General features: G+C 36.7%; 15 protein-coding genes, 2 long non-coding RNA genes and 1 pseudogene across 29 annotated transcripts; 8 read left to right on the top strand and 10 right to left on the bottom strand.

Moving 5' to 3' along the window:
* Positions 1–5,968: 5,968 nt before the first annotated feature.
* LOC113734215 (auxin-responsive protein IAA4) lies at positions 5,969–7,459 on the top strand. Its single transcript, XM_027260617.2, has 3 exons — positions 5,969–6,577; positions 6,686–6,985; positions 7,070–7,459. Exons 1-3 carry the CDS (start codon positions 6,369–6,371, stop codon positions 7,143–7,145), a joined length of 585 nt encoding a protein of 194 aa, XP_027116418.2. The 5' UTR covers positions 5,969–6,368; the 3' UTR covers positions 7,146–7,459.
* Positions 7,460–12,653: 5,194 nt separating this feature from the next.
* Positions 12,654–24,280, bottom strand: LOC140037542 (alpha-mannosidase I MNS4-like). Of its 4 annotated transcripts, none has more exons than XM_072081902.1 (17): positions 24,140–24,280; positions 22,850–22,969; positions 22,668–22,760; positions 21,917–22,003; positions 21,340–21,430; positions 20,504–20,574; positions 19,629–19,701; positions 18,762–18,871; positions 17,713–17,763; positions 17,326–17,414; positions 17,119–17,200; positions 16,906–17,019; positions 16,221–16,300; positions 15,487–15,622; positions 15,160–15,230; positions 14,674–14,920; positions 12,654–13,558 (listed from the first exon to the last, which is right to left on the bottom strand). In XM_072081902.1, exons 1-17 carry the CDS (start codon positions 24,278–24,280, stop codon positions 13,298–13,300), a joined length of 1,917 nt encoding a protein of 638 aa, XP_071938003.1. In that variant the 3' UTR covers positions 12,654–13,297. The 4 variants fall into 4 exon arrangements, with proteins under 4 accessions (XP_071938003.1, XP_071938004.1, XP_071938005.1 ...); XM_072081903.1 differs by having other exon boundaries at positions 14,680–14,920; XM_072081904.1 differs by having other exon boundaries at positions 20,504–20,559.
* Positions 24,281–24,563: 283 nt separating this feature from the next.
* Positions 24,564–25,190, top strand: LOC140037544 (uncharacterized). Its single transcript, XR_011841460.1, has 2 exons — positions 24,564–24,702; positions 24,820–25,190. It is a non-coding gene; the product is annotated as an uncharacterized lncRNA (long non-coding RNA).
* LOC140037543 (uncharacterized) lies at positions 25,134–30,517 on the bottom strand. 4 transcript variants are annotated; one of them, XR_011841458.1, is made up of 9 exons: positions 30,316–30,517; positions 28,998–29,127; positions 28,767–28,894; positions 28,081–28,219; positions 26,834–26,966; positions 26,055–26,118; positions 25,702–25,974; positions 25,474–25,574; positions 25,134–25,370 (listed from the first exon to the last, which is right to left on the bottom strand). XR_011841458.1 is itself a non-coding variant. In XM_072081906.1 (8 exons), the coding sequence occupies exons 1-8, from the start codon at positions 30,469–30,471 to the stop codon at positions 25,365–25,367; spliced, it is 1,029 nt and encodes a 342-aa protein (XP_071938007.1). In that variant the 5' UTR covers positions 30,472–30,516; the 3' UTR covers positions 25,134–25,364. The 4 variants fall into 4 exon arrangements, 2 of the variants coding, with proteins under 2 accessions (XP_071938007.1, XP_071938008.1); XR_011841459.1 differs by having other exon boundaries at positions 26,852–26,966; positions 30,316–30,516; XM_072081906.1 differs by lacking the exon at positions 25,474–25,574 and having other exon boundaries at positions 30,316–30,516.
* Positions 30,518–31,304: 787 nt separating this feature from the next.
* Positions 31,305–32,621, bottom strand: LOC113734212 (major strawberry allergen Fra a 1.08-like; annotated as a pseudogene).
* Positions 32,622–32,829: 208 nt separating this feature from the next.
* On the top strand, positions 32,830–33,879 carry LOC113735377 (major allergen Pru av 1-like). The gene is made up of 2 exons (XM_027262387.2): positions 32,830–33,013; positions 33,337–33,879. The coding sequence occupies exons 1-2, from the start codon at positions 32,830–32,832 to the stop codon at positions 33,633–33,635; spliced, it is 483 nt and encodes a 160-aa protein (XP_027118188.2). The 3' UTR covers positions 33,636–33,879.
* Positions 33,880–34,163: 284 nt separating this feature from the next.
* Positions 34,164–47,525, bottom strand: LOC113734210 (putative ion channel POLLUX-like 2). Of its 5 annotated transcripts, XM_027260606.2 has the most exons (24): positions 47,134–47,522; positions 45,695–45,747; positions 45,041–45,159; positions 43,275–43,570; positions 42,494–42,565; positions 41,456–41,531; positions 41,260–41,358; positions 41,030–41,184; positions 40,849–40,953; positions 40,455–40,541; positions 39,853–39,937; positions 39,613–39,760; positions 38,881–38,957; positions 38,709–38,789; positions 37,818–38,009; positions 37,620–37,733; positions 36,733–36,825; positions 36,475–36,601; positions 36,327–36,403; positions 35,448–35,495; positions 35,276–35,345; positions 35,082–35,155; positions 34,615–34,725; positions 34,164–34,540 (listed from the first exon to the last, which is right to left on the bottom strand). In XM_027260606.2, the coding sequence occupies exons 1-24, from the start codon at positions 47,214–47,216 to the stop codon at positions 34,436–34,438; spliced, it is 2,547 nt and encodes an 848-aa protein (XP_027116407.2). In that variant the 5' UTR covers positions 47,217–47,522; the 3' UTR covers positions 34,164–34,435. The 5 variants fall into 5 exon arrangements, with proteins under 5 accessions (XP_027116407.2, XP_071937998.1, XP_071937999.1 ...); XM_072081897.1 differs by lacking the exon at positions 40,849–40,953 and having other exon boundaries at positions 47,134–47,525; XM_072081898.1 differs by lacking the exon at positions 45,695–45,747 and having other exon boundaries at positions 47,134–47,480.
* A 3,278-nt stretch (positions 47,526–50,803) lies between these two features.
* Positions 50,804–54,332, bottom strand: LOC113734209 (transcription factor UNE12). 2 transcript variants are annotated; one of them, XM_027260603.2, is made up of 7 exons: positions 53,913–54,332; positions 53,602–53,697; positions 53,170–53,289; positions 53,014–53,079; positions 52,388–52,453; positions 51,578–51,655; positions 50,804–51,445 (listed from the first exon to the last, which is right to left on the bottom strand). In XM_027260603.2, the coding sequence occupies exons 1-7, from the start codon at positions 54,168–54,170 to the stop codon at positions 51,215–51,217; spliced, it is 915 nt and encodes a 304-aa protein (XP_027116404.2). In that variant the 5' UTR covers positions 54,171–54,332; the 3' UTR covers positions 50,804–51,214. The 2 variants fall into 2 exon arrangements, with proteins under 2 accessions (XP_027116404.2, XP_071937996.1); XM_072081895.1 differs by lacking the exon at positions 52,388–52,453 and having other exon boundaries at positions 53,913–54,320.
* A 729-nt stretch (positions 54,333–55,061) lies between these two features.
* Positions 55,062–58,274, bottom strand: LOC113734208 (serine/threonine receptor-like kinase NFP). Its single transcript, XM_027260602.2, has 2 exons — positions 56,768–58,274; positions 55,062–55,936 (listed from the first exon to the last, which is right to left on the bottom strand). Exons 1-2 carry the CDS (start codon positions 57,893–57,895, stop codon positions 55,199–55,201), a joined length of 1,866 nt encoding a protein of 621 aa, XP_027116403.2. The 5' UTR covers positions 57,896–58,274; the 3' UTR covers positions 55,062–55,198.
* A 1,544-nt stretch (positions 58,275–59,818) lies between these two features.
* LOC140037541 (photosynthetic NDH subunit of subcomplex B 5, chloroplastic-like) lies at positions 59,819–61,775 on the bottom strand. 2 transcript variants are annotated; one of them, XR_011841457.1, is made up of 6 exons: positions 61,467–61,775; positions 61,313–61,373; positions 60,613–60,675; positions 60,466–60,524; positions 60,048–60,332; positions 59,819–59,960 (listed from the first exon to the last, which is right to left on the bottom strand). XR_011841457.1 is itself a non-coding variant. In XM_072081896.1 (5 exons), the coding sequence occupies exons 1-5, from the start codon at positions 61,713–61,715 to the stop codon at positions 60,102–60,104; spliced, it is 663 nt and encodes a 220-aa protein (XP_071937997.1). In that variant the 5' UTR covers positions 61,716–61,774; the 3' UTR covers positions 59,819–60,101. The 2 variants fall into 2 exon arrangements, 1 of the variants encoding a protein (XP_071937997.1); XM_072081896.1 differs by having other exon boundaries at positions 59,819–60,332; positions 61,467–61,774.
* A 1,368-nt stretch (positions 61,776–63,143) lies between these two features.
* LOC140038019 (uncharacterized) lies at positions 63,144–65,668 on the bottom strand. Its single transcript, XR_011841830.1, has 3 exons — positions 65,493–65,668; positions 64,073–64,133; positions 63,144–63,344 (listed from the first exon to the last, which is right to left on the bottom strand). It is a non-coding gene; the product is annotated as an uncharacterized lncRNA (long non-coding RNA).
* Positions 65,669–68,485: 2,817 nt separating this feature from the next.
* Positions 68,486–77,677, top strand: LOC113734206 (acylamino-acid-releasing enzyme). Its single transcript, XM_027260599.2, has 18 exons — positions 68,486–68,725; positions 70,468–70,643; positions 70,858–71,167; positions 71,311–71,532; positions 71,625–71,837; positions 72,006–72,080; positions 72,372–72,510; positions 72,775–72,926; positions 73,014–73,096; positions 73,212–73,333; positions 73,427–73,505; positions 73,911–74,088; positions 75,226–75,286; positions 75,424–75,546; positions 76,195–76,392; positions 76,767–76,835; positions 77,204–77,280; positions 77,379–77,677. Exons 1-18 carry the CDS (start codon positions 68,505–68,507, stop codon positions 77,440–77,442), a joined length of 2,562 nt encoding a protein of 853 aa, XP_027116400.2. The 5' UTR covers positions 68,486–68,504; the 3' UTR covers positions 77,443–77,677.
* Positions 77,678–78,015: 338 nt separating this feature from the next.
* Positions 78,016–81,583, top strand: LOC140037540 (pentatricopeptide repeat-containing protein At3g23020-like). Its single transcript, XM_072081893.1, has one exon. The coding sequence runs from the start codon at positions 78,446–78,448 to the stop codon at positions 81,260–81,262; it is 2,817 nt and encodes a 938-aa protein (XP_071937994.1). The 5' UTR covers positions 78,016–78,445; the 3' UTR covers positions 81,263–81,583.
* A 2,010-nt stretch (positions 81,584–83,593) lies between these two features.
* LOC140037539 (CBL-interacting serine/threonine-protein kinase 7-like) lies at positions 83,594–85,333 on the bottom strand. The gene has a single exon (XM_072081892.1). The coding sequence runs from the start codon at positions 85,207–85,209 to the stop codon at positions 83,878–83,880; it is 1,332 nt and encodes a 443-aa protein (XP_071937993.1). The 5' UTR covers positions 85,210–85,333; the 3' UTR covers positions 83,594–83,877.
* Positions 85,334–91,154: 5,821 nt separating this feature from the next.
* LOC113734202 (uncharacterized) lies at positions 91,155–93,478 on the top strand. Its single transcript, XM_027260596.2, has 2 exons — positions 91,155–91,494; positions 93,202–93,478. Exons 1-2 carry the CDS (start codon positions 91,366–91,368, stop codon positions 93,301–93,303), a joined length of 231 nt encoding a protein of 76 aa, XP_027116397.2. The 5' UTR covers positions 91,155–91,365; the 3' UTR covers positions 93,304–93,478.
* Positions 93,479–94,894: 1,416 nt separating this feature from the next.
* LOC113734201 (U-box domain-containing protein 43-like) lies at positions 94,895–99,874 on the top strand. Its single transcript, XM_072081891.1, has 3 exons — positions 94,895–96,855; positions 97,372–97,687; positions 98,101–99,874. The coding sequence occupies exons 1-3, from the start codon at positions 95,629–95,631 to the stop codon at positions 99,588–99,590; spliced, it is 3,033 nt and encodes a 1,010-aa protein (XP_071937992.1). The 5' UTR covers positions 94,895–95,628; the 3' UTR covers positions 99,591–99,874.
* A 5,224-nt stretch (positions 99,875–105,098) lies between these two features.
* LOC140037538 (3-ketoacyl-CoA synthase 11-like) lies at positions 105,099–107,392 on the top strand. Its single transcript, XM_072081890.1, has 2 exons — positions 105,099–106,074; positions 106,509–107,392. Exons 1-2 carry the CDS (start codon positions 105,292–105,294, stop codon positions 107,289–107,291), a joined length of 1,566 nt encoding a protein of 521 aa, XP_071937991.1. The 5' UTR covers positions 105,099–105,291; the 3' UTR covers positions 107,292–107,392.
* Positions 107,393–114,522: 7,130 nt separating this feature from the next.
* On the bottom strand, positions 114,523–116,217 carry LOC113735376 (3-ketoacyl-CoA synthase 11-like). The gene is made up of 2 exons (XM_027262386.2): positions 115,426–116,217; positions 114,523–115,302 (listed from the first exon to the last, which is right to left on the bottom strand). The coding sequence occupies exons 1-2, from the start codon at positions 116,215–116,217 to the stop codon at positions 114,523–114,525; spliced, it is 1,572 nt and encodes a 523-aa protein (XP_027118187.2).
* Positions 116,218–122,131: the final 5,914 nt, after the last annotated feature.

Below are 122,131 nucleotides of genomic sequence, written 5' to 3'. Positions count from 1 at the left end.
AGTGACGCCAACTTTGCAGACAATGCCTTGAAGGCCAAAAGTTGAAGACGAAATTTTGTCTTCGATCCCGTGCAGTAAATGGCCAACCTTTTTTCCCTCAAAGCTGATATTCTTCATGTTCATTGCTATGAGTTTGAGGTAGCTTTAGCTGATACAAGTTTGGCAGTGTCTGTACATCACATATCATGTGCCTTTAGCTTCAAGAAAGAGATACAAAATTTCTTGTAACATGAACCAACAGGTTAGCTGCTGTTTCTACATTCTGAGGAATGGACCAAGCTTAATACGAGGACTAGGAGCCGACTGAAATGGATAAAAGAAAAGGATGACTCAAAGAAGCAAGATTCAAAGCACTGACAACTAAAATGTAATGTCTCTATCATCACCTCGTTTAATAATTAATTAATACACATTTTTTATGCCATTTAAATGATCAGAACACTAGCATTATTATCATTATTATCAATTTTCCTTTCAGTTAGACATTAATTAGCGTAATCCCTCCAATCAAAAGTCTCAAATAGTCTGTTCCCCCTCGTACGTGGTCAGATCTTGCCCAGTCATGAAGCCAACTTAACCAGCTGGTCAATATAGGGCTCCTCTGATGAGTCATTTGTCATATCCTAACTTCAAAAAATATATATATCTATATTTTTGTGTGGACATGAAAATATTGAACAGTTGGACACAGTCCTAATTGGTTCGTTTTGAATCACAAACTTGATGTTCTTCAGATCCAGGAAAAATCCTTATTTTGATTTCAAGTACAACGGGTGTGTGAAGAATAATTAGCTTACAGCTTTCATTGCATGCCATGGTACTGTACTGCTTGGTTATATCTCATTCTCATCGTCCAAAGTTTTCCAGCTAACTTTGCAGCGGTCTTGATGAGTGTAGCTGTCCCTTTGTATTTTCTTTCAGCAATTATGACGAAAAGCAAAGCAATCAAACCTTAGCTTGGACAACAAAACAAGTCGATCCATCCTTCCTACTAAAAGTTGTTTGATATTGAGAGCTAGCAATGCCGACAGATTAATATCTAAATTTCAGAAAATAAAGATAATGTTCTGCTGTACACTTACTATTTTTCTTCAAAAAGGTATATCATCTTTCTTTTCTAAATTTTTTTTAAGACACATATATTTATGGAAAACGAATAGAATTAAAAAAAAAAATCTCCAACGTCTATAAAGGGGGGAAAAAATTGGAGTGGCGGATTCGTGCTCCTTTGATAGTTCTATTACAGAGCGATCTGTACTAGTACTGCAACTGCATTCAAATTTTTATGAATCGCAATTATTTTCTGTTAATCTTCATTAAACTTTTTTAAGGTTCATATTCCGAAGGAAAAAAGAGCCACCCTCACGTTTGCTTATTCTTTTCTTTCCTTGTCACTATAATTGTAGGTATAGGAATAATCTTTTGTATAGCCATCAAGTAAAAGTTTATTCCATGTTTTGACTGACTATAGATATAAGTTATAACAATACAAAGTTCTGCATACGGGTGATTTTGAAACGCAAAAGCTGCTACTCCTCGTTTTATAAAAGTTTCCCCGCCTCCGCCCTGTTCCCCCCGCTCCCCTACCCAACCCATGTCCCCTCCTCCGCCTTCACGTTTGCTTAATTATTCTGTTGAAATTTTAACAAAATATTACATCGTTTTATCGTAATCACATAATATGTTACTTAATTCATACAAATATATTTATATAATAACAATAATATAGCATTTATTTCGTATTACACATATAGAAACATGCATAGTTAGTATACTACGTTAAAATCTAGGCGGGAACGGGGCAAGGGATGTGCCGGGATATGTTCCCCCATCCCCTGTCCCATTCCTCCCATGCAAGACGGGCATCCACCTTCCTTGCCATCTCTAGTTCTGCATGTGTTTGACCATTGCTAAATCCCTTTCTATAGTTCAACAAGGCAAGAGCGATTAATCTGTCAATCGCACACTAATAACATAGACCATGAATGATACAGTATTGTTCTTAGGGCAGTAATGATCTATATCATTACCTGAGCCATTGCCTAATAATGAAGTTAGCATAAACAATGAGCTAAATGAGATTTGAAAAATAAAAATCATGAAGCAGCAAAACAGATTCATATTTCCACCGACCCACTAAATGATTAAATGATTGTCTTTTTGTACCATTAGCTTGCATATGCGTCTTAAGGAACATTTTTACAATGAAGTTTCATAATTCTAGATTGGATAATTTACAGATGATTCAATGAAGTATCTACGAAACTCAATCAACATATCCTTAATATTTTTCCCACCGACAATTCGTTTTAATCAAATCGCTGCAGTCACTAATCATTTCCAATCGAATGATAATGCAGGGACTCCAATAGTTAAGAAGAAAAACCAAGAAAAAGTGGGGAGACTGGGACTTAAAATAAAGTGAACTGTCCTTCGATGTAGGGGACAGAGAATGGCATCTTCTTTGAATTGTATGTACTGAAACCCAAATATGCTGCATGCTTCCTTCTGACTGACTCAACATATTCCTTCTCAATAACTTAATGAACATGCACTTCATGTAAGAATCCCAGCTGAAACAGGAATCACAAGCTTAAACTAACATGAAATGAAGGGAGAAATCCTTTGTTTTATTATAATGTTCAACATTACTGATTTGTGTGTGTGTGTGTGTATATATATATATCCCCATTGGTCTTTTTTTTTTTTTCCTTTGACAAGAACCATTGGTCGTTAGTAATTAGTATGTTTTATTTTTCTTCTTTGACAAGAACCATTAAAAACTCAAATAATGAAAAAAAAAATGATACATAGATCATCATGAGTTCTATAACAACCAACACAGAGATCCTTTTTGATCTGTATACAATTCTTTTTTTTTTTTGGCTTTCTAATTTCCCCTATTGATCGTCTTGAATTAGCATCTCGATCATTTCACATGCAGATGGAACTTTTCAAATTATATTGCTCAAACTTCTTAGTACGTATATGTTCAGACTCCAGACCAAACTGGTAGTATTAAAACCGTATACGGGCAATTCTTGAAGTTTTGAACAAGTTATTAATTTGCTGCTTCTTTTTGACTAAAGGCACAAAAGTGAAAAAAACCATTTGCAATTACTGGGCACTTTCCCTGAGACATGATGCCACACGTACGCGGCTAAATAGACTGGACCCTAATGTTGATGAAAATTAGCACAACACACAAGTCCATGGAATGAGAATCTCGTGGGTTTGAAATGATTCGGACAAACAAACAAGGTGGGGCTTTCCTTGAAAGTACTTGTGTCTTTTGATTAATTGCTTATAATGTGGTTTCACTAATCAAGTTTGCTGTAATTGTTTCCTTAAGAGCTAATAAAGAGGTTTTGCAATCGACAAGAAGATTTTCTTCTTTGGGTTAAAGTTATACCTACTATAACTTGTTTGTAACTTTATCGCAGGCCATCAGAAAATAGGTAGCTTTTTCACGCATCTGGCTTAATGGAGTAATTGTGCATCCAGTATTGCCTCGTAGTTGCAAAAATAAAATAAAATTTTTTTTTTCTTGTTGCACCCCAAATTTAGATCCCAACTCCAATAGTAACTTTAAATATTGCAGTAATTGATCTGTGGCACGAGGTTGTACCATAAAGGACCTAAAAATATTGCTGTCTCAATAGCCTCAAGTATCAACTAATTTCATTAGTTAGGAACTTATTATCTACATGTGGCGCACTTCAATCCAAAACTCTTTTTAGTGCTCTCCTATCAAGAGCCAAATCTACATTTAGGGTGCGTTTGATAAAATTAAAGTTTGAAAACTAAAGTCTGAAATCTGAAATATGAATCCAATAAATTATTAAAATATTAAATATTAAATCTAATACATTTGAGTGTATATCACATTCAGTGATCAGCGAATGCTTTATCACTTAATTTTATGAGCAAGTTTTGTTTAGAAAATTCAGTGCCATTTAATTAATTCAAATATTTAATTTTTGGTTATCAAATGGTCTGAATATATTAAGATTTGAATCTACCAAATTTAAGTGTTGAACTGGATTATCAAATAGAGTCTCGCAGATACATGGAAGTTCAAGCTGAGAACAAATTGAAAAAACAAAATTATCAAGAGGCCCCAACCAATACAATCTTAATTGAAGCGCAAAGTTAAAAAAAAAAAGATTATTTGAATCTTGAAAGGAGGTATATTGTCCATTTTGGTGGACCAAAACTGCAAATATGGGAACTTTTTTGGTTGTAAGTGGTTTTTCTTGACCTTCCCGAACATGATGTTCTACCTTATTCGTACATCTACTATGCAGGATTGATTACAGGGCGTGGGAGGTGGATGCGTTGCTTTGGTAAGAAGTAGGAAGATTCAATGTCTTGGGAATGACTAGAAGTGTTTGCAAAGAAATTGATATGCCTAACTCTTCGGTCGCCAAAATTCTGGAGACTTTTTTGGCGCAAGACAAAGGGAGTCGTGAGTAATGTTATGCTTCTAAATCAAGAAATTATGGCATTTACCACCATAGTTCAAAGCCACGGTTGCGGTCGCGGTCATGGCTCAGACTGTTTCACATCAGCTTCAACATATTGGTCACAATTTCGATGAGACGTAAATTCTTAAAATATTTAATATTTTAAAAAATAAAAAAATATGATAAACAAAAATAATAAAAATTCGAATTGATTTGAAAACGATTCGACCGTTTCTATCCGTCTTGGAGATGTTTCGAACGAATTTTCTATGATTCGATCAAATTCTCGACGATTTATTATTTTGAAATTATCTCGTCCTGACATCGGAACGAAAACTCCTTTCCATTGACGACTCGACAGAGTCTTTGAACCATGTTTACCACCCAACTCCACCCCTACCCCCACCCCCAAAAAAACCTCCCCCAATCAAGATCAAAGTCCTCTCGTTAATTTTTCAAGATAAACAACTATACATAATGTTATGTTTCTAAATCAAGAAATTATGACATTTACCAACCTCCTCTCCCCCCCCCCCCCCCAAAACACACCCCCACACCAAAATCAAGATATTTTTCAAGATAAACAACTATATACAGAGACTCACAAATAGAATACTAACATATGATAAAGGTTGTATGCCCATTCACATTTGTACGCGGCTTGATCTAGTACTAGTTTTATTGTAGCTTGTGCAATTACTTGACAGTGGAGGAAAGGAAATCCTATTTGATTCATGGTCACAGAAACATCTCATCACAGATGACAAACGATTAAGGACACGTGCCTTGCTGTTAAACCTTTTTATGCCCCATATTTTTCTGCGATTGACTTCGGCTAAGATTTCAGAACCGAACAGAAATAACAAGTTCCATAAATAAGAGAGAGAATGTCCGGATTGAACTGAGACCAAAAAACTGAGTCAAATTACGTTATTAACTTCAAGACTTCCACTCTGGTTGCCTAGGGAGGAAAAAGAAAAAAACGGTACCGTTTTATGTGAAGTTAATGAACTGACATGATAGCTGGTTTGGAAAATACATGTAGAATTCCTTCGTCCGCGTCGATAGTTGGAGAAAAATGAATGGCAAAAAAAAAAAGAGAAACACAAAAATAAATCAATAAGTAATTGAAAATGGATTAGGGGCTATGACCTAGTAAACGCGATCATACTAATTGTGATTATAAAGCCACTAACCTTCAAATTATCCCAAAATTTGAACTAAGCAAAGTGGATTAATTCTCACATGCCTACTTTCTGTGGGTACCCAGTACCCATGTGGACCCGTTTAATTCACATGGGAGGTTCCTCCAAAGTCCAATCCCTCCCCCTCCTCAATCCAACGTTCCTGATTTCACTCCCGCGACCCCCTAAAACGCATCTTGACCGTCCCCATCGCGTTCTCGAAAGTCGTCCATCTGGGCGGCTGAGCCTGTCCAACTCTTGTCCCCTAAATGTAGGAGCAGCTGCCTCAAAGCTGCTGCTAATGCTGCCGACAGCTGAGCTTGCCTTTGTCCGAAAATCATGCACATTTCACACAAAAATATTAAGCCACCGCCTTAATACTTATTCACTTCTTCTATTGCTAGCACCATCATACAACTTAACTACTACTACTACTACCACTTTATAAAATCATACCCTATAAAACACCTTTCTTTGCAAGTTTGCGTTACAAACTTTACAATTTCTCCAACAGTTGCACATTACAAGTTGGTTAACAACATTTCTCTTTCCTTGCAAGAAAGCAGCATCTCTGCATAGAAATCTTGAAGAAGTGGGAAGAAAGTTTTTGGCTTTGATCAATCAGTTCAAGGTTCAAGAACTTGATTTTAGCATCTGGGGTGGCTCGGATTTGGTTATACAAGTGAAAGGTATAGAAGAGCTTGAGAATCTTGGAAGAATGGAGGCCATTGTGGCTCATGAAAATGATCTGAATCTCAAGGCAACTGAGCTTAGGTTGGGGTTGCCAGGCACTGACGAGTCTGAGAAAGAATCAGCATCATGTACTAAGAATAACAAGAGAAGCTTGCCTGAGTGCGCTGAAGAAAGTGCAAAAAACGATGATCTTGATGCTCAACATGGCGACCGCGAAGCTGCACCTGCTGCCAAGTAAGTTTCTGCATCAGTATTCTGGATATGAGAGAGTTTTCATTACTGGTAACATCTAAATGGTAGTGCAATCAGCTGATTGTTGGATTTTTTTTTGTGTTATGGCAGGGCACAGATTGTGGGGTGGCCACCAGTCAGGTCCTACAGGAAAAATAGTCTCCAACAAAAGAAGGCAGAAGCTGAGACTGGATTCTATGTCAAAGTGAGCATGGATGGTGCCCCTTATCTTAGAAAGATTGATCTGAAACTATACAAGGGGTACCCAGAGTTCCTCAAAGCTTTGGAAAATATGTTCAAACTCACAATAGGTGAGTATTCTGAGAGGGAAGGTTACAGAGGATCAGAATATGCACCTGCATATGAAGATAAAGATGGTGACTTGATGCTAGTTGGTGATGTTCCCTGGGAGTAAGTTCTCTCTCTCTCTCTCTCTCTCTCTGAGCTGTGCCTTGTAAACCTGTGTAATAATCGAGTTGCCTATCACTTTTGCAGAATGTTTATGTCATCCTGCAAGAAACTGAGAATCATGAAAGGATCAGAAGCCAGAGGCCTGGGATGTGGGGTATGAATATCCCAAAAGCTGCATCAGCCTACAAGAATTAGAAGAGAAGATACCTCTCAGGGAGAGAGGAATTCTCAGCTTGGGTTCTCGAAGAAGAACTTCGAAATTAAAAGCCTCTTGTAGAAAAACAGTTTTTTGTGGACTATGAATAGGAAGTTAACAGAAGAAAGGCCATAACAACTACAGGTTTTTTCTTTTTCAAGTTACAGAAGAACCGTGGTGGTTTCAGATCCTGTAACATTTGTGTTTTGCTTGTAATAATCCATCAGACAAAAACATATATATGATATTTGCTTTCACAGCAAATGTGTAAAGGAACATATACTCCTTGCCACCCAAATTTTGCTCATTTTTTCTGGAATATGAATATCAATTAACAGGGTTCAAAGCATACTTTTGTACATCATTCACCAGTTTGTCAGATTATAACTGTTACATTAGGAACTTAAATCAACAAGGATTTTTTCCTCAAGCTTTTATCAATTTCATGATTCCATTTTTATATATCGTAGCTTCTACTCCCATTGTTTACTATCATTCAAGACACGTAACTGGAGACCCTCTTAACCTTTAAAAAGCACTAAGAAATCCACTTTTTCCTTTTCTTTTTCTTGCTTGCTCATGGTCTGAAGTAATTTTTCAAAATCAAGTTGCCATTCTTATGATATAACTTTTGCAATTATAGAACTCCCTCGACATGAGGTCTTCCTATGGAATCCGTCCAAAAGCTGCAAAGCCTCAAAATTCTTTCTTCTACAAGAAAGTGACTAATTAATACAATTGGATTCCGATGATATAATATGTCCTTTGTTTTGGTGGCCAACAAACTAATACAATAAACTGCAGATACCAAACCATTCGCTGGAGGCTCAAATCTTGCCACTCTCCACTTCCCTACTTTAACTTTGACCAGAAACCTTTATTCTGACAATCATAAGAAAAGCTATGTAATTTTTAGCAGTTTGAAGAGAACTAAATAGCAGAAAATTTCTAAAAGTAATATTTGAAGAAATGTATAGCAAGAGAAAAAACTCCAATAAAATGCATAAGCCGCTTGTTGGGTTCTATAGTTCAATTCATTCCAGATCTGTGTTTTCTAAAAAGTCCCTCAAACTTGATTTTAGGACCTTAAGTCAGTACATGAAAAAGAGATTCAATAAAACAACTTAACATATGTTTCCACGTTCCCACTTCAGCACTTCACCACAGGGGTCCTAAGTATCAATTCAGTCATTGTCTTGGTTGTTACTGTTCAAAAGAGAATCACAAACATAGTTCGTGACTGACGAATTGCAGAAAATTCACATGCCAAATTCAGCAAACCAATGGTCAATAGTCAGAATTGGGAAACTAAGGCCAGAAAGATGGTAGAGGGCATTATCATCACTTCAACCAACTCCCGTTTCACAAGATTCCAAGTTAATCAACACTTCCATCTTCTTTTACTTTTCCACAGGGGAAGGGGAGAGGTATCGTGTCATTAGATACGAACTCTACAGCTTTGAAGATGTCCTTGTAAGATTTTCTTCCTCCACCCAGGGACAGGAAGATTCCGTTTCTACATTCATGCAATTGAATGTGTTTATGCAGGAGTATTGGTTATTACTTGAAACCTCTTCTGTTGTATTTGGCAATTTGGAATGGGTTACCCGAGTCATTTCTAACCATTGTGTTAGGTAGTTGGATCGCATGCAAGAATATCAAATATATATTTTCTTTCAGAATCCTATCGGGCGCTGGAGAAATTTTTTGTGCTCTGTGATCATTGTACTTTGGCATATATTTAAATCATAAAGATGGCCATTTTAGAGCCCAGTGCTATAAAGCAAGATACATGAATAGTTTCATTGAGAAAGGTAAAACATGTTGAATACATTATCTTTGAATGTATATAGATATTCAGATTGATGTAATGTTCTGCAGGTTCATTGAATTTCAGTCAGTCAATAACCAACAAGGGTAGAGGATGATGTATTCTTGGTCTACATAATGGGAAACAATGTAGTATGAATACAGACTACTCTAATTAAGATGCAGAAATTCTCTCCTCTGTCCTAATCCACAGAATCATCATTCAGTTTCCCCCTATCTCTTGAACCCACGGTTGCAAGGTCCACCCAGATTTCCTGAATTGATTTAATCACAGTGCAATGAAGGTATATCACTTCATTAACAAACTGTTGGACAAGTTAAATGAACAGTTTTAGACCACATTAACAATTGACTCAAATGAAGGATACAGATCATGTAACTTGAATATGTTACAGTTTGCCGCAATTTCCGCAATGATTTTTCAGAATATGCTTCTGCCATTTAATTAATCGGTATACACGAGAGGCGGAGAGAGAGTACTAAGACAGATTTGAGAATAATGAGATGGAGCAAATGTTAAAGAAAACAGAAAATTTCTCTGGGACAGCACCAAGATACTCATTAAAGATAACAGTCAAAAGACCTTCAGCTGATGTTACATTAAACCCTAATAAGCATTTCTATTCCCTTCCCTGCTTTGGAAAAGATATGAGCTTGCTTTACAAAGGAATGGTGAAACACAGCATTAAGATATTTTGAACAAACTATCCTGGACAAGGTTGTTTAAGGCAAGCTCGCTGAGCTATAATACATTTTGAAGCTGGCCATATACTAGCACATAAACTATCTTTCACTAATTGGAATGATTTCCTATCTTTAAGTCTGTGATGTTACACTTACGCGTACGCGGTTCAAATGTAGCATCAATTGCAAATTAGATCTGGAAGACTGGTATAGACACCAAATATGAAGGAAAATATAGCCACACATCGTTCTGAGGAAAATCAGGATAATATGCAAGTCCAAGCTCACAAACAGCCAAAACCCTGTACATCAAAGACATCATTCATACCACCAAACAGGTAAGTCCCGGATTAAACAAAACACAGATGAACACCTGGACATACCAGTATAATGCACTTGACCAGAAAGTTAAAGATTCAATGTACTGAAAAAACATAAAACATGCAAATGTTTGTTGCAATATTGACAAATATGAAGTATCAAAGTTAAAGGCAAACCTTAGGAGAAGGTTTTCAGATGCCCCTCCTTTCCGTCAATGGCTTGGAACATGACAATGACCGTCACGTCCTAAAAGTTACTCGAATGGGCATTCATGATAAAAGCGATCTAGCAATCACTAAACTTGTCAGCGAACCACTGTATCATATGCAATCTACAAGAGTACTGATTATCAGGCCACAGTATTTAGTGACATGGATGTATAGTGCCCGGATTTCTGTCTGACAAAGATTTATTCACCGATTCATTTACAAAGTCTTCTGAAAGTGACAATGAGAAGAGCAGAAAATGCATATCCATGGTAGCAGATTTAAGATACGAATATACAGTCAGCACGCATAAGTAAGACATATCCAATTATGCATACGCATTAAAGTGCCTAACCTAATCAAAATGTGTAATAGAACTGAAATTTTCTGCTGAAGTCCTCTACACCATTTTCTTGAGCTAGAAACATCAGAGAACCTTCCAGCAGCAGCATAAATATTTTCACAAAGGGTGGTAATCACCAGAGTTCTTTAGTTGAACCTTAAATTCATCAGCTGTTGAATTTAGACCAGCATAGAGACCATAGCCAAACATGCAATCCAGAATCAAGGCACAGCACAGGTCTGCAGGTGCCTGCATGTTGCCTATAAATATGTTACTTTTCACAGAACATGCATGTTTTTGGTGATCAATTATGCGTCACAGAAATCTAGAGTTAGAAAATGCAACAATTACCAGTACTTGGAAAAGTACTTTCATTGCCCATTATGAAACTTTTATCACTTTGAATACCTCCTCCTTAAAGCAGATGGTTTTTCACATATCCAGGAATCATAGTACAAGAAGGACTAGGATTATTCAGAGGAATCTGATCTGATAGGCATATAAAAGTCCGGGCTAGCAAATCAATTAATCCATTTATCATCATGGTCCATGACACCACATCCTTTCAAACATTTCCTCCCGGTTTTTGTCCCCATTCTTTCCGAGAAACCAATATAATCAATTTTCCAAGAGCACAAAACTCATCAAATAAGAGTAACTTGGAACACAACAAACTACATCCTTATCATGAATATACGTATTCCCTTTGACCAATATTGCAAAAAATCTAAGTTCTTGATTGACATCTTTCAATAGTAATGCATCTCAATCAGGTACCCTTTTATCAGATACACATGGATCAAATTGTTCAAAGAAGCTTTATCCATCTCTTGCATGACCATCATTGCTTCTTGGCGATAAAATCATCAAATTCAGGAAAACATCCTCTTTCCCCATCTCATTCAACCCCATCTTCTCTATCTACCTCCATCTGCAACGAAAATGAAACAATCGTTCAATTTCTACGTCCATGGCAACCCACATCCCAAAAAGAACAATACTTCCACATTTAACCACAGCCAAAAACCGTTATTCTAATGCAATTCCGAGTCCTCTCACGCTCTCTGAACCTTTTGCCAACTGACTAACAATTGAATAACCCCCCACTGTTCCAGAAAAGTTCATACGTTCAGAAAAACATATGCAAAAAGTAGTGCTACATAATCATTCGTCATTGGCTCAGGAACTTCATCGAACAAGTTGACGGGGTAGAGATTCCCCATTCAAAGGCATAAGGTGTGGAAATTCCACCATAAATAAGTCCTGAAACAGGGTTTGAGTAATTGATGGATGAATAAAGGCCTTCTTCAAGCTTTCTGGGTTTTGAATTTGCTGAGGAATGTTTCATGTGTAACTCTCTGTTTTTTTGGATTTTACGAATATGGCGCCAAAGATATTTTATAGACTCCCTCAACGGTCATGTAAACAACAGGTATGGGCTCCCTTTGGGCTTTAAGAAATGATGGTGAGTAATAGTGAAAATTGGGCCACAAAACCAGAGGTCGCTCGACCTCAGAATTAGAATAGGAATACTTGACCGATGAAGTCCAAGTTTACTAAGCCTGTGATTGGTGAGTAATAGTGGTAAATGAGTCTGACATTAACCCAAGCTTAAACCCAATTGAATGAGGCCAGCCTAGCTTCACTTTAAAAAAAAAAATAAAGGAGCCCAGCCGGACAACAGTAGGCTCTAGTTAATTGACTCAAAGATCCAATAGTGTGTTTAATTTCTATACCCCTTGACATTTTTTTTTTTTGTTTTCGAATTTTTAGGAGGGAGAAGCTTAATGGGTAAAAGCAATATGAAAACATTGGAGCAGGGATGGGAAGGAGGAAGAAGAAGTAGCAAGGGGATAGAACAAGGTGAATTGAACTATCATGCAAATACTAGGGGGGCAAAATCTTGAATCACTGGGGCTATATTCCGCAAAATCCCATTGTATCCCAAAGGGGAAGCCTTCCTCTATTCTTAGAACTTTATGGAGTACCATGTCAATGAGCTTCCACAATCTATGAATTGAAGACACAGGATTATGAAGTTCTGCAATTACCAAAATTTACGAACACACTAAGAGTGGAATAGGTAAATGACAATATGAACAGCATTGCAGTAAGCATATAATTAGAGGAATCTCGCAAGACATTGCACCATTATGATCAAGGCAATGCGCCTCTTCTACATCACATTTCCTATCAAATCTACATTTTGCGCATCTCTGAAAATAAATCAAAAAGGGCCACATTCTGTTGTTTTTGGGCCCTGAGCAATAGTTATACAACGGTACAGAAACTATTAAGGGCAAGATTGTGTCAATTTTGTGCCCTGAGCTATCATATCATCTTTTTTCTTTCTTCGTAAAACCCTGAGCTATTCTTGTCTGTCCATCTACAATGTTTCCTCAAAAGCCCTCCTGCTTCTTGAGAATCCTTCAAGTACATTTTTACTTAAACATGTCAAGTTAGAGTTCTGAAAGAATTTAATCGTTAGAATTCATCCCTCCCCTCGAAATCATGTACAATTGTTTCTGCTCGTTTTTCTATCGAGCTGGAAGAGCAAAATTGTCGTGTTGCTCGGAACTCCAGTTCGAGGCTCAAAACAGGCCCATGCAAAGGAGCTCTGACCCATGCCAGCCTTCTGGATGAAGCTTGAACCCTCAACTGTGATGTCTGATTTAAAGTAAAAAGAGCTGGCAGGAAAAATATGTGTGATCAGGACGACACTGACAGTATGCTCATCTTCCTTCAAATAATTCTATCAACTTCCCCTGTTGTTTCTCCTCTCCCTGGGCAACTACAGATCCTTCAACACTAGAGTCCTGATGTTTTACATGATCAACTTGGTCAGCATTGTGGTTAGACACCAATACAAGTGAATGGCTCTGAACCACATCAGCCGGTCTCTGTGTTGGAGACTTGTCTTGAAGATTTGCATCTGCTGAAGCTGCATATTTTATGCCAAACCTTTGCCCGTGTGTTAGACCTGGACAGTATCCCTGTTACACAATCCAATACTGCCTTAGCATATCAGAAGGTAAGTAACATATAATAATACAAGACACATACAAGAAGCATGTCTTATCGGATTTACAACCTACAGCTTCTTAATCATGAGATTTGTTGCTTTTACGACAATAACATACAAGTAGTGGATTAACTCCATTTAAATAGATGTGATACCAAATAAACATGAACTGAACATAATGAACTGCAAATAAGTATAGCTTATGACCAAATGTTAGGAGACATCTAAGTGACAAATTTTACAATATATAAGATCCAAAACCTGTCATATATTCACCAGGCATCAGATACATTAGCTAGTCTTTGGTGCAAGAGTCAGACATTTTTGGAAGATATACCGTCTTACAGAAGTTAAACCTGTTTGGTAACTGGCTAGCGCAAAAGCTCCCTAAATCTTTTGCAACCCTTTAGATGTCAAGCCATAATCTCTCAATTGACTTTTAGAAATTAGTATCATTTTTTTAACCACCCACACCTCCCCACTTCCTCCCAACCCCCCCTCTCCCCCCCCCCCCCCAAAAAAACCAAAAACCAAAAACCACCCCAAAAACCTATGAGGCTCAAGATTCGAACCCTGAACCTTGCACTGGGGAGACTCTAAGAGTCCTCCTCTGACCACTGGGACTTTTAGACATTAGTATCAACTATCAAGATTTTGTAGTCTTGCTATACGCATTAGATTCGGAGAAACCAACGCGTCAAGTGCTTCTAATTAAAAGGAAAGGAAGGCATAACACACATCAAATGCTTTACGAATCAGGGAAAAAAGTAGTTGCTAAGCAATCACATTTATGATAATCCCTTTTCCTCTTACATGTTTAACCAACTATACTAAATAAAACAAATCTAATGATTTAGCAATCACATTTATGATAGTCCCTTTTCCTGTTAGATGTTTAACCAAGTATACTAAATAAAGTAAATCTAATGAAAATTTTGTTACAGGTTTGATTGCCATTCTGTTCAGAGTAAGGACAGTTGCATAGATAAGAAGGAAACCATGCAAACAACGAAACAAATGGGCCCATAGATAGTTTTGAAACCAGAGAGCTTAAGCCCAATCCTGAAAAAGATATAAACTCCAGACCTTTACCAATCCTGAAATTGCGGGTGAGCTCTGAGGTGTGAAGCGTGACAAGGAACAAGTCGGACCAGGACATGAGTAGGTCTTGCTGTGATTAGTTTCCCCAGGTTTTTTGGCAATACCTGAAATATTGGTCTCCAGTCTCAGGTTGCTGCTTCTACAGTATGCTCCAAAGTATAAGCAATGTTCCCGTACTAGAGATATTTGTGGAGTCATGGGCAATAAGTGGCCCTCGGTACTGAAAATGTACCTGTAGTTGAATTTTCATTATGTTTGTAGCATGGACCCAAAGAAATAATAACAAACAGTCCTGCTTCCAATGTCAACAAGGAGTGAGAAATTCCAATATGATTTTCATGTTTATTAATTTGGCAATAGTATTTGGTATTTAATGACAATATGCCTTTGGCCACATCTGATGTATTAGCTGTTGGTCAAACAGATTAAAGTGGATAATCTTCTCAAAGGCAACTTGTTCAGGAAACATACTTGTATGGACCATTCTCAATGAGGTTATCCGGACCAGCACCCAAATCAAAAAGGAGCCACAAATATTTAACCTGAATGTATGGTGCAACATTAAATAAGAAAGTGAGAGAAGCAAACATAAGGAAATGGAAAAATACACATAAAGTGCTTAGATACATGGTATAAATGTATTTTATAAGCATACAGTAATGCCAATATATGTTTCATAAAATTATCAAGAATTTCTCATCCACGTTTAACAGTAGTGATCACCATGAAAGTGGACAAGTATGACAAATGCCTTATGATTACTACCATCTGAAGATTCTTTAATGAAAAGGTACTTACCGTCTCTGCCAAGAAGAAGCTTTCCATATGATCTTCTTGTATGTGGAACTCAACATCTGAAATATGGCAATATCCACAAGTGCATCGAGCACCATACTGCAGGCTAGCTAGCATATCCCTTCCAGCATCGAGATACCTGAAATGGATTTTCAACATCTTAGTCATTTCAATATAAATATGAACAACATTGGTGGAACTTGTAGAGCACTGAAACTGGAAAAATGGGTTCCTTGTCTTGTTGAAAGCTTGATTTAACCAGAAGGTAAAAAAACATAGCAGGTGTCAGGTCTCAAGGACACAGATATTCATCCACTCCATTACATGGGGTAATAAACTGAATTTCCATGTTGACACTACAGTCAGCCGAGGTCATATTTATCCTTACTGTATGGACATATGGACCATCGCTAATCCCAGATACTGCAGGGGACAAAAGAATGGATATAAGGGCGGAGGGGGGAGGGAGGGAGAGTGAGTGAGAGCTCATGTGCGCGTGTTGGTGTGTGTCTGTGACAGTATTCAATCTGCAAGTGACGCAGGGGAAAAACCTCACAAAAGACTAACCTTTTCCAAGTTAAGCATTCTTATTCACATGTTGCAGTCATTGGACAAGTATGAATACTCTTTACAGCTTCAGCAAGGTTTTTTTATTTTATTTTATTTTTTCTGAAGTACATAGTACTAATGCACAAGGGATGAAAAAATAACAATTTAATCAAAGATGAAGAGAAAACCTGGGATCCTGCGTAGCTTTGTACAGCCAATATGTGCTCTCAATCAATTCTGGCCTCAGTGGATAGCTTTTCTGACCTCGCTATAACCATGCATAAAAAATTCAAGTCCACTATGTTAGGAGGTGTGTTATAGACAAAAACTAGTGCAAAAACAAATAATGAAAAAGGAAAGATGAACACTAAGACATTAATTGAGCAACAGTAATATTTGCAGCTTGAAGTTAGAATCTACTAAAGAAGTCAGTGCTGTTTCATCTTCTCGTGTTGTATGAACTGGTTGCTTTAAATTTCACCACAGCCCATTTGGTAAAGAGAAAGATTTATGTCTCTTATTTCGCACTTGAGCATTGTAGCAACATCATTTTGTGAAACATCAGTTGAGTCTCAACACCTTTAGGCTATTCCTGAAGGATCTTGCCTCATCTTTAGGTCGCTTTAAAACTGAAGATGTAAGACCAATCTCGGGCCTTCATTAAATAACAAGGCATGCTTCCACTAAACCAAAACTATTTCTCTTTACAACAAGAACTGCAATACAATCAAATGCAACAAAAAATTTAAAATTTAAGTGTCATCACTCAAGACTTAATTGGCAATTTGGTGTTTGTGCCAGCTGAATAGATACAGCTATAACAGGTTATTAAGCAACATATAATGTCACTAAAACGTTCAGATATTCACGTACCTGAACACTAAGTGTGGCTAGATTAAAGCCCTCAGGAGTGAAGCCATATCTTTTCCAAACGCTAAAGAATGCAGCATGTGTACGAATAGCTGGTTCAATATCCCCAGCTAGAACCTTCCAGAGAGAACAAAATTAATTTTCTTACTCCTACTGAAGAAGGATTTCTTCCTACTTCCAGCCATTTAGATGCAGATGCAACACAAATCACTTTACCTGGAGGCCTGGCCAGAACGCCTGCAGACTGTTAAATAATGGCCATACAAGTGCAGCAGAATTCATATTTACTTCCACATACCTATAAAAGTTTCAAAACCTACTTTTTGAGGGGCTTCAGACATGAAACTGAAGATTAGAAAATAAAAATGAACAAAGACTGAAGATAAGTTCTAGAAAATTATGCATCTTATCCACATTATTTACCAAGGGTCATTGTAAAGATAGTGCATTGCAGCCCTGTAAGCTTCTTGAAAGATGAAAATGTACTCCTCATCCCCAAAGAGCAAGTATGCCTGAAGTCAGTCACAGCGAGATATATCACTAGACAAAGATATAATATTTATCCATACATATCAAAATCTCAAATTTATCATCAACAAAATCATTTATCAGCAAGAGTAAACTGAATATTTACTCAGAAAACCAATCTGAAATCCAGTAAAAGGATAAATAAACTATTTTCTTCATTTTATACGTGAAAAAGGATGAAAAATGCTTGTGGATACAATTCAGGACAAGGCCCTTGTGGATATAACATTTATTTCATACTAATAAAGCAGTTACGGATATTTAAACCTAAGTGAAAAGCACCTTTAGGAGATACTCATAGAAAGAGTCTATACTTGTTCCTATTCCAGCATCCTGAAAATTAAAAAAAAGAAAAGTTTTAATTACATCACAGGGTAAATATGAAGTACAGATTTACAATAAAACCATTTACAACTAGAAGCAACAGGTTATCAACTGTGCCAGCACAAGTGAACTATAAAGTCAAGCCCAATGCATTCAGATTGTGCTCCACTTGTATCATTTGACCTGATCATGTTCAGGTCTTATGGTTGCATCACAGATTTGACACCTTATGGTTTCAATGATTCACTAGATAACCAGAAATCCAAAAGTAAATAAATAAATAAATGCAAAGATTTACAGTATCTCCCTACAGTCAGGATAAGACAAGAGAAACACCATGGCATGCCTCAAGTATTGGGCAAATTCATCCAGAAATTTGCATACTGTATATCTTTTCTTTTGGGGAAAAAAAAAGGGATACGTAAACAAAGAACCACAGATGCAAGTGGTGAGAGAGCCCAAGAATTTTGCATCAACAGAAAGATGGGAAAAAAAAAAACAACAACACACTTGTAGCATAAACAGCTACATGGTTCATAACCCACAAGGATCTTCTAAAACCTGAAAATTGAATTATGTGAAAACTAAAGTATCATACATCAAGAAAAATAGACTTCAAGAAACTCTGCTATATTACAAGTACAAAGTGCTAAAGTATGGTTGTCAATCCTACCAATGATAATTGCATAGTTAACAGATGACATCCTATGAGACAAAATATTCAAAGCTAGTAAATATGTGGGGCAGAACAATTGTAGGATGAAGATAATAGGTATATAGAAGCTCTCTCTCAGGCCTGCTTCAAATATCAAATGCATTCACTCTACAAGCATATTAAATGAAAAATGACACTATCCAATTTCATATCACTACAAAATTTATCAGTTTCTGTTGATTATAATAGGTACTCAATGTTGGAATATCTGAAATTGTACAAAGGGAAAAGAAAAACAAGAAAAGAAGAAAAACTCTTCCTTGAGAGTTTAATCAGTGAAAAGGAAAATAACCTTTTGAGTCCATTCACCAGAAAAAACATCTATATGAGCACCAACTAGGTTAATTTTTGAGCGGCGAGCCCATATGCCCATAACAGCATTCTTTGTAACTTGCTCAAATACTGCATATCATTGAGATAAGAACAGTCAAAACTTATCAAAGAGTAGGAGAATGAAACCAAAAAAAAAGCCATCCGAAAACCACTTGTTGATGGGAGAAGCTACTTTCACTAGAGTTCAAGACTATAAGATCAATCCTGATGCTTGGACCATGGTTCAGGTAACAGCATCTACTTATTTGATCAACATCTTAGCGAAATGGTAATATATCCAATCAGACAGCCATAACCAAGAGATATTAGCATGAAGCATTTCATGTTCATAGAGAAGGAAAAGTGTTGATAGGAAATCGTGACATGATTTCCAAACCCTACCTATTCTGTCATAATTTAAATCTTCACTCCTGACATGGCTATAATCAAATTCTGTACAATTGTATACTAGTAAGGTGCACACATGCAATTACATATACATGCTTCTCTTTATACTCACAAGCAGAAGAAACCAAGGTATAATTTTGCACATATAATCTATGCCCTTTCAAGTTCCTTCTGATCTGCTTCCATGCACCTATAATGCAACCTGTGGCATCTTTCCTTTCTTTATCAGATATCTAATAATCAAGCCACTGGAGTGTTCCCAAATTTCCAACCAGTTCAGGTGACAAAAACTAGACACGAGTCCCAAAGTAATACATTCTAACATGTATAGAGCATTCAACCAACAGCCTATGTCAAGAGACCAACTCAAATGCTCGAAGAGATTACAAGCTGATATGGAACTTAGACACACAGGAATAATAGCAACTTTTATACTTACTGGGATCATTTGTTAAGCGACTAAGCATCCCAAATTCTAGTGTCAAAGTCCCACCACCAGCTGTTGATGTTATCTAATTAAGAAGGCAAGAAACTCAAATGTCAGATAATTTACCATCAGATATTAAACACGAAAGCCTGAAAAGAATTCATGGCTTTGCAAAACCAAGAGAAGTCAATCACATCATTCCATCATATTCACCAAATCCAACATTCCGACAAAGTTCTATGTCTAAGGTCACATTACATAGTTTTCAAATCAGACACAGGCACACTCACTTTCAGAGAATATCAGTTTACTACTTCCCATTATAATTTCGATGTATTCGATAGTTGATAATGTCCATTATCTATAATATGGATCATAAAATAATTCAAAGCGAAGTCTCAAAAAACTCCAGAGGAATGTCAAACTAAGCTTCAACACAGTCATCACATTTAAAGAGCAGGAAGCTGACTGACTACTCAGAACTACAGGCCCCAGCGGTAGGAGTTGAGAGGTGCTACAATTTTGGAATTGCAAAGATAAATAAATAAACAAATAAATCATATGTCTTGCCCATGGTATAACCTTTTCGCTTTGTTACATTTTCCATTTTATTTCCAGGCAGTGGACAAGTTTTCCTGAACTATCTAGCCCAAAGGACTTTAAGAATGTACATGCACCACCGTCTACAGGGGCATGTCAAATGGTTTATGGTTGTGAGAGTATGTCAAGCAAGGATAAACATCCAAATTCACTCGTGGGAAATGGTTCCACATCATCAATTGTCTTTAACACTAGTTACATATTTGACATGGATCTATGTTGCTAAACAACAAACAAATACAAAGCTCACACTTCAAAAGGGCAAAGAAAGTACAAAGAGGCTTTGCCTTGCTTTCATTTTCATCCACTCCATGAATTAGATTGACAGATCCAAATGGAATTCCTGTAGCATGAGTACCTTGAAAAGGTCAGATAAGGGAAGCTTTGTTTCTCTAAAAAGAAGAAATTCAACAGCCAATTAAAAAAAAAGTAAAATCTGAATACAAGTCAAGAAAGCCAGAGTCAAAGAACATCAAATTTCACATTAGAATGGCAAACCTTGGAGACGTGTCAAGGTCTCAAGAAAGAAACCACTCTGATAATGGCCAACTTCTAAGTACAAATTCAACACCTTTTCACAAAACAAACTAATAACACAGGCAGAGGGCAAAAAATTTTGTCTGTCATCTATGTCTTTTCTTAGATACTGCAAAATATAGCTAAATAATGGAATCCATGATATTTACCAACATAGTACATATCCCATGTATTGTTCACAAAATAAATTAACAACACACATGCACGGGTTGTCATCTATGTCTTTTCTTATATATTGCATGACACAGCTAAAAAATGCAATCCATGAAAATTACCAACCTAGAGCACATACCATACAGATTCAAATACACAAAAAGTAAAAAGATATAGTACCTAAAAAACTAAACATTTATTAGGTGAATTGTATACTTCCCCTATTCCTTACAAGTCCATCACAGGCCATTATATTGGAAACACTAGCATTTGCTTACAAGCAATAAGCATCAGGTACGGGGGAAAATGTCTACAAACTAAGGAGGTACAAGTACGTCTATAGATATCAAAAAGCCAAAATACCCAGAAGCAGCATCTTGTAGCAGTTTTCATAGATTATTCTATGAACACCATACTGTTCTGGTTGTGATACCTGTAGGAGTATCAAATGCAGGTAGCATCCTTCGTGCCAAATCTTCTGCCAGGTCGAGCAATTCACCATCATAGGAAGGGACTCTCATGCCCTGAAAGTGCCAAAGGTCATGAGCTGAAAACTTGAGCTGAAAACTTCAGAAAGAAATAGAACTATCTCACCACAGGACTCGGAAAGTAAATTCCATCATGAAAGAATGGATCTCTAGACATACCAACCGATCATTACAACAAGATTGTTCTGTTTTCTATATGAACCATCCTACTATTCCATTTTTTATGCTTTTATGGTCCAGCTTGTTACCAGTTCTTATGTGTTAGGGGAAGCTGTAAAGCATCAGAGGGTGAAAGCATATAAATTACCCAAGTATAGCATCATGATCACAATTTCCCCTTTTAATGCAGTTTATAGGGATTTATCACTTGACAACCATATATCTGTGCTTTTTCATGTGCATAAGTTGGGAACCAGCTAATTAAGATATTATCAGGATAATGTATTGTTCAAGAACAGAAAACAACAACCAACTTGAAACTTGTAGAGAGGCAAATCCATAAAGACCATTAATCTGCAATACCGTGTTATAATCACTTGCAATAAGGTGAGCAGAAAGTAAACCTCCAAGGATGCGGATTGTTGTTTCAAACACAGATACTGTCTTGTTCTGCAAGTACAACCAAAAAAAATCCAAATTTTAGGACAACTTCAAATAGGAAGAAAAATATATCTCCAGGAAGGGAAAAAATGTCAAGTTAACAAAGAATTAAAGGTAAACTCCATATTGTTAACGGCATGACATCAACAACAATCTTCATTGGCATCACCATCATACTATAGCACAAAATGCTCACATATCAACTGATTGATCAAAAAAAGTCATTATTTGTCATCGAAGTGAGACAACTTCAATCCCATCTCATTTAAAATAACAGCTTCAGTTATAAAAATCAGCAGAAATATCTCTTGCTTCAACAATCCCATCTGATAGTGTTTACAAGAGATAGAGTAATGTCTTAGAAGAACCAGGGACACAATTGGAAAAATGATGCATCTCAGAATTATTTACTCTCACTAAAACAAATACTTGAAGAATTCATCCATCCTCAAAATAGATGCATAACAGCCAACTAGACCAAATCATGGCATTTAGAAAAGCATGTCAAGCATATACTTTCTAACACATTCAGTGCCACTGGAATAGCATTTACAACCCAGTAATCTTTCTTGCATGTTTTAAAAATAGCAGTGGAGAAACAAGAAACAAGAAACAAGAAGGGAAAAAAAAAGATGCATCCATTTTCCCACAAAATAACACTATCCATACTCACAATATCAAACCGAAGATTTTTACCAATCCATTCAACAGAATCAGTGAAGCGTTCACGGTCACCAAGTAAAGCCAAGGTGTCCAAGGAATCAATCTGTGATAACAGCAAGACAATCCAGAATAAGGAGCAGGATTGCCAGAGCAAAAAGGAATTACACGAATCAAGAAAACATGATTTCTTACCAGTGTCAAGGCATAGCCACCGAGTGTATCTTCACCTTCACAAGATAATGGCTTTAACTCATCATGAGGAAAAGCATGCTCCATATATCCATCAAATGCGTGATAGAACATTTCTCGAACCTACACCAAACATGAAAAGTTCATTCATGAAAACATCAACCCCATAGCCTAGGGTAATTATCGAGAGAGAGAGAGAGAGAGAGAACAAGTTTCAGTAAACTAAAGTACCAATTTTGGTTATTCTACTGAAGTGATTCTTCTTTTTTTTAATAGGTGGAAGCAGAGGGAATGTGTGGTTTTTGTATATATTTCTGTAGCTGCCAGAAAAAAAAATGAGCAACAAAATACTGAACATGCAACAAGGGAAGCAAACCAAAACAATTATCACAGGGAAGAGAGTTATCGACAGATTCCTTGGACAGAGCTATCCTTTCATTTCTCATCTGTTCTTCCTTGAAAAGAATTTTAAGAAGGAAAATGACTTTCTTTCATACACTTTCAAGTTGCACAAACAATCCTAATAAAAATCCTAACTTGGAAGAATTTTTCAAATTTCACAATTTAACACAGCATAAATAAGAAAACATTCTCCAATTTCCTTTAGCGTGAAAGATATAAAGCATACATAATTCAACAATCAAATTCAAACTCTTGATGGACCTATATGAAACATGAAAAGTCGATTCAGGAATTGCATCACCTTGTATTTCATGCAAACCCCCCCCCCCCCCAACAACCAAAAAAAACCATTTTTTTTTAAAAAAAAACATACTTTATTTAATTGATCGAAAGTTTCATTTATTCTTTTAGCCAATGGGAAAACTCGAACTAGCAACAAAAGGTTGTTGCTAACTGCCCAAAATCATTATAAAGAAGATGGGCATTCCCCTTGCATTCCATCCAAGCGAATTACACTTCCATTTTGCACAAAGTACATAAAAATCACTTCTTTTTCACACCCTTTTTCTTTCTTTTCCCCCACACTCCCTTCCTTTACTTTAAACGTGGCCTTTTTCCATCTGATTCCCCAATTCGCCCACAGCATCCGAATCAAAATCTAACCTGAAAGGTTTATCCCCCTTAAAATTCTCAATGGTAGCCCCCTATAAATAAAATAACATAAACTGATGTTTTCGAGAATAAAAGATCAGCCTTTCAACCTATTTCTAACCTGAGGTGAAAGGAATCAGTGATAATTCATCAGAAAAAGAATCTAAAAATTGATTGTCAGTAAACAGATATCAGTGTGTTTGTGTGTGTGATCTGTGTGGGTGGAATTCGAGGGAGTACCTCATCTCTGAGTTGCTTGGCTTCCTCAGCAGTAACACTTTCGGAGAATGTTCTGAGAATAAAAATGTGGTCGTCCGAATAAATTATTACAGCTCCTAAAATTAGCATCCAAATTTGCACCATTCTTTTCGGTGCTTCCATTCTTCTCTTCCCACCCACCGGTGACCTGTTTTCTTTTCTGTTAAAGTGCTGCTGCTAGTGCAGTAGTACTCATCATCGTATACGCTGTAGTTGGAGTGGAATTTTTGTTTCTTGTTGAGGGTAATTATGTAATTTAATCTCCAAGTCGTCCCTGGAAGAAGCCAAAAGGGTGTTACATTAGGAGTTTTTTCTGGTCATCAGCATAAAGAATAACCGGGAAACCGCCGGAGACGGCATGGTCCTGGCTGGCGGTGGTGACTAGTGATACGGAAATCTACACAGTGCCTCGAACTATCGGAGAATGTATCGTGTCGTATATAGATTCAACACTTTTAAGAGTTACAAGTACACGAGTTTTCTTGCTGCATTTAGAACAACAGAAATACGCTGAAGAACAACAGAAATACGCTGAAGATGCAAAAGTTTGAATCATTTGCGTTTTTAGTATATCTTTTTTTTTTTTTGTAAAGTTTGAATCATTTGCGTTTTTAATATATCTTTTTTTTTTGTCAAAAAAAAAAAATCTGGACCCACTTCAGGCCCCCAAAAGCTGCTGGGATTTGCATACAAGCCTTTATCCGTGGACATTTGCATACACTCCAACTGCTGGGAGAATGGACTCGCGTGATAGTGTTATCCACCAAAAGCTGTTGTGATGCTTGGAGGTGCCGCCACCCGTGTCAATTGGATGTTTTAGCGGTTTCGGTACCTTGGGAAGGGGAAACCGCGAGCAGGGCTGGGATCTTTGGGCAGTCCCTTGGAGCTTCAAATAATCCCTGCGAGGTATCAGATCCTGTTCTTTCTATTTCTTAGAATCCGCCGGAAGGGACTTCTATTTGGTTAATGCTCCATATTACAAGGGCAAACAAAGTATACCACGATTTCAAGATAACAGTTGATTAGTTACAAACAGATCTTGAACAGACAAGTCATTTACGTAAATGAAGTTAAAATTTTTTGCACAACAGAACACGAACTGCGAATGATCCCATCTGGCTTCTATGATTGGGGAGAAGAAGAATATCAATGGCTAAAACTAAGCTTTCAAAATCTTGGAAGTACTGCATAATCATCAACGAGCTTCTCATACCTGTCAGCAAACAAATAAGCAGATCAAATTAGCCAGAACCGGCACGTGGAGTCAAAGAGTATTCTTAAAGATAATTGAAAAGAATTCTGACGTCTTGTACTACCAGATAATCAAAACCAGAATGTCCAAAAATTACACGCACATACACATTGCTGATACATTAGTACACCACGTATGCATCAGGCAACAAGCAATTCAGCAACTCTAAATCGAGAAGGAAACAAACAGCGACTCGGTCAGCCCAATGCCACTTGAGAATGCATGTACTATAATGGCAAAACACACTACTATACTGAATAAACTGATGAGTTGCAGAGCTAGCATGTCTTACCTGCTGTTTTTTCTTCTTAGGTCTCCTCTTCCTTCGAGGCTTTCGAGCATCACTTATGTTATCACTGTTGCCAGTTTGTGGATCTGACAATCCTCGCTTTCTGTACCCTATACTATTTGACGTATTGCTAGATGTGGACATTTCGGGCTTTCTTAAAGTTGGTTTTGATTTCCTACTTGAAGATCCTCCAAATCTTCTGTCATTTGATGAACCAGAAAATGATTTCTTTGATGGCCTAGGTGGAGGCATCAAAGCACGAGCAGAAATCTGTCTCTGAAGCAGTACGATAACAAAGATAGTTACCACCTTGACATTCATAGCATCTAAAAGGAAAAGCTAAGCTCTATTAAAACCTGATTCCTTTCATCACTAGACATGCCAGATGCTGCTATCCCAGAGGCACTGGAAGCTTGTTCCCTGAAGAGCAATATTTTGACATTAAGAGGGTACCTAGGATAAGTCTGCTAATAATTCGCCATTCCAAAGTGACCAATGCGTGGACAGCATATGAGCGTTGGGAGAGCAAGCGTGCAATAAAAAATATTTGAGGGCTCATATAGAGGGTATGCAGAGCATTTCTATATTTCCATATATCTTCTGTCTATTTACACTCACATACTGAGGGGAAAAATTTTTCAGACTGAAACAAAGGGACTCTTACATTGAAGCCTAAACAAGTTCCAAGTAGTAAGCAGTAATGCAGTAACTATTTGTGCTGAGTATAATGGTATATATAGTTACTCCTAAATTATCAGCACCTAGTTTAACAAGCTCCTGGAATCATATTGTACTTCTCAACTTCACACACAATACGCAGGCAAAAATATTTCATCCATGTGATAATAGTTCATCCAAAAATTTTGCAAATTTTTTAAGAAAAATTGGCATACTGTAGCAATTGGATATCAGATGCACATGGAGCATTATTCATGGCCGAATCAAGCAATTTAGCTTTCCAAGGTTTTATGTTAAGTAATGATGCTTTAAACTGTTTCTGCAGTAACAGTCCCAAAACTTATGCAGCATCTAAAAGGAGATTACAGCTGCAATTTTCTGTGCAGGGTCCACATTATGCTTATGATCAAAATGAAAAATTTTGAAACCACATCCACCATAGATATGTGAAGAGTACCTGTTATGTGAAGCGTACCTGTTACTTTTATCTGTCCATTCATCATCTGCATCAGCATCATCACTTGAGCTTCCAGACAAAAAGAAATCATCGTCACTTGGATCTAGAAGCCCATCGTCCTCACTACCTGTCTCTGTTTGACCATGTTCAAGTTAAGAAGATCAACTTTGCCTACCTTATTACAGTTTCCCACATCTCTCTCTCTCTCTCCCCACCCCCCCCCCCCCAAAAAAAAAAACCCCCCAATGCCGCACACATACAGAGAGAAAAAAAGGTGTAATCCCAGAAAATTAGAGGGTTTTACAAGAATATGCATCTATCAGGATCAATATCTCAAATTGTATTCCACCAATCATAGAATTATATAACATCATTGAATTAGTGGTTAATAGGATAAAGTGAACTACCATTCTATCTATTTATGACCTATTCCAGGAGATTGCACACCACAGAAAATTTAAACCCTCAATCCTTGGTAATACAACAAACTCTAACAACCTAACACCTCTAACATTCTTTGACTCTCCTTTACCCTCCAATCTTGCCTGGGTCATGATTCCAAAAGCAGAGGCAATTAGGAAAAGTGAAGCAGTTAGTTACTGGCAGTAGAATCATCAACCTGAAACACCCAATATTATATGAATGACCTTGTGCCTGTCTTTTTTTTTTATTATTTATTAAGAAAACCTACAAAACCAACTGATATGTTTTCACAAAACAATAAGGCTTTGGGACAGAGAACCTTTTCTTCTCTTGGTAACACCTAACTTGAATCAGAAATTCAGTCTTAACATTTTGTAAAAATGCCAAAGATACTAGTACCTAGCCAACTTACAGCACTCCTCTGTCCCCTAACTTCTTCCCTCACATTCTAAAAGAAAAGAAAAACATGATAAGCAGACGCAATCACTTTCCAGACACTAATTTGACATAGTACTAGAGAGCGAAATAGAAGAAATAAAATAAGAGGATGTGACTGAAGCCCCCCCCCCCCGCCCCAACACAAAAAAAAAAAAAAAAAAAAACCTTCCCATGGGTACTGTTAGGTCCATATAAGACAGAATACGATATGGATCAGACTACTTTTCTCTAGGTTTCAATGATTTCCAAATTCAAAATTTCAAAGATTGAAGTATTCAAGTTTCGTTCTAACTTTTCCCCAAACAAGGGAGGAGAAAAGCCAAAACTTCACAAAGGAACATCATGAGCCAGTGGAATGAACTGCAAATAGGAGTAGAAAAGACTACCTTCCAAATCCTTGCCACTTGCTGCCGCCGCAATTAGATTGTCCTTTATCACTTTGCGTAGTCTATTTCTTTTTTCAACAATTTCCTCATCTTCCCCTCCCATAAACAGAGATACGTAATTCTCAGTCTTGGGAAAGAACTGCAGTTTAAATCAACACAAAAAATAGAGATCAAATTCCTTAATTAGGAAAAGAAAAGAGCTAAATCTTGACACTCAAAATTCTAATTCCAACTAATGCCCAGCCAGGTCAGATTTTTCATCAACAAAGATTGGGTAATCCATGATTCTCACCCACCCATGTGGTTGTTAGATTTAACAAATTAGTCATAAGCCACCATAAAAGCAAAAGATCCGATTGAAAAATTCACACACAGTAAACCTAATTCAGGCGCATGATAGAAAATATCTTACTGCTCATTCGAAGCTCTGTTCAACTACATACATTGATATAGAGAATCCATCCAACAAAAGAAGAAAAAAATATTACACCTTTTAAAATTTCTTCTTATATATCCTTTTGAGACATGGATATGGATCACAAGTTTAAAAAAGAAATTTGACAATAAGCTTAATGCAAAGAGATTACAGATGTATAATAAAGGTTGGTCATTATGCTTTGACCGTAAAAATCACATTGCTGATAGTCTTGGAATCCATAGAAATTGCAAGCAATACCAACACTTACACGGACATATTCAAGATCTTCTTTCAATTTAGAAAGTTGCTCAGCAAGCTCTGCTTCTTGGGGTTGACCAGACAAACCGCGCTGCTGCTTTTCCAATCGCCTTATCCTCCTCTCGATCTTTCTTCTCTCTACGTGTGCATATTCGAGGTTCCAAAGTCAATCATCAAAGTTACAAAAGTTCCATAAGACTTGAAAGAAGTATCAAGCTGAAAAAAGGAAGCCACTTTTTACCAAAAAACTTGATCTTCCTGTTGCGGAGGAATATTTTACGTTCCACAGCTAGACGATTGAGATTCTCTTGTTGTTTCTTGAGTCCATCCAACTTCTTTTGTTGGGCTTCTTTAACTTCTGGCGGGAGATCCTGAACATATCAGTGGAAATGATATCTTTCTCATCATGCAGCAAGAACTATGTAGCATTAATCTACAAATCAAACCCCTAAATTGAAAAGAGGAGGAGGCAGAAGCATGGCCAATGAAGAAAATGATGGAAAAGCCCCCAAATGATGCCAGAATAACATCTTCATGTGTAGTAGTTATGTTATGCTACAAAATGATCTGTAAGGAATAATGGAGAAACCCCACCTAATTAAGCTACATATCCAAGATGTAGCTAATGCAGCATTCTACAAGTGCACTATATGATCACCGTGTCAGTAATGAACAGAAATTTTTGAAATAGTGGAAGGCAGACTCGAGGAAAAAATGCTACAGCATTGCCTAGGCTAAATATACATTTAAGCCTTATATGCCCCCATGTGCACAACACAAGACCAATCCGTGTCTTTTGAAAATGCAAGAAAAGAAAACAAGTTCTCGAAAAAAACAACCAAGGGCCCGAGTATACAAAATGATGCTAGGGGATTTTATCAGTGCTATTAAGAATGTTAGATTTTTCAACAGTGCTAGCATCTCAAATGTCGAACAAACTTTACAATTTCCACAAATTAGCCACATTTACTTGTCCTATCCTTTTCATGGAAAAAGGTAAACCGGCAGAATTTTAATGCTACTACAAATTTGAAAACTCATACAACAGCCATGTTTTTGGCAGTAGCTCCGTATAGAGCAATAACCTAAGGGTACTTTTCCTCACTATGGCAATGGTAGGAGTATATTAACCCCATCATTATTTTCTCTGCTTTTTGACCTTTTTCAAAACCACAAGTAAGCTGAAAAGCCAAAGTTAAAACTTCATTACATTTCTGCTGATCTCTATAATGAACACAAGCAGCAGAATAGTGAACTTCAATCAGAAAGGCCCTTCTAAAGACCCCAACTACACATTTCTTCGAGAATTTCAAAAATAGAACAATAAGCCAAGCTGCCACACTATCAAGAATCCAATACCCCTTCTCTTCCTCCCTAAATAAACTTTTTTCTTTACACATTTTCAAATAAAACCCACAAAAATACAGCTAGAAAATCACAAGGGAAAAAAAAGACGGTTTTATATACCATCAGTAAGCAATTAACCAATAAATCATAACAATAATCATACATGAGTCCGCGTTTTTCAGTGTATGTGAGAGAAGAGAGAAAGTGAGTACTTTGCGGAGCATGCGTTCAATGGAACGAACTTGGTTTTTGAGGGAGACGGATTTAGGTTTCGTTTTCTTATCGACGGCAAGGGACTTTGGTCGGCGGCGGCCGGCTTGTTGCTGCCGCTGGGCTACTCGGCGCTTGCCGTAGCCTCCGTGCGCCATTCCTCTTCTTTGCCGAAGCTGAAAAATTTACTAAAGTGGGAGCTGAAGTAATAAGTAGTAGTACTAATTACGGGAAATTGATTTTTTTTTTTTTTTGGTCTCGCAAATTATATTTTCATTTCCAATTTTTTTAAAAAATATTGATGGGTTCCCAAAAAATTTTAAATTTATAAAGGAACATTCCTCAAAAATCATGTAGTAGTAAAATTTTAAAAAAAATTAGAAATATTAGGCCTTATTAGTTCATTTGTGGTTTCGTCTAATTTGATTTATCTATAGCTTGTCGGATTTATATTTTTAATTAATTTATATTTCCATCAAAATGTAATAAGAATTACGCGAAGTGAATTGAATCAAATTAGATGGAACTCAACTTACGAAACCGAATTAGAGTTAGGGTCTCTGAATAAAGACAAAAGAAATCACACCACAATATATGTATACATCTTGTCAAAGTATTTCCCTTCTATTCTTTTCTTCTAACATTTGTGGTTTCGTCTAATTTGATTTATCTATGACTCGTCGGATTTATATTTTTAATTAACTTATATTTCCATAAAAACTACACTAAATGTAATAAGAATTACGCGAAGTGAATTGAATCAAATTAGATGGAACTCAACTTATGAAATCGAATCGAGTTAGGGTCTCAGAATAAAGACAAAAGAAATCACACCACAATATATATATATATATATATATATATATATATATATCTCTTGTCAAAGTATATCCCTTTTATTCTTTTCTTCTAGCATAAAATTATATTTAACGGATTTTAACCTTGCTAAACGAATGAATGAAAATAATACCTGGAACCTTACCGAACAACGTAATCAAATGATTTTATCAGTACATTGAAAACATAAACATACGCATGACAATCAAATACATAAAATTATTGTTCGCGACAAACCAAGAAGCAAAAAAGCTAGAAATTTGAAGTTTTGGACGAGAATATTAAGCATAGGCTTCTGGATTTTGGAGGAGGAAGGCTTCCACAGCCTTGTACATGCCAGAAGCCTTCTCTTTTCCAGCCTTGACCTCTTCTTCATTGACCACGTAATCTCCTTTCGGATAGTACTTGCTAGTCATCTTGGAGATGGTACCACCATTCGCTGTAGTGTTGGCTCAAACTTAACCTCGTAAGTTATTTTCTCAAGCTTGTCAGACAAAGCATCTCCTTCAATCAGAGTGTAGTTATATGTATGCGTCTCTTCATTGAGCTCATCAATGTGATATTTCAAGAAACTCAGAGTTTTACCTGCATCCCAAAAGAGGAAAAAATTGAGAATAGAGAAGCTTTTTTTTTCCCCGTCTTTTTATGAAGAGGATCAGTAATGTACTCAAGTGCTTAATAAAAATGGAGAACAGAAAAGATATCTTGCATTAATGTAGTAAATCTTACCATCGCCAAGGTTGATTTGCTTGATGCTTCCAGCACCTCCATTGCCTTGGAGGATTTCAGTGCTCTTGAAAGCTTGGGGCAAGAGCTTGGGGAACAAGTTGTGAGAGTCAAGAACTGAGGCCTTGAATAGCCTTGCAGGTGGAATGGTGTAAGTGTATTCATGACTGAAAGTGGTTGCAGCCATGATCTTTCAGATTACTTAGCTTTACTAGTTCTGCTACTTGGGCAAATGTAAGAAGGTGGTTTCGAGCTGATGATGTTGTGGATCAAATGCATCTATTTATAGATAGTCACAAAAAGAGTTCTTCATGGCCAATGTGTATTCCTATAATTGTCCTCTTCTGAATGAACATAAGTCAGTCCAAGTATGATATCAAGTTATCAGATTTTCATACTCTCTCAAAATCACCCGATATGAACCATATGAGTGTCTTCTTGTTGGTTTCTTATTGTGTTTGGGCTTATTGCTTCATATTGTAACCACAACAGACAGGATTTAGAATCTATGCTAGACGGTCAGCTGGCGACTGTGCTAATCTTGCCAAATGGCAGCATCTTCATTCTTCAATGGGCAAAATTGTGTAGAGAACAATTGTATAGGCTACAACTAATCTTTGATTAAACTAGCTGGTTTATGCAAAATTGTGAAAATAACAAGTAAAATATCAACATTTCTGTGCGCATTTGGTATGATTTAGCCTGTAAATCTGCTAAAACTAAAATGTTTGGAGTAATGGGCAATGTGCCACTTCTTAATAGGCCTATATACAAAAGACACCGCGCAGAATATGGTACGTACAAAGAAACTGCATGCAATTTGAAAGAACAAAATCCTTTAGCTTTGCCCTATAAATACTATACTACTGTGTCCTTGAGTTCCACCAAAGCAAACAAACAGGTGATCGCTTTATACAGAATCAGGGTTTTTACATTCTTTAGAAAAAAACAGAATGGGTGTCATTACTTTCTCCGAGGAATACACTTACTCTATCCCTCCAGCAAGGCTGTTCAAGGCCTCGGTTCTTGACTCTCACTACCTGTTTCCCAAGCTCTTGCCACAAGCTTTCAAAAGCATTGAAATTCTCCAAGGCAATGGAGGAACTGGAAGCATCAAGCAAATCAACCTTGCAGAAGGCAAGAGCCAATTCTAGCTTATTCTGTTCTAATTTAACTTGTTCAAGATTTCACATTATATTTAGTTGCATGTGAGAGATCTTATCATAGAAATGACGGTATTACTCGTAGAAAACACAAGTTGATAGTCCTAAGGAACACGTTGCTTTTCAAATTTTACATATTAAAATGTGAGCATTCATACATTCTAATGATCTGCAGCAATTTTATGCAAGTCATCATTGTTGTGACATCAATATGTTGAATTCCCATTCAATCATCCCTCTAGTTCGTGTATGTTTTTTCACATCTTTAAGTTTCCTTTCCATGGACATGCGTTGCAGGAAAGAATTTCAGTTATTTAAAGTATAAGATTGATGAGCTTAATGAGGAGACATACACCTACAATTACACAGTGATTGAAGGTGATGCCTTGTCTGCAAATCTTGAGAAAATCAGTTACGAAGTGAAATTTGAAACATCACCCAGTGGCGGTACAGTTGCCAAGATGACAAACACGTACTGCACGGTGGGAGATTTTGCAATTAAAGAGGAGGAAGTTAAGGCTGGCAAAGAGAAGGCCTTAGGAATGTACAAGGCAGTGGAGGCCTACCTGGTCCAACATCCTGATGTCTATGCTTAGCAGTACAAGTCCAGAAAACTTCAGAAAAATGGCACTAGGTTTCAAATTGTTCAGATTGTCCTGCTTATCTGAGTTATGTTGATCAGCTTAGGATTAAGAACTCCATCAACTAAGAATGTCCCTTGCTCTCTTGAACATTCTGTCAAACTTAATTGTATGCTTCTCTTGTACCACTATGTCATGTTTCCGGATTTATGTATTTGTCCCTCCTCCTACATCAATAATATTTACTTCGTTTCTACTACGTTTTCTTGATAACTAAAATAAGCACTTTTTCTTCCACTTGCTTCCCATCAGCACCATATAATCATGCATTTACCATGGGACGGGTTGTGGGGAAGGGGGCGAAGGAGATTTAAGACAGGCAGAAGGTGAAACTGATGAGAATCCAAGATCGTACAAAAGGTGAGGGAGTGCTCACCTTTGAGACTAGTTTGTTCCTCTGAGACTGGAAAGTAGCCAGAATGAACTTGCACTAGAACCATGTATATATAACACCAATAATAATGAATTAAAGACAAATATCAATTCAACAAGCCTTCTACGAGGCAGCCAATAAATAACAGTAACAAATTACATGCAAATTGAGCCAGAGGCAGCCAATGGTTAAGGATGAGAATGTACCATGGCCAGCATTACAACTATCCTTAGAAAAAATATGGTCTTACGTGTAGCCTTTTTTGCATGGATCCTGACAAAACTGTGTAACATTCAAAATTTGCAAGTAATGTTAGCAATGATGCCCCAGCTCAAAGAATTAGAAAAAGGAGCAAGCGGAACTTTTTCAGTGATTTTCCCTTTTATGACAAAGCAATAGGTTGTTCTCCTTCCATTTCAGATATCACAATTAGATGATCAATCAATTGAAGAGATAACGGTTCTGACTTGGGAACTGGGTTGATAACCTGCAGTAAAGAATGTATTAGCCTTAGCCTGAAAGTGTTTTTTTCCATTTGGACAAACAAATCAGACAGTATACCTTCTTGTTGTTTTTCATGTAGCCAATGGCAACTTCTCCCCGCAAGTTGGCTCTTTCAGCAAGCTCCGCAAATGAGGGGTTCTCCCCACTTTGCATGTAGAGACTAATATCCTAAAAAATAAAAAGCATGTCAAGAAAGTTAGTGTTCGATTCCTGGATATAGAATAAGAAAAACTAGTTTCATCACTCAGAAGTTCTCAATAGAGTCAAAGTCCTAGATTTAAGGGGTATGGTGACAACCACCACCAGCTGCTCTCTCAACGAGCTATTAGATTTGATTCTAGTTAGTGCAAGAACAACACCACCAAGCTCAATCTAGAATTGGCTATATCAAATACAAGACGAATGAATAATTTAGTGTTTTGTGCAGAATTATATGCTTTCTTACGACTTTATCATGGCTCATCCCTAAAACAACAACTTAGAGCAATTTCATAAATGTAAATGTTTCTATTGCCAAGAGTTACCTTGACGTATATTTCATCTCCCTCAGCATTCAGAATATCCTTCCAAACCTCATTCAATTCATTGTTTTCTGCCACTGCCATTTCCAAAGAATCTTATGACCATGAGTAGATATATTGTTGAGAAACATTCTCTTTTTTCTTCAAAGTCCAACTAAGTTAAGAACATTCTTTGAGCTACAGACAGAACTGATAACCTTGAGCTGTTACAAGGCTCATTACTTCTTCCGCTGCAATATAAGTGAGGGATGGCTTGATTCTTGTAATCTGTGAGCTCAGAAGATTCAGTTTCGCCAAACTATAAAGACAATTCTTTATGTTGACAATTTGCATATATTTTTGCTCTAACCAGCAACACAAGGAAAATACCTGTTTCCCCAATTTTGAGTCAACAATTTCTGCAACTAGGTTATGTACCTAATAGTTATGCAGCAATTAGACAATTGCAGTATCTGAAGCAGACGACATAGCTCAGTGCTATAATAGAACACAAAAAATTAAACATGATGAGAAATGATAAGAGGATGCTCTTCTTTTAATCCTTCACAAATAGTAAAACTGTGTGGAGGATATGCAAACTCATTTTATCCCTTAGGCAGCTCCCAATAAAATTTACCAGACCCTTCTCATTCTATTTTCTGAAAAGGGGCTGCTACTTAAATTAGTATAAGATGATTACTAAATGTATTTCAGCCCCGTTCTTGATGGATGACACACATCCACAGGCAAAGTTAGCTGTTCTCTGTTGACTCTAAGAAGAAAATAGGTGCGTGGGTTTCCCAACATTGCAAAGACACACAGAGAGAAGAACAGTGACATTAAAGTTCCATGTGGCTTATATAAAACAACTACTAGAGGTGCAGATACAAATAAAGCAATCTAGTAGCCATATTTGCAATCACCATCAAGACAAAGATATTGATTTAAGTTCCTAATGCACATTGAATGAACAAAAGAATACAAAGGCTAGTAGCATCACATGTATGGAACTATGTTATGTGTTGGTTGTTCACGAATCATTTCGAGTTGCATCTTTGTTTTTTCTGTATCATTGAGTACTCATAAAGTAGATATCTATACCATAGTAATTCTGACAAATTCAATCTCAACTGACAGCAAATTTTCCATAAGTTCCTGGAGATGAATAAATGGTTGTATAACCATGTTTTATAGGATTTCTATGCAAGAAAGATTTAGTCTCATAGAGGGCAACGATGTTTACGAGAAGAGCTACGTGAGAGAACTTACATTTACTCCAAACTTGTTGCAGATAGTTTCAGCAAGAAGGAGAGAATATGCAGAATGCTTGTCTGCCTTGGCTGGCTCTGAACCGAGAGGAAAAAGTTTTTGTAATACCATCTCAATCTTCAACCAAATGAATATCACAAGCCATTACCTCCAAGTAGCCACTCTCTATCTGATATTACAACAATGGAAAAGGGAATATCTTCATCTTTCTTAAAAGATTTCCAAATGTTTGTGATGGTATCCTTTAGAGTGTCATAGTCCATTGGGTTTCCAATCTGCCACATTAAAAATCTACATTTAATACCTTAAAAAAAAGGAACAGACAAGATCCAACTGAAGGCAAGAATTCAGTTTCCTCTAACTGGTACTCAAGACAAAAAGGTCTAAACATAAGACTGAGAGATACCCTGTGAGAGACTCGGACATGTTTTAGTTTCCCTTGGCCGGCAAGTTTGCTAGCCTTATTTCTGTCATCCATTGGCACATCTGACAAGACTTCCTACAGATAGGTAAACAAAGATGATAAATAAAAGCATAGAATTGAAAAACTTACCAAGTCTAAATTCAGAGGCATTGCATTAGTGCTTTCTGAAGTGATATTTAGTGACCTACCATGCCTTGTAACCAAGACAAGTTTCCAAGGAGATAAATGCCTAATGGGAAAACAATAGTTGCCATTCGGCTAAAAATTGATGAGTTGCTTATAACAACTGAGAAAAGGTCATTTAGCTGATGATAAGCAATAAAAGAGTAAGGGGACAAGTTAGCAGAAAATTTTGGAACAAATTTCTTTATCATACCATCCTGTATTGCTATAACATGGTATTATAACACATGAAATACTTGGACAAGATAACTGAAAAGAAGCAGGACATCTCATCAAACAGAAAAGGCAGTCATCATGCTGTTGCAAATGATTTTGGGGATTGAAAAATTTCTCAACAAAAGAATCTCATAATTCCACCTGAACTATTTCTCAATGCTGAAGTTTTTTATTATTTGTGTAACAGTTTGTATTTAGAACCTTCGATACTTCTTTAGAGAGCTACGTACTCTTTATTTTAAAATAATAGGTAAATTTTGGTAACTTAAACATCATATATTCCACATTTACACAGTGTCACTATAAAACCTAAAAATGAAGAGGAAAAATATTTCGCAGACACTACTGCAAAGGTTAACCCAGTCTGTTACAACAAAGAAGGCACTTTCCTAAATGTTGTGATTGAGAATCAACAGCTAACTGCAAATAGCATATATGACACCATCCTGCTAAAGAACAGCAACACATACCAATACACTTCCAGGGCCTAGATAGTTGTCATATTCTTTAATCATTTCCACTACATCAGGGCGCCATCCAAGCATTAATATGCATTCTTTGGGTCCTAGCGACCAGTCAGATGCCTGCAGGAATAAGTTTAAAGAATAATTCAGACAAAAAGACTCAACATGTGTAACATCACCAATATTTTTCTCGGGATGGAATACCTTTGACCCTGATTTTGATCGTTTTGCTATCTTCCCAAGCCTTGCTTTTGTAATCTCAAAGGCCTGACTAAGGGACCTACCATCCTTCTTATGAGTTTCAGGATCTGGGAGAGTGTTATCATCTTCATCAAGACCACTTGATATTGCAAGTCGAGGTTTTTTCTTCCCATGAATGGGTGAAATAAACAAAACCTGCAAATGTATAACATAGAATTTTGGAGGGCAAAGATGCTTATAAATTCGAACATCCCATCAAAAACTAACATAAAAATCAAGCTAATAAGTCAAACACCTCAAAACTTGCAAACAAACTCTGTTCCCTCTGCAGCTATGAGGTCAGGGTTTAATAATGTGTAGAGAAATAAATGATTACTGCATGATGAAAAAATTGATTTTCAGCACATGGGTACTACAGAGGCTAGGCAGCTGCTTTCTTACTGCACTGCTTGATAGATACTACAGAATATTTGTGTCACCTCAAGGATCACAATACAGTCAGCAGTTTGTGGTGATCAAGTCTCTATAAGTTTTGTGAAAGAAGGAAAAGTTGTAAGTGTAAATTATTGCAGTCAACATGACAAGGGCCAATACCACAACTTTTGGTCCTGTGATATGCCAGAGCCTGATTGTATTTAAGAAGTACAAATATTTATTCTTGACTGCTAAAAATACGTTACATGTAAATAATTGATGTCAACATTGTTTCATTATTATCCTTTGATAAGCCAAAGTTGGTTCTATTTCACAAGGCACAAGATCAACTTTTGAATTCAAATATGAAATGACCTTGTGGAAGATATGCCTTCTAATGCTTCTTTGAACAAGGATAATTTTATGATTGCAGAGAATGTATTGCAAAAAGAATTTATATTGTGTACAATCTTCACATACTTTATCATTTTGTAGTAGAACTTCATCATCGTTTGGGTGGAAATGTATCTTCCCATTTCGATAAAGACCACAGACAACAGCCTGAGGGACAATGATAAACAAATCAAGTAAATCCAAGAAGCCATAAGAAAAAAAAGGAAAAAAACTGCACAAAATCATTAGAAGGGTTGACCTCCTGGAATCCACATCTTAATTGCCTATACTTTAGTCCCACTAGATCTGGTAAACAGTGAAGGTTAAAAACATTTTCTGCAAAAGGTACACAAGCAATTAAAATTCAGCAAGACTCTGTTCATAATGTTGGGGGATGAAAATCATGAATATGGATGACAAAAATCGATGAAACACAGAATACATTGGACAAAATGTGATTGCAGCAGTTTAAGAAACAACTTTAAGTTGCCAAGAAAGTGAAAATTCTATCGTGCAATGGTCAGTCGATGACGAGCTTTGATGAAAAGAATTACAAAAAGACAATCAAACGGAAGCCATCCATGAAACATAAAGGGTGTTCAAACTTTTGCAACATGTATCAAGAGATATTCATCCATTATACAAAATATACAGTTGAAACAGATTCCCTTGCATCTAAAAAATAGTCATACCTCACAGGTGTAGAGTGGCAAGGGCAAGAGATTTATTATTTTGCACTTGAATCAATTGATAAGTAGCAGTACAAAATTATATGGGGACTCAAACTGATTTTGGGATACAACAAAAAGATATGGCACAGTAGCAGCATGCAGACTTTTAGGCTCCATCTATGACTACCAGTCTATTAAGCCAAACGACAAAATTTCGATCACGCATAAATTACATGTCAACCACACCAGATGTGCTGGAAATATCATGCCTTGACAAAACACTCAAGGGAATTAACATTTAATGAGAAGTTGTACGGTACTTCGGTAATTAAGAAGGTGTCTGTATATCTTAATGAGTCCTTTCTGCCGAGAGCACTGAACAAATAATTTGGATGCAACATTTTCTACAGGCTCCACTTTCAATCCTGAGATTGATTTCAAAAGTTCACACGTGTTGGAACTTGAAACCTGCATTTCATTGAAGCAAAAGAATTAGCTCTAACACTTCAAATGATAAATCTTTGAAGGAGCACATCAGAACTGACCCCCTAGTATCATACCTCAACTATTGTGGGAACAGAGGACATTTCTTGAAGCGGTTGAAGTGCAAGGACAGAAAGAAATGCATCTGTATCAACTTCATATCTAGTAAAATGAAATGGAGACATCACTAAAGATATTTTTTTACCCAAGAAAAACTAAATGTGGTGACAAAATCTTAATTCTCGTTTAAGTAACATAATCCATGGTGGTACAGAGATAGATTAGTATGAAAAATAAGTACCAACAAATAGATAGTGACTAGTAACAGTTTGTCTGCGGACTAATGTCCACTATTTGGTTATTAAAGAGTTCCACCCATTTCAAAAGCCAAATACTAATTGCCTCTTTGGTTAATATGTTAAAATGACCAAGCTTTGATGAATCTGAATTCAAACTTGGTTATCGTTGGCCTTACAGTCAAGTAAAGCAAGTAGCTGTATATTACTTCAGACAAAGTAATAGATAAATTTTAATTCATTTACAGATTAATCATTACAAATCAGAATGACTAGCTGCTAAATATCCAACCAAATGACAAACAAAATTACCAAAAAAAAAGGTTAGAGGGAAAAGGAGTTGTTTCAGTAATTATACTCATCTGATGGACATCACTTTTTACCTATCGCCCTTTGTTGGCAATATGATGATGGCCCGTGCTTTGTTGGCTGCAGCTCTTTCAAATGATTTTGTCAAACTTAGACTGCAACTGCACCATCAGAAGTTACCGGTTGTTAGAATTGTAAGTAGGCAATGGGTCTATAGGCTATTCCAAAACACTTGTGTATTTAAAGAGAATAACGTGCTAAATGATAAAATACTTGCATCTATCTATTCCTCCTCTTTTACCCTTCAGATAAGCAAATTTTAGCTACCTATAAGCAAACTCCCTTCCTTTTCCATAGAAGTACAACACTTGAATAATGACAGCTCTGACGGCCATGAACAACCTTTCTCTGGGATGCCAAGATTGTCATATGCATGCAAGTTAGTGTAAAAAATAATTTGATAGATACCTCTTTGATAGGACATCTATGTGATTGAGATCTTTGGCAATGTTATCAGCTATTTTATCTATTTGCTTCCTTGGGAGATCAGATAAAAGAAGAATTCTCTGCCTCCTATACACATACACCAAAATGAATAATAATGCAGCACTACATCAAATATAGAGAAGACCATATAAAGGAGCATTACCTGGCATTTGCAGTACCTAAGCGAACAGCAAACTCATGATATTTGTTTAGTTGCTTTAGTATAAAGGTGAGATGACTATTGATGCCGCATATAATTATATGATCAGTCTCTAAAACTTGCATTTGTGCCCCCTCTCTTAATGTTTGCATCTTACCCTGTCCAAAGGGTAGTCAGAAAGATGCCATTTGGAAATTAACTTTAGGAAACTTGAAATTGTTACAACAGCTTACCCTAAATTGCTCTGTCATTGTGCTTAATAAGCGAGAATAGAACAGTATGCCCCAAATAGCGAGAACAAAGCCGATGATACGTTCTATTCGTGTTCTTTGCTGCAGTTAAAGCAAAAATCATATTATGACAATAACCACTGATACCTCATGGCATAGTTACAGCCTCTCAAATCAAATGAACCAAAAGAATTCACACTTTAAGATGTGTTGATGATGAACAAAGGCATGCCCAGGCCTCCCAAAAGCATTCCTCAAGAGATTGTTTGCTGCCCCTGTATATCTCCACAAGACATGTCTGTATTAGCAAAAGAACATGGGAAATCAAAATTGGGAGAGGGAATGATTCTACTACCCTACATGAGGAACTCATTCAGCAAAAAATATATTGTCAAGAATATTCAAAACAAATTTCAGATGGTAGAGAATACAGTGGCAAATAATAGACCAACTCAGAACCATATATTTAGGTTTTCCAACACAGCATCCTTAAAACAAGAAGTTTAAAGTACTTGAAACCAGTCCAGGTAAACAGATACCATTAACATAACTGGAACAACAAACAAATCAGATGAAAAATCGACTCAATCACAAACAAGAACCTGAAACTTATAGGATGGCAAATATCAGGGCCACTTTAACAAAGTAGGGTCCTCTAGCTAGAGTAATTCAAGCAAGCTCCAAATGCAGCTTGAGTTTAATTCTTCTGGAACTGAGTCTAGTCTCATATTATCTTAATCATATTGACCTTTTCTGCAGTTCTTGAACTCTAATTAACTGATTGACTAAATCTGCAGAATTTTCTACAACTTATATTCAAGCCTGGGTAATTTTTAAGAAGATCTAGCATAAGATTGGACACGTCAAGATGGAAGGAATTTTATTGAACATGGTTTTCCTACAAAAAGTTGTGGGGAACTATAAATAATTCATAATTAGTGATAGATGAATAATACAGTTGTCTTCTACTAGAACACTTCAAAAGAAAAAAAAAATCAGAGCTCTTTAAACTCAATTTAGATAAACAATCAATTTTCAATGTTACCACATCCTCATCAAAAAGAAGTAAGTACAAGGATGCTTAGCACAGTTGATTGAATTGATTTGAACCTTCAAAATTATAATATGAAATAATAATTGAGCAATTGTAACAAAATGACAGATAGGACATAGAAATCAAGCACATCTGACTGGGTGGCTTATACAGAAAAGATTCAGAATGAATATGGTACTCTACCTTGAGTTATAGAAGAGCAAACCACCAATGATGACAAATGACATACAAGATATAAGGAGCACGACGAAAAATCTGCATAACAGCAAAATTCCCAGTATCATGTAAAATGAAAAGATCAGTGAAACTAAAATGGATAAACAGCAACCTTCAGAATTCATCAGATAAAAAACGCTTGAACTGGCAAAATGACTTCATCAGATAAAAGGCATGAATTGGAATTTCATAGTTTCACAGGAATTGGAATTGGCATTAATTTCACAGTGAAACTAAAATGGATAAACAGCAACCTTCAGAATTCATCATATAAAAAACGCTTGAACTGGCAAAATGACTTCATCAGATAAAAGGCATAAATTGGAATTTCATAGTTTTTTGGCAGGTAATTCAACCCCTTTCATGATTATGCACAGTTTAGAAACCATTCCCAGCTTATTAACTTCTTTAGGAGTAAACTTAAACAGACTTTTGCATTGAGCTAACATGCATGTGCTCAAACATATTAACAATACTTAAACACCCAGAAGGGAATTGGAAATCTTTCATTAGGCCATACATGGTATGCTACAAAATAAATTGGCTGTAACAAAGTAAATAGCCTTAAGCAGGAAAACATATTTGGCTTCAAACTAAGCCAAAGGCCAACGATCTACTTTCTGGAGGAAAATAAGATATGTAGCTCATCCATTTTCCTAAAATTAATTAGTAGAACTTCCATGATCCTCTAAGCCAACATATACGAGATATTTGAGTGAAGTTCAAAGGAGGTGAGTGTAGAACTTACGTCGCAACATTTCTCTCAAGTTGCATGTTGAATAAATATATCAACCTTGACAAATTCCATCTGATATCTCGAAATGGAGGCAAAGAAACGTCCAATTGAAGAGGAGTTGGTTTACTCATGGAATTTGACATACAAGCAAAAGGTGAACTCTTAACCGGATATGTACAAATCATATAGAAGAATAACTGTTGTATCGCATTCAGCTTTACAGTGTTGGACAAGAACTCTATCAGTCTAGCTAGGGAAAAAGATGTCATGAATGCTAAAATAAGCTTAGCATGTTTACCCTGCACAAGCTGTAGCAAGAACCATCATCAGTTACATGATAGAATGTAGATCAACCAGTTAGAACTGCTTATCTTCCATATGGTGAAGCAGCTTAAGAAGGAGTGTAGTACAAGTAGAGCTGCGACCAGATGCATTCTTTTTCAAACTATTCACATAATAGACTCATTATTAGGTTTGACTTCAATCAAAAAGTGAACAATCCAGTATCAATTAAGTTATATCTATTGATCCCTGAGGGCACAAGGCAAGTTTAATTTCTTTATATCTTCATGCAAAAGTCTGAGAATTGAAACTCTAAACTGAAAAACCAGCAATTAGACCAGGATTTTCATTCTGTACAAATTTCAGAAGTATTAGCTTCCTTTTTCAATTTTATAAACAAGGAAACAGGAGTTCAGGAAGAACTTAATGAAACAAGTCCTAGAAATAGATTTTAACAAATGGACACAAGGCTAGGAGAAAGTTGGAGACTTTAAGGCCAGCAAATATAGTAACACATTCAACTCAAGCATAAAGATTAAGGCTTAACTGAATTCATGTTTAAATTCAAGACAGTCAGAATCTCCTGATCATCAGATTCTACTTGACTCAATTCAATTGCAGCCCTAAGGCCAGCTATAACCAGGTATCCCCAGACTGCAAACTTTTACATCTGAACAAGATAGCACATCAAGCGATGCATGACTTTCACCACCAAAGAACTATGCCTAAAGGCAATTACACAGTTTAAGATGCAAGAGCTTCAGATATTCCACTGTTTATACAGATTGTATGAATTAGATTACTATCCTGTACTTATTTCTTCCATTCAATGCATTCTTTCATCATTTTATGCTTCTGCTAGGTTCAGAATCTGTCACATTAAGCTTCCAGTTATTTATCCAGCATAAAATAGCTGCATTTTGCCAGAGTTTATAAGACAAAAATGCAAAGATTTCTGCTTTTTAGCTTTAGCTTCCATGAGATCTCGTAGCATATAAGATTTGTCTCCTCTTAACAAATTGTGAGAAGCAAGGGAAGAAGGTAGGGATGGCAAGGATGAAGGAAATATCAGCACTTAAAAATCTCAGCACGCTGCATTACATTTCTGCAAATGATCCTTTTCTGCTATGGCTTAATATACTTTATCAATATGCTATGAAAGTACAGATGATTCCTCTGTAGCTAAGTCTTCATTCTTATCTCCTCATAGAGGCATTTATCTTTTAACCTCGGTCTTTCATTTTGGATTATGGATACAATGATATCCCTTGCTCTTCCACTAAGCATGTTTCTATAGTCTCTTTACATCCACATCCTTTCTTTTCCTAAGCTTCCCCCAGTCTAAAGAACAAATGTTATGCCTGCAATGAAATCTGGGTAGCCAGAAACCCTCTGATGAGCAAGTACTGACTAAGCGATTTGAATGGAAGTACCTGAAAGACAAAAAGATTGTGTTTTGACAGTTTTAAAGCTCTAGGAAACCACGGAACATGCACCTGAAAAATACTTTGGATTTCCGTCTTTGAGAATCTATCACTAACTTTATTCAAATCAGTTATATTTACTGAAGGATCCAACTCCCTATGTTTCATATGGCAACTGATCTTCCATTTCCCTAGCAACAGATAACAACAATCGTCAGTAAAGAGAAAACGACTGATCAAAATTACTCAGATCAAGAACAATAGCAATTGCAAAGCATTCAATGAAGGCATGGAAGTTGTAAACTGTAAACCCCTGCATAATCTTCGAAACAATTACATAGACAGTGTCTGTCTTACAAAAAAAGAATGTCACAGACAATGGCCATGTGGTCACAAAAAACCCAATCAAGATTACAAATTAGAGGAATTTTCCAGCACACAAGCATGAACAAATCTGGAAAACCAGGTGATACGTATGTTCTGGTATAACTATTGTCTAGATAGTAAGTAAAAAGTAAGAGTAAATCTTTCCTACACTGACGGTGTATACACTATCATTGTTGGATTCATTACATGTGTACAAAAGTTGAATTCAAATTCAAATTTTGCATAGTTGTCATTTATCCAATATTGATAGTGTATACACTGTCAGTGTAGGAAAGATTAATCCAAAAAGTAATGCACACATCCATCGTTGAAAATCCACAACTAACATGCAAAACTCACCATCTTCACTTAATAGCAAGTAACCTGGGCAAAAAGCTGAAGGAAGGTTGCACCTGCAGGAGTATGGCATTGAGTTTCATAAATATTATTACCCCCAAAAGAAAGCTAATGATTTCCAAAATCAAAATATAATACATGCACTTAACAAAGAAACTTTTCCTCTGTCTGGAATCAGTGACACAGAAACACTACACTCTTTTAAGACCACAGATTAAGAAGTTCCTTCATCTTATTAGTTTAAGCACATTTTGTCCATTAGCCTCAACCAAAAATTAATGCTCCAGATATCAGCACACTAGATTAAAGAACAGATGTTATATAAAAACGCAAGAAAGTTAACTGATGGATGCAAATTCACCAGCTGTAACATAATTAAGACAAATTTACGAACAGCTAAGAATCCCAAAAAATTGCAACTACAACAGAGTATCTTTTGTTGCTTTTCATTAATTCCGCATACAAAAGGATGTCTGCAACTAAATCTCAGTTCTTTTCATCTTCTTTTTGTCTTCTCTCTAGTCTAGCTATAGTGGTGCTATGCTTTGTGCAGTGCAAGAGACTTAGAGTAGAGCCCCAATAGCACCTCAATAACACAATGAATTTCTCAAGTATCTGAAAGAAAAACAAAACTCAATGAAAATGTCTGGCAATGTCATTGCTGTCAAATAAAGATTGCATTCTCTATACTATACAGTTGAATTATCATCTTTTTTCCAGGATATTTTGGAGGAAAATACAAGACTTCTGTCAAGTAGATTGAGTTCCATTGTAATGTCAAATAAAACAATAATGGAGGTGAAAAAACCACCTTATGAGATGAATGAAGAAAAAAGGAAAAAAAAAATTAATCTATATCTTTTATTCAGAGAGTTACTAGAATTCTAAAAGCAATAACTTTGCTCCACATTGTGCCTTCCTCAGGAATTCTTATCATTAGTCATTCTTGGCTTTTTCAGCTGCCTACTCAGGCAATTGATCATTAGTGATGACTTCACAGTATTTAGCCATTGCCTAAAACCGCAGCAAATAAGCTGCCATTTGTCTAGAAAGTTCAAAAACGTTGCGGAAAATTACTATCATACCATTTCATCAAGCAAACCAAACTCATGATCCAAATGCCAGATGAAAAGTTCAAACAAGTTGATAGCATTAAACATTCATATGAACTCAAAACACGACAATTACATGGGACGGAAGAGTACAAAAAACAAGAACAGAAAGAAAAACATTACATGTACTAACTTGCATAAAAAAAATTTAAAAGAATCTTTATCTGGTATTCAACATAAACAAGACTTCAACTTTATATGTTTCCATTAGATACAGCACAAATGTACTTGATCAAACAAATGCATGCATTCAATCATAACCAGAAAAAATTTCTTACTAATAAAATATAGAACAATCTGAAGAATCAGAATTCAATCCAAATGGCTCACCTCCTTAATGGAGAAATCTTGGTCAATCTTGGCTTTGATGTTAAAAAACATGGCCCTGGGCTATACAAGGGAAGGTGCAGCATCCCTTTTGCTTATTTCTCTCGACAGAATTTGTTTCTGAATAAAATGAACTAAGAGGAGGACTGAGGCAGTTTTCTGGAAATTGTAGTCGCTGACTCAGAGACAGTTTACTGTTTCATTTTTGTGATGTAAAGTGAAAGAACCCAGAAAGTGTTCTGCCTTTTATTATATGAAAAAAGATTACAAGTCCTAGAAGATTACAATTGACTGATCTCCAAACATGAAAAAGAAAAAAGGGTCTTTTTTGTCTTACGGTGAAAAGAAAAGGGTTTATCTCATTTTATTTGATGTTAGCATTGATGGGCCGCCGACAAGGATTAAAAAAGTAGTAATTAGATGTGAATCATGAGAGAGCTTGGTTAAAATTTTTAATTTTTTGCTTGTATGCTCTTTTGAGCATGGATTTTATGGACAAATAAGGAGCTTGTACAATGATATAGGGATTGAAGGGTTGAAATTGATCTATTTGAATTTTGCGGGCTTAAAATTAGTTTTTTTAGAAAATTTAAAGGGACACTAAGGATCCACGTCATATACACGTATTGGATTATTGTAGATAATAGTACCTTTTTGTAATTTGAGATACAACGGTAAATATACAATAGAAGGTAGGGGTGAGCAAATTATCCGCTAACTCGAAACCCGTCATATTCGATCCGATCCAAAATTTAAGATATTCAACCTGTGATCCAATCAAAAGAGAGTTGAATACCCAATAGGATGAGGTACGGGTTAGGATCAAATAATTAAAAATTCACAGGTACCCGATCCACTCCATATATATATATATTTTTTTATTTTTTTTTATACACATACTGTTGAGTAATATTTTTAAAACTATATAAGCAATTTCATTGAATAAATTGCATTACAAATATGAGAGATTATAATTTATTTACAAGATTCATTTTGTAGGGGTTATGATCTTATTTTTTATAAAAAAAAAAAGTTTAATTAATGTAGAATATATAATCAAAAAAATGTGTTACTTATTTCAAACTTTTATTGATTTTGAATTCTTTTAAAAAATTTTCCTTTGTCTTGTATTTTCTTTGCATGCTTGTTCCTTGGTGAGAAATTTTTTTTAGAACAAAGTCTTTATTAAATGTTAGATGAATGTGTAAAATATAAAATTAAATCAGTATAATTTTTTTAAAAAAAATTAAATGATAAATGGGATGGAGCGAGATACCTGTTAACCTAATCTTATCTCAGTAGATACCCTATAACTGAGTACTCGCTGATATGCAGGACAGATAAGGATACAAAAAATGATTGACTCGCAAGGTACAAGTCGAGGTCTAACAAATGATGGACGGAACAAGTATCTGACCCGCGCCCACCCGATAGAAGGATAAAAATCTGGATTTTTTTTTCTTTTTTTGAGGAAAATATCTGGAGTTGACAAAAAGATAGGAGGAGTCGAGCAAAAATGTGCAAGTGAACCACGTCGCTGTCTTCTGTGCATTGTTTTCTTTTCTTTTTTTTTTTTCTGACGAAGTGAGTATCGGGATTCAACGGATTATATTTCCGGACTCGACTATTCATACTTCACTTGTGCCTCCACTCCTCAGAAGACACGAGACGATAGAAGGGGTCGAACCGCGACTACACGGTGCCAGGATCTAAGGAGGCACCCTAGCACTGAGCCAACCCGGGGGGTCTGTGCATTGTTTTCACTTGGTACTAAGTTGCGAAGTCTTAAATGCAGATTCCTAGACTGCTTCTTCGCACTCGTACTCTCTTCTGATCCATTCAGCACCAAAAACGGTAGGTAGAACAGGAAAAATGCAAATGTTATTAATTAATATTTTTGAAGACTCCAAGATTAGATCTAGTTTTGTGACGCATAGAGATTTTTTTTTCCCCTTTTTTCCAAAGTGAAAACTTAACATGTTACAGTGTTTAATCTTAAATCTTAAAAAGAAAATGAAAGAGGACCCCCTTTTGAAAACTGACTCCTTGTATTTACTGGAGTGCTCCTTTCATAGGGCATATGCAATCGTCAATGGTGGTCCAAAACAGCCTCACAAGTTAAAATCAATATTGCATTGTCAATTTAACACCACGTGTTAGAAGAAAAAAAAAAAGATAATGGACAGCAAACTCAGCGGATAAGGTATCTTAATAACCAAAACCAATTTTTTGTGTAAAACAAGAGAGAGAGAGCATCTGGAAGGAGTTAATTTTCCCTCTCTAATGTATGGCCTTATTTCGCACAGGTGTTGTCTGTTTGGATGTATATGCAATAAAAATGTAATTTAGAATTATATTTATGATATAAACAGAACAAAATTTGAACTTCTTTTTTTTTTTTTTTTTTTGTAAATCTTAATAACCAAAGCCAATTTTTGTATGTAAAACAAGAGAGAGAGAGCATCTGGAAGGAGTTAATTTTCCCCTTTTTTTTTATCTTTTGGCTCTCTCTCCATTTTTTTTTTTTTTGGGGGGGAATTTGATGGAAAGACGAAATCAAACGCGTTATTAAAGGAGGAGGAGGAATTGTGAAGATTAAAAGAACGCATTACTACACAGTTGGTTTGGAAGGATCAAATAGGTAGTAGTACCCAGGCGGATGGTTGTGCTGGACTGCTTTTATCGCTTAACCACCACATCAGCCGGAGAAATTTCTTGTAATGGAGGAACACGCGAGTGCTTGCTGTCCTTTTCCATTTTCGCTCTTCCAGTCCAGGCCGCAAAAAGAATCTTAAGATTTCAGCCAAATCCGGGAGGAAAGGAAGAAACGAAAACTTGCCATCGGGCAGCGTCTGTATTCTATTGAGCTGTCGATGTCAAATGGGGTGCTGGCAAAGGAGGACAAATTGGAAATTTTTGGCCGAGTCATTTTCACTTCTAATCAGACAACTTTAGGGCTGTTGGGATGGATCGTGTTGTAACTTTCGATCACCTGACCTGCTCTCTGTTTAACACTCCTTATTACTAGGAGTGACCGACTGGGATTTTGCCAAATTGATGTCCCCCTCAACTTTTTTTTTTCTTTCGAAGCCCAAAGACCTTACGTCAATTTTTACAAACCTAAACCCCGAAAAAACTCCAAAAGTCGGTATCCTTTGAGATCCCGCAGGAGATTTATAACTACCAACCCAAACCCTCCCAACCCCGATGTGGGATACATCAAAGGGGATTCCAACCCAAACCTCCACAACGGATGTCCCCCTCAACTTGACATGAATTATTTTGATGATCAAAAATGTAAGTCAACGATGTGTTTCAGCCGCCACCGTATTGATTTAAGAGAGTAAAAAGTTGGTAGCATCAAGTATTTGGATGTACAATGTTAGCTCTAAAATGCTTGGCCTAACATTCTGCAGGATAAAATGTGGCAAGGAATCTCACCAAATTATTAGCCAAATCAAAGATCATCAGGTTGCCAAATTTAGCAGCAAGAGGATCAGCCAAATCAAGAATCTCATTTTAACTTCGACTTTTTATACTGTACCCAACACGTAATTAGCTTGTTCAAGTCTTCAAGAACAATCAACTCAACCACGTTAATCAACTTGATGTCAAAACCTTCAGAATAAGAAGCAGCAATCATGTACTTGTAACCACTTTTACTAGCCATGCCTGAATCAAAATCTTAGAATATGGTATAATCACAAGTAGCTGTTCGCTTTTACAATGTCCCACTATCCACAAACTACAAAATGATCCCCACAATCCCACAAGCCAAAAGGGGGAGTAGCACTTGAAGGATAATATTTAGTTTGCAATCCCTCCATCCGAGCAATTTAATTTAGATAAAGTGCCTACATCTGTCAAGCTTTCATGGGGGAATGACATCATTAAGTCGTCCAACTAAAACTTCATGGTCAAAACAGATGGTCCAAAAAGGAGGGCTAAAGCTAGAAGTATGGTAATGGTGTCTGACTTAGATTGCACTGCCATGGATTGTAAGAACAAACATAATTGCTGATGGAGAAAAATGTAAAGAGGTGAGGTTGGGAGTTCTAATAGGCACGTGCAAGAAATTTGGTGCTTATGAAGGGGCAGGTGGTTCAGGCTTCACAAGTGCGGGCTCCTCTGATTGAAGAGTAGGATAGATAAGTGCTGCGAGTGATATGGGCATGATGCAAAGTGATTTAGATTGAAGATATTGCATTGCAGCCCCAACATCTTCTTCCATTAGCTTAGCTACTTCCCGTTCTGTTTCTTCGTTGGACCATTTCTCCCAAACTTGCTGGTTGGTTATGTTTTCACCAGTATCGCCCTTTATTTTTGACAAGAATAATTTGTTAAGGTTAAAGCAACTTTTGCAGAAGCAAACAAGGAGATTGTTCTGAAGAACATGAGCTTTTGTGTAGCTCAAGGCTCAATACAAATAAATTATGCTTCACATTACCTCGACAGTCTGCAATGGAATGTCAGCAACAAGTTGTGCCACTGCACCAGCTCCCCCTAGCCTACTCATGCTCAATACCTGATAAGTAGTTGTTTGGTATGAGATTAGGGCAGCAGGTAAAAAAATGGTAATATCTGCAAAACTTTTTACAGATGTGACATTAATTGAAAATTTATCTGAATGAAATTAGTAATGAGATGTCCAGGCAACCTATCATATTGATATCAATAAATGAAAAATAATTTAGCAGGAAAGCAGTTCCTCATGGGCAGGTATCTCACTTGACCAACCCCCCTTCCTGGCACACAGTACCTATTTTAGATTTCTTCTGTTAAAACTTGGTCTGGACTTGCATATGTCGCAGCTCAGACCAAACAATCTTGTTCATACTTTGTAGCATTAGAGTCCAAAACATTCTAAGTAATGGAACCTGCTAGGTCAGCACCGTCTATTGGATGAAATTTGTCAACCTCTTCAAAAGGTCGTAAAAAGAGCAAGATCAAGCCACAAATCCTAGAAATGTCTTTTAGGAGATGAACTTCAAGCCACTCTTAAATCCTATATCATCAAAAATACTTCAGCCAGGATGGCTTCATTCATTAAATGATATCTACCTGCTGAGGTTACTATATAAGTGCCCATTTCCCTCAACTGACATTCAAGCACTATTAATGTGTCTTTGATTGCAATCAGCCAAGATGCTTCTGAAACAAACGCACCTTCCAGGCAAATAACAATTGGAAAGCCAAATATGACAACAAAGTGATCACCAATAATAACTTAAAATCTCTGCAACTGGCATGGCCATACCTTGACCTGAAGCCTTAAGAACTTCACATAATCTAGAATCTCATCAAGCATTGCAGCTCGATCTGTCTGCCAAGTAAAGGGAGAAAAAGGAAAGAGAGAACACCAAATTTCAGTCCAAAAACAATATACATCCTGCTTAAAGAGAAAAGGAACACATTCTACTGTCTAAATTCCTTTAACATCTTGTTATACAACCCATAGTCGGTTAAGTTGATAATGAGTCACGTCAATTATAAAACAGAGCAATCACCATGACAAAAAAGTGAAGAATTTTTTCATTCTTAAGCTACACTTCAATCCCACAACATACATTGGCAAACAGCTCAAAGGTCATTGTCCCACTGAATTGTGTGACATATAAATAATGATATATCAATCTGGGTGACCATATTTGCTGAAGTAGCAACAACCTAACTATGCCATCAGTACACAGACATTAATGTATCACATAATCCTTCAAAGATAATGTAATCATCTTATTCATATTCCATCGCGGAAACTTATCAATAAGCTTTTGCTGGAGAAGTAAAATAGTATGAATTAACGAAGTGATGAGTTAGCACAGAGAAAAGATTACTGAAACATTTCCAATAATCTACATTGTCAACAGATAAACAGAGCAAAACCTTGTTGCAGCTAGGAACAAGTTCCTGCAAGGCCTTTATTCTTTCTGATATCCTCTCTCTACGTAGCTGTGACATGAGATCAATACATTTGCACAAGTTAAAAAGATGTCTCTTCTTAAACTACCTCGAATACCTCAATTATCTTAGTTTTATTACCCTCTCAGCAATACTATGGGGATCTGTCGCTTGTCCTCTTCGGGCACGAACCCTTGGCCTAATGGCAGGTGGATGTGGCACAGTCACTGCAGTGCTTGGTGTTGGTTGGCCCTGAAAAGCCTGCAAAAGCCATTCAGGGGTTCAAGATTTTACCTACTCATAAAACTGACAATTTATTAAGAGTATCAAAAGTGGTTGACAATTTATTAAGAGTATCATAACATCTCATCAACATAAATTCCGGAACCTAATGACTTCCTTTGGATGCATAACCTGAAATTGGACTGTTATAGTACTACCTTCGCTATACATGTAACTCCAACCACTAGACAATCTGAAGTATCTTTATAACCAAAACCTACAGCTAAAAATCGAACTATGTCTTCCATAGATGTATGATCATTATAGATGAAATATAGAAAATAATATCACCTGCTGGACCTGAGGTGCAGCATGCCGCATCCCGTGAGGCTGCATTTGTTCAAAGCCCGGGTACAAGCTTCCCATATTTACAGCTTCCCCTCTATCCTGCAAGCAATAACATAAAGAATATTAAATTATCAACCAGACTAACAAAAAAGTCCATTTCTTAATTCGACTTTCACTCGAGAACAAAATCACCACATAAAGAGGTTCAAAATTTCTTCCAAATTTCAGTCAATTCACCAAAAAAAACTCATTTTTTATAGTAAACGAAAGGAAAAATAGAAAAAAGAAAACAAAAAAAATTTCACAAAGCTTACTGCTTTAACACCAAAAGCTCCAGTGTCAGTGACGTCATCCCGGCCATTATCCAAGCTAAGACCTAAAGGGAACAGCTGTTGATGATGGTGTAGACCGCCAGCGACGGAGCTGAGCTGAGAGACAGCAGAGTTAAGCGAGGCCGTGTCCGAAGTGCTTCCGACGTCGTTTACTGGCAAGCCGGAGTAGGAAGGGAGTTGGAGAATTTGCTCAAGGAAGTCGTCCGTGGGGTATCCTTCCTGAGGTGGGTTTGTTGCCATGTCTGGGGAAAACGCGTCGGAGACGGAGAATTTCCCGGCGAGGGGACTATCGGAGAGAAGGATAGAGAGAGAGAAAAGGTGGAAGAGGATGTTTGCTTGTTTGTCGTTTGGTGTGGACTGTGGAGTTTTCTGTTAGCGTGCCTATTTAGTGTTAGTGCGTTTGGGGAAATGAAAAGTGTGACGACTTTTGGCAGTTTTGGTCTGTCAGGGTTGAAAATTGTAGTTTTGGAGAGATTGTGGGTGGAAATATAAAATTAGAATTAGGATTTGGGAAAAGGTTATTGTTTTTCTTTAATATTTTTTAACTATTTATTTGTAGCAGAGTGTAACTTTGAAATATTAGCCAAACTATCTACAAATCAATTGCAGAAATAGCTAGATTATAAAGACAAAGAAGGGAAATGTTATTTGCATTCCCATTTTTGTTAATCGCACTTTCACTGTCATTTTATGATATAATTTTTATTTATTAGATTATATGATAAAATAAATGATGGGAGTGCAGTTAACAAAAAAAAAATACAAATAACAGTTCCCGACCAAGAAATAGAATAGCGATAAATGTAGAAAAGTAGTAGGTAAAAATTGTCTCTAACTTTGAAGGTTATAGCATTTGTATGAATTTTCTATTTCATTGAACTCTCTTTTTCCAATATACATACACACACATACTATATACATACATCCTATATATACACACACACATATATATATATATCTTACTAAAAGCCTTTTAGGATATTGTTGGCAATCAACATCCTAAAATGAATTTTTAGGATTCTATAACATTTTTTGTTTTTTTGTTTGTCAAATTCTACAAACAAAAACAGATTAACTCCATATATAAACGCTACGAAACATAACTAAACTTGCTTAGGTAGAAAATGCAAATACCAAATACTCCACTATTTCGACAGATTAAGTGGTTATTAAAAAATTTACAAACCAAGGAGGCAAAAAAAAAAAAAAAAAGATACAGCATGTAATATCTCTCCCACTGTGTGATCTGTGTGTTTTACATAGCTCGTCTATCTTGCTGTCACTACTGATCGTGGAGATGATCCTTCCTCAGAAAGATCAAAGTAAAGATCATCACTCTTGCACAATGCGTACACAATGTCCACCATACTAGGCCTTTTTGAAGGATCTCTGCTCAAACAAGCAAGTGCGACAGTCATTACATTCACAACACTTTCCATTGAGATCGTCTCCTTGAGCAAATACTCATCCATCCATTCTCTCATCTTCTTCACCTTTCTGTCTTCCGTTCCCTCCAAAACTCCATCAACTTTAGCCCATAAAACCTTCCCCTCTTCGTCGATCGCCTCCTTGCCTGAAATGAGCTCAAGCAACACCACCCCGAAAGAGAAAACATCCATTTTAGTAGAAACAACACCATCAATGAGATATTCAGGGGCAATGTAGCCCTGAGTTCCAACAATGTGCATTGTTATGGCATTGCAGCCTGATTTTGCCAGCCCGAAATTCGCAATTTTGGCTCTCATCTTTGAGTCTAGCAGAATATTGCTGCTTTTGATATCTTTGTGGACAACTTGTGGTCTTGTGTGCTCATGAATGTATTGCAGACCATTTGCAACATCAATTCCAATTCTCAACCTTGTTCTCCAGTTTAGCTTATCATTCTTGTTACCATGCAGCCATGAATGAAGAGAACCATTTTCAACATATTCATAGACCAGATAACAATTTGCCTCCTCTGGATCTATGCAGAAGCCTTCTAGCTTCACTAAGTTCCCATGGTTCACCTTCAACCAAAAAGGGGGGGGGGGGAGAAAAAGTGGTTAAAATCTGGAATTTGATCATGTTAGTAAAATCTGGTTAAATGCTTTGTGTATGTAGACCAAAAACAGGGACAAGCAACAAAGGTTACAGAAGTCACAAAGTCCAAGAGACCAGAATTGTCAAAGTTTACGCACACAATTTTGGGATTGTCCAAAAGTCCCAAGTTTATTATACTAATGACATCAGTCGAGTTCCCATTCAACACAACCAAACGATAAAATAAGAGAGTATAATTAGTATTACTGATTTGCAGGATGCTGGCCTATGTGTCAAAGTTCAATTGCAAATGGAACAGGATGACAGCATTTTTACAGGGTTTAATTATATGTAGACTTTTGTCATCCGGAGGACAAGTGGAGTTTATAAAAATCATCATGCTTAAGAAAAAGACAGGCCCACTTCACCTAATCTCATATATTCCCTTAGCAAGTGAATGATCAATAATGTGGTAATTAATTTTTTAAATAATCAATTAAGGTAGAAGTTAAAGCTTCTGCTTTCAAGTATCAATACGTATCTTTCTTTCTCATCTCATACTATTCCATTTTTTCTTGTCCAAATTGTCATCATTAGTCTCGTTGAAAAGTTGCCATTTGTTTACTCGGAATGAAAGGTAGTTAAAGACATTAACACATGAGAAATGGTAAATCTTGTACTTCTAGATATCCAGGAAAATTCACTGACCACTCCTAAGGAAATGATCAAAAATTATGATCAGAAATTCCTAGAAATATTGTAAAAAAAAAAATGAAGCATTAAAATGGAAAAACAGTAAAAAGGATGAAACTTTTTACCTTCTGTAAGATCTTGAGTTCTTCATAGGCATTCCAGTTCATCTTCTTGATGGCATAAAGTTCTCCATTGATGCTGCCTTTATAGACAGACCCTTGAATCACCAAACTTTCATCAAAATCGTCCGTAGCTTCTCTCAACTCTTCAATTCCAAACACTTTATACTTGTCCAAGTAGTCTGAAACATCAGCTAATAAATTCACCCCTGCATCCTTCGACGGTGCCCTGTCTGCCCTGTCAAATTTCTGTTTCTCCACGTCTTTCCCCTTTGCCAACTTTTTCTTAAGCAAAGCCTCCCTATGAAGCCATAAACCACAAACAAATATCAGCAAGAGCCCACATATACCTAAGCCAATTCCCAGACCTATGACAGCACCTTTCCTGTCATTTTTACGCTGAGAAACGGGAGAGGCAGGAGGAACTATAGGCTGTGAAAGCCCAGGAAGCCGTGATACCGGGATGAAAACTGTGTCAAAAGGCTGAGTATTGTTACCATTAACATCAATTATAGACTGTACTGTTGACCCAAACCTTGAGGCAAGAGAAGAGAAGTTATCAGAAGGATGGTAAACGTAGCTAACAAGATAGTTGGTGCGGTTTCGCAACTGTGTTGAATTGGGACACTTGCAAAAGACTGGAAACACCGCATTACTGCCAATATCCAGATTGGTTGGGACCAGATTTGGGTTCACAACTTCAACTGATTGGTAAGTGGTGAGATTTTGGTAATTCGTAGTTGATACTTTCCAGAAGGTGTCACCGCTTTTTATGGTGTAGTTTAAGGCAGCATATGAGATGTTGCCAATAGTACTGTTGATAAAATTACATCCACAACTAATCGGAACAAAAAGGGATTCATCAGGGAGGAGTGGGGAGGTAGTATTGGATATGTTACTCGGTTTTGCTATCGTCGGTCGGCTGACGGAGAACAGATCACCTATGGATGCCAGGTCAAGAAAATCAGGAGCCAAAGCTCTGTACAGGACATAGGTTTGGCATGGATAGACAGCCTGAGTCGTTGAGCAGGCGTATCCTGTGGTGGTTGGTCCTTGAGCTTCCGTAAGACTCAGATTCTGAGAATAAAGGACGAGGAAAATCAGAAAGGAGAGATATCTTGATTTGATTCTCATCTTTGCTTTGAACTTGAGAAGGGCTGTTAGATTAGTTCTGCAACCAAGAAACTAATAAAAGAACCCTTATATACTGCTAGCAAAATTGCCAAGGCAAAGGTTCCAATCTAGTTTATATGGTGCCGAAGAAGTCAAGTTCTCAGTTCTCTGTATTCTCACCATGCTTGGCAGAAGAACATGGAACTTCCTCCTTGTCGGTCCCACTCACAAGAATTCCCAGTCAACCATTTCATTTCTGTCTTTGTTGTTTTCTGACTATTTTAAGAAAAAAGAATGCAATCACGCACCGTTGCTTTGACATGTCCGACTCTTGCATCCGGGCAGAAGTCATTAGTATCTTTTTCTCACAATTTTCCTTGAATATGAATATATATCCCCCAAGTTTTCTATTCTGCGGTTGAGTTTTCTTACTATAGCTTGAAATAAGCAACACGTCTTACATTATCCAAAATAGTCATAGCCAATTTTTGTGGAGACCTTACAAAATTTTTCACATGCAATTGCAAGGTAAAATAATAAATGAAAAAAAAGGAACCATATGTAATTTTCAAGTATTCTGCAGCGGATACTTTGAAGCTTTAATTGCATCTGTCCTGTGATGTATAGGATAGTTGACTGGTTCAAAATCGAGGGGCGAACTATCTAAATATTCGGGTGAACAGGAAACAGAAAGCAGTAGTAGTCTTTAATGCGATTAGGTGGCAGATGGCTTTATTGTGTAGTGGCTGTGACTCTCTATTAGTTTGAAACTTTGGTGTGATAGCCAATGAGAATTTAGCGTATTGGAAGGGTTGTCTTCTTGAAAACTAAGCTGGGCCGTAGTTCACACTCCACAAATGGGAGAAAAATCAAACCACAAAGGAAACACAACTTTGCCAGTTCTAAAGTTCTAAAGACTCTAGTCTGTTTTAATTGATAGACGGCTTGACTTCATAATTAAATATTCGACTATCAGGCAACTTTGCTGTTGGTACCATGGTTCGAAGTCTCGGCCGAGACCGAGGCGACTCGGCCGAGTCGTCACCGTCTCGCCCCCTACCGATACGATACCGTGACGAAACGATATCGAAATACTTGACTCGCTGAGAAATCGGCCGAGTCGTCACCGCGAGGGATTGACTCGGCCGAGTCACTCCGAGTTATCTCGAGTCAAGACGAGAAATCAGCCGAGTCACACCGCGACGGATTGACTTGGCCATTTCTTTTGCTATTTTTTAATTATTTTTATTTAGCATACTTTTTTATATTATTAACAATTTTTAGAATATTAAATACTTTAAAATTGGCGTCTCACCGAGACCGCGACCGATATTTCGAGACCGATGTGGAACGTTCCAAGCCGCGACCGCGACCGCGACCGTGCCTTTTAACCATGGTTGGTACAGACCAACATACACGACAATGGGGAAATGAATGAGTTTAAACCTATGGAACTTTCCAAGAGTAAATCATTCATTCCCATCATGTGTCACTTTTTTTTTTTTCTGACACTGGAGTATTCGGACCTTCGGCCCGATTATTTTCCTTGCTGCTCGAGAGAAGAGGCTCAATCCCCTTGAATACGATATTCCCAGACTCGAACCATGGTCACCATGTCCACCATGTGTCATTCAGTTGTTGGAAAGAATCACTCTTTCACTCCTCGGTCTTTCTTGTGACTCTGTACTTGGATGTTGTTAGAAAATAAATGAAGATATTTTTGCCACTTCCGTCTGAAATGGGATTCTACCTTTTTACATGCCTATGTGAGAATGCTAGATATCTAGAAACCTGCCAAAAGGATATTCTTGGCATGCATTTCCACTGCAGGGAATGATGCATTTCTGCAGAACCATTAAATGGAATTAAATGGAAAAAAAAAATTTGTACCATTCTGCTATTATTGCAGCATTTACGTGTATTGTGGGGAACATTAAAACTCAATGATGGAAGAGCAATTATATACTATCTTATAGTAAAGTTCTCTGTCCTTCTTTCTTTCTGAAATTTCTGTAATCAATTCTTCAGAGCATTTCCTGTTTGCTAACGCATCAGAGCTAAGGTTTCCTATCTATTCCTGCATAATCTTGCCAAGAACGGGACTACGAATATCAAATCTCTTGCATAATTTCTCAAACATTCAACAAGGGAGGAGTCAAAAACTATAACTTACAGAATAAAGTCTGTATCAACTTTCGCATCATTAATTTCTTGCTTCTGATCAAATTTATCTCTTCATTATGTCATCCTTTGTCACAGTGAAATCCCAAAGGTCCCCATACTTGTCATTGAAATCCCATATATCCATCGTATTGTAATCATTTATTAGCTTATCACGAGCACCTCTCTCCATGTTGTATATTTGAGGCTCAAAGTTGTGTGGTTCGCTTGGCTTACCCATCTCAATAATGCAAAATACTGCAGCAAAAACAGCTGCTCCAATGTACAAGTACTCTCCCTGCATGTCAAGAGGTGAAATGAGCATCTCTCAGTTCAAGGCTGAAATGCATCATTCTTATTCAATTTTACGAAACAAAGTAATATCAGACGTGCATATATACTGTTTTTAGTGTTAATATGGCTCTTCTTACCGGTACATTGAAGTACATCCCAGCAGCAATTGCTGGCAGGAATATCCAAGAAATAAGACCTGCAACAAGACAGAAAGAGGAAAAAATTGTATGCTTTAATTATCTTGGAAGACATAGGTTAGAGTTCAGTAGGATGATGGTCAATACCTTGGAATCCTGTAGGAGGTCCCATTGCAGCATAATCTTCTGCAATTGATCCCCAAAATGTTCCTGGAATGAGAGTTTGAAATTCATATTCGCAATGAACAATGACTTTAATCCTCCTAATGATGATGGAGTTAGGCGTCAAAAAACTAAATCAACTCTGCAAGATTACATGACTTGCATTGCTTCATAACCAGCTAAAAACGACTAAAGCGTTTTATTGTTCCATTAACACATTGAATCCTACAACTTCTGCCTAGGTGCAACTACTAGGAACTTTTCCAAATTTCCATTGAGAAATAGAAAAATCTAAAAGGTTGGCAGTGGAAATGAGAAGTACAGTAGCCTCCAGTTGAAAGTAACAACCTTAGGGTTTCAAAACTTGAACTTTCATGGAAATTCGTGGGGAAAATTCCTTCTCCATAAATGATTCCAGATGGTTTCATCATGGCAAAAGCGAAATATATTGCTATTACTTTTGGACTTCTGTATGATGTATCATGAAGCATCATGCAAATCAATGATTAAACAAGATTTTTTCCTTTCCCTTGCAACTTGCAGGGCTCTAAGTTCGCTTAAACAGTACTTTAAAACTGGTTTGTTCCATGAAATTCCACTCATGGGAAATTTGTAATAGTCTAAGAATGCTTTAAGGAATATTCTTAAGCAAGATGGCTAGATGATGAAGTAAAATGAGCCTTACCTTTATCGTCACCTTCATAGTAAGTATGGTGATCATCATAATATCCAAACTTAAAGTCATCCTGTAATCACAAACACAAAAGTAACTAAATATGCCTGAGTTTTAAGACCCTTGGAGCATACTGAATCGCCAGGCTAACAAAAAAAAAACATACCTCTTCAATTCCGTTCGTTCTCCAGCGGTCCACAAAATCTTCATTCAGGTCAGGCTCTATTTCTGATAAACCTGCATTCAATCTTTTTGAGCTAATCCTGCTAAGCTGAGGATTAATCCTTGAGAAAAATGAACCCGGGATCTTCTGAAACGAGGGTATTAACTTAGTTTGACATGATTCACATCTGGTTGAAGCAACTTTTCGGGCAAAATTGATGGAGAAAACTGAGGGCGTCACTGATCCTGCCATTTTTTCCGTTTATTCTCTGTTTCTTGGTGTTTTTTTAGGTTCTTTTTAATTTTTATTCCTAAAGATCAAGTCACCATAGAGGCAAAATTTTTGGTGTGAAGGTCCAGTTAACTTGTAACATGTGTTGAGAAAGCCACTTTGGTTTTGGCTTTATTGCAAGAATTTTGTCCTGTGCTGTGGTAACTGTGTCACAGCTTAATATTGATGCCTCTTCTCAATTTCTTGAGTGAATTTGTCTGGGTAGCATGTTCAAATGGACGATGGATGCCATCTTATCCACTTCTCCTTTTAGCCAAAGCAAATAGGCCAGGGATAAGGTCTGGGGTCTTGCTGCTAACTGGGTTCGTTTTCTGGATTCATAAACTTTGAGCAAAATCAGAAGCTTAAAATTACAAAAAGGCTTAGTTAAGGAGATAGACAATATAATTTCTTGACATCTTTTTCATTTGAGATAAAAGCTTTTGAAGCTCCTAAACTAAATTTTTACTTAGTTGCAGCTTTGGTCTTAATTATAGTAGCATTTGACTACCCTTATCAAAGTGTTCATTCAATAAATGGCAGGTAATATCTTGTAATGCTCAAAAGAGTGCCATGTAAATGGTAAAAGAACAACTCCTCATACAATCATCCTATTTTGTTTAGTATTTTCTTTTTGCTCCGAGCGAAAGAAGAGCAAGTGTTCGATTTTGCATTTATGATACAGGTCGAAAGTCTTGAGGCTATTTGTAGCATATTTGGAATTTTGTTGAATTTTTAACCATGAATTTGTCATTTTAGATCTACAAATCATTATCTAGAGTTCATAAGAAAAACAGAGAGCATTTTCTTCTGGAATTTGTATATAGTTACAAGTTACAAGTTTTTTAATTATAAAGGCAAAAAACCTTAAATTCTAAGGCTATTTGAAACATATTTAGATTTTTGTTGAACTTTGATCCATGAATTTTGTCATTTTGAATCTACAAATAATTGTCAAGTTTCGTTAGAAAAACAAAAACTATATTCTCCGGTTGCTGTTTGGATGGGCTGTTTTTTGAGATATTTAGTTTTTTAAATAAAATGTTAGAGTAATACACCCAAAAACACTCTAAATACACCTATAAAAATCAAAAATTAATTATAAAAAAATATCACCATCCCTTTCTTCCTTCGCCCCCACCACCCCTTCCTTCATCTTCCTCCTCATCCTTTCCACCACCTCCACTTTTTGCCTCCAACCTCCCCACTACTTTTTCCGCCCTCTTCCGCCACCTCCTATTTCCCATTCTTTCGGCACCCTTTCCTTCACTCCCATTATATTTTTCCCCGTGCCACCTGTGACGACCCCACCTCCCTCTGAGACGTACCAAAGGGTTTGGCGGACCGCCTGCCCAACTCTCGCCAGAACTCACTCACTCAAATCACGTGCACACATCCATGGACCATAAATAACATCCACAATTCAAGCTTATAATTTACATTGATAGAGATCAGGGTACAAAGTCTCGATATACTTAAACTAGTTCAAAACGTATACAATCCAAATACAAAATGTTCCATTCGAGGAATAGCGCGAGTACAAGTCAAAAGTCAAAAGTCAAACAACTAGACCACGCTAGTCTTTACATATCTCACGCCTCGCTTGTACCCCTGTAAGGAAAACAAATAACGTGGTATGAGCTAAAAGCCCAGTGAGGTTCCGAATAGCAAATTGACCATTATTTATAAGTACAAGTTTTCGATATAGCAAAGTAAGGAGCATGAAAAGTTCATAAATGTGAGCAATAACACGTCAAGTAGAAATCTCAAAATGAGCGAGTGTAAAAGTTTTTCAAAATCAACAATAATCCGATAAGCAATAATCAATCCAAAGCATAAGGATACGGATGGCCCTCAGGAGCCAACTTCCATTCATCATCAGGAGCTTGATCACGTAGTAGTTGACACTCCGTCAACTTTCAAGTAAACGAACCAATCCAGTAGAGCACCACTTACACGACTCTCCGTCCACCATTCACACCCCCTACTGGGCCCAAAATCCTCAATAAACATGGATGGTAATACTCGAGTATACCGATTAGTCGAGAAGATATCACTCCACTCGACAATACAAGAGACCCAGGGTTCGTTACCCAATCGACCAAACCCTTGCCGGCTCGACTAGAGTAACTCGCCACAGGGTTTCTGGAATTCCAGGAAGTGCGCGCATCATAAACAAGTATATCAGGTCAATTGCAACAATAAACAAGTATATCACGTAAGGGCAAGTGCGATAAAGTACACTCTTGCCCTAACAATTCACGTATATAACATGTAATCATATTGGTCACGTATCAAGTTCAAGTATCTAGTGCAATTCGGTATTTGAAAGCACTCACCAAAAGATATAGTGCCTTTACTGGTCACTTTCAGGTTATACTCCGGGTTCGGAGTCCAAATCTGCGATAAAACTCAGTTTGAGAACTTTGAAACATGACTAGAATTCGAAACTTATACGTTTCGTTCAATAAGAATCAATAAATGGAAATTCACTTGGAGAGTACTCGTGAAATACTTGCTCACTTTTTCAATGATAAAATTTTGTAACATTTATACTTGAAATTGTCATGCGAGTCGAAAGTACAAGGAAAACGTACTTCGAGCAATCATTATTTCATTTCTCAAGGGTACAAGTTCGGCCAAATCCTAACATATACCCCTCGATAAACAAGTAGCAAAGGTCCTCGATAGTTCAAGTGATAATCACTTCTAACCGTTACTCAAGTTGCAAGTATAGTTTTCTAGTTCTCGAGCGTAAATTTGGGCAGCATGCCCTTTGTGTTTACCTAATTTTCCAGCCATTTAGGCTTCATTATTTTCCTCAGCAAAATCCCAAAGTCACACATATCAGCAATTCAAGTCAAAAGCCGTTCCATAGGCTCACAACATCATAGGAATAAGAATCACAATAATAACAAGTGCAGAAATACACTCTAGTAAAAAACAGATTCGACGTGTGGATGCGGAAATAACATATCCGAGGCTACGCTTATCGGATTGAGGTGCAGCCTATGCCGTTTCGAAGCTAAGACTCAGGATTACAATGTTCATGAAGGTTACTTAGTCCAGTTCCTAATGTAACTTAGCCAAATCCTCAAATTACAGAACCCAAATCCAATTTGTCGGCTACTTAACCGCATTACACTGTAATAGACATATCTCAGGCTACAAAAGTCCAATTCAGGTGTTCTCAGAGGCATTTGAAAGCTAAGTTGGAATACTACAATTTTCATGTTTTGGCAAAAAGCTAAATCAGTACGGATCCTAGTGAGAAAACGTGATAAACTGGACAAACTGACCAAACGAAGTACTGGGGAAATACTTAAAACAGTAAGGGTATTTTGGACTTTTCACGACCTACGTTGCTCCGATTGAGCTGAAATTTTGTAGACACCTATAAAATACCATTCTATACAACTTTCATTCTTTGACCTAAGGCCAATTCAGCCTCTATGATAGGGTTACAAAACCGAACAGAAAGTTGGGGAAAATTTTCCAGATTCTGGAATTTTTGGTATTTAATGGAATTTTCTCAAATTTCTTGTTCTAATCACTACCAAACAACCTTATATAACCTTATTTACAACATTTACAACCACACAACAAGTTTAGGCAGAAACTCTGAAACCCTAGCTTGCTTATTCATCCCAAAATTCATCACAACCACTTGGATAATCATGAAATCAAGCCAAAACTTAAGCTAAAAAAACATCTTAAAGCAAGATTAAAGCAACAAGGATCATGATCAGATGTTTATACCTCAAAAGCAAGTCTTGGAAGAGTGATTCTTCACCCCCTTAGAAATTTCTTAGTTCCTCAAGCTTCCCAACTCACAACCTCCACTTTAATCGGTTTAAAATTGGATTTTCTCACTTGGTTTGGCTAAGATTCAAGAAGAAAGAATTTTTTTCTTTTGCTCTCCCTTTCTCTCTCTCTTTTGGTCGACCAGCAGCAGGAGAAATGAAGGGGAAAGTCCAGAAAATTGGTTTAATAAGGTTAGTTAATCACTTGGCCAAGAAACTCTAGGGTGGCGACACTTGTCGCCACCACCACCTTTCATTTTTCTCTTTCCTATCCTTGTTATTTTAGCCTCTAATTTTGGTCAGACTTAGCTGGAAATTAAGAAGATATTTTGCTCAAATATCAATGAGCTCATGTGGTAAGAAAGTGGTGGTCCAGTGATGCGTTCAATCGGTAGTGCGCGGGACCCGCCGGTTCGCGCCGTTTTTCTTAAAAACACCCGTACTAGGGTTTTTACTTCCCATTCACTAACCTTATATAATTGCTCCTATTCACATATTATTTCTCACTTAAAAGTCACTTTTAATCATCAAATTGATCCTTGGCCAGTACCGAAAATTCATCCGGCGGAAAAATCGCTAAAACCCTAATTTGCTCAAATCTTGAAAACAAAGAGTAAAACCCTACTTTCTAGATTCATTTGCACTTATTATGGAATAATTAGATAGTAGAGATTTAATAAATATTCCAAATAAAAGAGCATTTTTAAGAAAACGTGAGGGTTTTACAATTTCAGAAATTAAAATTAGGGTTTCAATTAAAATATGAGAGATTTAGGAAAACCGGTTAGTCACAAGTAAATTAGGGTTTTTGGCTACAATATTAGGGTTCTAGTCTTTTTTAAAACAAAATTAGGTTTTAAATCAAACCCAAAGAAATACACTTTAATATTTTCTTCACAAACAACCTCTTAATATACGAGATGTTACACCACCCTCCTCCCGCTGGTTTCTCGTCTCTATCTACATCTCACCCCCTCTTCCCTAACCAACTGATCTATAGAGGAAGGGAGGGCAAGGGGTAAAATGGAGAAGGGAAATCAGAAGGTTTCTAAATTTGATTGCACAATTAGATTGCAACCAAATTATGAGGAGAGGGAGGAGTTAAAGGGAGGAGGGAAAGTACAGGGGACAAGGAAGAAGGAAGGGGAGGGAGGGAGGGAAGAGGTGGCTAACAAATAGGGGTGGGCGCGAATTGGATACCCGCTCCTAACATGATTTGGCTGATCCGACCATAATATATCGAATCAGCCATTTTGCTACCCTAAACCGCTCCTAATGTCTCCGGATACCCGCTATTTAGGTACCCAAAAAAAAGGGACATCTCATAGGGTACCCACCCCTAAAAAAAACCTATTTTTCAATAAAAAAAATTACTTTTCACTTAATATCAACATGTTTTCCAACATTAAAAAAATCTGCTTTCCAATTAATATTGATAGAGATATTGTAATTAAAGTCCATACATCACTATTCTCACACATTTTATCCAACAATCAAACCAATCTCATAAATTTAGTACATTTTAGAATTACAATATCTAATAGACAAAATGAAGTTTCATGATAATTTTGAGTACATCACTATTCTCACACATTTCATCCTTTTACAACACAACAAACAAAAGGATGATAAGTATTCGACAACTTTCCTAATTTTCTTAAGGATGTTATGGTACAAGATTGCATCCCAAATGAGTCGACTGTGGAATCAAGTCCGGAAAAAGAATTGAATAGAGCAAATTATTTTTGGAGAAAGTATAACCAAAATAAGCTTAAAAAATCTTCCCCAACTTCTTCGCATCTTTGGAATAGACCTTATGGCATTAAAGGTGATGAAAAAGAAAAATAAATTTCTTGCACTAAAATAAAAGAGACAAATTTAAGAGACATTATTGTAGTAAAATAAATCAAATAAATAAATAAAAGACACAAATTTTTTAATTACCTAGCTAACAGAAAATTGGAGTTCCAAACACAAATCTTTGATTGAATTGATGGGAAAATTTGCAGAAAAGATCAATGGAGGTAAAATAAAAATGAAAAGGATGAACAATTTTTATAATAGAGTTTCACAAAATTTTCTTCGTTTTGTTCATTTGGTTTAGGTTTCACTGAGAATATTCACTTTTTTCAAACAATATGAGGAGAGGCGGATCATATGGGATTCTAATATGAAGCTGTGAGTTACTTCACCTACACTTAGGATTAAATATTATAAAATTATAAAATAACCCCTAATTTTTTAATATTTATATAATATATCCTGCGGGTCGCGTACTTGCGGGTTTTTTTTATTTTTTTGATCCATATCCGTATTCGTTTTTACGGGTACCCGACCTCATCTGTCCTGTAAGAAAAATTGGATTGAATATCCTATTTTTCGGATCGGATCGAATCGGATTAGATTCAGCGGGTTTTTGGATCGGCGGGTGTTTTTACCCACCCTTACTAACAAGGAAGAGGGATAGGAAAAAAAACAACTAATTCAAACGGAATGCAAGTTTTCCATATAAAAGTTTTCGAAAAACAAGTTTTGAGTAAAATTTTTCAAAATTTTTAAAAACATTCTAAAAATTTATAAATTTTAAAAATATTTTAAATCCAATTTTAGAGTCAAGTGGCATACAATACTAAAATAAATTGGGGATGGGTTGACTGATAATTGCCAGGAGTAATGTAAGAGAACACCTTTGACCTATACTTAAAAAAACTAAAATAAAAAGTTTTTAAAAAAACTAAAATAAATTTTTTTTAAAAACACAAAAAAGAGGTACCTAAGTTTTACGGACCCACAATTTATACAAGGATTTGTAAATAGTTACAAAGAAAAAATAATATAAAGACAATAAAATTGCACATCATGTTGTCACTATCCTCAATTATTGGTTGATTAGCGCCAACAATAAGTATTAAGTAGTACACCACTTTTAATAGAAAACGAGGAAAAGTCGGCCCAGAAAACATAAAAGATGTCCTATCCTAGGAATAGGATGACCAAAGTCACCAAACCACTGTTACGATTACCCCCCAAAAGGGCCAAAACTATCGCTCGTCTTCCTCCTCAGTGGCAGTGTTACACTCCTTTGAACTCGATTCTTCCCTTTTCCCATTCCCCTTCACAACTCCCTTCTCGTTTGCTTTCTTCTCACCTCTTCAAGCCCTTTTCTTCCACAGCCTTCTCTCAATCCAAGTAAGTCCCTTTACTCTTTCTTCATAATACAAATATATGTATTTTTTCAATAGAATCTTTTGTTTTACTCCTGTATCGAGTAGTTATGCATTGGCTGACTTGTTTTCTGATTAGTGCTGGGGAGTTTTTGATTTCTAGTTTTTCCTTTGATAACTTCTGACTTTTCCCTTGAACCCGTGGCACTGAAGTTTAATACATTACCATTATTTTCTGCTGAACATTTTGGAGTAACTAGTTTAACTTTCGTGGTTATCCTTTTGATTAACTTTTCATGAATGGCTCTAAGAAGAAGAAGTGATGCAAGATTGGGTTTTTGTTGAAAACTGTAATGGAGAATCCTGTCTCTTTTAATGGCCTTAAATAGAAAGAGAAAAGTTTTTTTGGTTTATTAACTTTCTATGAGAGTTCCATATGCGTGTTAGTTCTTTATTGGGTGTTATTGGATAGTCCGTCTAGTCTCCTATGCTGTCGTGCACAGTTTTAATGTTGGATTTCTTTTTGATAGAGTTTTGGATAAGTATTGTATTGCCCTTTTCGGAATTCAGATTATCAGCTGCTGAAGTATGCTAAGCAGAAGGAGAATGTGAGGTGTGTACTGCAAAAGCCGAGGATATGTTAGCCATTGATTAACGGAGAATGTTGCCTATAGATGCATACGCAGACATATATGGAACTTCATAACTTGATGATTAATTATTTCCCCGTCACCAATGGATGATAGATTGACGGTGGTTGCATAAAAAGTAGATACATTTGCATTTGGTTTTCTATCCAAATCAGAAATTCCTTTTTTATGTTTTCTGAGGTGGGTAGGGGGTTTGGTTGTGAAGGCAAGGGCGAAAATTTGCTCTAATAGTCAGGAACCAGATTAGATTGGAGATAATGGTTTCTTTGACCAATTGTCAAATGGCCTTTTCTTTTGTCCCCTTCCTATGATGATTCATCATCTAAGCCTAAGCTATTATACATGTTCACATTTTTTAGAAGTCAGGTACATGATTGTTTGCTATAATTTCTCCATACAGAGATATATGGAATATAAACTCTTAGGTCCTGCAAATCTGTACAAGTAGGAACTTGCCTCCCACAGAGTTAGATAAATGAGTAGCTAAAATAAATGTAATGTTTTGTAAGCACAGGGATTTCTCAAAATGTGAAAATTTATGTTGCTTTGGTTTTAAATTACCTAGAAAGTGTGTTAATGCATTAAAGTGCGAAGCTTTCACATCATCTTGAAATTGTGTACCACAAGGTTGGGTTTTCATTGTCATTATTTCTTTCAAAATACTGTATGCACTGGATTATTAGCTAGCATTTCACTTGGTTCTGCTGGTAAAGAATGTCATTTAGTGTTTATTAGCTAGTGTTTCACTTGCAGACCATTAGTCCAAAACACACTTAGGATTTTCTTAAAGTTTCGAGTTGCTCTGGAAAATACTCAAGATATTATTGTCTTTCTTAACAGTTTCTAGTTGAATTTGATAGGTTTACAGAGTGTTATTTATGTGATCAACCAAAGCTATTGCACATTATTCTGCAGATGGTACAATGTTGATCATAGTACAAAAATTTTTCACAAGTTTTCATTGTAGATAATTTTGGATCTAGTTGACTAGGAACTTTTTATACTTTAATTGCCCTAAGGAATAGTGAACAATATGATACTTGATTCTTTTCAAGTCATAATCACTTCTCTCTTTCTGTTGCATGCATTTTGACTTTTATCTCTATTTAATTGATAGGAAAAGGTTTGCAAGTAGCTTAGCTATGGACAGCTCAGGAGTTAGCTCGTTTCCAGAAAATCCAGTTGGTCTGGACAGGGTTTGTGAAGAAGAATATACTTCTCAGTCAAGACTGCTCCAAGAATTCACAGAAATTGCCACAATTGACAAGGCATGGGCGTTTACATCTTCAAGTGGTATGACTGCTTGATTTTGCACATTTTAATTATTCCTGTTCCTCTGAGATCCCTCTCTGCACTGCCAAATCCTAAAGAACGAAAAGTGGAAAAGGAAACTGCATCTCCAAAAAAGGACTTTGTGTTCTTGTTCCCTTGTCTTTTTCATTTTGACTTCCCTATTCTAGGAGATGGTTTTTTGGATTCAGAACATTCTTTTATTACACTGCTGCAGGATATGGTTCCAAGGGTATGTTCGCAATTAGCCAACCAAATCTCTTGGCTAATGTAAGGAGAAGATACATACTATCCTCTCATATTTCAAATAGAAGTAGTGATTCAGTTAGCTTTGAGTGGGCCCCCTTTCCTGTTGAGATGACGGGTGTCTTTACTATTGTCCCATCTCCATCTGGTTCAAAGCTTCTGGTTGTCCGAAATGCTGAAAATGATTCTCCTACCCGCTTTGAAATCTGGGGTCCAGCTCAAGTTGAAAAAGAGTTTCAAGTTCCCCGCTCAATCCATGGATCAGTCTATGCTGATGGATGGTACAATGATAACTGAAACCTTATTCGAGGTTGCTTTTATTTTGGTTACTTTTGTTACTCGGAATGGTTGTGTACGTGTTGCTGATGCTTTAATATAAATGCACTTTCTAGTCTTTATGAACTGTGAGCTCCCCTCATGGCAGGTTTGAAGGAATCTCATGGAACTTTGATGAAACTCTTATTGCTTATGTTGCTGAGGAACCAGTTCCATCAAAGCCTACATTTACTTGTTTTGGTTATAAAAAAGGCAATACCACAGAGAAAGACATGGGTAACTGGAAAGGTCAAGGAGAGTGGGAGGAGGACTGGGGAGAAACTTATGCTGGGAAAAGGCAGCCTGCACTTTTTGTAATCAATATAATCAGGTTTCACTCAGCTACATCAGTTGGCGTAGTAATAAAAAGTGCAAGATATAAGTATATTATTATTCTAAGATCCTGAGTTCAACTTTTTGCAGTGGAGAGGTACAAGCTGTTGAAGGAGTGGGGAGGTTTTTGAGTGTTGGACAAGTTGTATGGGCTCCAGCAGCTGAGAATTCGAATCAATATCTTGTATTTGTTGGGTGGCCATCAGATGCTAGAAAGTTGGGTATTAAACACTGCTATAACCGGCCATGTGCCTTATATGCAGTTACAGCTCCATTCTCAAAATCACAAGCAACTAACTCCGGGTAATTCACTGGGACTGAAATGCTCATCTAATTTGCTGCATGAACTTTATCTTGGTTGGAGACTAAAGTGATTGACATTTCTATTGCCAGTTGATGAATGTCTCTGCTTATTCTCTTGACAAGCTTTGGTTATCTTCAAGTCCTGAACATTGTGGTTTTTTATCACAGAGATAATGCATCTAAGGATGTAGCAGTGATTGCTCTGACGCAAAGCATTAGTAGTGCTTTTTTTCCACGATTCAGGTATGTCTGCTTGTAGACTGCTCTGTATTCCATTATTTTACCCCTTCATTACAGACAATCTGCTAACTGGAATCAACAAGAAAATGTCTGACCATGGATTTTTCTGTTTATAAACGGATAGGCCATCTTGGTTGATGTATGTAGGATTGAAAAGTTGTCAACTCCTATGCAAGTTACAAAAAGTTTCACATGTTGTCCCCAAGCCCCAAAAAAAAATGGTATTGCTTAGAATGAGGTAGTCAAACTATTGTATAAAATATAGGAACTTACTGCTTAAAACTTCATTTTCAGCCCAGATGGAAAGTACCTTGTATTTTTGTCTGCAAGGACTGCTGTTGACTCTGGGGCCCACTGGGCAACTAATTCACTTCATAGAATTGACTGGCCTGCTGATGGAAAACCAGGTCAATCTGGAAAAATTGTTGAAGTGGTATGTTTGTCATTTCTTACTCTAAATTTTTTTTTTTTTTCGAAACTTCATTGTGGAATTAAAGAAATTTTTTTATTGTGGACAACTCGTGATTTGTTTAGGGGATATCATTGCCAGTGCAGATAGTAGTTCATGCTTGTTTATGGTATATTACCACTTTATAACAATCAATATATGTGCACAGACACATGCTTCTTGTTTCTTTTATTCTCCATTTGTAAGAGAATGACAAGCAATTGGAAGCCATCTATATGATATCTGTAGGTTCCTGTTGTGATGTGTCCTGACGATGGCTGCTTCCCTGGGCTCTATTTGTCAAAGATTCCTAGCAAGCCATGGCTTTCAGATGGATCTACACTAATTTTGTCCTCCATTTGGGGTAGCACTGAAGCAATACTTTCAGTGAATGCATTAAGGTAAACTATGACTTGTATCTGTTGTTCTCAGTTAGATGAACTGTATTTCTTCTTTTCAATTGTTAATACTTTCTTTGTTCTTTTTAGTGGACAAGTATCACAAATCAGCCCCAGCAACTCAAATTCTGCTTGGGGTCTGCTTGCACTTGATGGTGACAGCATCATTGCTGGTAGGACAAATGCTATTATTTTCAATTAACTGCCCTGGTACATGGTTCAAGTTCTCTTCCCTCTTCCTCTAAAGTCAAGTCACAATTTATTTTTTGTGTGTGTTTCTTCTTGAAGTATCTAGCAGCCCAGTTGATATTCCTCAGATTAAATATGGAGTCCTCGCTGGCAAGGCATCCAAAGATGCCAAGTGGAGTTGGTTAGATGTTACTAGTCCCATATCAAGATGCTCAGAAAAGGTCATTTATCTAGTTGGAGTTTTACCATGTTTCACCTGGGCCATAGGCAGTTTTGTTTACTAAAGTAACCTGCCCTTCTATCATGTTCCACAGGTCAGGTCTTTCCTGTCGTCTCGACAATTTGATATACTTAAAATTCCAGTCAGGGATATCTCTGAGAATCTCACAAAAGGTATCAGAAGGACAAGGGATTGATATCTAACTCATTTTTCTCTCATAAAAAGGATCGTGATAGTGAGATAAATGGTATCATTTGGGTGCCCAATTTCTGGCATAACCTGAATGATAGATGTTTCCGTACAAGTCCTTTGTCTATTATAGCTTATTGTTATTTGGAATTTCCAGAATACTTGGTAGTTACCAAAAAGGCGGTGCTAACAACTTTTATGTTTGCAAAAATATTACATGGATACACCAATAGTACTTTTTTGGAATTCATTTAAAATGCTATATTGACTTAAATTTTTGTTTAGAGATCTTAGCAGTTGGGCAAGAGATTTCAGTTATGCATGGACTTATGAATCTGTTGGCTGCGTTTTCTGAATTCTATATGCATGTTCAAATCCCTTTGTTCTAGGTGCCAGCAAACCCTATGAAGCCATATTTGTTTCCTCAAAATCTCAAAAGAATGACATGCGTGATCCACTAATTGTGGTCCTTCATGGTGGTCCTCATTCGGTTTCATTATCAGGCTTCTCAAAGTCCTTGGCTTTCCTTTCCTCCCTTGGTTATAGTTTGCTTATTGTAAATTATAGGTAAATCTGAGGGCTCTCTTCCTTTTCTTTCTAGCGTAGACAGAATGGACAATCATCTATATGTTGTATGCTTCACATGAACACTGCACTCCCTGTGTGTGAAGCTCTAGCTCAAATCCAGAGCATACTTAATTCAGCTTGCATGATGATGGTTTTTTATTAATTAATGCATGCGGTAATGTAGTTTTTTCTATTTTTAAAAGCGATACTTAGTGGAACAAGTAACGAACAAAAACATAAAAAATGTCTTAAGAGATTATACCAATTTGTCTATTAAGAGTCTGTAAATCTTTGAATCTCCTAAAAGACAAGTATAATGGCGCGCATGAAATTTGCAACTTTTATTTACTTGCATGCCACTTCTAAGGAGCTTTATCTCATCCAGTTTGCTTTGTCTTGGAGCACCACCTATGGCACAAGCCTCAAGCTTGTATACCTAAAATTGGACAATGTTTTATGATCTCTGGTTAAGATTATTAGAGTATTGTGCATACTCTTGAATTTAATGTTGAGAATTTTTTGAATTTTTTTAGCACAGCTACAACGATTACAACTGTTGCAGACAAAGAATGACATAGATTATGTCATCATACATGGAAGGGGAGAAATTCTATAAAGATCTACTTAGTCTTGCTCATTAGTGGAAAAATTCCTATATCTTCTGCATTCTTTTGGCGTTTTGTTAGAAAATCATTTGCTGAATGGAGTGCTTAATTGTGAGGTAGAGGTAGAGGTAGAGAAGCAATGAAAGAAAAGTTGCCACTATGTTAGTGCATATGGCAAGGTTGCTTCGCCATAGTGGATAATGTTGCCTTGGATAAAAATAGAAGGGAAACCTAGGATTCATTGAGATCACAGTAGGATGGGATCATGCTGTATTCGACCTTTTGGTTATAGCAGATGAAAGGGGGGGGGGGGGCGTCTAATCCAATCTCATGTCATATAATTTTTGACCATTATATTGAAGATGCTTGATGTTGTGGTTTTGATGACTGTCAAACTTATAGATTGTACTTTTCTAATAAGATATTGCTTACCCATCTTTTTCAACCGTGAGTAAGACTTTTTACTTGCTTTTTGTTTTTTTCATTGATTTGAGACAACTATTCGGTTTTGAGCATTGTGATGTTATATCAGAGGTTCTTTGGGTTTTGGAGAGGAAGCTTTGCAGTCTCTTCCAGGCAAAGTTGGGTCTCAGGTGTGCATCCCTTTGCTAGAATGGAAATCTTTAATGCTTAGTATATATGTCACTAAAATATTAAAATGTTTATTAAGTATTCCAACTGGTTGATTGGCAATTATCTTGAGCCTAATATTACGCTGTACTGTGGACAGGATGTCAATGATGTACTTGCTGCCATTGATCATGTCATTGACATGGGACTTGCAGATCCTTCTAAAATAGCTGTGATGGGTGGTTCCCATGGTGGATTTTTGACAACACATCTGATTGGACAGGTTCAGTTCTCTAGAAGAATTTTGGTTGTGGTAACTGTTTGACAATTTTGATATAATCTGTCTTCTGATGATTGTGCAGTACATGAAATTCAAGTAAATATTGGGTCAGTTAACTGCATATGTTAATTCCATTTACCAGACCTCCAAACTTCTCTCTTTACCCAAGCCCACAGTTTGACTCTATCAGGTTCAAACAATAATTACCAGTCCCGACCCAGTCATTTGTCACGTTGGCCTATGGCCCACTTTTGGTTGTGACTATTAGCGACTTTAGATGTGGCCAACACACCTCACAAATAAACCCACACACTTTTCTGGCCACCAGCAATTGGCAAAATTGTTGAATTGGACTAGGATTAGTCACTATATAATCATGTTAATTTGGTTGTTGGACAACATGAATTGCTTGGAGATCTTAGCATGTAGGAGCTTTCTTTCTTTGCCTCTGTTTTAGTTGCTTTGAAGAACTTCCCTCTTTTTGTTTCTTGCTTTTCTCTGCCACCCCTTCCCCCATAGCACCTCGTGCCGCAAATTTTCATTGGAAACTTGATATGCCAACCATATTGCTAAAAGTCACTGTCTTTCAGTTATACTACTCCGGACAGATTTCCATGATGGATGTTCACATCTTACCTTTTTGTGGTGCAGGCACCAGACAAGTTTGCTGCTGCATGTGCAAGGAATCCTGCCTGCAACCTTTCTTTGATGGTTGGCACCACAGACATCCCTGATTGGGTCTATGTGGAATCATTTGGAAGTGAGGGAAAATCTATTTTCACGGAAGTGGCTTCTCCGGAGAACCTCACCGCATTTTACAATAAGTCCCCTGTATCACGCATATCTAAGGTAGGTTTCCTCAACTACACGAATGCAGTTAAAGAACCAGAGATAAAGTGCAAAGGATGATCTTAAAATTGAGAGTTTGTTGAGATAGTTGAGAACGGCATAACCTTGCAAGTTTCAATTGGAACTTTTTGGATAGGGAGATAGTTTGGTTACACGAAGGATGGTAATGGTTTTAGTGTTAAAATAGTTGTGCATGGGATGGTATTTCAATTTGAGCTTTATAATTAGGGACATAGTGATGTACATTTTGTTAGGAACATCGTTGATCTTGGTTATGCAAAGATGGTATTGGTATTATTGTTGATTTGGATGTGCGTGTTGGAGCAATGTTTGAGATACATCCTGCTAGATCTAATTTTGAAGAATGCTTGCAGGTTGAAACTCCTACGCTGCTCCTTTTAGGTGCTAAAGACCTGCGTGTACCTGTTTCCAATGGAATACAGGTAAGCATACAACCAACCATTTCCCCTTGAATCTTTGATGTGTCACTTAAAAATAAGAACCGTTTGAACAACAACGAGTGGCGTATGCTGATATTTAATGCTGATAACTTTTTTTTTTTTTTTTTTATGTTAAATACATAGGGCGTGCAAATTATAATTTCCGCATCAGCAAATAAACAAGTATAGAAAGTTTTTCTACCTTTCTTCTAATAAAAACATGAATACTCATTCAGCTATTTTTGCTTTGGTAACTTCTGATTATGCATGAGCAAATGATAGTCACATTTAGACATTCTCAATGCTTCAAATTTCAGATTCAAGGAATTTTTTTTAGGTAATGCGAATGATATCATTGTTTGTATTTGCAGTATGCACGGGCACTAAAAGAGAGAGGGAGAGAGGTGAAGGTAATCGTATTTCCTGAGGATGCACATGGACTTGAGAGGTAAAAGTCTGGTCATTTTCTAAGTTGCTGACTTTATGTCATCATATACAGTAGCTCTTTGCAGAATAAGTTTTTTGAGTGAAAGTTTTCTTTTGCAGGCCGCAATCTGACTTTGAGAGCTATCTTAACATTGGAGTGTGGTTTAAGAAGTACTGCAGCTAAGCAATCAAATGCTAGTTAGTACTGCTTCGCTGTCTTGCTGGTCTATCTATCTATGGTTTATTTTGACTTTGATCTTGTTGGTATAGGGTTCTCTCTGGGTTCATCAGCTTGTCACAAAAAGAGAACAAAACATTCTCTAGATTTTCATTGTCTCAACAAATTGAGTTATTCTGTTTGTAGCTTATGATGCTCATTTTGTACCAGACAATAAAACCATTCGACCTTCTTCTCTGAAGTGGCTGAACTCTTGTGCTCTCCCTATATGTATTGTTTTGAATTCATTTTCATATACATTAGTTGACATATGCTTGAAGAAACATACAATTGACAATGGTTAAACATGGCCATAAGTGAAAAAAACACGACCATGCCTTGCTGATTCAACAACTTCTTTGACTGGAGACAAAAAGATGAAAACTTTTCCATATTACCGAGATAGATAATACGTCAACAATTTCGTTTTTCAACTCAATTTTCTCATGAGAGCTTTCTGATAGGAGATGCAGCCCAATTAATAACAGGTCAACATTTCCATTTTTCAACTCAGTTTTCTCATGAGAGCTTTCTAATGGGAAATGCAACTCAATTAATAACAAGTTGGAAGTATAGTTTGCTTTTTGAGATACATAGAATTGAGGTTTAAAAGCCTTTTTAGTTGAATTCTTGTGTGTGTGTGTGTTTTTTTTTCCAGTTATGTTCTGTGACTCTATTAACTCATACAACTAATTTGGAGTAAAAATTAACAACTGGACCGAATTGGATAGAAATCAGTTGAGGAGTCCCCTGATTTAGTTAGTCCCATAGCTAAAGGCCGTGTGTGGGATTCGAACTCCCGACCACCTGGTTAAATGCAGTTTTGTGCTGGTTGCATCTGGTCGGTGCACAAGATCATCATCGTATTTTCCCTCCATCAAGGCAGGACCAAGGATAACTTCAAAACGGCGTAAAACAAGCGGCAAAGAGTAAATAGAAAGGAGCACTGAGCAGTGGAACAATCCAAACAATGTTTGTAAAATTTCAGCATTTTGATGCCACCACCAATTGCTTCTATTCGCTCGGTTCTACGAAAACTACACCCAGCATCAATAAAGGAGTTTCAGTCAGGCCTTTGGAGAAGCATAATGACCATAAGCTACGTATTGGAAAGCTCCAACAGCAGCAGAAGGTTAGTCATAATTCAAAATTTGGGAAGAAATATGGTGGGAAAAATGGATTTGTGAAAAACCCAGATGGGAAATTTGATAAAGATGAGAACTTTGGGGTTAAGTTTGTGGAAAGGAGTGGCCATGGTAGTCAAAGTTCAGAACTTTCTGATGAAAATAATGGTAATTTTAGGATGACCCAGAATGGTTTTGTCGGGAATCTAGATGGGAATAATGGGAACCATGAGAGCTTGGAGGGGAAATGTAGCCCTAATGGTGGCCATAGTGTTGTTTTGGAGAAATCCCATAATAAAAGTTCACTAAGTAAAAATGGAGAAAATGATGGTTTAAAGATAAGGATTAGCAGTTTTTCTGGGATGCCAGATGGGAAAACCAGGAAGGAGAGGAGAATTGGGACTGAAACGCATGGAGTCGTGGTGGAGAAAGTGCAGACAAAGTGTTCGATGAAATGGCTGAGATACGGAGGATGTATTCCGGCAATAATGCAAGCTTTGCAGGGTGTCAGCAATTTGGATGATGCGTTTAAGCCTTGGGAGAAGAGTTTGAACAATAAAGAAATCAGCATAATTTTGAAGGAGCAAGAGGGGTGGAAAAGGGCATTGGATATTTTTGAATGGTTTAAGAGGAAAGGTTGTTATGAAATGAATGTCATTCATTACAACATTATGCTTAGGATTCTTGGGAAAGCAAGGAGGTGGGATGAAGTTGAGAGGCTCTGGGATGAAATGAGTAAGAGGAAAATTGAGCCAATAAATTCCACTTATGGTACCTTGATAGATGTATACGGTAAAGGGGGTCGCAGGAAGGATGCCATGAATTGGTTGGAGTTGATGAATAAACAAGGAATGGAACCGGATGAAGTGACTTTGGGAATTGTTGTTCAAATGTACAAAAAGGCTGGGGAGTTTAAGAAGGCTGAGGAATTTTTCAAGATGTGGTCAACAGGCAAATCTGCAGCAGTGGGACAAGGAAATGGTAGGTTGGGAAATTCTGGAGCCACTAAATGTGACTCTCAGACTCCTGTTTCTTTGAGCTCAATCACATATAACACCTTGATTGATACATATGCAAAGTCTGGGCAAGTCAATGAAGCATGTCAAACTTTTGATCAAATGCTTAGAGAAGGTATTGTACCGACCACTGTCACATTCAATACAATGATTCACATGTATGGTAACAATGGCCAGTTAGAAGAAGTTGCTTCACTGATGAGGAAAATGGAGTACCTTCAGTGCCCTCCTGACACACGAACTTACAACATTCTAATCTCCCTTCATGCTAAGCATGACAATATAATTGCAGCAGCAAACTACTTCAAGAAGATGAAAGAAGCTTCTCTAGAGCCAGATGTTGTGAGTTACCGCACCCTTGTATATGCCTTCTCAATAAGGCATATGGTTGGTCAAGTAGAAGAACTCATTTCAGAGATGGATGAAAGTGATCTTGAGATAGATGAATTTACTCAATCAGCATTGAGTAGAATGTATGTAGAAGCTGGGATGCTGGAAAAGTCATGGTTGTGGTTCCTGAGGTTTCATCTTTCAGGAAATATGACTTCTGAGTGCTTCTCTGCCAACATTGATGCTTTTGGAGAGCGTGGGCATGTTGCAGAAGCTGAGCAAGTTTTCATATGTTGTCAAGAGCGGAAAAAGCTGAGCGTCCTCGTGTTCAATGTTATGATTAAGGCTTATGGCATCAGTAAGAAATATGATGAGGCATGCTGCTCCTTTGATAGTATGGAGCTGCATGGTGTGCTTCCTGATAGATGTAGCTATAATTCAATCATACAAATGTTATCTAGCGCTGACATGCCAGAAAAGGCAAAGGATTATGTCAGGAAAATGCAAGAAGCAGGATTGGTGGATGATTGTGTCTTATATTGTGCTGTGATCTCCAGCTTTGTGAAGTTGGGAAAATTGTCAATGGCTATGGGATTGTACAAGGAGATGATTAGTTTTGACATTCAGCCTGATGTTGTTGTTTATGGTGTATTGATAAATGCTTTTGCTGATATTGGAAGTGTTAAAGAGACTGCTATTTATGTGAATGAAATGAGAAATGCTGGTATACCACCAAATGCAGTAATATGCAATTGTTTGATAAAGCTATATACGAAAGTTGGGTACTTGAGGGAAGCGCAAGAAACATACCAGATGCTTCAATCATTTGAGGTGGGTCCAGATGTGTATTCTTCAAATTGTATGATTGATCTTTACAGTGAGCGATCTATGATTAGACGAGCTGAAGAGGTTTTTGAAGATTTGAAGAGAAAAGGACATGCAAATGAATTTTCTTATGCTATGATGCTTTGTATGTATAGGAAAAATGGGAGATTTCCTGAAGCCATTGAGATTGCCCAAAAGATGAAAGAACTTGGACTTTTGACAGATTTATTAAGTTTTAACAATGTGCTTGTTTTATATGCATCTGATGGTAGATACAAGGAGGCAACAGAAATTTTTAAGGAGATGCTGATATCTGCCATCCAACCTGATAATTCTACATTCAAAGCACTTGGTATCATTCTGGTGAAATGTGGAGTATCAAGGGAAGCTGTTCAAAAACTTGAGCAAATCCGGAAGAAGGATTCTAAGAGAGGCCTCCACCGATGGAGATCAACCCTGTTTTCTGTAATTGGGATGTCAGTTAATTCATGATGTTCTTGATGATTGTGATTCTTATCTGGCGTCAGTTAAAGTTAAATGTGCTGTCCAAGAGATCCTCACCTTGGCTTGCTTAAAGTTGAATGATGGAGAGCGTGGGTGCAACTTCATAGACAATGGTTCTCAAGCACCATGTAGTTTTTTTAAAGAGAAAGGGATGCCTCATAGTGTTCACTGAAAAATGTTTATACATGTGTACCATAGAATTGGTGTAAGAGTGAACCAATGTAGAGCTTTTGTTTTGTAGATACTAATTACTGAAAACTGTACAATGCTTTGACATTAATAGATACTTTTAAAGTCTATTTGCTAACACATTTAGGGAATGTATGTGTTCCATGAATCCCCATTAGAACTGTCTTAGCCTTCTTGATCAAGCAGTTGAAGCTTCAGGGGACCTCATATAGATTTTTTTCTCTCTTTTTGGCCTGCTTCATAGTTATTGTGCTTGCTTTTTATATGAAACTGTAGATGGAAGCAAGAATGGAGGTCTAACTTCAGGTACTATTAACCGCTCATTTTTCCAGTGCCAGTTATATCGAATTCATCAAGCATGTTATCCAGTGAACTCAGGTTGCCATAAGTAAATCGGATGCACAACCAACACATGGCAATTATCAGGCAGAGGTGTGAGTTGGGTTCTGTATCCTTCCGGAACTTAAAACAGTTTGAGGAGCAGGAGCTAGTTCTGCTAGAACTCAACTTGCTAATTTCTATACCTGTAATAAGCCAAAAGAATGCTAGTTGTTAAACCCAACTCTCCTTTTGGGCAGGTTCTTTATATCCAAATTTATGTTAAATAGCATGTCAGGTTGTTTGCCGCTTACTGCATATTTATCTGTATTTTGGACCTGGACCTATGTGTAAATCGTAAATCTTTCCCTGCTCTCAGGATATGGATATTTCTGCATTATATGCAGAGAGATCTACATGTATCTCCAATCCTTCTCTGAAGACAAGATGTGGGAGATTGCCTAATCCATATCCAAAAGTGCCATGCTTATTTGCTTTATGCAAGTTCATTGCTTCTTAGCAATAGCATTCCATACCTTACAGATGTGCCAAATGTATATGTATACATATTTTGCATGTTCCAGTTTTGTTTGAAAAGATCTTAATTAGTTACACTGCAAGATATAGGGTAGTCAGTTGCTTGGAGGATGACAAAGATAACAGTTGTTGTGAAGAAGCTATTTTCTTAATCTTAACACTACCCAAACAAAAATCTGAGATATTAGTAAGACCAGCGATCAGTCTCTATTGTATCGCAGTGCATCTCAGCATATGTGATACAAAGCCTCTAATCTGATGGCGCATCATTTGCATTTTGTTTTTCCTGTATTTGATTTACAAAAGATGCATGGACTCAAGCCATGTGAATCTGCAATTTAAATGCATCTCGTGCGTATATCTGTAGAGTTTTACTTCTTTAAGGAATCAGATTTAGGATCTAAGCTTTGACTTGCTAGTCTTTTGGACTTACAAGCGAAAAAAGTGTTCATGCTGCAGAATTCTATTCTAACCTAATCTGCTTGCAGCTTATAAAGTCGTGTTCTGCTGCTTGATCTAACTTCGGAGTTTTACTTTTCTCACCAGATTACTCATGACTGATGATGCATATTTACTTGTGTGTTGCGTCTATATCCTGCTTAATTGCCGACTAGCAGCCTCTCAAATGCACAGTGGCACAAGTTGCTTGATCCTCAGTGCTTTATTTCAACTTTGACAGTAGACTGACTATCTGTGCTACCTTTGACAGTCATCAGGTCATGTCATTCATTGTAATTAATACACGTTTAACATGACATTACCTCACTTCACAGCTTGTGAATTTAGTGATGATAAAAGCTAATTCTCTGTTCCTTTTCGATGAGGTAATAGAAACTAGCTTGCTGCTGCAATCTTGCCAGTGGGTGACTTTTGGGTTGCTAACTAGGTTGCTCTTTTGCTAGAATCTTGTAGCTGTTAATCGAAGTTAATTGAGGTTGCACTGATTAAATGCTAATCTTTAGTGACTGAAGAACTGAAATCAAAATATAGCACTCTTTCTTTATCATCTCCTTAACTAGATAGCATTGTTCTTGTGTTTCATCTTTAATTTCTGTCCAGCTTCCTCCTTAAATTACATGCTTCTGGATTAGTTTTATTCTATGAGTGAGTTTAAGGATCCGAAAACTGCTTGAACTTCACAGGCCGCCTGAATCTCCTTGAGACGGCTGCTACCAGGGTCCAATTGCGGATTAAGCACTTCACCACGTTCTAATTGTGAGATAATTCATGTTGAAAAGCATGAAGTTTAAGAACACGAAAATTAACACAGAGACGAGATCAATGTAAAATTCCACTAAACAAAGATTGTATATACAAAAATCAGTGCATTATCCTCTCAAGATCATCAATCAGCTCCCTCAAAGAGTAAATTAAGTCCCTCTCCTGTAACTAGCAATAATCTAACATGTAAGAATTCATCCTAACAAGAACAAATGCTCACAAGTCGAAACTGTTAAATACCCACGGCTGAGCTAGCTGACCAGAAAGGAACTCAACCAGACCTCTGGGCATTTTCCATCCAAATTCTAACCATCCCAACTCCGTCCCTCTTCAGCCGCTCAAGATCCATCATACTCGTCATGCCAAGAAAGAGCAATATCTTTAAGCCCAGCTCTCAGCTCCTCCCACTGGGATTCCTCAAACTCCACCACCCTCCCTTCCACCACCTTAAACTCCACCATCCAAAGCCCCTCAGCCACTTCCCAAATCTCCACAACCAATATTCCACAACCCTTCACCAATCCAATCCCTCCACCCTTCCCTCTTTGCACTCTATACCCCAGCTCCCCACCAACCTTCAACACTCTCTCCTCAATCTCCCCTACCTTGGAACCTGATGTAAATCTCATCTCCTTCCTACTCAGCCCCATCTCGAATAGCCCAGATAAATTCAGCCCTGATGACATACAAATTATGTCAAAAGCATTCAGTCTACTCAAATAACCACCATCTTTATCCCTCTGACCAAACACACAACCAAATTCTTGTTCTTTGAAACTCCTTGATGCTTTCTTGAACCAAGAATGCTTCAATAATTCCTCGATCCCCAACCTCGTTGTCGGATTAGGATCCAGCAAGCGATATATGATACTTTTCGCGGGTTTCGAAACCCATTCAGGAAAATCAAATACACGACGGTGTATTGCGCGATGCATCTGGGGAAGGTTGCTATCGTCAAATGGGAGAGATCCCACGAGAAAGGCATACAAGAGAACCCCACATGACCATGCATCCGCCTTGAAACCATCGTAACCTTTGCGATACACCACCTCAGGAGCCGTATAAGCCGGCGTTCCACAAGCCGTATGAAGCATCCCGTTTTTCAGCTGTTCGGGCAAAGCGGAGAGTCCGAAGTCGGATATTTTAAGGTTGCCATGTTGATCAAGAAGCATGTTTTGAGGTTTTATATCACGATGGGCGACTCCGTTCTGGTGACAGAAGTGAAGGGCTGAGATGAGTTGATGAAAGTAATTCCTAGCCGTGGATTCGGAGAACTTGCCGCGTTGTTGAAGCTTGGAGAACAGTTCGCCGCCTGGCGCCAGCTCCATGACTAGGTAGATCTTTGTTTTTGTCGCCATGACTTCGTGGATTTTAAGGATACTCGGGTGATGGTTTAGCCGCCGCATGACGGAAACTTCACGGATGATGAATTGCTCTAATGGGCCTTGAAAACCTTTGGTTTTGTCAATGGCTTTGACGGCTACGGTGGAATTGTCGTCAAGACAGCGGCCGTGGTAGACTTTTGCGAAGCTGCCGCGGCCTAACAGTCGGCCTAGTTGGTATTTGTTGAGGATTATCGTTCCACTACCACTGCCACTGCCGCTGGTGGTTCTGGCGAGTTTTGTGGTGGGGATGGTGGTCGAGGGTGGTGATTCCCTCTTGGCTTCCATGGCTCCGGTGGTGAGGGTGGTTGGAGGTGGCGGTCGTGAGAGCCACCACTATCTCTCAACACAAAACACCACGGGCTAGGGAAATTGTTGGACTTGTAGGTTTTATATATTAGTGGGTAGGTTTCGTGGAATATACTACGTTACTTCTTTAGTATTGGTTTTTGTCCTGGTTTATGATTGGATGTAGCTATTTATATAAAATTACAAAATTGCCCTTCCTAATCCTATTGACAAAAATTTTTCCTTTTTTTTTAAAAAATAATTTGTCCAATGACACAATTGAATCTGTTCAAGAGAACGTAGGTGTTAATTTTTGGTAAAAATCAGTTAAATCGAGAAAGTTTTTAATGTGATTGTATGTATTTGAATGATGTATTGAATATAAATTAGATGTATCGGCGAACATTCATTATTCTATTTCATGAATGATTCATAAGTCTCAAACTTCAACCTAGTTCGGTCTTTCACGATAAACAAATTAATTAAGTCTCATGATTGATTTGTTAGCTATGTAGTTTTTCCGTAACAATAAATTCTATTGGAATTACACATTTAAAGTGGGCAAAAGTCGAGCTTACGTTTTGGTTTTATTCCTACTTCCGATAGTGCAGAGGTGAGATATATCAAATCTAGTATGAGATTACTTAATGGAGAAATCGTTTAAAATGTTTTTTATATTTTGTCGAATAAATTTTTTCGTCCTTCACTTTTAATTTGATACAAACTCAAACTTTCAACTTTTCTTTTTGTGTAAATAAAATAAACTCAATTGAGGATGCTTATAATGAGAATACATAGTAAAATATGTGTTAAGAACTTACTATTCGGTCTCTTACTTGTTTGTTTGGAGGTATGCTTTTATCCGCTCACTTTTAATAAATTTAATAAAATTTAAGAGTAGCGTTCCTCCTTCATGTATGGAATTTCTTGTCCCCAAATTTAAAAAAAAAGAAAAAAGAAAATTGTATGTGTTAAGAACTCGTAGACATTAAAGAACATGAAACTTTTAGTCCTGATATATAAATTAATCTAACTTGTAACAAAATTTTCTTGTAACGGATGTTTTATTTAAGTTGTACCTAATTTGGAGAAGGGACTGGGTCAACTAGAGCTTGCAGAGCCAGCCAGCAAATTAAGAATTACTAATATGATATCTGGATATTTACTGGCGTCCAGACCAGAGTGATACTTAATCTACCCATAATTACTAGTTTTACACTAATCAAATTTTCATTTGAATTACAGCAATTTGACAACCAACATGCAAGAAATCGAGTAATTGATTCTTGAAATTGTAAAATTCGCCGCAATTATCAGTCCCCTTGAAAATTTACAACTCCCACGATAACACTACTGTTTGAATATCTTAAATCATATAATGTCACGTCTAAGACTCTAATCTACTCCCACTTTAGAAAACATAAACCAAAATTTATAGGTAAAAATCACATGATACTACACTTTTTGGGGCTCACTTTTGTCTTCCCGTATCATCTCTTATTGACTTTTCTGTACCCAAATTTCCGAAAAGCAAGGAGCCTACTTCTCATGGAGCCAAACAACAAACCATTAAAATTCAAGAATGGTTGAATTTTGGGGCCATCACTTTAACTTTTTCTTTTGCCAGCTTTAAACACGGTCACATCCTCAATGATAAATACCCTTCTTAATATCCCACTAAGAGAAGCCAAAGTTGAAGACAGATTGGAATATGCAAAGCATCTTAGCATTAATCAAATTCAGAGCAGCCACCAACTTTGTATGATCTCAGGATGTTTAGCAAAGAGCACTCATATGCAACTGGCGATGAACGCACTTTTGGTCAAACAAGTTTGCCTCTTCCAAATCTTACTTTCTTGGATGCTTCTTCGCCGATGTGTATACAATTCACTCCATGCATCTTTCCGAAAGGTCAATTACCTACTCAAATTTGGCATTCCCATTTGACGTCGTCTTACTCACTTTCCCTGCACATTCCCTTTCTTCTTTAATGGTGTTCTGGAAAGGTCTCATTTGTTCTTAAACGTAAATATAAAACGACGACAAATTGTTGTATTGACCGACATCGACAATGCATCTACAACGACTAGAATCAATTGAAGTGTACGAAGGGTTAACGGTATGGAAGATGTGATCAAATTCTTAACCCGTGGAGGGGCCATTGAACAATGCATCAGAATCCTCGTATTTATTCCTAATTGTCTTCTTAACTGTGTCAATCAAGCAGTCATACACGTACTATACAAGCTACGAGTTTGATCTTCTTCAATACATGAAGAGCGTAAATGCAGTTGTCCACTGACGAGTGATTGCAACAGTCTGCTCCCCAGATATGAGATATGATCCTCAAGTGCTCGGGGCCAATGGCCATTGAATGTTCTCTGACGAGGTCGCTTGCAAGTAGATTACACATTGAAATTTACAACCGAGAGCTAGGTGTCTCTGATTTGTCTGTCTCATTGGGTACCAATTGTTTTCAGCGGTTGAGAGCGAACCCACTTGGCAGATTTGGCGAATGGTGCAGAGTTAATTAGGGTCTACATCTCTGTACTTGTATAACGTTTTGTTGTTAAGCAAAAATTTAAAAGGAAAGAAGCTAGGTTCTACTTCATGGGAAGTCAAGAAGAAACAATGGGAAGAAGAAGAAGAACAAGAAGACCAGCATGAGAAAATACCTGAATAAAGAAAAAAAAAAAGTAAAAAAAAAAGGGCCAGCATAAGAAGGGCCTAGGCCAGTGTATTTTATTTGCTGTTTGTTTTTTATTCTTCCTTGAAATTTTTGGTGCGTTTTGGCTTGACAATATGCCATCGCTTCGTTCATTCATTTTCAGAGAAGAAATTAAAGTGAGCAATAATTCAAGAATCTTAGGCGACCCTTTAGTTCCAATTTCGTAATTTTGGTTGTTCGCGTTCTCATGACAGCACTTGATTAGACTAAGTGAAGGGTAACCACAAAAAAAAAAAGGCAATAACTATAGGGAGGAACTTGCTTAGTGAAAAAGTCAGGCAATTGGCCTAGTGGATAGCGGGGGTACGGCTACCAGACTCCCATTGTTGGCTGACCAAAGGTTTCAAGAAAGTAAGCTCTTTGTGTTGTGCTGTAACTGGAAATGTAATCGAGTCGAGTTCGAGTATCGTCATGTTCGAGGTCGACTCGACATGTTGGAAGGATACTCGACTTCGAGTTTGAGTTTGAATTCGAGTTTTTAAACGAGTAGCATTATTAGAATTTGAGTTCAAGTTCGATGCATTGCTCACAGAATTCGAATTCGACTTGCATGTGGCTCGAGTTAATGTGAGTCTTATCGATCTCGAGTTAAGAAGATTTGGAGATTTTATTTTTCTTGACAGTTTTGAGTAAAAAGACATTATCAACCTTAAAAAAAAATTCATATGACCTGAAACATTTTATAAATTTAACTGCTCTTGTAGGCACAAGGGTAATTTTATAATAATATATATATATTAAAGAATTAAATTTAAAAAATTTGATAAGGCTAAACGAGCCTTCGAACCTTGTTGCTTGATACTCAAACTAGACTTGTTAAGTCTATCGAGCTACTCGAACTCAATTACTCGAGGCCGAATCGAGTTTTTGATTGATCTAATAATCATGAGCAGCTCCCGAGCCCTGTTTGGAAGGTGAGTTTTTTGGAAGTGTGTCTAAAACTTTACTGTAATTTTCTGTAGAAATTTTTTAAAAATTTTTTGAAATGTGTAGATTTTTTAATATTTTAAAGTGTATAGTTTAAAAATTTTAAAAATTTTTTTGAAACCAACAGCAAGCAACTTGTAGCAGATAAATTTGGCAAAAAACTTGGGTTCCAAACAACCCTAGCTGCAACTTGTGTTTCGGAACCAACAGCAGAACTAATAGCACACGCAATGATATGGTGAACAGTATATGTAACCGTAGCGCTAGGGATATTCTAGTTGGTTAAGTTTGCTACCTTTTAAGATTCTGGGTTCCCTTAAATCATTTGTCCTTTTCTTTTTTGGAGGGGGGCTTCTCGTAAGTCCATCTTGACCTGAATTTAGCAAAGTTTATCATCCAGATTCTTTGGATTCTCTCAACTTGCAATTATTTCTTTCACCCAATTGTTTGGGGGGGAGTTTGGTGAGTAGCTGGTGGGGGGGAATTCGAGAAAAACCCTTTGTTTTAATTTTAATGCTTGCAAACGTGGATTGAAAATGATTCTTGAAATTAATTTCTTGACCAAAAAAAGGGGGGGGGGGGTTAATTGAAAAATCTTTTGGGCATGAATCATTCCTAATTGCTCAGAGTTGTTTACATAAAATATTCATAGTTGTTCACCTATATATGAATAATATTGGAAAAGCACAAGTCAACGAGGTCTCTTCTTAGCCCCCCACTTAGCAGCTGGATGCTACTTCCCATTAATTAATCTCTTAATTTGGCTATCGTTGGTTGTTGTTATTAAACTCAACCCTGTAATGATGCCATTAAGCACAGTGGCATTGAGTTATTCCCATGCGCCGTGGGGTCTTTGAAATTAAGCAACATTTGTTTGGTTGATTAATCTGTGATGTGCTAGTGGCATATTCCCAGAAGACAATAATGCTAAATCATTTCTTTAAAACAGCATGATACTAACTGCCAAAATTGTTTTTCATTTAAGGTATCTACAGAACTTGTTTATGCAGCCTTAATCAAGGAAGACTTCCTTTTCTTGGACAAAAACCAACAGAATTCTGACCTGGTGCTTGCATAATTTGAAGTACCGTTACCTGGAAATAAAGATTGAACCAATTCCACTTGTCGTATCAAGTTTAGGAGAGTTGAGTAAACGAGTTGAAGTTCAGAACGTAGAGGTTTTGAATTCTAATTCCCCTGTCCTTTTCTGTTTCTTAAATCGCACTCCTCTTTTGCTAGAAATGTCGAAATGAATGAAAATCAAGTTTTTCTTTGGGGATTTTATTATGAAAGGTCACAAGGGTAATGCCTTCTCTTTAACATTTTCAGACCCCATACATTCCCTTGAGAAGAGCATAAAGAACTAATAATCATATCCTGGGGCCTGACTGTGAATCCAAAGAAGATGCTCAAATATCATACCTAATTGTCGAGTTTACATTCAATTTTTTCACTAGTGGCCTATGAATTAGATTGTCACATCAAACAAGTAGTACCTGGCAGCAAATTTACCTGTCAACAACCATTAATCCTAGAGAATGAAAAACATCAAAACACAAGAGCAATATGAATTGCAACTTGACATTTAATCCAAGCAAAAATTAACTTCTTGGTTTCAAAAGAGATCTCTCCAAAAAAAAAAAAAAAGAAATTTAACTTGTTGGTTTCTCCATTTGATTAATCAGAACAACTTTTTTGGCCCCCCAAAATTAAAGACGTTATAAACGATGCAGACAATGTGTGGCTCTCGGCTTGTATCAGAGGCCAGCCTAAACAGAACTGCCCACTACTAAATCTTTTCTTTTCAGCCAATAGCAAAACAAAGGAAACGCCATGAGGCTTGTCATGTTTTCCAAATCCACCAACAGAGCCACGGATAAACATCTTTCCAAACGGGGACAAAGATGATGCATTTCTTCTTAAATCATTGCTTTATCTCCTAATCAAGTTTCGATCTTTATTCTTTTTCGTTTCAGGATGGCCTTAATCTCTTATTACCCTTGACCTTCTTGTTTGCAGTTTTTCCTTTAGTATAAGATTGAGGACAAACTTTAATAACTTAACAGCACAATTGGATTCAGCTTGTTACGGTGAGAACTTAGACGTGTCAAGTTTTTTATTATTGGGCTAAGTACCTTCAACCTTCATCTTGTAGGCCCTATTAAGTTTTTGGGGTTATGAGTTGGACTCTTTGCGCCACCTTCTAAGTGGATATGGCCCATCCATTGTCCGTCTCACATTCACTCCTCTCCAGAAATCTTCCACGTAGACAGTCGGTCGCTAGCTTCTCACTTCAGAGTCTGATGAATCTTTAGCCCCAAAATCTAAAAGAGTAAAACCCCTCTCTCCTTCACTTCTTCTTCTTCTTCTTCTTCTTCTTCTGGAGTGAAAGCTTCAAAATTAGATCTTTTGATCAAAATATATTCTCCAGTTAGGGAAAAAGAAGAGTGAGAAGAATATTTATTGATTGTATAAAGGAAGGAAGGAAGGAAGGAAGGAAGATGTCATCTTTGGGAACTTCAAAGGGAGTGTTGGAGATAGCTAAGTTTGCAGTATATGTGAGTGTCCCGATTGGGCTGATGTACTTCTATGCCAACAATACCAAGAATCTCCAAAAATTCATGGGAAATGTATTTGCTTTTTACCCTTTTCCTTTCTTTCTAATGTGGATATCTGCATAATATGATTTATCAGTTTCTTTTAGCTTCATTTTCTGCTTAGTGGTTGGGTTTCTTGAGAGTTTATCGAATTCGACCAAAACCCGTTATTCAAGATTCGATTTTTTTATGTCATCATCATGATATAAAATACCCCTTTATGGAAAATGTGAGACTTAAACAGAAAAAAGAAAAGAAAAGAAATGTTAGCCAACGCGTCATTTGCTTTGCCCTTTAGAGATATAAGCATTTTTTGACAGTTTCAGAGGATAAATGAAGTATTAAACTTGGAAGGATTGTATGGGGTTCTGTCTTCATAATCTGGTTTTAGGTGGAGGGCGTTGAGTAAGGATTGCTGGTGAGGAGTTGCGAGTGCATACATCTCCAATTGCTCAATGTGTTTCGCCATTTGAGACCTGATGGCATAATGTGTTTGACTCTTAAAATGAATATCTTGTAAAAAGGTATATATGTGATTGATAAATTTGCATTTTAGATGGAAAAGTCTGCTTTGTTTGGGCATCGTAGTGTTCTTCCCATTTTAAACGATAATGATTGGAGACTAAATGTTTGACCTCAATGAGTAATTAGTAGCTATGAAAGAATAATGGCATCACTGAAATTAAGCTTAAGACAGCCTCATAGAGTGTATTGTGATAGTTTAGCTGCACAGTGATGTCTTCAGCCGAAGATGAATTAGCCAGTTGAAAACTCATGATGTGCATGATGATAATTTCTGAAAGTTATAAATCTTGGAAAATAAGAGATAACTAAACTGCCGTATTAAGTTCAGAGGAAGACTTGTTGGTATAAGAAGATGAAGTCATGATATGAGCAAGCAATGCTGATTTCTACCCCGGAGAGTATCTGATTGTCTTGGATTGGCCGTACTTGCCAGAACTTTTATTTGACATTTGCAGCTGCTGCATTTTCATTGTTAAAAAATTTGGGTTATTTTAGTTGGGGTGTGGGGTAGATGTGCTGGGCTCTCAGAGCTAAGAAGTTTTTGGACCTTGAAAACTTTCATGTTTTTAGGTTGTGCTGACATAAGAATTTGCTGGCGGCCTTCTTGGATTTATAATCATACATTGATCATTGTTTGGTGTTTGGACTCTTGGATATCTGAACCCACAACAGATACATGCATAAAATTGTTTGTATATCTATGCACCTCCACAGTTTTTCTAGTTTTGGAGCAACGTTTGCTACTCAGGCCCCTTTTGCATTGATAGTAAGATTTTCTAATTCTCATCCTAAAAGTTGAATCAGTATATTTTGTAAAATTAACGTTTTCTCCTGTCTTTATGAAACTTCTAATTTCCTTCTAATTAACTTTTTATCCACATGGTCCCCCATATGTGGTAAATGCAGCTCTTGCTTCTTCCTCAGTTTTGCTTGAATCAAGTTCCTATGCAGTGACAAAACCTTTTTATGTCGTTATGCTTATACATTCAGTGTAGGATTGGCTGGTGGGTGATATTATTGGGTGATACTGCTCTTCCCTTGTTTTCGTTGCATTCGTTTTGTTCTCTTATTTTTCTTCAATGTGTCATTCCATTTCAATTGAGTTTGTTACCTGCTTGGCTTTGATTATCTTCTTATAGGCAGTTCGAAGATCATCTTTGTATATTGAATTTGAATGGTATATTCTAAATTTATCTCCTCTTTTTCCTCTCAAAGCGTCAATATGTCGTCTACCCCCCTGAAGCGCCACGACCTCCATCACCAGAAGAACTAAGGGAGAGGGCACGGGAGTTGGCGCGGAAGAGAAACAACCAATAAGTTTCTGGTTTTGTAAGTAAAAATAATGTAGCTTCCAGTTGTATCTCTCACTTTCAGTTGTATCTCTCTCTGTCCTGTGTGGCAAACAAATTTAGTCTAATCCTCAGATGTACACCGGAGATGAATGCGCTTGTCATTTCTGATGTTGGGTTGATGTGTTTAACATTCATTTTTACTCCTCTGCTCCCCTACAGAAAAGAAACAGAGTCGCAAAGGTGTTATAAGTTGTCCAAAATTCTCGTTAAGTTGAAGCAACAAATTGCTGCTGGATGTGCAGTAGCCAAAAGTTTTTGCGCTTCAATCTGTGTGATATACCTGGCTTATGAAATTGAGAAAAGAAACTCTGTTGTGGCTATAAACTTGAGATTGTCCAACCAATGCAAAGTAGATCAGGAGGAGGAGCAACTTTAGAGGAGTGGTCACCTCCCTTTATTTTGTGTGGTGAACTCAGTTCGTAATTGAATGTTGAACCAGAAGTCTGGAGGTTAACAGGTGTGCCATTTTCTCATGTACAGCAACCAAATTGTCCAACTCTGAAGCTCCTGGAGTTGATATACCTCTCCATGGTCTGTGTAAAAATTCCACCGAAACCGTAATTGTGAGACTGATCTAACAAATACGCGGTCTAAAGAGCAGAAAAAGTTTAATTAAAGTTATGAATTTTACATGATTCTTATGGTGAGGAAATTTGGTCAACTTGCTTTGCTAACCAAAAAGGATTTGAGCATTTTCGTTTTGTTTTTTGGGCTGGAATTGAATTACCGGCCCCCGACACAAATCCGTAATGGCAAAGGAAATAAAACCGATCAGCTTTTGGTATGGGAAAGATTCTTGCGTTCCGCAAATCCGTAATGGCAAAGGAAATAAAACCGATCAGCTTTTGGTATGGGAAAGATTCTTGCGTTCCGCTGAAGTGCATCATCTGAATTATGAAGACCAAGATGAACTTTTCTTCTAGACATGATATTTGGTTGTCTTTTTCTGTGTATATAAAAGGGAAGGAAGACTTGATGATATATGCAAGAGAATTGCGTTAATGTCATAATGTTGTACAGGAATGGAGATTCCAAGTCAATCGTCTATTCAACTCTGTAGATTTTTTTTTTTGGAAAAATTTTCAAAATCTGGCTAAACGTTAAAGCTCGAAAAAGAAGGAAGGCAACAAGACAAAGTATTTCTACCCAAAAAAGAAGAAGAAGAAAAAAAAAGACAGTACGACAAGAGCAGGCAAAATTTTCAGATACAAACATAACTGTAACTTAATTTTGTCTGATTTTCTGGATTATGTGCAAATTTCAGATGCTTTATGCTGCAGTGAAGTCAATCGGGTGAATCAGTGTTACTTCGTAGAAACTGGTAGGAAAGTCACAGACATGTAGCACTGTAGCATTATCATTTATTAGTACATAACGAAGAAATTTTCTTGGCATGCATTGACTTGCATTGCATGAGTCAATGGTTCGTCTAATATGCTCCTTAAATACTAGTTTTTGTGATCACAAATACCTTTCTAGATGATTGGTTAAGCAACTTGGAGCTGGAGGTAGTTCTCAAAACAAAATTCAGTGGTATCAGGTATGCTTTGTTTTTCTCTCATCTGCAGCTTTATTTGCTTGGGATTTCAATGGTGAAAAAGCTTAAGACTTTCCTCTGCTGGTTTCTGTACAAGCAAACAGGTGGCATGGTCCATGATAAGCTTATCAATTCTTCTTACATGGTCTTGTTTTGAATCATCTCCATCCCTTATCTTCTCCCCACAAAATTTCTACTTTGATTAGCTGGAATGTTCTTTTTTTGCCATGGTAGTATACTGAATACAGAAGTACTCCTTATCAATCTCTATCCAGGAAGGGAATTTAGTTGGTAAGGGGGTTGATTTAGAATTTCTAGTCCTACTAAGACAATATTACGAGATTAACACATTTTCTTGCTCTCTCTTTTGCCCTTTTGCTTCGAGTTCTGTTTGAGAAGTTTGAGGTGATGAGATGGAATTCTCTTGACCATGAATTTCAGGACACATAAAAGGCATGGTTTAGTTGTTTTCTGTAATTCGTAATCTGCAATCATCATTTATGAAATCCCTTAGCTGTGCATTTCCTTGTTTATCATTACTACTTAGCTGGATTAGATGCAATGGGCTGATTAACATATGTTAATCCATAAAAGGATATCTCTTCTGGAGTGTCGGGACATAAAAATTGTTAGAGAGTTTGATGCTTTTCAATTTCCAGACCCAACACGGTATGACTCTGATACACAGCTTATCTGATTTAAGTCGCGCAGAAAGACGGGATTTTGAATTTAGGAGAACATTCTGAAAAAGCGATGGCGGAGCTTGTACCTGTTGGCACCATCTTAGCTGTGCTTAGTAACCAGATTATTAAGACAGCAGTTGCTGCCAAGGAAGTACTTGAGAAGGAGAGTTTCAAGATTCTATCAAAGCATCTTTTTAGCATTCAGGTCGTTTTAGAGGAACTGCAGTCCAAAAAGCTTGATGACTCTCCAGCAACAAGGAAAGCTTTGGAATCTATTGAAAGCGATGTCAAGAAGGCTAATAACTTGGTTGAAAAATACAAAAATAAAGGTCGATTTTATTTGCTGATTAAGTGCAGAAACATTGTTAAGGAAGTACAGGACATCACGAGACATATTGGCAAGTCTTTGGCAGCTCTCTCAGTGGCTAATATAGAAGTGTTATCAGGGATGTCGGAGCAGGTGAATAGGTTACAAAATGAAATGCAAAGAGCAGAATTGGAGGCTTCTCATTCTCAGAAGCGGGTTGTCGACAAGTTGAATCAAGCTCTTAAGGATCAAATACAAGATCAAGAGTTTGCAAATGACATGCTCAAGGAAATTGCTAGGGCTGTTGGAGTGCCAGTCGAACCTGCAGAAATAAGTAAGGAGCTAGAAAGCTTTAAAAGAGAAAAAGAAGAGGCTGCTAACAGGAAAGAAATGGCTGAAGTTTTCTTCTTGGAGCAGGTTATCAAGCTGCTATCTCAAGCTGATGCTGCAAGAAATTACGAGGAAGTCAGAAACCAGTATTTTCAAAGGCTTAGAGTGATTGAGTGCCATGACCCGAAAGAAGAATCCATCCAACCATTTAAACCTTTTATATGTTGTATAACAGGACATGTGATGCTTGATCCTGTCAGCCTCTGCACTGGCACTGCATGTGAGAGAACAGCTCTTGAAGCTTGGTTTAACAGTGGAGAAAAAACTGATCCAGAAACAGGTGAAATTCTTGAAGATTGTTCATATAGGTCAAACCTTCGATTGAGACAGTCTATCCAAGAGTGGAGAGAGCTAAATTATTGTGTGAAAATCAGATCATGCAAAGAAAAATTGCTTGCTGAGGCAGATTCATCAATTAAAGAGGCGCTCAGCTGCATGCAAGAGCTTATTAAAGAGAGTTCAATCAACAAGGATTGGATATCCATTGGAGGACTCACTGAGATTTTGGTCTCTATAATTAGTCCGTTGCATGATGATGATGTAAATATTCACCAAATTAATGCGTTGAATGACATTGTTGAAGGGAATGAAAGAAACAAGGTCAGTTTATTACTTCCCTGGAAAAGGAAGTTAGGATTATCTGCCTGCACCCACCAGCTCTGTTGCTTAGCTGATTTCTGATTTGAGAGTAAACATTGGCTCAGATTAGGCCTCCAAAATGTCAATTTGGCACATCAAAGCTATCAATTTTCAATATCCAGGATCACTAGGCTCAAGTATACCTGAACCTTTCTTTTTCCCTCTAACCTGATAATTAGAATAAAAAAAATGTCCAGACCCAATTGTCTATGTTCGTAATACAATGCTTTCCTAAAGCTTTATTTGCTCAGGTACTGGTATACACGATAGGAATCTTGTTGTTTAGCACTAATTTTAGGTTGTGGGTGGATCAGCACTAAATTTTCAGTTTAACTTCCTTTTTCCAGTAGGCATTAGAGTTCCTTCCAATATTGAATTATTTGGACAAAGACAAGCACAGATACATCTCATTTGCTGTTTTTATGTGCATCTGAATTCATTGTTTTCTGAATACTGTATCTCCCATCAAACTTCTAGGAAATATTCATTGAGAATGAGGGGCTTTATAATGTCATTCCATACTTAGCATTGGACTCCAGCGTAGCAAAGGCTGCAATCAATCTGCTCCATGAGGTTTTGCATGACTCATCAGGGTGGAACACTGCTTATTGCAATGATCTCTCTCAGCAGAAAAATGCAATCACGTTCCTTGTTGAACTTCTTAAAAGCCCAACAAGGGAGGTAGCTGAGAAAGCGGAAGCAATTCTTATGAAGCTCTGTGATGAGGAGGAGAATATACTGAAGGCTGCCGAAGTACATTGGTATAAGCCACTTGTTGACAGAGTTAATGAAGGTTAGCAAGTCAAATGATTATAAAGCCTTTGCTGCCCAATTTATTTTACATGATTGTGAACTGTTACTTCTTAGCATTGGCTCCTCACTTTTGTTTTTTCTAAGAGAAATACACAGCTGAGATTGCTGTTTGTTTGCTATTTGGATAGAGATCCAATTTAACAGCTTCTGTAGATGCACCATTAGATTCTTAACTTGATAAGTATATGCTGCTAAGGTGTGAGAATTTAGAAGTAGAACATTTTAGACAATATTAGTACACTTCTGCTGACATAAAGAGAGAAGTTCTCTTTTCCCTTGTTCATGTCAGTTCCCATTGTCCTCAGTTAAAACTGATAAGAGTGGTTTTCGTTGCCTCTTTCTGGAGATCTATGAGAGTTTAGAAAGTTGTTTGATTATTTGGCTACTTCCCAGGACCAGCATCTTCAAGAATGTCAATTGTGAGAGCACTTCTTAGTCTGGAATTGGATGAAGATCATATAAAGCTTGTTGGTGCAGGAGTGATAAGTCCTCTGCTGGAAATGTTAGCTGAAAGTATGGAAGTGAAAGAGTTGTCATTATCTGCACTTGTTAAATTATCAGGCATACATGAAATCAAAAAGCTTATTGCTGATGCTGGTGGTGTCCGTCTGATATTGGATCTAATGTTCTCTTCTCACTTACGGACAGTTATAATTGCAAAGTGCTCTGAAATCCTTAAAAATCTTTCTTCTGATGGTGATGGAACTAAATTCCTGGTCAATGAAAACGGAATGCAGCTGCAGTTGGAGCCTGTTATCACCAATGTACTGGCTTATCAACAAAATCTTATGATATCAGACATTGTTCGTAGGCCTGCCTTGCATGCACTTCTTCAAATTTGTCAATCAGATGCAGGACTTGTTAAAACAGCAGTTTCGGCTAGTGGTGTTAGCGTCATCCTTCCTCTTCTTGATGACTCAAATCAGGAAATACGGGAAACAGCAATTAATCTTCTCTTCCTCTTCTCCCAGCATGAACCTCAAGGAGTTGTTGAGTATCTTCTTAAACCAAGAAGGCTAGAGGCTTTAGTTGGGTTTCTTGAGAATGAGGATAAAAGTGATGTCCAGATGGCTGCAGCTGGCTTATTAGCTAACCTACCAAAATCAGAAATACGGCTTACTGAAAAATTAATTGAAATAGGTGGACTGAAAGCAATCATAAGTATCTTGAGATCTGAATCCATTGAGGCAAAGGAAAATGCTCTGAGTGCTCTCTTCAGGTTCACGGATCCAACAAATATTCAGTTTCAGCATTCTGTGGTTGACCTGGGTGCATATCCCTTGCTTGTAAGCTTTCTGAGGGATGCTTCAGTGACAACGAAAGCAAGAGCAGCTGCTTTACTAGGTGATCTTTCCATGCGCAGTTCAGAGCTTTCTGTTATGCCCAAGATAGCTGGTTGCTGGTCTATTCTCTGGACAAGGGGTAAAATTTGTCCTGTGCATGGGGTGGTCTGCAGTGTTACTACAACATTCTGTTTATTGGAGGCAAATGCATTGCCTGAATTGGTTACACTCTTACAAGGAAATGTCCATGCCACAGCTTATGAAGCTATTCAAACGCTTTCCACCCTGGTTCGCGAAGAATCTCCTCATCGAGGTGCCAATGTCCTCCATGAGAATAATGCAATTAGACCCTTAATAGAGGTTCTAAGTTGGGGACAAGAATCGCTTAAGGCAGAGGCTTTAGGCCTTTTGGAGAAGATTTTCATGTCAAAGGATATGGTAGACTTGTACGGATCAACAGCCAAGGTACCTCTTTTTGGTCTGACTGGACGCAGTATGCATGAGGAGGGACATCTTCAGAGAAAGGCAGCTAGAGTTCTGCTACTCATTGATCGCCACTCAAGATCATCAACCTCTCTTGTTGCTGGAATAAGTGATTGAAAAATACTTTCTATTTTATTTAGACAGATTTTATGCAATACAGATGCTTAAGAATATGGCTTGTACTGCTTCGATGGAGGGGAAAATTTCCAGATTTTCTTTCTTGATTTTCCCCTTCTTCTTCCCTGGTAAGCCCCTCTACAAAGCGTAAAACTTGGCGTTGCAACTATGTAATAGTTTCTCTCATGATCACCATAAAGATCTTCTGACTAGGTGGTTTAGAGCATGTCTGTATGCCCAATGACTTTGCCTTAAGATCAAATGCTTCTCCAGGTCCTAGAGAACCAGTGCTTTTTTCTGATATACAGATTAGGTTAGAAGTTTGTTTGGATCAACTGCAGTAATTTGAAATTTCAATTGCACGGAACAATGTACACAATATCATAACAAATATATAGGCACTAACTCAACAAAATGTAAAAATAGAACAAATTTTTTGACACATTGAAATTTGTGTCCTACATTTAATTCTCTCCGTGTAATTTTACAATACGACATCTACCACCCTTCAATGCACCCTGCATTCACTGTGCAGAGGATCTGAATCCGTTAATACTACTTGCATGTCAAACATGGTTCCCTGTCGCGTCGTGGCATCGTGGCCTCGGTTGTTCCATATCAGCTACGGCATATTGGTTAAATATTGGGGGATACGCACATTCTAGTACATGAAAGTTTTCAAAAAATCTGAAAAAAATTACTAAAATATCAAAAAAGACACAATTTGAAAAAATATTCAAATCGATTCGGAGTCGACTTGGATATATAGACTAATACCAGTATCATGGATTCAAATCGGCCAACATCAGCTGAGTCAGAGCGAGTTACCATAGATATGGTAATATCCGCGATTTAGGAATCGATATCGTATCAATTCCCTCTGTTCCGGTACGACTCGGCCGATACCAACAAGTATCGGCCGATATTACAGGTATCGGCTGATATTGCTAACCATGATGTCAAATAATTTCCAGGATTCATTTTACCTATGGTGAAAGCTTATTGGTCTAGGTGAAATCAGCTAACTCCACCTAAAAATTCCAAGTAGATTTACTACTTCATGGGTTACCACCAAAACTGAAGCAACAAAATGGAGCAAATTATCTCTCAAAACTTCTAGGTTGACGCAGACTCGAAGTTGTTCATTTAAGTCTCTGGTACTTAAAATTGAAAAGCTGTTTATATCGTCCATTGAAAGGAACAAACAAAGAAGGGTGAAGACTTTTGTAAGTGTTTGTCAAGTGTTAAAACTTGTTTATTTCTGTTTTATCAACTACGAAATCCTGGTAATTTGCTCTCAATCACTCACCACCAATCCAAGATCAACATGGATAGCTCAGCGAGCTTGGATTAACGCAATACATCAAGTTCTCAATCTGCAGAAATGTAAAAGAAAGAATGGCACCAAAATCCTTCGTGTGCTCTCTGTTCAGAATAAAGAATTAGACATCTCAGCATTTAGCACAGAATGGGTGGTGTGTTATGCCCAAGATAGCTCTTGCTGGTTGCCACCACCATTCTATATTTTTGTCTGCTAAATGTGTCACTTTCCTTAATAGTGTAAGACACACCCCACCCCTACCCTTGTCGTGAAATGCCATGTACGATAATCTGTTGTGCTTGCAAGCGGCATTTTGTCCCCAAGAACTCCGGATTTCGGCAAAACTGAAGTCATATTCATGGTGTGAAACCCATCAGACAGTGTGAATGGATTAAGTGGATGTGAATGGCAGAATTCGGCGGTGTTAAGTAGAAAATATATGAAATTAAGTTGCAAGAAAGCCAAGACTATCACAAGTTTATCTTCTTCAAAACCTTGGGCAATTGACTTCACATATATTTCTCTGACACCTCATCCTGAAAAGAAGGTCGATAAGCTGGTAACAAAGAAGAAGAAAAAGTCTTTGAACGAAAAGACTGATTGGCATCATTTTCAATTGCTCCAAATTTTTCTGCAAAATTAAGAAAGACTCAGCCATATCATTCATTCGTCCCCTAATAGGTGGAGTAAACTTAAGGAGAATTGAGAAAGAGGGAAAACTGCGGTTCCATTTCGTGTGGGTTTTATTTCTTCTCTACTCTCTCCCACTCTCTTGGCCTTTTTTACACTTGGCTGTTCTCATTGTTGAAAAAATCTTTATTTCTTAAATATGTTGAAATATTTTTTTTTTTTTCGTTTTGGGTTTGGCCCCCAATTGCAAAATTCGTCTAATTTTGGTGTAGTAATAAAAAAGTCAATTGTCACTAATTTATGGTTTCTTATAAATCCCTTAACACGTAATTTCTTTGATCCTTTACTCCCATTAATTATTAATTAATTGTAGCTTTTCTTAAATTCAACGAGCGCACTGACTGATATCATGGTGGTTCAGTTCCGATCGATCCTTAAGATTCAGTTGGATCTGACCCATTCCCTCTTAGCCGATGCATGACAGGAAAAAATAAAATAAAATGTTGATAGTTGTCAGAGGGGAAATTAAATGATTAGTTGCCCATAAGTCCAACATGGTCTTATGGTCTTATTGTTTTTTTTTTTTTTTTAAAGAAAGACCATTTGTTTGAATACAATAAGGAAAGTCAAAGGTAGATTGGCTGTAATTCGGGTCACAGCTCACCTGTCCGTCGGCCTCTAACGCCAAACGCTCATGTCTTCATTCATTAGCAGTTACAGATTCGACACGTTTTGCATTTATGTGATCCCGCAAAAACAATAAAATAAAAATGTTTGCATTTATTTTCCCAAATTGCCACTCCAATTCTTCCCAAAACACACAACCGGCCATTTGCTTCCCATGCATAATTATTAGTGCATGGAGAGAAAGCCAGCCAATTAAATATCAGCAAGTAACTCTTGTGATATAGTAAAATCTTAGAATAACACAAATTTACGAGGGACACGTGGCCTTTTTATCCACTTCTTGGATTTAGCAAATTTTATTTTATTTGTTTCCCAAATTGATCTATAAACCAATTATAGTCATGGGGAAGAAGGCGTGGCATGTACATATCGGTGAGTGGTGACTCTATAAGTTGATTCCATGTACTAATTTGCACATTTACCATTACAATTAATTGCTAAACCATTCTTTTTTTTAATAATGTAAAAAAATCAATATTATCAATAAATCAGTTAGAAATCGTCCAGCACGATCTGTTAAACCATTATGAAAGTCAATATTTAACTTCTGAGTCCGTCCAATGTCTCCATGGTTAAAAAAATGTTTCCTCTGCTTTAAAATTACTCAAACATATTCAAGTACTTAATGCATGATTAATTAAGTAGTCTAAGTACATAGAAAGAAACCTGAGGACTACTAACAACTTTCTTGATATTTCAACACCACCAAATATACTGTATACCTAGATTTCTCTTGTATTGAGGGGTCATCTTTCGGCGATGGACGTGTTATAAATATGAAAATAATAGTTATCCAAAATCACTTGGACTGCTATTAGTATTAGCCATTAGGAGGGTTATCTGATTATTTCTGCAACTATTATGACAAGTTGATAATCCACAGGCTATCCCATTTTTATTCAAAACAAAAAGGTTATAACCCACTTCGTCTTTCCTTTTCCATAATTTATTTGTGAATTTGCAGTCTTAATATGGACGGATGGACATGGTATAAAGTATGACAACACTAGTTATCTATATCACTAAGACCGCTATCTGTTAGGAGGATTATCTCATTAATTATGGAACTAAGACAGGTTGATACTAACCCATGACACCTATCTTCATCTTTCCTTTTCCAAAATTTATTTCAAATTTGCAATCTTAGAGTTTATTTGAATTGTCATTTTCCAGAGTGTTTGTGTACTATAACGATTTGTTGTATGTGATATTAAGATTATTAAAATATATGTTTACGAAAAAATGTAAAAAATTTATAGAGAAAAATTACAACCCAGTCAAGGCCTTAGTATGGACATATTCATCTAGTTGCATATTCCTAAGTGCCATCAGAATTTGCCGGGCCTAGTTAGAGGCTTCGTTAGCTTAGATAGATTAAATTTTCCTTACTTAAGGAGTTCATAACCATGTACTCCTAAGTTTACGATTGATAAAATCTCGTTTCTCAAAAAAAAAAAAAAAAAAAAATCATCTAGTTGCACGACTTTATCATAAGCTCATATATCTGCTTAACTTTTAATTAAAACAAGTTTTGCAGTACTCTTCATTCTAAGGACAAACTATACAGGAGAAAAGCATCTAAGTCACAGACCAATGTATTACTACACGACTATGCTACTAGCACAGCTCATGCTTGGGATTTGGTGGCAAAAAAAATCCAAATAATAGTATCTTTGAAAATGAATTAACTTGAAAAAAGCACAGTAATTTTTTTTGTCTAAATTTATTTGTTGTGCTTGTATGTAATGTATTCATGGAAGGACGTTATCATAATTATCAAACGAATGTAACTAGGTTTATCGTTATTTCATACTCCCTTTGCCCTATTTTAGACGTCTTGATTTTTATATCAATTTGTTCCATAATACTTGTAATGGTTTAAAGATGAAATGAGTAAAACCCGCCAATTTTCCTGTTGTGGTCTCTAATAAATGATGTGACAAAACCCTCTTGTATTTTAGTAGCCATACCTTTTTTTTGGGGTCATAAGTTATACCCTTTTTCTAATTTAATTAAAGGGCAATTATGAGAAGAGTTGCTTGGATGGATTTTTTTGGGATAAAATTATCCTTTTCTTAAACAATTAAAAAAATTTGACCATGACATATAAGATGAAACGTTGAAGTATGTTTTAATGAAAACAAATAGCATCTAATAAGAATTTTGCTTAACCTATAAGTTAATTCAAAAGTCAAGTCAAAATATATATCTTCTCATACACTTCAAGTTCAAGTCCTAAGTGAAAAGAAATCCACTAAAGAGTGAAGACCATGCAAGTGTACGTCGGCAATGATTATGCATGAGTAGTTCAATTTTACTTTTGTAGATCAACTAACACGACTAAAACAAATGCAAATCATTTTCAATTTAATTAAATCCAAACGTAATGATCTCAATTCTCAAACCAACCCGTTTTCTTCCAACAATTTGAAAAATAAATGAAGGATTAAATTTTTATCTACACTAGCAATTTTAAATTTATGTCACGTATGCATAAGTTAAATTTCAAATTTATATTTATATTATACAACATAATATAAATCTGTTAGTATTAAAAAAAAATTATCCATAAATAAAAGCTGTGAAAACTCTGAGAATGCTTCAAGTTCGATAAATCACGCGCGACGTGGGTGCAGTATAAACCTCAAGGTGGCAAATTAGAAATTAGTTGGGCAAACGTTGGTTCAACAACAAAACGGATAGGGGGAAGAAAAAGAAGGAAAAAGACTAAAAAATACGATACAGTTTTACACGAAATCCTGCTATTTTCCTGTCTGGCAAATTCAATGCCAACGCGCCCTCACAATTAAAAGTTCGTTGGGGTAGTTGCACTCCTTCACCTCCTTTTCCCCTTTAAATCCCTCTCTTTCCCTATCTTTCCAAAGCATCCAAAGTTTCATTCTTCTCCAAAAGTTTCTTCTTGATTCAATCTTTCGAGTATTTCCTTCGATCCATCTTTCAAATTTTAGTTTTGCTAGCTGGGTATACCACATTTTGGCCAAATTAGTAGCTGGGATTTGTCCAGTTATTCTTGATATATAGTAACTCGTAAGTTAGGCTGCAATGGGGGATGAAAATAAGGGGAACCAAGACACAGGGAGAATTTCAGTTGAGGGTGAGAATAGGAGGAAAAATAATAATCTTCCTAATTTTCTCTTATCTGTTAGGCTCAAATATGTAAAACTCGGTTACCATTATTTAATCTCCCATGCTATGTACCTGATGGTAATTCCTCTTCTAGGGGTTGTTTCAGTTCATCTTTCGACCGTTACGGTTGAGGATTTGGTCCTATTATGGGAGCAGTTGAGATTCAATCTTGTATCTGTGATTTTGTGTTCTGCTCTCATGGTGTTCCTAGGTACTCTCTACTTCATGACTAGGCCTAGGAAAGTTTATTTGGTTGATTTTGCATGTTACAAGCCAGGACCTGAAGTTATGTGTCCTAAAGAACTTTTTATGGAGAGATCAAAACAAGCTGGGACTTTCAGCGAAGAGAACTTGGCATTTCAGAAGAAGATTTTGGAGAGGTCTGGCTTAGGCGAGAAGACATATTTCCCTGAAGCTCTCTTGCAACTTCCAGCTAATCCTTGCATGGCTGAGGCGAGGAAGGAGGCTGAGATGGTTATGTTTGGTGCCATTGATCAACTATTGGCTAAGACTGGAGTGAAGGCCAAGGATATTGGGATTCTTGTGGTGAATTGCAGTTTGTTTTGTCCAACACCATCTCTTTCTGCCATGATTGTCAACCATTACAAGCTTAGAGGCAATATTTTGAGCTATAATCTTGGAGGCATGGGTTGCAGTGCTGGACTTATCTCAATAGACCTTGCCAAGCAACTTCTACAGGTAAGCTGCCAAATTCACACCTTTTGAGATTAAAAGTTTCTTGGTTTGCTTGGCCATGTTAGTAATGTCCTTGTCTCTAGCTGGAAGTTTACAGTGGGAGAGAGAGAGATTGTTGGAATAGACATTGTAAATATTTGGTCCATGGTCAGATGTCAGTTGTCACATGCATTTTAGCCAAACTTGGCACCACTAGTCCCAAGCATCCAACTAAAAAGAGTGCATCGCAATAATGAGATTCTGATCACAGTTACACTTGTAGCTTGGAATAAATGCTAGTCTGGCTTTCTTGTTCTAGAACTGTGGCATCTTATTATAATTAAGGCCAAAGTTAAGTATGTCTGCTAAAGCTTAACTTAGGTCTCTTATAAACAAACATTTTTAGGACTTCTATTTATGGTGAGGTTAACTTTCTACATTTTTTGTCAACGTGACAGGTTCAACCAAATTCGTATGCCCTGGTGGTGAGCATGGAGAACATTACCCTTAATTGGTACTTTGGTAATAACAGATCAATGCTGGTCTCAAATTGCATCTTTCGGATGGGAGGAGCTGCAATTTTGTTATCAAACAAATCATCTGATCGTAGGAGATCCAAGTATCAGCTAATTCACACAGTTCGTACCCACAAGGGTGCTGATGACAGAAGCTACGGTTGTGTGTTCCAAGAAGAGGATGAAAACAAGAAAGTAGGAGTAGCATTGTCCAAAGATCTCATGGCTGTAGCAGGAGAGGCCTTGAAAACAAACATCACAACACTCGGGCCATTAGTTCTTCCCATGTCCGAACAGCTCCTGTTTTTTATTACCTTAGTTGGGCGAAAAGTTTTTAACATGAAAATCAAGCCGTATATTCCAGATTTCAAGCTTGCATTCGACCATTTTTGCATTCATGCTGGAGGAAGGGCTGTGTTGGATGAGCTAGAGAGGAATCTTGATCTCAGTGAGTGGCATATGGAGCCTTCAAGAATGACACTTTATAGATTTGGCAACACTTCTAGTAGCTCATTGTGGTATGAACTGGCTTATACTGAATCTAAGGGGAGGATCAGAAGGGGAGATAGGACATGGCAGATTGCGTTTGGCTCAGGATTCAAATGCAATAGTGCTGTTTGGCGCGCATTGAGGACCATTGATCCAGCCAAAGAGAAGAATCCTTGGATGGATGAAATTAATGAATTTCCTGTACATGTGCCTAGAGTAGCTACCATTGCCTCTTGAATCTAAACATTTTTCATTCTTTTGTGGGGAAAAAAAAAAATCATTGTAACGTCTTTTTTACTACTACGATTTAAAAGGAGAGATTGGTGTTTGGTATTCAATGTAGAGGTCATATTTCTCAAAAAAAAAAAAAAAAATGTAGAGGTCATAAGAAAGGCAACTACTGTCCTATATATTGTTCACATCAAACATAAGACGGCTGAAATTAATATTTGTCCTATATAAGGTCCCAACATTTGTCACATTATATTCCATGAAAACTGCTGATGTCTTTAATACTGATCTAGTGCTGCAGTGGGTAATGTTTTTAAGCAGGCCATGTGAAGGTATCCAATGCAAGACAGAAAAAAATATTCGTACGATAGAGAAGCAATCTCAGCAATAGGAGTAATTCATAATAAAGGAAATGCCACATTTCATGTTCTTAAAGGCAATAGTTTAAATCGTGCATTTTTTTTAGGGTATCCATTTCTTGCACCAAAAAAAGAACTCTTGTGGTCACATTTTATAAGTGGCAAATAGCAGTTACCATTAGCTACTTTATCTTTCTTGAAGATGATAAGGGATGCAAAGAGAAAGAGACACTGTCATAAGCAGGTGATCATCCAACCTTACTTTGGAGTAGTACAACTTAAGTCGGTTTTGGTAAGAAATTTTGCTTTGCTGAATATGTAACGCATTGAATATAGAAGGTGGAAAATGGAAAACCAAAATATGAACTGAGGGTGCATGTTGATCTCACAGCTAGAATTCATGTATTTGTCGAGCTATCTTAAAGTTCAGTTGAGTTGGTAAGAACATTGACCTGGATACTAAACGTATCATCATTAAATTCGCGTCCCTATACATACAATGCAAATTTACATTAAACTTTTGAAGCTAGTTTGAACTCTCGTACCAAAATAAAAAGAAAGATTGTATTTGAATCCCGTTGTTAATATGAGAATTATATTAGTGAGCGATCTGTTAAGAGTTCTGTAAACAGCGACTTATGATTCTTAGAATACGTTCTGACTCGTGATGGTGATCGGAGTTAAATCCTGCAAGGACTTAATTTGCAGGACACATAGGTGTAGCTTGATTACGTTTTATTTCATGAATTTCAAGACACATGGCAAGAGTATTGTACATCCCGAATGAGTAATAAATAAAGCAACCAGAAACCGATGGGTTCTAATTTTGGCAGTTTTGGAGAATTGAAACGTCGGTCAAACACTCAAACTGGCCAAGTTGGGAGTTAAGATCCTCACTTCTTCATCAAATCCAAATGTACAACAAAAGCCAAGTTGCGTAATCTGTTCAAGAAAGCAAGACGCATTCAATTTGAACAAGTCTACTATTGATAAATACTGAACAAGATCAATGGAACCAGCTGTTTTTCAGCAAAGCAGCAAGCAACTGAGAGAATCTACCAGATACTGGAGTAAAGTATAGCTGAAAACAGTCCCCCAAAATCAATGAAAGGGGGGCCCTTCATAGCAGACGTATGAGACGACTTGAACCCCTCAAAAAACCATCAAGCCAACGTTACATGTCTAGCAAAATTTAGCTGGAAGACGCTAACTGATTCATGCAAACTGGCTGTCCTTCGAAAAAGGCATTGTGAGCTCACCCAAGATTTATTGTTCATGTATTGTCTCTTCTCTGCTGCAATATTAAATAGCAAATATTTCAGAAGCTGGATTTTTTGTTTCAATAATGATATGTATCACTAGTTTTCTCATAATTGGTATATCATTTCCTACATGATATACAATGCTACATAGTAATGATTTTTTTTCCATATTTTTATTTTGAAAAAAATTAGAATTTGAGAAAATGCCAAGAATTATTCAGTTTCCTTATGCACACACAGAAAATGTTTGTAAAGAAGCATGCTTTCATTGTTTACATTCTTTCTTCATGTCTTTTTTTTTTTTTTTTTTTAAAACTGAAAGAGCAATTGAGGATTTGAATGTTTCATAGCTCACTCGATGGTTTGGGTTATTATTACTAGGTGGGGATGAGTCCAAATCCTTTTCATGCGTGTTAAAGTCCAACTAACACCTATTTATCAAGCACATCAAGTGATTGAGTCGGTTAACGTCAAAGAAATTGTTTTCTTTGTATGCGATGATGATAAGGAAATCTGCTTCATTTTTGTTGGCGAAATTGAGGCTTCAAGCTCTTTAATACTGATGAATTTAAAGCTAGCTCCAACCTAATTTTTGTTCTCAGTTTTGTTTTCTCTCCAATGAAAAGTACATGTGAAATAAAAAAAGGCAGAAAAAATTAGATGGAAAGAATTACCATTGAATAGACTAACACCCATGTTTTTATCATAGTTTCGTAAATTATATTGGTCTCCCACAAGATTCATATTTTATGCTTAAACATCATATGAGTGCTGATAAGAACTTTTGATCACTATAACTTCTTTTCCCTTTGCCCTTTTATGCAGCAGACAACAAGATTAAGATTTAGGCAAATTCGTGATTTTAATTTTAGATGATCAGTTTTTAGGTGTTGCTACGCTTTTGGTTAAAAAAGTACTTTAGATGTTAAAAGCACTTTTGAGGTATTTAGTAAATATCATCTCATAAAATTAGGAGCGAAATTTTTGGTGTTAAAAGCACTTTTAATAAAAGTTCAAATTTGACGCTTTTAGAATAGTTTTAACATTAAATTTAATCCTATATTATGAACTGAATAAAAATAAATATATTTAAAAAAGTAAAATTATATATTATGCTATATAATAAGTTGGTTCTATTTGGATTTCTCAATTTTTTAAAAACAAGTTTTTCATATACAATACTACAATAATATACAAACAAAAAAAAAACTCTAAAAACATCACATCCATACAATATATCAAAAACAATTCCAAATATATAGAAAAAAAATACACCACCATCCATCACTCTCCACCACCACTGCCATCACCTTACTGCCACCACACCCACACCCACGACCCTCCCTCTTCTTCCCCCTTCCCTCCTTTCTCTTCCTTTCCTCCTCCCCTCTCCTTGCTACATAGTAATGATTTTTTTTCATATTTTAATTTTGAAAAAAATTTGAATTTGAGAAAATGCCAAGAATTATTGAGTTTCCTCACGCACACACAGAAAATGTTTGTAAAGGAGTATACTTTCATTGTTTACATTCTTTCTTCATGTCTTTTTTTTTTTTGTTTTAAAACTAAACGAGCAATTGAGAATTTGAATCCAAAACTTTGAAGTCCTATCTATTCCTTCGATTCTCTCTACCAATCCACTTTCTTCCATTAGCAACTTCAATTAGGGATTCTACAAGTGCATATTTTTGCCAAAAAAAAAATGAAATTAATGAGAGTAATCCATCCTATCAATGTTTCATAGCTCACTCGATGGTTTGGGTTATTATTACTAGGTGGGGATGAGTCCAAATCCTTTTCATGCGTGTTAAAGTCCAACTAACACTTATTTATCAAGCACATCAAGTGATTGAGTCGGTTAACGTCAAAGAAATTGTTTTCTTTTATGCGATGATGATAAGGAAATCTGCTTCATTTTTGTTGGCGAAATTGAGGCTCCAAGCTCTTTAATACTGATGAATTTAAAGCTAGCTCCAACCTAATTTTTGTTCTCAGTTTTGTTTTCTCTCCAATGAAAAGTACATGTGAAATAAAAAAAGTCAGAAAAAGATTAGATGGAAAGAATTACCATTGAATAGACTAACACCCATGTTTTTATCATAGTTTTTTGCACTTTCGTAAATTATATTGGTCTCCCACAAGATTCATATTTTATGCGCACACATCATATGAGCGCTGATAAGAGCTTTTGATCACTATAACATTTTTTTTTTGCCCTTTTATGCAGCAGCCAACAAGATTAAGATTTAGGCAAATTCGTGATTTTAATTTTAGATAATTAGTTTTTAGGTGTTGCTACGCTTTTGGTAAAAAAGTACTTTTAGATGTTAAAAGGACTTTTGAGGTATTCATTAAATATCATCCCATAAAATTAGAAGTGAAACTTTTGATGTTAAAAGCACTTTTAATAAAAGTTCAAATTTGGCGCTTTTAAAATAGTTTTAACATTAAATTTAATCCTATATTATGAATAAAATAAATACATTTTAAAAAATTAAAATTATATATTATTCAATATAATAAGTTGGTTCTGTTTGGATTCCTCAATTTTTGGAAAACAAGTTTTTCATATACAATGTTACAATAATACACAAACAAAAAAAAAACTCTAAAAACATTACATCCATACAATATATCAAAAACAATTCCAAATGTACAAAAAAAATTACACCACCACCCATCACTCTCCACCACCACCGCCATCACCTTACCGCCACCACACCCACACCCACGACCCTCCATCCTCTCTCATCTCTCTCTCTCTCTGTCCCCCATCTTTCCTCCCTTTCTTCTTCTTCCTTCCTTCTCCTCTCCCTCCTTCTCCCTTCTCCCTTCCCTTTCCCGGCCCCCAATCCCCTATCCCCTCCACTAACCGCAACCTTCTCAATCATGATCAAATCTGATCGCGACCAGAAGGTTGTGGCCACGACTTATGGCTTCTACTTGCTACCTTTCTGGTAGCGATCAAGAAGGTCATGATTAGAGTGGTGGCTAGAGTTGCAACCGTCACTCGTGAGTGGGAAAAGGGTTTGGGGTTAGGGGAAAGGAAGGGACGAGGGAGAAGAGAGAGGGTGGTGGTGGTGGGTGGTGTATAATGTTTTTAAAAAATAGCCCAGAAAATTGTAAATTATAAAAATACCCTAAAATATATTTTAAAAATCTCTAAAAATACTTCTAAAAACAATTCAAAAAATATTTACAGTAAAAGTTTTTCGTATATACAGTTGTAGTAAAGTTTTTGAAAAACACTTCAAAAAAAACTAATCCAAATAGATCCATACTTATTCAATTATATATCCAAATAATATATTAAATATTTAATAAATACTTTTATTAAAAACTCTATCAAATGAAGTTTTTTTCAATAAACTAAGCTACCACAACCCCAAATGATCCATAGTTTAAAAAAAATCAAAGCTGGGCCCGTAGCTAAACTATTTGGGTCTTGTCATTGTGAGGCCATTGTTTTCGATTCGTCTTTTGCAAATAGTCCATTGGCTCATCTGAAATCCATTTTTCTTCCTAACGCCCAAAAAAAAAAGGGTTAATTACATTTACCTCCCCTGAGATTTGATCATATTACCAATCAATCCTTGTAATTTGTCCAAATAACGGTCTCACCCTTTGAATGATCAAACATTTAACAAAAACCTCCTTAATGCCGAAAATGCCCTTTTTGAGGCCATATTGCATTAAAAAAAGAACATATTTTTATTTATTAACCTTCAAGTAATCCGAAAAAATAGAAAAATTTTTTTGCTTATTATTTTATAAAAATCATATCTTTGCTTCCATAAATAGTTTTGAATCAATAATTATTTTAAATCTTAAAAATGAATATTAAAAATTAGATAAATTGAAAGAAAAATAAAAAAGAAGCAATTATTTTAAATCATCAAGTATGATTTGAATTTGTGGTTCAAGGTATGTTGCGGAGAGTACAAGGCATGTTTTCCTTAATTTGAACCATACTTTAGGAATTAAAATAATTTCTTCTTTTTTATTTTTCTTTCAATTTAACTAATTTTTAATATTCATTTTTAAGATTTAAAATAATTATTGATTCAAAACTATTTATGGAAGCAAAGATATGGTTTTTTATAAAATAATAAACAAAAAATTTTTCTATTTTTTTGGATTGCTTCAGGGTTAATAAAATAAAAATATGTTCTTTTTTTAATGCAACATGGCCTCAATAAGGGCATTTTCGGCATTAAGGGGGTTTTTGTTAAATGTTTGATCATTCAAAGGGTGAGACCGTTATTTGGACAAATTATAGGGATTGATTGGTAATATGGTCAAACTTCAGGGGAGGTAAATGTAATTAACCCAAAAAAAAAAAGGAAAAAGAGCTACATCTAGGACCACATGGGTGTTGCATTCAACGTAACTTTCAGATCTGAAACAGACAGCGTGAAGTGTGGAAGCAGACCAGAAGAAATTGAAGGCGGCCAAATATGGCGGTTAATATTTAAGTTAGCTCCGATAACCACTTGTTTGTGGGGATTAGGTGCCTCACAAGATGAGTGCCATCCAAGTGGAATCGGTTCATATAATTCTTCTTATATTTAGGATAAATTTATATAATTTTGCATAATCGTCAACTAATTTGTATCAGGTGATAAATTCAAATTTACACCCAACCTATATAAATTTATACTTTTTCAAAAAATAAAAAAGGTTTGTATAATACTTAGTTGCATGAGTTGATAAATTCAAATTTACACTCAAATTATATAAATTTATGCCAGAAGTTGTAAGAATTACACATATTCAACTTGAAATGGACAAAATTCAACTTGTGAGATGCCTCATCCTGTTTGTAGATCATGTTATCAATATTTAGTCATGTCATATGTCTTCAAAGCCCAAATCGGACGAGTGAAAATATTAAGTGAGGGTGAGTTTTTTGTTCGACTTTCAAACTACTCCCTTTTCTCTCCTCTCTTGCTAGATTTGGAGCATCCTTTGAAGAAATACATATATCATATGCTATATTACAACATGATACTTGATTTTTCTTGTGTTGAACTCATATCTAATATTTTTTTCTTAATCTATAACTAACTGTAATTTTTTTTGTCAGAATTATATCGATTTGTTTCACACTATTTTTCAAAAACATATTTTTGAAAAACTTTAAACAAATTTTACAATCACCTTTTTATTTCGCATATTTATTGACCGGTAATTAATAATGCTACGGTAAAATGTTTTAAAAACCACCTGAAAGCACAGCCATCCAAACGGAGTTACGGTGAGAATGCATGCATGCATGCCTACGTCTTAGTGGTGTGTGCTGAGTATGAACGGAGCTGAACAATGCATAATCTCAGCAAGAAATTTGATGAACTTCTAATTGGGGCTTGCGAGCTAGCCGAACAAAATGCCTATTACAGCTTATAAAATCGATTCCAACTTCCTGCAATGGGATTATTGTAAAACTTAATTGTTTGTACCATATCAAAGGCAACAGAACTTATCATTGTCCATGAAAATAAGTCACATAAGTTATAAAACTGCATTGAAACTATAACATATATTGGTACATTTTAAGTTACTGAGAGGCAAAATGCTAGCACCTTGGACGTAAAATACTGAAAAACCTTTCAAGCACTAATTAATTGTTGCCACCCGAGGAACTTGAACAGGAAAGTCATCAATTTCATCCGTCCAAGGATTCTTTTCTTTAGCTGGATCAATTGTCTTCAATGCACGCCAAACGGCGCTGTTACATTTGAATCCTGAGCCAAATGCAATCTGCCATGTCCTATCCCCCTTTCTGATCCTCCCCTTGGACTCAGAATAAGCCAGTTCATACCACAATGAACTGCTAGATGTGTTGCCAAACCTGTAAAGTGTCATTCTTGATGGCTCCATATCCCATTCAGTAAGACTAAGATTCTTCTCGAGTTCATCTAAAACTGCTCTCCCCCCTGCATGAATGCAAAAATGCTCGAATGCAAGTTTAAAATCTGGAATATATGGCTTGATTTTCATGTTGAAAACCTTTCTTGCGACTAAGGTAACAAAAAACAGAATTTGCTCAGACATAGGAAGAACTAATGGCCCCAGTGTCGTAATATTTGTCTTCAAGGCATCTCCAGCAACAGCCATAAGATCTTTAGACAAGGCTACTCCTACATTCATGTTTTCATCTTCTTCTTGCATCACACAACAATAGCTTTTGTCATCTGCACCCCTGTGGATACGAATAGAGTGAATCAATTGATATTTTGAACGACGGCGATCAGATGAGTTGTTTGACAGCAGAATTGCTGCCCCTCCAAGTCGGAAGAGGCAATTGGTAACCAGCATTGGTTTGTGGTTCCCCGTGTAGCCACTGAGGCTCAAATTTTCCATGCTCACCACTAGGGCATATGAGTTTGGATGCACCTGTTGCATTTTTTGAAAATGAAGCAATCATCCTACTGAAACTCCATAAAAACTAATTGATAAAAGCCGAGATCTTTGGTCCAAGGTTAATTTGTATCTACAAAATTATGATTTTCAACTTACCTGCAAAAGTTGCTTGGCAAAATCTATTGAGATAACTCCAGCACTGCAGCCCATGCCTCCAAGGTTGTAGCTCAGGATGTTGCCTCTAAGCTTGTAATGGTTGACAATCATAGCAGAAAGAGATGGTGTTGGACAAAACAAGCTGCAATTCACCACAAGAATCCCAATATCTTTAGCCTTGACTCCAGTCTTTGCCAAGAGTTGATCAATAGCACCAAACATCACCATTTCAGCTTCCTTCCTCGCATCGGCCATGCATGGATTTGGTGGAATTTTGAAGAATGATTCTGGTAAATATGTCTTCTGGCCCAACCCTGACCTTTCAAATATTTTCTTCACAAAGGTCAAAGTCTCTGCACTAAATATACCATATTGCTTTGCATGCTCTATGAAAACCTCTCTAGATACCGAAAGTTCAGGTCCAGGCTTGTAACATGCAAAATCAACCAGGTAAACTTTCCTAGGCCTAGCCATGAAATAAAGAGTACATAGGAAAACCATAAGGGTTGAGCACAAAACTACTGACACTAGATTCAACCTAAGCTGCTCCCATAACAGTACTAAATCAATGACCGAAACAGTCGAAAGATGAACTGAAAGAACTCCCAATAGAGGGATTAACATTAGGTACAGAGCATTGGAGATCAAATAATGGTAGCCAAGCTTCACATATTTAAGCCTAATGGATGACAGAAAATTGGGAAGATCATTGTTTTTCTTTTCATCAGCTAAAGGCTCGACCGAAACATTTCCTGTTTCGGATTTCATGACCCTCTTTTGATCCTCCCCCATTTTTGCAGAAAATCAAGAAGGAAACTGTACTGAATTGTCTAGGATGTGGGATACTAGAAGAACTGCAAAAATGGTTGAAATCTATGTAGAGGGATGTCCTGAAAGGTGGAGGGAACGCGAGCATTTAAAGGGAGGAGAGGCAAGAAGGTGTACCCAAATTCTTGAAAAAGGGTCCACGCTAAGAATTGGAACTAGGTCTTTGAACAAATTGTGCAAATACTCATTGTCACGCACAAAACGTAAAAACAGGAGTACAATATTGTTGCGTATAGCTTGCAGCATAGACATTGTTGTATAAATAAAACATATTGTAAACTTCGTCAACTCATCATACTGTTGTCTAATTGAAGCAGATACAAAATCAGCTAACTGCCAACTAAAAATTAATCGAACCTTTATCGATCAACATAGAATAGGAGATTCAAATGCATGACAGCTAGTTGGATGCCGTGATGATAAAAGTTTATTGGAAAGAATTGCCTGGGTAATTAATAGGATGATATATGTTTACTTCCTTTTTTTAGCTTTTTGTAATGCTAACATATAATTTGCACAATTGGAAACAACGAAGGGTTGAATTTTGAAAGATAAGTAAGCACTAAGCAAGTGGTCTAATAACTTTACGAATTAGTATCTAGCTTTTCAACTGAAGAAATGGTAGAACTTGCATGAATTACATCAAGCGCTAATTACTAGTTGTCAAGACCCCAATTTTGGCCATGATATATATGCATGATAATCGGTTATGAGTAAGTAATATACAAGTAATTAAAAACGGAGAAAACGTTTAGTGGTATTAATATATGTAATTATCTCTATCAATTAGGGATTTCTAGAGATTGATTAGAGACTAACAGAACCAAATAGGGATTCATTAGCTTTGGTTTCCACTAATTTGTAGTTTTGTACACCTTCCTTGCTTGGTTTTCAAACTTATGAGTAAGGGCTTTGTAATATTGTAAGAAAGGTTTGTCCATTAATATTTGGTCACATAAGGGTACACAATAAAAATTGCGAAAGCTAAATTAGCCACAAAAACTTTTGCTATAATTTAAACGTGTGGGGTGATACCTTTATTTTTTTGGTGTACAAAAAACCTTGCAAGTACATAAATAAATTCTTAATTTTTCATTTCCGAGTTTCTCTAACATGGTACAGGATCAACTTTTTCTGTTCTAGCTTCTCTTTTCACTAATTGATAGATACAATTATTAACTAATATAGGTAAAAACACATATCGACAGGTAGTCTACTTAGCCTAACAGTAATGTAAGCTGGTTGGCAAATATTCGTCTAAAGCAATAAATGAGAAAAATGCTAAGGCAGCAGAGATTAATTGTTGAACTTCTAAGTAAGTTGTGGCGCAAAAAAAAAAGGGCGCAGATTTCATTCTATTTTCGAACGATAATCAAATATTAAAGAACAAAAACCACAGACGTTTGCAACATAGAATGTTTGTAATAATTGGCGGACGCAAAATGTGGGATGTATTGAAATGATTTCCTTAACAATTGGTAATTATTGCAATGCAAAGGAAATCCATAGCTAAGATATCTGTGCTTGTTTTCGTGCAGAGATGCAAACGAGACGAGTTTAATTGAGTAACTTGTGAGTTTGTTCGGTTAAAATCCAACATTAAACTCTTATCGACGGAGTTCAAACTACTTAACGAGTCAAGTTCAAACTTAAAATGTGAAACTCGAAAACTTGCCAAACTTAATCAAACTCAATAAGCATAAGTTGAAATTCAAATTCGAATAATGTAAAATAAAATCGAATTTGAGTTTGAACTTAACTTTGAAGAGTTCGAACTCGAGTTCGAATCCAAATTTTTTAATTCAAATCGAACTCAAGTAGAGTCGACTTGAGTACACACTTGATTACACCCCTAGTTTCATGGAATTGTCAAATTTAAGAAAACAAAATAAGACTTATCAGAAATATGTGTTACATTCTGAACATGCAGTAGCAGGATTAAAATTCGTTCATAGTCCTAAGAATGGCATTATAACAAAAGAAATTGATGATTTGGGAAACATCCTGCATGTTGTTGCCTGTGTATAGATAATGGCGGGACAGTGCTGTATATTTTATTGAGGCAGAAAAAACAGTGTGCTTGATCCCTGATTACACGGTAGATTAGACTTTTACCGAATCTGTAGATCTAAAATTCTCTTTAGGATTGTACTAGTGTTTAGTCGATCTGACTATCGACCTATCGGAAGACATGCTGATGGAAGATATCCTTGTTGGTTTAATATTATGATCAAAATTTATGATTTTTTTAAGCCATTGTATCATTTGTTTTTCATATCTATATGGATCCATGTCATTTTTTTTTTAAGAAAATGGAGCAAAATGGTTATTTACATGTCATGTTTGATGTACTTGTTGCCATTAATGCAAATATTGATATGAAATTATCCTTTTTTATTTTATGTATATGTTTGTGTGTCTATATATATATATATATATATATATATTAGACTGATGAAACCAAGAAATTAATTAAGTACAATTTTTTTCTCTTTTCATACCAATGACAATAATTCTAACTTAACCTTTTCGGAAAATACTGGATTTTGTAGATTTGACAAGTAGAATACCGATTTGTAATCCCAACTTGCTAGAGGGTTTCAAATGCTCTCCCATTCCAGTTGGTTGGATTTAAAAGTGAGATTAGGATTTGAAAATAAATTAAATAAATATTTCTTTTCCTTTCCAGGATGGGTCCAATTTTTAATTTTTCTTAATTTTGGAAAATACTTGATTTTTCACAAGTTTATACAGAATACTTTACAATCATTATTGGAATCAAGAAAAACCAATAAGGTCTTGGCTCCAACCAGATCACCCTAATGGGTTCATCAAGTTCTCTACCTTATTATAATAAGAGCAGATTGCGCGAAATGTCACTAAATTATTGCAATGTGTCACTTTTGATCACTAAACTTTTTTATTAGTAAAAAATGTCACCGAACTAGTAAATCTATACTGTTTAGGTCGCCCTGTGTACTTATACCGTCATAAGAGACGAAAATTAATTTTTTCATGGGCAATTTTGTCTACTTGCTTACCAATTAAATATTGGACAACTAAATGCATATTCAAGTTCCAGACATTTGCCAATGAATCATCCACAAGAATACCACTAGATGGATGAATGATAAACATGCAAAAAAAAAAAAAACATAAAGAAGGAATCACTTGCTGGTCAACATTAACGAGCCAGGTATCTACTTGCTTTAATACTTCTTCCTGTACTTTCTTCTTTTTCAATGCTAGTAAGACCCCATCTTTCTTCTTTTCACGAAGCAGGTCCCTTGCAGCTTGCTTCTCAGCCTCAATTACATTCTCCAGCTGAAACACTAATGATGATGGAATATCACAAATTATTATGTGCATTTTCAAACACACACTAAATTTGCATTGTTTGATCCTAAAATAGTCAGGTTCTTTAACAAACCATCATCTATAGACTCTAAATATTAGAACATGCAAAAGCTTTAAAATATTGAATCTTGAATCTTTACAACACTACAAGCAATCCCTCAAGAAAGAAGGACGATCCATTTACGTTGACAACCCTAAATTTCAGAAATCAAATTGCTAAACATAATTACTTCTTGACCAAGCTTACCTGTTGCTGGTATTGAGCAAGCTTACGCCTTGGGTCTTGAGGGAGAGGATTGCCCGATCCACCTCTGTTATTTTTGGTTTCTTCACAAATACATTTCCCATTATTCAATCCCCTCTATCCTAAGACCCCCCAAGAAAAGCAGAAAAATTGATGATTGAAAAGCTGTTTTTCCAATCCAATGAACAGTTATACCAATTAAAAATCCAAACTTTGTGCTTAATAGAAATTCTTGTACAACCAAACAGAATAGAAAATCTAATTATGACAAAAACTCAAAAAATCCCTCAATTTTTGGAAGACCCTAGGAAGAAAAGAAAAGAAAGAAAGAAGGAAAAGGCTAAAGCCCAGATGCAAAAAAGTTTAACAAAGTGGGTTAGCTGCTGACTCCTGGGCTCTGGTGCTCAGCCGAGACATTTACGGGACCAATGAGCTCATCTCTTTGCCTTTTCACCCACTTCGCTGCCATCGATCACCTATGCTTCACTACTAATCTTCATCTTCGGCCGGTGCTTTGATTTTCCTCACTAATTACTTTGATTTTGCTAGATTAATGTGGCAACTTTTTTCATCAATTGTTTGCTTTGTCAAAAATATTGCTAACATTTTAAACCCTACACACCCCACTGTTGGCCCTTTCATTGCCACAAAAAACTGTGCAAACGAAATTATCCCTCAAAAAATTGCTTTCCGTGTCTTCTAACGACATAAATAGACGGAGTGACCTAAACGACATAAATTTACTAGTTCGATGACATTTTTGGCTAATAAAAATGTTTAGTGATAAAAAGCGGCACCTTGCAATAGTTTAGTGATATTTCACGTAATTTGCTGTTATAATAACTCCGCAGAGGAGTTTTGGATCTGTTCTGGCGAGTATAGGCCTATTATTGAAGGCCTACAGACTATGATACCAAAACCTTTGAATCCAGTAAGTCATTCTGAATCAGCTAAAACCATGCTCAATAAATTAACCAAAAAAAAAAAAAAAAGGTCACTCGAAAGTAATTTTGGCCCACAAGATTTAAGACACTAGTGTCATAAGTTTCAAGAACTCAGCTTAAATATTAAAAGTAAATTTTATATACACTGTCAGTGTATACATGATTACGATTGGATGGATGAAACATGAGCAAACTTTTAATTTTAAATTTAAATTTTACACATGTGTTATACATCTAATAGTGATAGTGTTTACACTGACAGTGTACACAAGATTAATCCAAATATTAAAACTAAGAGAAAATGACATGTTTCATCCCTCACATTTCGTAAAAATATTCTTTTCGTCCCTCACATTTAAAAAGAAACAAATTGGTCCTTCACATTTAAAAACTCAAGCTTTTACATCCTAGAAATAAACTCTCAATTGTGAATCAAACCATCTAACAACCCGATTACAAATTTTGGGAAGCGAATTGATAGGTCACTTGCAAAAACATATTTCCAACAAATAAATTAAAACAATTAAAAAATCTTAATTAAAACCCATTTGCTTCTTCAAAAGAACGAAATAGTGCTAAAGCTCTCAAACACTAAACCCTTAGACAAACGTCAATCTGAATAACAATAGCAGTAATGCGAAAATGGTAACAAAAATAAAATAATCGCAAACAATAAAAGTGATAGGGTGCAATTTTATCATTTATTTTATTATTAATTTCCCCTCTTACCTGACCCGATGTGGATTAATTTCTGGATTCTACTCACTTTTAGTATTTGGCATATATTTCAGGGAGTAGAATAAAAATATAATAATATGTGCCAATTTGACAGAAAAGGAGTCCAAATGATAGAGCTTGTCCCAGGGGCATTTTTGGAAAAAGAAGATATGCCCATTTTGGTAATTTCTGTGAAGCAAGGACGGATGGAGGGCTTCTTTCTCCTGTTGTGCCGCCGCAATTGGGACAGGGGGGCAATAGATGGGAATTAGAATTTGAATTGCAGAGGATGAGCACTACAAGCACTACTTTAGTCCTTAGCTTTGACTTTTCCGTAGGTTCTTTGTAGCTTTTCTTCTCGGATGTCACAGGAGCAATTAGGAATATTCCATCATTATTTGTAACTTTCGTTAACCTTTCATTCGCTCGGCCGAATTGGGTTTTCCCAAATGCAGACGATGGCCGCGGCTTTCTTACCAATTTTGTATGGTTTCTTCGCATCAAATATGAACTAGTTTCTTCACTCTAACAGAGGAACAATGGATGCTTTGACTCGCCTAAAATTGTGAGATCGATTTAATTTTAATCTTTTTTTTCTAATTATTGGTATGCGCAT

This window comes from Coffea arabica, chromosome 3c, assembly GCF_036785885.1.
Source record: "Coffea arabica cultivar ET-39 chromosome 3c, Coffea Arabica ET-39 HiFi, whole genome shotgun sequence".
Classification (NCBI taxonomy): Eukaryota; Viridiplantae; Streptophyta; class Magnoliopsida; order Gentianales; family Rubiaceae; genus Coffea; species Coffea arabica.
The sequence above is the reverse complement of the archived record's forward strand: the minus strand, read 5'-3'. Positions and strand labels throughout refer to the sequence as shown.

What these genes read in the sequence shown, in the direction of transcription:
- LOC113734215 (XM_027260617.2), top strand. Translation starts at nt 6,369, where the DNA reads ATGGAGGCCATTGTGGCTCATGAAAATGATCTGAATCTCAAGGCAACT. An exon ending in GAAGCTGCACCTGCTGCCAA is followed by an intron (nt 6,578 to 6,685) that starts GTAAGTTTCTGC and finishes GTGTTATGGCAG; the next exon opens with GGCACAGATTGTGGGGTGGC. An exon ending in GTTGGTGATGTTCCCTGGGA is followed by an intron (nt 6,986 to 7,069) that starts GTAAGTTCTCTC and finishes TCACTTTTGCAG; the next exon opens with AATGTTTATGTCATCCTGCA.
- LOC140037542 (XM_072081902.1), bottom strand. Translation starts at nt 24,280, where the DNA reads ATGGAAGCACCGAAAAGAATGGTGCAAATTTGGATGCTAATTTTAGGA. An exon ending in CTGGTGAATGGACTCAAAAG is followed by an intron (nt 17,764 to 18,761) that starts GTTATTTTCCTT and finishes TTTAATTTTCAG; the next exon opens with GATGCTGGAATAGGAACAAG. An exon ending in TATCTTTACAATGACCCTTG is followed by an intron (nt 17,201 to 17,325) that starts GTAAATAATGTG and finishes AAACTTTTATAG; the next exon opens with GTATGTGGAAGTAAATATGA.
- LOC140037543 (XM_072081906.1), bottom strand. Translation starts at nt 30,471, where the DNA reads ATGGCGCACGGAGGCTACGGCAAGCGCCGAGTAGCCCAGCGGCAGCAA. An exon ending in CAGGAAGATCAAGTTTTTTG is followed by an intron (nt 28,895 to 28,997) that starts GTAAAAAGTGGC and finishes ATGCACACGTAG; the next exon opens with AGAGAAGAAAGATCGAGAGG. An exon ending in AGGTACGCTTCACATAACAG is followed by an intron (nt 26,119 to 26,833) that starts GTACTCTTCACA and finishes ATTGCTCTTCAG; the next exon opens with GGAACAAGCTTCCAGTGCCT.
- LOC113735377 (XM_027262387.2), top strand. Translation starts at nt 32,830, where the DNA reads ATGGGTGTCATTACTTTCTCCGAGGAATACACTTACTCTATCCCTCCA. An exon ending in GCAAATCAACCTTGCAGAAG is followed by an intron (nt 33,014 to 33,336) that starts GCAAGAGCCAAT and finishes CATGCGTTGCAG; the next exon opens with GAAAGAATTTCAGTTATTTA.
- LOC113734210 (XM_027260606.2), bottom strand. Translation starts at nt 47,216, where the DNA reads ATGCTGCACCTTCCCTTGTATAGCCCAGGGCCATGTTTTTTAACATCA. An exon ending in CATCATCAACACATCTTAAA is followed by an intron (nt 41,359 to 41,455) that starts GTGTGAATTCTT and finishes CTTTAACTGCAG; the next exon opens with CAAAGAACACGAATAGAACG. An exon ending in GATCAAAATCAGGGTCAAAG is followed by an intron (nt 37,734 to 37,817) that starts GTATTCCATCCC and finishes TTATTCCTGCAG; the next exon opens with GCATCTGACTGGTCGCTAGG.
- LOC113734209 (XM_027260603.2), bottom strand. Translation starts at nt 54,170, where the DNA reads ATGGCAACAAACCCACCTCAGGAAGGATACCCCACGGACGACTTCCTT. An exon ending in CTGCACCTCAGGTCCAGCAG is followed by an intron (nt 53,290 to 53,601) that starts GTGATATTATTT and finishes TGGCTTTTGCAG; the next exon opens with GCTTTTCAGGGCCAACCAAC. An exon ending in TTCCATTGCAGACTGTCGAG is followed by an intron (nt 51,446 to 51,577) that starts GTAATGTGAAGC and finishes TCAAAAATAAAG; the next exon opens with GGCGATACTGGTGAAAACAT.
- LOC113734208 (XM_027260602.2), bottom strand. Translation starts at nt 57,895, where the DNA reads ATGAGAATCAAATCAAGATATCTCTCCTTTCTGATTTTCCTCGTCCTT. An exon ending in AACTCAAGATCTTACAGAAG is followed by an intron (nt 55,937 to 56,767) that starts GTAAAAAGTTTC and finishes TTTTGGTTGAAG; the next exon opens with GTGAACCATGGGAACTTAGT.
- LOC140037541 (XM_072081896.1), bottom strand. Translation starts at nt 61,715, where the DNA reads ATGGCAGGATCAGTGACGCCCTCAGTTTTCTCCATCAATTTTGCCCGA. An exon ending in GAACGAACGGAATTGAAGAG is followed by an intron (nt 61,374 to 61,466) that starts GTATGTTTTTTT and finishes TTGTGATTACAG; the next exon opens with GATGACTTTAAGTTTGGATA. An exon ending in CTATGAAGGTGACGATAAAG is followed by an intron (nt 60,676 to 61,312) that starts GTAAGGCTCATT and finishes CTCTCATTCCAG; the next exon opens with GAACATTTTGGGGATCAATT.
- LOC113734206 (XM_027260599.2), top strand. Translation starts at nt 68,505, where the DNA reads ATGTCCTATCCTAGGAATAGGATGACCAAAGTCACCAAACCACTGTTA. An exon ending in TCACAAGCAACTAACTCCGG is followed by an intron (nt 71,838 to 72,005) that starts GTAATTCACTGG and finishes TTTTTATCACAG; the next exon opens with AGATAATGCATCTAAGGATG. An exon ending in CTTTCAGTGAATGCATTAAG is followed by an intron (nt 72,927 to 73,013) that starts GTAAACTATGAC and finishes TGTTCTTTTTAG; the next exon opens with TGGACAAGTATCACAAATCA.
- LOC140037540 (XM_072081893.1), top strand. Translation starts at nt 78,446, where the DNA reads ATGTTTGTAAAATTTCAGCATTTTGATGCCACCACCAATTGCTTCTAT.
- LOC140037539 (XM_072081892.1), bottom strand. Translation starts at nt 85,209, where the DNA reads ATGGAAGCCAAGAGGGAATCACCACCCTCGACCACCATCCCCACCACA.
- LOC113734202 (XM_027260596.2), top strand. Translation starts at nt 91,366, where the DNA reads ATGTCATCTTTGGGAACTTCAAAGGGAGTGTTGGAGATAGCTAAGTTT. An exon ending in TCCAAAAATTCATGGGAAAT is followed by an intron (nt 91,495 to 93,201) that starts GTATTTGCTTTT and finishes TTCCTCTCAAAG; the next exon opens with CGTCAATATGTCGTCTACCC.
- LOC113734201 (XM_072081891.1), top strand. Translation starts at nt 95,629, where the DNA reads ATGGCGGAGCTTGTACCTGTTGGCACCATCTTAGCTGTGCTTAGTAAC. An exon ending in AAGGGAATGAAAGAAACAAG is followed by an intron (nt 96,856 to 97,371) that starts GTCAGTTTATTA and finishes TCAAACTTCTAG; the next exon opens with GAAATATTCATTGAGAATGA. An exon ending in TGTTGACAGAGTTAATGAAG is followed by an intron (nt 97,688 to 98,100) that starts GTTAGCAAGTCA and finishes GCTACTTCCCAG; the next exon opens with GACCAGCATCTTCAAGAATG.
- LOC140037538 (XM_072081890.1), top strand. Translation starts at nt 105,292, where the DNA reads ATGGGGGATGAAAATAAGGGGAACCAAGACACAGGGAGAATTTCAGTT. An exon ending in TTGCCAAGCAACTTCTACAG is followed by an intron (nt 106,075 to 106,508) that starts GTAAGCTGCCAA and finishes TCAACGTGACAG; the next exon opens with GTTCAACCAAATTCGTATGC.
- LOC113735376 (XM_027262386.2), bottom strand. Translation starts at nt 116,217, where the DNA reads ATGGGGGAGGATCAAAAGAGGGTCATGAAATCCGAAACAGGAAATGTT. An exon ending in TTGCCAAGCAACTTTTGCAG is followed by an intron (nt 115,303 to 115,425) that starts GTAAGTTGAAAA and finishes AAAATGCAACAG; the next exon opens with GTGCATCCAAACTCATATGC.